Genomic DNA, 144179 nt, shown 5'->3' on the forward strand with positions numbered 1-144179 from the left:
CTCTTACCTTTCTCTTTTTTTTTTGTCTTCCTTCTCTGTTCACTACTGAAACATTGGCTTTTCTCAGAGTCCTGTCATCAGCTCGCTGGTGTATTCCTTTTAAATGCTTTCCTTGATTGACCTCATTCATTCTGGTGGTCTCAACTTACACCAGTGACTCCCAAATATATATTTGTGCTCACGAAGATATGTAAGCATGTGTAAGCATGCATGCAAATGCACACAGGTGTGTGAATATATGTGTCAGTACACACACACATACACACACATCCATAGATATCCCCAGCCAACCCAGCGTCTTCCCCAAGATTCAGAATCACATATTTAACTGGCTGCTGGAGATCTCTACTTATTAGCCTATATAAATTTAAACCCAACCCTTTTAAAACTGAATTTATTTTTTCTCCCCAAATCAGTGCAATATCCATCAAGGCCTCTACATGAGAAACCCCAAACTCATCCTCGACTCTTTCCACTATATATTTCTAATCAAACATGAAGTCTTTCTAATTTTATGAAACTTCTTCCCCCACTGCCTTAGTCGAGGAACACATCCTGACTCAGTGGGATTGCTAAGAGTTTCCAGTCCCACATTGTCTCCAAATGGTCCATCATTTGAAAGCACCCTGTGCAAAAATACCGACAACTTGGCTGCCTCAATCCTTGGCGGCTCCCATGGCCTTCAAAGAATCAAGGCCTGTGCTCTGCAACTTGTCTAACCTTGTGTCCCAAGATATGTTGAACTCAAGTGCAGACGCAGGCAGTGGGGCCTGCGGCACCTATAATTTGGGGAAGGAAACTTCTTTAAGAAAGAGGAAACAAAACTAGATATGAAAGTAAATATTTATTTCAAATGAAAAAAGAAACCACAGCAAATGTTGAAACCTGAAAATACAGGTCCCTTTCCTGGAGATCTCTAGGCAATCAAGCAGAAACGTTCACACAGAAATGATTCCAGACTGCAATCTGGCCTCCCCTTTCCACCTAAAACCTCCACAGCTCCCAGCAACCCCCCGAGTCTGTCAGGGACTGTCAAGGTGGAAGAACCTAAAGGCCAAGCTTTACCAGTTTTCCGGTAAATTCTGCTGGGAGAATCCTCTCCTCAACACAATCTTAATTCCAAGGGCAGCTCTCCCCTAACGTTTGTGGGGTCCAGAGCAAGAATATAAACTGAAGCCCACTTGCTATCCACCCGAATATTCTCAGTATCTATCATGAGTTTTTTCCCTGTTTATTTGGGGGGGGTTGGTTTTATTGAAATATAGTCGGTTTACAATGTTGTGTTAATTTCTGGCATACAACATAGTGATTCAGTGATATATATACATTCCTTTTCATATTCTTTTTCATTATATACTATTACAAGGTATTGAAAGTATCATTCCTTGTGCTATACAGTAGGGCCGTGTTTATCTATTTTATATGAAATAGTATAGTTGATATTCAGTGTTGTATTAGTTTCTGGCATACAGCAAATTGATTCAGTTATGCATATACATATGTATTCTTTTTCATATTCTTTTTCAACTAGAGCCAGCCTTGTTGTTTATCTGTTTTGTATATTGTAGTTTGAATCTGCTAATCCCGAACTCCTTATTTATCTCTCTCCCATCCCCCTTTTAGCTACTCAAATATTTAAAAGTTATAAATCAAGCTGACAAACTGTTAAATAAAATAGATTCTGTCCTCCTGCCCTGAGAAATATACCTTCCGGATGGCTGGGTTCAAAGTTAGAGTTCTTGAACTTCTGGAAGTTCTGAGCCCTGGGAGAACTGCCCCAATCCCTGAGTCACATCGACTTCTCTTCTTAACCGACTCCCTCCCCAGAGTTCCTTCTGCACTGCAGTAGCTTCACGTGTGCGCGTGTCGACTTCCTGGCCCTGTCATAGTTCCACCTATTACCCCTACAAACTGCTACCCTGGGACCATCTTTTGGGGCTGGCTATGTGCACATCAGTGCTACAGTTCAGGAGAAGGACTCAGAAAAGGGGAGAGCACAGAGAATCCCAGATCCAGTGCATGGTCTCAAAGGGAGGCAAACTCTGGTGATTACATTTTCTTAACTCTCCAAACTGTCCACCTCATGGGAAGGGAAAAGCCAAAGGAGAAGCCAAAGTGAGGCTTTCTACAGCACACAGCCAGTGCAGGAGCTTCCTTGCCTGGGTCTAAGAGAGATACTGTTTGTATGAATGATACAGATGTCTTCCCATTGGACTGTGAGCTCTCTATGAGCAAAGACTGCTTTTTAATCCATGGTTACCAGCAAATCATAAATGCTTAAAAATAAATGAATGAGTAAATGAATAGATAAAGGAAGAAAGAAGAAAAGCATAAACCTGGGGCTGGAAAGCCTATAAAATTATCCCCACCAGGCTCCCTCCTTATCTCTAGATTCTGTTCACAGAGAAGCCTCTTCCATCAGAAGGGAAAGCTTCTTTAAGTGCAGTTCCCTGGGGTGTCAATTAAAAATGTAGTGGCTTAAGACATCGAGGTGATATCCGGCAATAAGCCTTTGTACAAGTTCACCAGTGATTCTGACGTACCTTGACCAGGGGTTTAAAAGTACAAATACTGGTTGAGGTAACACCAAAAACCACCTTCAAAATGCAGTGTGATTGTCTCTCAGTCAATAAATACTGTCGCCTGGTAGCAGATTCTTCCCTGATTCAGTAGGGAGAGAGCCAGCCTGCCCAATGTAGAGTTGGAAGGGACACTGGGAGGAGAGGATGAAAAAGTAGGAACAGGAGATAATAAAACTGTACTCCTTCTAGGGAAATGAATGCACAGCACCTAACATATTAACTGGTACCAAGTAACTGCTCAATATGTGGTAGATTGAAAGGAAAATAACTTCACAGTTGGCCCCGTTTCTCTTCAGCTGGACAAAGGCAAATAGAAACCAAGCAGTGAGGTATTTTTGTCATACACAGCTGCAATTTCTGCTATCACTCGTCAAAAAAATTCCAGTAGGGTTTTTAAAAATATGTTATTGTCACGAAAGCATTTTGTTCCCAGAGAATTCACTAATCAGAGTATCACTGAAAAGACCTAACTCCCAAACAATTTGTAAATAGAATGTGTTTTGTACGAAGTCTAGGATGTTTCCTGCATTGAGCTTACAGAGAAAGGCGTTGCCACACTGTGTGATGCAGTAGAAAGGAAAGGGATATTGGAATCCAAATCCTGGCTTTGAATAGTATATTGGAACCTTGAAAAAGTTGCTTAACTTATCTTTGCTTTAATTTTCTCAACTCTAAAATGTCGTTAATAATACAATTATCTATTTCACAAGGCTATTCTTTGAGGTTTAAATATAGTGGTTTATGTAAAGCACCTTAACAGTGCCTCACACTAAAGGTGTTTGATAAACATAAGCCCCTTCTCTTTATTTATCTGAAATACAATAGTCATATCCCCATAGCACATCACACAAGAAGAAGGTACACTGAAATTAATCCCTGCCAGCTTGACTTTCTAGCCAACAATTCAACTAGGTTTTTCTGGACTGGTATAAATGTTTCTCACACAAGGTCTACCTGTTTAACTGTGATGTATTTCTTATTAAGTCCTACTTTGATAGTCCATGAAACCTGGAGTTTCTCACATAAAATGGAGTACACTTACCAGTGGCTTGTATGTCAGACTGCTTCAATTAATGGACATAAATTATCACATTTAATTGTACTCACCAAAAGCAATAAAGGAATGGGTGTTTGACTTGAACTTAGTTTGGGTTCAGATTTGACTCGCTTTACTTCACTAACTTTCTTATTGTTCACTATGCTCCTATTAGACATAGAATGAATCTGTCTTTTGGATTTAGATTTTGCATGAAGGATATTAAGTCCAGGACTTTAAACAACCATCTAGTAAGTAAATTGTCCTATGTTCTTTTAAAAGAATTCTCAAACCCAAAATTAAAATGTCAGACATGGGAAACTTTATACAACTGTATTTTCAAAAATTGCTTGAAAATTTATGGCAGTTGTCCTCACAGAGAAAAATAATTTTATAATGCGGGTGTCATCACTGAAGATGGTGGCATCAATGGCCTTGACGAATTTAGCCTCCGAGCTCTTGATTGACTTTTTACATGCTTATTCATACCCGTATTAACCTTCCATATAATAGTTTGTCATTTTCTTCAGACTCTAGATCTAGAAATGCTTTCTTTTTTCCTGCGTGTGCATAAAATGCATCGAAACCTGGAACTTGGTGAAAAAGAAAGTAAGCTAGAAATCCAGAGGAATAGGCTAACTTGGATTTACCATGAAGCCCGAGGGAATAGCTTAGCCCTGACAATATTCTTTAAGATATGATTAAAGTTGCAATCATTGACATTTATATAACAATATTTTGCATTTCATAACATTTTAATAATTAATACATCTAAATGAAGCAATAAAAACCGAGTTGAGTAAAACAATGGGAATTGTTTTTCAGGAAGCACTAATGCTAACAGATACTAATAACAGTCTTTCTTAACTGGACACACGGGCTTTGATTCATGCCTCATACAGTTGGCCTTGTGCTCTGTTTCTTAAGAGTCCTGGATGGTTACATCTTTAGTTCAATTGGAAAAGTCCATTCTGTAGGTTTTCACCCCCAGAGTGGTCAGGTTGTGATGTTATTTCTTAGAAAAGTGTCAAATTGTTGGAAACCATTAAGTTGAATGATGCTTAAGTAACTTCAAATCATTTAGACAATCAGTTCTATGTAATTGTCAGACACTGTCACTTCTCTTTTTAAAGGCGTCCTTTGTGGACAAAAACAAGAGGAGAAATATTTTCTACTATAATCTCCTCAAAATTTAAAGAATCAGTGCAGCTGGAAATGTCTCATAACTCTTCTCCACTTTTTAAAAAAAAATTTTTTTGAGGGGATAATTAGGTTTATTTATTTTTAGAGGAGTTTCTGGGGATTGAACTCACAACCTCATGCGTGCTAAGCGTGTATCCTACCACTTAAGCTATACCATCCCCCCTTCTCCAGTTTTTATACCATAAATGTGTCAACAGCAAAGCCTGAGGGGGCTCCTTTGGCATCCATAACTCTGTCTGCTGTGCTTTTCCAATTAAAAGTTAATTTTTCCTTTATTTTTGTTGTTATTAAAGGTATCCAAAAAAAACCAGTACCTATAAGCAACACGGAGTGTAGTATTTCTGTGAAATGAATCAGGAAATCTTGACTCCCGAGTTCCAGGAAATGCTGGGTTAAATTACCCTGGTCCATTAGTAACCATGCTGTGTAGTAAAAACAGAAATTGCTCTCAAGTCCCTTTACCCCACTTACTGTTATGTGACCTTTACTGCAGGACTTCTTTGCCTCACACTTGCATTGCTTCATCCATAAAATGAGACTACAATGCAATGTAGTTAAAACTCTAACATCCAATGATTTATTCTTTCTGGAAAAGAAAATAATAAATTAATATCTGAGTTGTACTAGCTATACTGGTTTGTCTTCCTTTGCTTGAAACCCAAGTATACAACACATAGCTTCTGGTTTCAAATTTTAACAAGAGGTATATAGTTCTTTTACTGTCAGCCATTCAACTTAAACTTGTAAACTAATCTAGCATTTCTCTGAACAGGTGAGAAACCAAAATGATACTCAAGTGATGTAGCAATTAACTATTCCCATCTTGATGGTGGTACTAGGCTTGTGGGACAAAAACATAAAATAATTTTTGCAGCACATAAAAACAATTTAGAAAGGATAAAATCACATTCAAAGAATTCTTAAGTGTTTTATTTTACCGAATGTGTATTATTGATATACAGTTCTAAATTATATACAGTACAGGCTTTTTTAATGACTGCATCTTTCAAGTATTGGATTATAATTTACTTACAAAATTTAAGCTTAATTCTTTCATTTTTCTGCTAACACGTACTGTCAGAGGCAGGTAGTTTTGAGTAGCAAATACATTATGACAGAGGTTCAAGAAAAATGGTACCTTTGCCTGTACACAACTCTTTAAACCAAACCACAAGTTGCATGAATTGAACTGAGTAAGAATTGAGTGTTTTCTTCCCCATTTAATATAAATTGTCCTTAAATATAGGCATTCAAAGAATAACCAACTCAAAAACAAGCCGAATTTCCATGATGAAATGAGAGCATTGTGACATGAAGCTATAGTTATAGGACATTAACTTTTATGCTATCCTGTGCTTCAATATAATACTGTCTTAATTACATAGATGAAAACAAATAGACTTCATATGCTGTGTTTTGTTTAGAATAGTATTTCTTAAAGTTCTAAGATAAAATGTCAAGGCTATTGTTTCTATTTTGTTCCCATCCATTTATGGCTTTTTTCTTTTAAGATTGGGTAATGTGAACCTCACCATAGCCTTTCATTTAAAGTTTTGAAAAACTCTGGATTCTTTCTTTATCAGCAAATAAAGATAAGAGTAGCATTCTAAAAATGCCCGTTTTGCTTCTCGTCTTGAAAGGTGATCATGTGCTTTCCAAAGCAAATTTTCTTTTCTAAGTCCGAAGACTCAGTAATATCACTGTAATAATCTTCTCATCTTGAATAGCACGATTCTTCGAAAATATTAATTATTGAACCATTCATGATATCATTTTGAAATTATGTTATACCACTTGTAACACTTTAGCAAATTCAAAATGTTGTACAAAGAGAAATCAATATTATTAGAGGGCTATTGACCAAGAAAGGTTTTTCAGAAACTCCACTATTCTAAGCATAAGTGAGCACAACAGTCTTGAACACTAATTAGGTACTGAAAACAGCAAGCTTTACTTGGGTGGAGAAACATGTCATTAGTCATAGGTCCTATGAGTGGAAAATTTTAAGATACTTGAATCATGATATTTAAAAATAAATGCAGCTATCTATAATAAGTCCTTCATTTTAATCAGGTTTTTTGGTACACTTAATTGGTGCATTCTTGTAGCAAATAACTATGTAATGGAAAGAGATGATTAAAAATGAGTAACATGCTTATTTTCAAACCCAACCATTTCTATTGATGTAACGGGAATAACAAATCTTAAATCATAAGCATCGTTTTCGTAAATAATACGAGGTTTTTGACTTTTCATTTATGCTTCAGAACCCTAACCACATTGTCTCACTTATTTGTAATCCATCAACCCAGGTGACAAATAGTCTTCTATATTTACCCACTCAGAATACACAAGAAGCATACTGTATTAGCAGCTGAAACTACAAACGCTACTGTCAATCAAACAGTCTGGCAGGGTACCATATTTCTTGTCACCAAGAGGCTTAAAGCAAAGAATCTGTGCCTAATTCTTTTAAACCTTATAGGTCAAAAGGTTTTAAAATTATTTTTGACACCATTTCTTTACTTTGTCAACAGGCCTGAGTACTTTTTAGCTTGTAAATGATATCAAAAACGACTCATTCTAACGTCGCAAATTTATGGGTTTTAAGACATCACTTTTCACAGTAACATAATTCTGCGGGCAGATTTGATGATCGCTATGCCTCAGAAAGATGTTGCTATGATTTTGAAAATTGTGTCCTAAAAGCTTGGCCGCATGGTACCCCGGAACTGGGACAACTGGCCAGTGGGCCCTCAGATGTGTTTTTGGCTCTGGTAGAGGCTACGGCCCTGGGTGAGTAGTCCTTAGTTAACTCCGCAGTTAAGCAAATTGCAGCTTCTAGAGGTATTGTCAATTCCTTATGGCCTGTACTGAACCACAGGGAAACATTTTAGCAGTTCTTTTGAATTAACTCCTCTAAGCCCAGATCACAAGAGTTCATGCACCTTCTGATTGAAAAATTAGAATCACCCTCTCCTTGTACAGGAGCGTTTGAATACACGTCTTTCTCCCTTGAGCTTTTGCTCCTCCCTTACTTGTTTGGTATTCAACCCACTTCAGTGCACCTTCTGGTCTTTTCTGAAGCTATTCCCATCTTTGTCCACATCTCAAATACATCCTCCTTTCAACCCTGTGAACTGAACTGTACCCGTGAACTTTCTCCCATCTGCTACACTTCTCGTGTGTTTGATTCCTGACCCTCTGCTGAGGTTGATTTTTTTTTTTTTTTTTTTTTTGGCTCAACAGTCTCTTTTGCTCAGAGTGGCTAGAAAAAACTCTTATCATTCTGGTAGCCCACCACTCCAGGGAAGCAAATCTATTCCTTGCCTCCTTTGTCTAATCTTCTCACTTAATATCAATAAGCCATCTGCATGACTACGTACCTTACACTTGATACATCCTCTCTCTGCAAACTTAGTGGTTCCACTCCCTTCTTAAAAGTCTCTCTCCAAGAAGCTTTTCTTGACCTACTGAAAGGCAATGACAAGCTCCTCCTGGCCCCACCCTGTCTAAATGTGAAATATTTGTCATGGCCTCTCAGTTACCACCAGAGAGTGATATACAGAGCTAGTATGTGGGGTTTTCTTTCTTGCTTTTCTTGTTCTGTCTCTGTATGTCCTTACACTGTAGAGTGTACATTCTTCATGTCAGTCTGTGGCGATGTGGCTGAGCAACTGTGGAGTCCTAGAAATTACATATGAGATGTAGCAATGCATCACACGCTATAGCTGCACAATTAACATTTGTATGATGATGCTGATGAGTGCTGAGAACTGTAAGGTTTCTTCAAACTCTGCCTGACTTGAGGAGGATTAGTCCTCCTTCTTCCATTTATTAGAAAGCCTGGGGGTACCCTGTTGTCAATAACGAGGAAGTGATTCAGAAAAGTGATGTAATAATCACTCATATACTTAAACCTGAGAGAGAGAAATTTTAAAATATTTAAGTACACTATGATTAAAATAATTCATATAATTACAAATATATATATATATAATACAATAAAAATAAACCCCCAAAATTACACAAAGAAACATCTTCCCCAGAGAGGAAGAAAGATCTTATAGTTGTCTTCAGATTGTCCCAAATTTAACAACAGTTGGAAAAACAGTCACTATTATAGTAATGGTTGCTTTACTGTGTTTTATTTTTTTAATGCCATCCTTGATAAAAATTGAGTTTACTGAATCTATTGCATAGCCCCCAAATCTCATTTTTTTACATACAGGTAATAGTGGTATACACTAAGCCATAGCTTAGGTTTGTTGCTATTGTGAATGTGTTATAAAGCAAAGGATTTTGTGGTTTTTAAATTTCACCATGTTATATCCAAATGGTATTTTGCAGGCTACATGTTCATAAATTTGGGCTGTAATTGCTACTGAAAATGAATAATAAGAAATAAACATATCATCCTGAAATGTTTTTCAATTGCTCTCCAATGTTTGATTATTTTCCCCATATGAAAAGAATGTTACAATTACTAATATGTGTACTATGATGATGTAGGATGAGGTGGTAAATCTTACGTGTGTTTGTTCTTTTTATTCTATTTCTAGAGCCTAAAATCTTAAGCAATTTTTGTTTCCTGGGTATTTGTCTCCTCATTTCTTTTACTGGATATTTTTTAGGGAAAAAGAAAAAAAAAAAAGCACTCTATGCCTTAAAAATCTAAAGTAAGCTCCCTTCCTAAACCTACGGTAAAACTCATGCCTCTCACATTTACAAATAATTTTGCAATAGAACCTTCTATCACATTACTTGGAGCTAAACTAAGCAGGATTTTAACAGAAAAGGTCTGTAGACACATTACATGTAGAAACATAAGACCATTGTCTTATAATAATTAATCTGCTTTTAGGAAATTTCCTGAGTCAGGGAATGTACAGACTGTTCAGTGACATGCCTGTAGGTACTAAAGACTATTCCATCAAAATGTGAAGTTTGGAAGTAATCTGTAAGTGGTTCTGGTGTGGCTTCCTTGGCTTCAGGGCTGTCTCAAAGCTGTGGGGCTCCAGGCCCAATGACATTTTGATACAGTTTTACTGGGAAATTTTACAAAGCCATGACTCATACTTAACTGCACCCTAGAGAGAATAGTCTGATGATGAGGTCCTGGTGCACCGTTAGTCCTTTCACATGGATATATTTTCCCACCATGTCAAACCAATAGGACCTCATTGCTGGGTAGAGGTTGAGTTGCATTTGAGCCCTAGTGAGCTAGCTTTTCCCTCTTCCTCTCACCTTTCAGCTTTTAATTGATATGCTTTAGAAAAGAGACAAACAGTTCATAGAGATAGAATTGGCTTTAAAGACATCATTTATATTACAGATTCAGAATTTCCTTTTTTAAAAGGATTACAATATAGCATTCATATCTTTCACAATAGTGTAACTGAGATTATTACTTATTTGAAAAAAATTCCCATTATGTCTTGGGCATAAGGAGAACTCAATAAATATGGAGTTTGTTCATGGGAAATCAACATGTAACTGTGAAATAGTAGGTTAATAAATAAAACCCAATGATAATTTACCAGGATAAAAATTAGCCAGTAACATACATCAACTACCATTACAAGCCAGGTCTCGGGAAAAGGCATTAGCCATTTTTCTTACATAGCAACAGTATGATTCATTTTATTCTCTCTGTACATTTATTTGATGAACTCTCACTACAGAGTCTGAAAAGTTTGATATTCCACTTGTAAAACATCCAGAAAAGAAACTTCTTAAAGTAATGTGTTCCTTTGAGAATTGTTTTTTCCCTCCAAATTTACTTTATTTCATTGTCATCCAATTGTAGGCTAATCTGAGGTTAAGCAAAAAATTTTCTTCTGAGACACAGGAATGGCAACTGTGACTATGGGGAGGACACAGCTACAGCTGTTATAGTACATCCTTTGCTGAATAGGCCATGTCTTAGCCTATAGCTGATGGAGCATCATTGGACAGTGAGATTCCATTCCCTTGCCATAGATTACACTGCGCTGATTCTGTTTTGCTTTTGGTCAAATGCCAAAGCAATACATCTAGCAACAAAAAAGCAATGCTGCTAATTAAAACAACATATTCAATCCCAACATATGCAAAAGGAAATAAATATTTAAATAAACATGGATCTGATAAAGACTGACATGATTAAAATTATACAAAACAAAATGAATGCCTCAGAATAATGAATTCCCTCCCCAAAATCTCCCATCTGAACTGGGTTGAGAAAGTATTCAAATCACAGAATATTTAAAGATAAATAAGATAGTAAATACGCAATAACAACATAGACAAAATGTAAAAAGGAATTCATATTATGAAATAATTTCATCTCAAAATAGGGCTCATTGACATATTCTTTTAAATGTCTTTCCTAAAAAATTTAAAGTATATTGTTTAAATTTTAAATACATTAAATTATGTTTTAGTTAACTAATTGTCAGATCATACCGTTGTAAAGTCCTATATTAATTTATTTGACAAATATTTATTGAGCACCTACTAGGTGCAAGGCATTGTAGTAGGTGATGCAGTTAAAAGGATGAATAATACAGATGTTTTCCCTTCCCTTGACAGAGCCAGCAGTTCAGTGAAAGCTAATGGTGCAAAGAGAGAAACAGGAAAAAAAAAAGAAAGTAAATTAAAAAGACAATTACCAAATATGATTGAAGAAAATTAACTGTGCTTGAGATACATAATGTGGGAAGAAATCTACTTTAGATAAGGTGATCAAGGAAGTGTCTCTAAAGAGCTGACATCAAAGCTGAACCCTGAAGGATGAGGAGGATATGGTCAGGCAAAAGACAAGGGAGAGAGGTGCAATCAAAGAGACCAACGAATGCAGAGGTTTGGGGAAAGAAGAGCTTAGAGTGGTTTAGGAATGAAAAACATCAATGGGGATAAATCTGAAGAAAACATGAGATGGGGCTGGAGAAGGAAAAGGGATTGGATTTATAGACTCTGGATGAAGATGGGACTACAATGGTAAGTGGTTTTAAGATATATTTTGAATATAGAAGTAATAGGACAGAATTGTACCATTAAAACTTTACAAAACTTAGAGATTGAGATCCAGAAAATGCCTTGGACAAAGTCATGTGGATAAGTGCTGCTACAAAATCCCAAGAATCCCAAACCACAGACCTAAATGCCTTGTATTATACTGGTCATTATCATTTCTCACATCATGTTTCATAATTACAATATGTTTGTTGCAATATCATCCTGAGAATCTAATGAAGGCACATTTATGAGTATGTATATGTATATAAGTGAATGAATTGAGCACAAAGTTCTAACCTTAATAAATCATGACCTTTTTCTTATCTAAGAACTTAAAGATAGCTGAATTTTGGTAACAATATTTTGAACAGATAATATTTGACACTACAGTTGTAAACTTCATGTTCTCAACAAGGACTTGATGGCAACATTGCTAGTTGTCCACCAAAAATCCATTCTCTCCTTCATTTGGGCACATAACTTTCCAGTTAAATTATATTTTCCAGGCTCTCTTGTAGTTAAGAACAGCTGTGTACTAAATTTTCAACAATATAATTGAAGAGAAGTGATCTGTGCCCCTTCTGGAACTGGCCCTTGAGGTCTTGAGCTTATTTCCTCCATCTTCTTACTCCCCTTATAGCAGCCTAAACAGGGATGTGGTGGATCCAGCAGAGACCATGCAGATGATGTCAGTGCCCTTGGAGCTGTCAGAAAAAGAACTTACCATATGATCCAGCAATCCCACTCCTGGGCATATATCCAGAGAGAACCTTAATTCAAAAAGACACATACGCCCCAATGTTCATAGCAGCACTATTTACAATAGCCAAGACATGGAAACAACCAAAATGTCCATCAACGGGTGACTGGATAAAGAAGATGTGGTATATTTATTCAATGGAATACTACTCAGCCATAAAAAATAATAAAATTGTGCCATTTGCAGCAACATGGATGAAACTGGAGAATCTCATTCAAAGTGAAATAAGCCAGAAAAAGAAAGAAAAATACCATTTGATATCATTTATATGTGTAATCTTAAAAAAAAAAAAGATGAACTTATTTACAAAACAGAAACAGACTTACAGACATAGAAAACAAACTTACGGCTACAGGGGTTGGGGCAGGAGTCGGTGGGAAGGGATAAATTCAGAGTTTGAGATTTGCAGATACTACCTAATATATATAAAATAGATAAACAAGTTTATACTGTACAGCACAGGGGCCCATATTCAATATCTTGTAGCAACTTATGGTGAAAAAGAATATGAAAACAAACATATGTATGTTCCTATATGACTGACGTAGTGTACACCAGAAATTGACACATTGTAAACTGATTATACTCCAATAAATTTTTTTTTGTTTTAAAATGGACTTTGAGAGAACTTGAGTCCTTGAATGAACACAAGGAGCAGAGCTTCCCTGCCATGTTGGAACTCTAATGTGAGAAAGAAATAAAATTCCTAGTTTTTAAGCCACTGTATTATGGCATCTCTATATTTCAGCAGCCTAGCTTTCTTCTATACAATAAAGACTCATAATTCTTTCCATGTCAGTATAACTATACTTCTTGTGTTGGAAAAAATCCTGAACGTTAATAAGAAGGAATATAAAGAGTCCTAATCAAGTAGTTCACTAGCTTTCTATCTAAGTCTTATTTCCAAGATGAGTTGGTGGGAGTGGAGGTAATTCTGATACATGTATTCCCTGCTCCACACCCCCATGCACATTCACAAATATTGGGATCCATTGTTCTGTGTGACTTTCCTAAACAAAGGCAGTAGTTCACAAATGGTATACCATAAGCCCCAACGCCACTTTATGTGCTTCAATCACTCACAGATCTGAAGGCACAACTGAAGAATAGATTCATTAAGGGAATGCCTCCTAGATAGCTGGTACCTTGGGCATAAGTTGCTGTGATAAAGGCATAGACTAGCTTCAGTTCAGTGCCAGAACCATGACTCATGAGCACGTGGGTGGGATCAGCATAGCAAATAATTACGCAGCCACAGTCACCAATGAGGCAACCAAGTCACCAATGCTATAATGTGAATGGACTTCAGTCTTGACAAGGCTGACAAAAGTTCTCCTATTTAAAATTATGTCATGAGGATGACAACACAGAACCATGGATTATGGGTACCAATTCCTGGTTTAGTCAGCTGTAGCCAGGATAACAGGTTCACATGACAAGTTATACAGCAGATGACAACTCTGGCTATTATTTCTCAGAAGGGTGATTTGGAGGTAACAGGCAATTAGTAAATCATACATTATCCAATCATAGTAGTGGTAGTAGTATAGTAGTCATGATTGGAATAATGATAATAACAGCAAGCATTTTTTGAGCACTTACCAGTTCCAGGCACTGTGTCAAACACTTTATATACACTAGTTTAATCTATAAAATTTTATTATCATCCCCATATCGCAGCTGAAGAAACTGAAGCTTAGAGACAGTAAGTGGGAGAACTTGTACTCAAACAGGCTGTGTAGCTTGAAAGTCTCACGTTTAGCCGTTATATTATACTGTGACCTTTGTCCAGCCAGAGCCCAGTCATATATTTGTGTCCTCAGAGCACATGGCATATAATGACCTATATGCAGTAACAAATACACAACTGCCAGCTAATTAAAATCATGCAGTCAGGGTTTCCACAGTTCATTTTCACTATTGTGGCAATCGAAAAAAACCTGCAAGGTGTAAGTGTCAGCGTGGTAAAACTTTAGCACAGCATTCCAGAGATCTTTATAGATGAACATCTCATCTGCTAACTGTGTCAGTGCTCACCTTAGATCGTAAAATATGAACGTAAAGAGGATGACAGCCTTGCAGATGCCATTAAAGCAAACATATCCTCTCTTCTGTATGTTTCAACTTCAGCTCATGGAAAAAGGGCACCTACCCTCTCTCCCCACAGATAATCACTGAAGAGGGCATTTCCAGTTTCTCTCTGTGATCCATTCCACAGTGACCCATTCATTCCTATATTTGGAAAGATGAGTTGTGTGTGAATCCAATTGACAAGAGCCTCCTATTCACTGGGTTCGTCTACTAATGGGCAGGCGCCACTGTGCCTCAAAAGCAATGCATGGCTCCTGCTTGAACTTGCTGTACCCGCACAGGAGCGCATCTGCCCAGATCTCCTGCTTCCCGAGCTCAGGCCTGGGGCCACCTTGCCCTTCATGTCTCTACGAGGTGGAAGATGTTGTTTTATGGGCCTTTGCCTCATTGATCTGCTTAGACCCAGCACAGGATTTCAGCCTTCCACCTTCTACATGCAACTGGTTCAACATGGTTTTAGTCTGTCTTACAGACCACGATAAGTCTACAAGCAAACCTGAACATGTGGGTCCCAAAGTCAAGGCAGAAAACCCCAAACCCAGCATTTCAAGAAAATTCTGGATTTCAAAGCAATGATATGGCAGGGAGAAGTAATGTTACGGTTTGATTTCTGTTGTTTCCAGAAAACACATAAATTGAAAACGAAAATTCAAAAAGAATACTAGCTTCCAGATTCCATGATATTTATTAAAGATATTTTAGGAGAAATGTGGATATTCCATTTCAAACTTTCAAATGTGCTTTGCATACAGAAAGTGTTTGATAAATATTTGCTGAATATTAAAGAAATGAACATCTTGTGGCTTAGTCTTATACCTAATGCTGCATTAAACATTGCTGTGTACATGTACATGTTGGGGTTGTTTTGCTTTTGTTTTTTTTTTTTTTTGCTAAATTTTACTGTTGCTTACTTGTACCATTACTTATATTCCCAATATATATGTGACAATGAATTCTCCTTCAAGCTTGCCATGACAAAGAGTTTTTTTAAAGCAATACAGGAGAAATTTAATTATATAAAACTTTTAAACTCCTATATGACAAAAGTTGCAATAACAAAGCCAAAAGATAACCAAGGAGCTAAAAGAAGATATCTTTAGTATTTACAGCAAAGAGTTTATATTTCACATTTCAAACAATCCAAATGTAATACAGGTGTAGCATAGGAATACTTAATTCACAGAATGTATGTACATACACCAATAAACATATGAAAGTATAATCGATTTCACTAATAGTTTATAAGAATACTAGTTAAGACCATAATAACTTTTTCACCTTGCAGAATGGAAAAAATTTAACAAGTTGATTCAACCCATTAATAAAGAGTGTAGGGAAATCTGACGTACATACTTGCATAAACCGGTGTTCTTCTTTCATAAGGTAGTTTCTAGTGTCTATGAAAGATTTACATAGGCAGTACTCCACAACCCAGCAATTCTCTTCTAAAAATCCATACCAAAGAAATAACATAGAATATATACTTAAACAAGGTCAGAGGTGCATTGCTTTTAATAGCGGAAACAGTATGGGAGAGTGGGCTGCAACTCAGAGTTCTGTTATAAAAAAGGGTTCAGTAAATGCCAGAACAACACTATAATGGAATAATATTATTTGAGGGTCACAAATGTGAATACTTCAAATCACTAACCAGATATGATAATGAAGAGTCGAGTGCAATTAATAAGAAGCAAAATGTCTGCCACCAAAAAAGATTCAACTTCAAATTTTGCAAACACTTTATGTGGCCCGAACCAAACAAAATTCACTTGCAAATCATTTTCCCCAACAGGCCTCTAGAGTGTGACATCTATAATAGAATTAAAGGTACTGACGTAGAAAGATAGCCATAGATACAGTTAAAGGGAAAAAAAGAACATTGACAAGGCGTTTCAAAATTGAAAGCAGTTGATTTTTTTATCACATGATGGTACTTAGCATACTTGAGGCCCATGTTTAGAATTTGTTATTTGTAAGAACTCTAGAATCTCCAGGTCCAAGCCATTTACACCACTTGATACACTCAGCTCCACCGAATGGGGGCCTGCATTTGTCATCTATGCTCTTAGGTTCGAAACTAGAACCAACATCTCACATGGGACAACATGGTGCACATGAAATAGTCTCCTTAAAGGGAACTAAACCATTAAGCAGCAAAGACCAAGTGTTTCAAGATCAGTTCTTAAATTAATCATTCTAAAAACTGAATATTGAAATATAAAATGCTCTGGCCAGTAACTTTGTCTCGAACTCTTTAGAAAAACACTCCTTTTTCAGATAAATTTCAAGGAGCTTTAAAAGCCTGTGCACAGGAGTCCCAGGCACGCTGAGATCCACCTGAGGGGCAGTCACTGCAGACCCTTGTGTACGGAAATCGTCTGGGCGCTCACAGGACTCAGCAAATGAAGGTTGATTTACTGACATCAACAAACAAATTAATAGTACAGAGTAATACCAGTGGAGAATCTCTTGTTTCATTTTTGCTTTTGAGAGACTTCTCAAGCATTCTCAAATGTGAAAAGGAATAGATTTATTTTTTCTCTGTAGCTTTGCCTTCGGTTTCTGTTCCATGATTTCCCCAACTAAAAGCAATCTTGCATCCTCCTCTGCAATTCCATTTCTGCATTTCCATTTCATCTCCCCCATAGTATAGTTTGTGTACAATTAAACATACATCCAGTCATGCTAGTCCTCTGCTCAAAACCCTGATGTGAACCCCCCTTCCGCCCCCATTCATATCATGCAAAGAAAAGGCCAAAGTCCCCAGTTCACTCTCTGACTCGCATTTTAAATCCTCTCTTTCCTCTCCCCACTTCACCTTATTCCAGTCCCCAGGCCCCTGCTGTTCCTCAAAGCCCCATGCCCTTGTTCCAGCCCTCAGTGACTCTGCAGAATTTATAGTTACAACAAAATGCCTTTGAAGAAGCAGCACCCCCAAGTGAACAGAACTTGGGCATTTAGTGTCACCTCTGTTCTAACAGAGGAAGCCAAAGCTGTCTGATGCTTTCCCTATGGAAGTTGGGGAAGAGTCCAATAATTCTCAACCAACTGTGTTAATTCAGTAATACCATCCTAACAAGTATAGCAAGCATTGCTTTAACTAGCAAACTTAGTCATAGGTAACAGAATAAATCAATTTTTATATCTCTTTTTTTATTTTATTTTTAATTGCAGTAAACTACATATAAGATAAAATGTACCATCTTAGCCATATTTAAGTGTACAGTTCAGTGACATTAGAGTACATTCACATTGTTGTGCAACCATCACCATCAGCCACCTCTAGAACTTTTTTCCTAAATTGAAACTCTGAACCCACAAAACAATAACTCCTCATCCTTTCCCTCCTCCAGCCCCGGTAACCACCATTCTACTTTCTGTCTCTGTGAATCTGACTACCTTTGGTGCCTCCTAGAAGTGAAATTATACTGCATTTATCCTCTTGTGACTGCTTATTCCATTAGCAGAATGTCCTCAAGGTTCACGCATGTTGTAGCGAGTATCAGAATTCCCTCCCTTTTTCAGGCTGAATAATATTCCATTATGTGTATATACCACATTTTTTTTTAATCTTTCAAGCAATGGACACATGGATTGCTTACATTTTGGGGCTACTGGGAATAATGCTGCTGTGAACGTGGATGTACAAATCTCTCTTCAAGACCCTGTTTCAGTTCCTTGGGGGAGATACCCAGAAACGGATTTTCCAGATTGTACAGTAGTTCTTTTTTTAATTTTCTGAGGAACTGCCATGCTGTTTTCCACAGAGCCTGCATCATTTTATGTTCCCACCAATAGTGCACAAGGGTTCCAGTTTCTCCACATTCTCATCAGAAACTGATATTTCCATTTTTGTGATAGTAGCCATCCTAATGGGTATGAGGTAGTGGTAATAAGTCAATGTTTATAGTATAAAAAAAAATTTGCAAATTGACAATCTTTGCCGTTACCTAAGTACCCAAACTGACCATATCTCAGCAAATATCAGAACAGAATTTGATTTTACAAAGATTATTATTTTAGGCCTTAGCCTAATGTTCTAAAATACTTTTTTTTTTTTTTTTTTTTTTTACTGTCTGGAGGAAAATGCTAAGAACAAGTAAAAGACAAATGGAAAAGATAATGAAAAAATAAACTTAGGAATCTTTAGGTGGTTTGAGACTGATAAACAGCCTTGTCAAAATTCTAAAGCTCCATTACCTAGGTTGACTTTTTGAAGGGTCAAGGTGAAATTTTCATAATTTTATATCAGGTTTTTTGAGTTTTTTCTTTCGTATTTTTATTTTGCAACAACCTGAGTACTGTTACTCAATTGCAAAAATTTGAATATTGCTGCTATTTTAAGGATTATTTTTAATATTTTAGTAGGTGGTTATTTTCCTTTAAACGTGTATTGTCAAAAGTGTTGCATCCATGAGAGTGATCTTATTACATTCTAGGACCAGCTTTTTTCTCCCCAAGAGTAATAATCAATAATTGTATAATGCTAGTCAACAGAAAAACAGGATTCACTTAAGAGAATTTGTTTTTCAGTTAGCTTTGCAGGGACACATTTATTCCATTGAGAATAGGGTACCTGCACTGACATCCACTTGCAGAAGTAATAACTTGCCAAATCCTACTTATCAACATGTCTCCTTTTCTCAATTAATTCAAGATTTCCAGTTTGTTTACTTTCATCTCCAAAATAGCAACAACTTCCTTTAATATTTCAGACAGTCTGGCATTTAAGTAACTGATTGATGAATGTTCAATTGCACTCAGAAGGCGACAGCAGTTCTCATCATCCGTAATTCATTAGCATATAATGGAAATGCCATGCCAATCAAATTAAAGTTGCATGTGATAAGAGCTCTTTGTTATTGATTGAAATTCCCCCCGACCCCTGCAACTGTTGTAACTGCATTTGATCGAAATAGGTTCTCTGCCTGCACCCGAATTACTTTTATTCCCTTTCCCTTTCCAACGTGTCACATTCATACTCTGTACTTAAACAGCAACGGGCATCATTTCTCTGCCAGTCTGGCTTTTAGCTGCACGTTTTTGGTTTCCCCTCTTCGTCTCTTTGCGTTATTCATTCCTGGGCTACAGCAAAATATTGGAATGTGTAGCACATGGCAACAGAAAGAAAGGCTGTTCCTTCACAGAACTGATGTTGGGTGTCTTTAAGTGCTTTCCACTTTCAGAAACTGGCATAGCAAAAGGAAAGCTATTTGCATATGTACTAACCACTGTGTACCGTACCCTATGGCATGATGCCACTACACTGAGGATAATCACCAAAAATCCATGTCCATGTTTTCAGAAAGGCATAAAAATATGATTTATATACATTTTTTGTTGTGCTTTTTTAAACAAGGGTTAAGTAACAAAATAAAACATGTCACATTTTGTTTATCCTTTTAGGCCTCACAGCCGAATATGTCTTTAGTCTGCAAACATTTAAAATTTTTAACTTCAACATTTCACCACAGAAGACATCTGAAGGTTATCCTCTTCCCTTTACTCTAATAAATTCTATAACTCAGAGCTTGATCAAAGCACTCTCCTCTTAACTCTAACAATGTAAAGAAAGAAAATTTTAAATTGAAGTCATTTAGAATTCCTCAGTAGTTAAAATGTTTTTCATAGAAACAATCAAACCTTCTTTAAAGTTGCAATTAATTCTTAGTTAGGGGAAAAATTCCATATGGAATAAAATTCTCTTTGGAAATCATGTGTTTGCATTCCTGCTGTATGATTATTCTTACCACACCAGAAACTTCTTAATTAATTGCACTCTTCATGGCTACACTAAAACAGATGTAAATAAGTGCTTTTTATAATGATTAACTTTCACAACAGGCTTGGTCACAGGAACTGTGGAGTTGAACTGTTGAGAGGCAGCAGAGGGTGTGGGCAGCTGAGGGCTCGGTCCCCGGGTGGCTCCCTCCTCATTTGCATAGGCAGTTTGTTGGAAATCCAACAAATGGACAGAAAGACATGTCCCAACGCAAAAGCTCAGGGGTTGCCTATGTTTAAAAACAAATTGGACTGACTTGTTGAGTTTTGAATGGTGATTGTATCAGTTGTATCAGTAGTACTGTGAACTGGGGAGAACCCACCCCTGCGCTAGCTTGGTTTTATTTTTTATTTTGTTTTTAAGTTGGCAAGAAAGCAAGACTACTGAGAACTGATACCAGTGAAAAACGTTAACAGTGAGAGAAATTAGAGTAGTAAGAACTAATAAAAGCAAAATACAGAACAAGGTCTGGTAAGGAGCCCAAGAGGAGTCGACCTGGCCGGATGCCAGTCCTTATTGATTGGAGGCATGGAATTCATTAAGGAGGGAGCACATCGTGTCTTCTAGGAACTCCAGCGTGCAGCACGGTGGGAAGGAAGGGAGCGAGCCCATCTGTGTATACTCTAAGAGCAGAGTATTAATTTCAAGTAGTCTTGTTAACATGCTTTTTGAGGCTGCTTAGGGAAAAAAAAATAGTGAAAATGTTACAACTACACAAATGTGCATCTTTCATGCCCAACATTCTCTAATAGGCATGTGTATGACTCCTTGCATTGGGTTTCTCATCCTGAATCTTTTTTCCCCCAGCTGCATTGAGGTCTAACTGATGGACAAAATTCTAAGATATTTAAAGTGTACAATATGATGATCTAACAGCCGTATGCAAAAGGACTCCCCCTGCATCAAGTTCATTAACACATCCATCACTTCACGCAGTCATCTTTTTTTTTTTTTTTTTTTTGGTGAGAACATTCAAGTTCTCCTCCCTTAGCAAATTTTAATTATACAATACAGTGTTATATATACAATACAGTGTTATATATACAATACAATATCAACTATAGTCACCAGCTACACCTCAGATCCTCAAACTTCCAGTTATGAAGTTACTTATAAATGAGCAGGTTAGCCTATAATCTGAGTGAGTCTGAGAGGGAGATCTCCCATTAAGCTGGGGAGAGGGTCACAAAGCAAAAAGGAAATCTACAAGGGACCAGATACAAATCAAATCTGAAGCATGTGATTTTTCTATAAATCCAGGTAAGGTTTATTCCAGAGATAAGATTCTCTCATGGGAAAAGGAAGACCACCAGGTGCAACCAACACGTATCAGTGAGAGCTCTTGGATGAAGTTTAATCTGTGAGAAGTTGGGCCCGGTGTCATTAAAAGATATATCCGTGCTTCCTCTCACAGGCTCTAATCAACATGCGCTTCTTCAGAAGAGAACGCCCCATGGTGATCTCACATGAGCTGTTGTCTGTGGTTTCTCAGGCCTGTTCAGCTTTGCAATCAAACAATAATACCAATAATAACAGCTACCAATTATGAAATGTCAACCACTATGTGCTTTACAGAATTATCCCTAATTCCCCAAACCATTCTCTAATCTGGGTATTATCTCCATTTTTACAAGTGAAACCTGGGGCTCAGAGAGGTTAAGTAACACATTCAAAATCACAAAGCTATAAGTTAGCATGGAGCCAAAAATCCACATCCAGGGCTGCCTAACCCCAAAGGCCAAGCACTATTTACTGCCTCCTGCTTCAGTGAGACACCTTCATCTCATTCTCCAGACAACAAGAGCAAACGCAGGACGTCTCTGGGGTACCAGACCCTCTGAGCACCCCTTCCCACATCTCTGTTTTGCAAAGATCTCTTGTTTTTCCTTAAGTAAAGGCAAAGGGCAGCCTTTCTCTTTACAACCTTCCATAAAATAAGATTAATCTAACCTCACAGGATTTATAACTCTGATTTAAGGGATGGGACCAAAGTCCAAATACAGATGTGGAAATGATTATTCTTACACCTATTGTGTGTGAGGAGATCTCTACGCAATCACACAAAGTGAAGGTTCCATCTGCTTCTGTGACTTAAGCCATCCCATCTTTCATGTAGATCTTCCTGGTTTACCACCGTAATTCCCAGTGAGAAGGCATATAGCTGCGTGCACGTGCACACACACATACTCACACACACTTCCTAAGTTTATCTGTCTATTGGTCCTTTTTCCTTCCAAATGCATGACACTGGAGGATTTAGAATATTAGTGGTCCTCAATAACTATTTATTATCATTAATTAGCTGAATGCCTCAAGAAAGCCTAATGAAAAGGAAAAAAGGAGTTTGGTTTAAGAAAACATATGATTAGGCCTCCCTGCTGACATCCTCTGTTTGATTACAGAACTTGCCTTTTCGACTCGCTGAGCAACTGCATTCTCCTTGCGACGTTTCCTTTATCCAAACTGATCTCTGTGTTCAAGAGAAAGGCTGTTAGAAGAAATCAGTATCAATTAGAATTAAACCGGAATTCCCCACATTGTATCAAATTCAAACCATGTGACTTCATCTTTAAATTGTCTTCCTTGGGAGTTTTTCTCCTTCCTTCATTGTTTAGGCAGTTATTTCTCCCCAGACCTTTTAGTTCCTCGTCTCCAGCTTAGTTAGGATGGGGAGGGCTGTTAAGAGCTGTTCTGGTGTCCTGGGATTTGTATTTAGAAGATTCCCTTTCACTAGTTGATAGCCTCAGAGCTGCAACGGCTGTTACACACCACTCATCACCAGCAGTGTCAGAAGTTGTATCAGCATCTTCAAAAAGAAAGTCAGTACATTTTCAGTTAAAAATAACCATATTCTAAGCTTACCTATGTTCCCTGCACCACTTTTTAAAGATGAAGTGAAACTATCTTTTGAACTCGTGTTTGACATGCTCCGTAATTCCTATCAGGTGTAAAACACCTTTGTTTTATTTCAAGAAGCCAGCGGCTCCCTAGGAATGGTCCAGAGCAGAAAGGTCTTAAGATTTGGCTTGGCTAGCATCCCGAACTGTTTTTCTAACCCCTGATAGATCTTTCACCAGGAGAATATGCATCAAGCCACATTTACCTTAGTAGAGTGGCTGTTTGGTTTGCTTAAAACAATAGCGTTTCAGTTTATGGAATAAAGTGCAGCAGAAGAAAAACACCAACACTTAGAACAATTATGGTAAATATAAGGAGAGTTTTCTGGTACAGATATTACATGATGCCAGGGTCTCTTCTAGATATAATAGTGTCAAGGGGGGTTAGGGAGAATAGAGAAACTTCTGATTTGTTCTTGAGGCTATAAAAATTATGTATGGGGCCTCTGAGAATTGACTTGATTTCCAAAGATCTAAAGGGCAGAGGAAGAAGTGATGATAGCCTTTTTATAGAAGCAAACTTTCAGTACTGAGTGACGATATGGGGGGTAGAACAAAGTATGGTTTTAATTCTGCCCTGGACCAAACTCTGAATAAAGTGGCATGGCTCACTGCCAGCACATATTCTTCTGCTCAGAAGGTCCACTGAGTCTGTACCAGAGAGGGCTCTGACCCGAGATTTCTAAACAAGTGGGTCAAGATGAAATGTATCAAATATCTCATATAAATTAAAAAACTGATTGTGATCCTTCTGGAAGAAAACACCTGGAATATCTTTTCCTAATTTTTCTTCAAACCTTATTTTACACACTTTATTTCAAAGAAATGTGTGCAATAACTCTACAGTCTTGCCCAATGAACCTAGAAGTGCTCTCACCTTTATATTTGTACATCTCATTAATGTAAAGTAAATGTCAGCTCCTTTAGAAATTTTAGATGGGTGTATAAGAAATGGAGTATTATTTGGAAGCGGTTTATAAATTCTATTTATAGTTACCCAGTTGAACTAACAGACCTCAGCAAATGAATCATGTTATCATCATCACCCGATGACTCTAAGAGTGAGTGTTTTGAGTGGATTTGTATCAAGTCGTTAATGAGAGCTAGAGCGGTGGCTTATTTCACTGGATTTTCACTTCTTGAGACATGGAATCATGTGCTGAATACATCAAGTGCAAATGGCTTCATCTCAGCCTCCGATGATCAACACTAGAAAGTAGCTGCGTATCTAATCCAATCAGCATGGCCACCTACAAGCCCAGAGTAGAAGGAAGGCTACTGACCAGATTTGAAGGGCATCCATGTGGAAAGGATTCAGAACCTTTTCACCCATGTGAGAAGAACGCATCAGGAGACAAAACACGTAGTCATATCTCAGGCTCAGAGTTGCCTGGCCGGTCACCAGCTCTCTCAAGGCTGTCTCTCCCAGAAGTAGTCTCTGGGATTGTCTGCTGTTCTTACAGGGCTTTGTGAAGGTTTACAAACTGCAGGGCAGGCACAACTCTGACACCGGCAGGCAGTTTCTGTCCTCATGGCATTTGTAAGTCAAGAGGCCTAAGAGGAAGCATCAGAACTCCCCCTAAACCAGCAAACAAAGGAGGAGGAATAAGACAACTTCCCAAACCACCCACCACAGTGAGAAGCAGCTATGCAGTGTCACTTGCTCAAGTTCTTCCTCGAAGGGAACCCAGGTTCAGAATAAAATGTGGTCATCATCAGAGAACAGTAAATAGTACGGGAAAGGGAAAAAGAAATCCTTGCACCTGATTGACTTTTCCTCCTCTTGAGTACTCACTACATTGCCACCTGCAATCAAAATGATAAATGAATCAAAATGATAAAATTTGCCAAGGGCTTAGTGCTTACCACATAAGAAGCTCTCGAAAAATGTTGGCTCTTAGGCGTTGTCTGTAAGACAATCAGAGGGAGCCTAGTGGTAGAGAGCGTTGTCCACAAAGGGAGGACATCCATGTTTTTCAACACATGTGAAATTAAATTCTAGCACAACTGGTCCAAACTGAGACCCTCCTAGAGATATGTGGAGTCCTGAAAATACCTTTACGGCATAACAAGGACTTGCTGGGACTGTATAAGAAAGGATTAAGAACATTTGTTTATTGTTTAAAAGACTGCCCTATGGGGGCCGAGAATGAGCAGCGAGGCTTCTGGGCTTGGCTGGTCTTCCCCAAATTTGGGGGTTGTTTAATGTAAGTCATTTCGGATTTTAAGCTGGCTATTCTGGACGATCCCCTTAACTAAAACAAGACGGCCCCCTACCTTCACCGAGTGATCTCCGAATCCCCGAAGTCTGGCAGCCTCCACTAAGCCAGCTGCTGTTTGCAGGATTCTGATGATCTGGGACTTCCCAGGTGTCAGAAGCAAACAATAGATCACAGCTGGCATTAATTGGCAGCACCCTGGTTGGCAGTCTCAGCAGAGAGAGGCCAAACACTGAACAGGCCACAGAGAGAGGACTCCCCTCACTCAGCTAATATTAATTGAAATGTCTTCGTGGAATGCTGTTTTGCACATTGCAATGAAAACAGTTTGTTTTTAGGATTTAAACATCCCTCCGCTGTGTTTGCAATCTGAACACTACAGCATGTGTTAAAACAGGAGATCCAGGGAGGCAAACTGACTATAAACAGAGTAGTTGAGGGGGTGGGGGGTGGGGGGAAGCCGTGTCTTTCTTCTGCAATTTTCTAGCTCAGCGAAGTGCACAATGATAGCGCAGCACAGGCCAGGGGAAAGAAAGAGGTGCTTAAACTTCAGAGGATTTTTCACTGGGTGTGTTGTTGGTAAGAGCCCTAGAAAAGGAAAAAATGATGTAAATCCACTGAGTTTTCCCTTTGATACTGCCCTCCTAAAATCCCAGACCATCATGCTGACCACTACCCTGGTTACGGAGGGCAATAGTCTCAATCCAGCTGGTTAAAAGATACCTAGGGATGTGGTTCTCGGCCGGGGGTATAGATTAGTATGCTAATGTCATTCTAAGGGTAGCATTGTTAAATAAGCCCAAGATATCTCTGGAATCAGACAGAACACACTCTGCCAGCCCCGTGTATCATTTAGGATTATGCACGGACTGTTAAGAATACAGAACAATTGCTTCACATTTCTCTGCGCTGGTGTCATCTCCCCTTCGTATCTGAGAACAACACCCATATCTTGTCCTCGGCTACTGACATTTGTCGTAAATTCCAATTGACCCTGTGCCAGAAGAGCTTCAGGATGGTTTTTTTTCTAATCTTTTCACAGTCTTCAGTGTGGAATGATTCATTTTGGAAGTATTTGGGGCCCATCACTGTGCTAGATATTATAGGAAATGTACGTGAAGCAGGAAAGTCAGTCCCTACATGGGGAATCAAAGGATATTTTCATGACATAAGGAGACAGTCTGGAAGACAATGAAAGCTTGCTGGTATGAACTGATTTCATCAGGGCTGAAGAGGTAAAAGGGAAAAATAAGACAATGATATCCGTGCAGTTTAATCATCAAAGACTTTATGTAGAATATAAATTTGGAACTGTGTTTTGCAGAAAATGTGGGATTTGGATGAGAAAAAGTATTTCAGATAAAAAAAAAAACAAGCAGAAGAGAAAGCATGATAAGAAAGAAGGCCATGAGGAGAGACCCAAAGTGTGCTGATGTGGGGACTCCGGCTTCTTTCCCACAGCAGAGAAGAGGTGAAGCCGGGGTTGCACTGGTTCATCCCCCAGATTTTACAGGTAGAAACATTGATTCAAAACCTAACATTGACAAGTAATTCTCCAAAAACTGACTTCAGCCAGTGTTGACAAGTCAGTACCGTAGCACTGAACAAAGGCAACAAAAGCTAGCCCAGGAGTAGTAGTCACTCAAGCCCTGGTCCTGCCAGAAGTGTCTGATGTGTAGGAACACGTCTCCAGTTCTTCTCTGGCACCGTTAAATCAGTATTTCTCAGCAGATGCAAACATCTCTTTAGCCCAGCTTCGCCACCTAGACACCTTCATTTCTTCTCTCCTGTTTTTCTCCCACTCCCCCCTCCCATTCATATGCAAAGGATGCAGTGGAGAGCACTTTCAGAATTTTTTTTTTCTATCTCAAAGCAATACTATTTCTAATTTGCCAGGTGAACACTAGCCTGATAATACCTGGGCCTCAGTTTGCCGAACAATAATACCTAAAAGCCAGTGTGCTGTGAGGGACAAATTCATGTAATTAAAAAACATTTTGCCTGATTTCAATGGATAGACTGTCATGCAGAAAATGACAAACACGACCGTAACACAAAATAAGCCGGTGCTTTCATTGCTATACACTTAACTTGATGTAGGAATGCAATTTGTATCTTAGGTAGGGAAAAAAAAAAAAACCCATCTAAATACAAGTTCCAAGAGAGAAGTGAAACTTCACCCACTCTTAATCCCAAGAAAAACTACATTACTTAGGACAACCCATTGTCCAGCCAATCACTCCCCTGCGATAATCCTTCCCACCTACTGAGTACCAGTCACAAGGGTGAGGAAATTTAAGATGAGTTTATTATTATAGTTCCCAACATTCAAAACTGGGAGCTATTTAAACATAGTGGATGTTTAAAAGTAAAGAGTGTTAACACAAACCATATTAATATATTTAAATACAATCTCTGCAGAATCAACTAACTCTTATAAACGATTGATTCTTTTTATCACAGTTACGGTATCTAGCGGTAGAAATAAACCCACACATCACTCTCTATTACTGTGCTTAAAACTTACCAATCCAGCTGTTTACAAATGGGATTCAAAAGGAAAGGATTCATTCAGTTCGTTTAGGAAATGCTTTGAGAGCTCCTGAAGAAAGGACAGACGTGCAAAGATTCTACGTTTTCACGGGTGACTCTCCTGGATTTAAACACTGCAGTGGAGAACTGAGGAACCGTCATCTTCTTTTTCACTCTGTCTACAACCCTGACGAGCTACCTCCGTGAACTCGGGCAAGTTCTTAAGTGTTCAGAGCTCATTACTTATGACCTAATAAACAAAAAGGTGTGAGAACCAGAGTAAAAATTGGAGCTTCATGTCAATCTGAGAGATTTTGCTCAGGAATGGATCAGATTAAGGCAAGCTCTTACCAAACAAAGATAATGCAGAAAGGAAATCATATAATTATAGAATTTTAAAGCCAGAAACAACCTCAGAGCTTATCGAGTCCCACCTGCTCATTGTGCAAATGACGGACATGAAATCTGGAAAGAATAAATAAGATGCCCAAGGCCGCCAGCCAAGTTGTACGGCCATGATGGGAACCCAGAAACTGAAGCAATACACACACACACACACACACACACACACACCCCACACACACCAGTTAAAATGCTTAGAAGAAAGATTTTTTCATATATAGATGATGTTTGCACAACAGGAAAGTTACTGGCAAAATAATACAATATAATAAAGCATTTTTCTCTCTTGATTTCCCTCAAAGAGATGTGTTGCTGTAAACGTGGTTTCAATCCCAAGGCAAACAAAATAAAGCTTGTTCCTAGTGGCATGTGAGTCTCTAGCCCTCATGCTGTCTGTGGAGAATCAAAAGAAAAGGATAAAGGAAGAAGCTCAAAAAAGAAAAAAAGAAAATCATCACCATGATAACGGTGACCCAGCCCAGAGGCAAAATCACATAAACAGAACTTTATTGTATAATGGATGAAATACATTCCCAATTTACTAATTTTGTCTTGTAACAATTAACATATAATTGTTAAGAAAGGGGACACCTGTACTTGTTACAATTATTCAGTGTGTTGCTGCTATAATTTATGTTCTTTCACGCTCCCTCGTAATTAATATTACTCATATTTTGTGCTCTTAGTGAAGAAGAGATCCTGGGTCTGCCTGAAGCTCTGTGTTTATTTGGAATTATTGACATTTCCTCTCAGTCCACCATGTTGACAAATCTCTCTGTCCTAAAATAATGTCCCATCTCGTTCTTTTTGCCTCTTTCTCCTCCTCTAGCTTTTCCTAACCAATCCCTGAGTGGAGTAATCTACTTTGGTAGTCTCTCCTTTTTCCTATTCACTCTTCCACATACTATAGTATCACTTTCAGGGCTTCGGTGGGGCTCTTTTGAATCTATTTCACAACAACTGACAGATCACCAAATGCACAGACTCTTCTCAGTTCTCGTTCTCCTGGGTAGTGTCTGGCGTCCGTCTTCATCTGGGTCCTTCCCGTGGGTCTCTCAATGCCACTTTCTTCCAGTCTTAGAAACATCTTCTCAATCTCTTGCTGGGTCCTCCTCTACCTTTGGTCCCTCCACTCAGTCAATAACAATCTCATCCACTCTCTGGGTTTCATCGGTACCAAAGGGTCTCAAAGTTCATTGATTTACTGCCAGGAGATAGTAAGCAATGTCTGGAGGCATTTTGAGTTGTCACAACTGCAGGAGCTGTTGGCTACTGGCACCTAGTGTGTCAAACACAGGAATGCTTTTAAACATCCTACAGTGCACAGGGCAGCCTTCTGAAACGAGAAATGAGCCAGGCCGAATGTCAATGGTGAGAGTGCAAGAAACCTTGATCTACACCTACCTGTTTATAGGCTAATGGTTCTTATATAATTATCCACAGTCCACATCCCTCAACCCTACATCCTTAAATGTCATGTCTATTTTTAGTACATCTTTCCATATGTGTCCAGTAATCATCATTATTTGCCTCCAGTCCTTCTCATTTTATAGTCTCTCTCCCAGGTAAGGACCTCACGCACTCCAAACTCAAGTTAGAAATCTTGGGATCATTTTCCAGTCCCTTCCCACCACCCTATGCAACTTAAATGTCACCACGATCTGTTTTATTTTAATCCAAAAACCTAACCCCCTGGGTGATCTGGTTGATGACAGCCTCTCCCCATTGCACTCAATTCTTTATACCACAGCAGTCAGCATCCTACCACCAAAATTCATCATGTCCTTCTTTCACTTGAAACTTGTTCATGTCTTTCACTGCCTACAGGAGGAATTCTTAACCTGAATTCCAGGCCTGCAGGGAAGACATGGGATGGGACTAGAGGGGATTTCCACACACCACACAATAGTATATCTAAATTAAACGTGCAGCAGATTTTTCTGAAAAGCACATTAGTAGCTTTTATTTGATTCCTATGGCAATGAATCTCAAACTTCAGCAAACTTTAAAATCTCCTGGAGAGCTTGTTAAAACAGATTGCTGGGCCCCCTCGCGGTTTTAAATTTAGTAGTCTGGCTTTGGGGCGGAGAATTTGTATGTCTAAGTTCCCAGCTGATACCAGTGCTGCTAATTCTGGGATCACACTTTGAGAAACACCTTTTTACACTGAAAGCATCTAAGGATTTTATAAGAATATGGAGGCCTGAGTCTCATTTCTAGAGGTTCTAGGGGGTGTGGCCTGGGCTTCTGGATTATTTTTTAATCTCCCTAGGTAATTCTAATGTGCAGTAAAGTTTGAAAAACCATTGCTCTAAGGGATCCAAGACCCCCAATAGGTAAAAAGCCTAGAGGACAGAGCGAAAATCGTTTAGCACGGAACCTCCTTGCGGGGCCTCTACCTGCCTTTCAGGCCCCTCTCCCACCCCACCCCTCAGCGCTGCAGGCCTCTCTCACTCTCTCCATCACTTCACTCTTGACCACTGAGTCAAGTTCACACCATTGAGAATCCCGTACGTGCATGTTCAACTTCCCTGCCACTATCCATTTGCTCATATGCTTCCCTCTGCCAGGAATGTTCTTCCCCAAAGAGTCTTTCCAGAAAATTCTACTCGTCCTTCAAAATTAGCTCAAGTATCACTTGCTGGGAATTTCTCAGATCCAAACCCAAATCCGAACACCACCAAGTCAGAATTATCACTCCCTCTCTCGTGTTCCCATAGCCTCTATTTTATTCACATAGTTTTAAAATGCATTGTTTGCACTGCTGTATCTCATTTGACTGTGAGATCCCAGAGGCTGGAAATATCTGGTGCCTTGTGCAGCATCTGACAGAGCCGGAGGATCAGTCCAGTGCACTTTCATGCACTCCTTCATTCAGGTAGGCAAGGGGAAGTCTCCTTTGCCTAAACTCTTCCTCTTTGTTTTCCTAGACTTTTTCTATGTTAAGGGGTTTTTTCTCTGCACTTTACATAGCAAACACATTTTAAGACAGTGAAAGTTCTCTGAATGGACAGGAGTCTGTTGAAGGGTTGTAAAAGTCAGACAGGGAGTTGTGCGTGCAAGGCAGACCCCAAACGCTTTACTGACTTAACAGTCATAACTGAGTATTTCACTTAACATATTTAAATACTTCAAATTCTCACTGGTAAACCTGCAAATAACTACTTAAAAGAGTGTGTGTGGTGGGAGGAACTATAAAAATGTCAAGTTAGGAAAACACTGATCTGTTCCTCTGTGTCTAATTGCTGCCCTGTGCGACTTGATGAGAATTCTCATAGTGAATTACACAGGATGTGAATCGGCCCCAGATGTGTTCCCAAGTCTCTTTAGCCTGGTTTCCAGTAAACTCTTGTAATGATTTCTCTTCCCTGCCCTTCATAGTAGCCACAGATAAATAAATTACATTGTATACTTTAATTCCCACCAAAAAACATATTGTACAGTATAAATCAAGTCTCTAGTATTTTGTGGTTTTAAAGAGGAGGAATTGGGGGGAAATTTTTATCATAATTTCAAATTTCTACTAAAAGCTAGCAAGTCTGCTAGCTGATATAATTTTTGTATCAGAATTTAGATGTGAATCAGCCAAGAGCATTTTTTTAAAGAGTTACAAAGGACTAAGTGACTTTGATGAAATGTGATAATTTCTACATCACTTTCTTTGTCATAATCACAGCTGGAAGCATAAAATTTTCTTAGGATTTTAAATAGTTGGGCTACTGTTACTTTTCATTGTAAATCTGTTATGAAGAGTTTGTCACTTTCTTGACTCCATACATTGAACAATATGAGTTTTTGAAGACAAACTAAAAATACAACAGGAGTTCAAAAAATATGTAATACAGTCATCCATTTATTTGTCACCATTTGCTTTCTATTTTTACAGACAGAATATATACATTTGTTACTCAGAAATTCCACCAAAATACCAACAAAGCAGACTATACATTTTGCCTTTTCCTTGCCTGAGTCCCTTAACTGAATTATAAGAATTAAGCAATTCTCATTTGACAGGGTCATTTTTTTTAAGCTTAAATTTTTTTTGTCTAGGCATGAATATCTAAGAATTCATTTTTCATTTTCTTTTTATATTTCTTTGCCTCCTTAAGTAATATTATTTTTATCTATTTACTCCACTTGTTAAGGATAAATGAGGCACAAAGAATCAGATTTCAAGTTTCATGGAAACTTTTCTAAGTGTGGGTGTCTGTATATGTGCTCCCTGTCATATGAGAAATCTTAGCGAATTCTTAAGCACTGTCAATTTGAGTCAGTAATATCATTTTTTTAATATAAATGCCACCATCTGATTACAGGTAACTAGTAGCATAAGTTTGATACTGGTTTCTCCAAACCAAAATGTCATACGATGTTGGTTTTTTTGACAACATGAATGAATCTGCAGTGAAAATGAGTCTTCTCTTTTTGACAGTTTTCCTTAATTGTAAAAGTTCCTTGGATACTTTTAAGACCTGTGGTTAAAGTATCATCAATCAGGCTTTAAAATAATCACCAATTTTTACTACATTCTTTTTTCTCCATGTCTCCTCCTTACCACCTAAAGTCACAAGAGGAATAAATTCTGTTATTTAATTTAACAAATTAAATTACCTCACTGGGAACTCTCTGTGACACTGTCCTTAGGCCCCCTGTCTACCAAGACACCACTTTTAGGTAAAAAGTTTTCAAAAGAGGTTCTTCTCTGGTATTTACACTAAATAGATTTTCTTGGGCAAGGTCCCAAAGGGACTCAGCTTACCTTGAATTCCTAGCAAGAGTAATTTAGTTAATTTTGTAGCCAAGATTCCATGTACCAGCAAAACACAATCGGTGAGTGGGTGGTCAGTGTGATATGTTCTTTCAAGTTAAAAATAAATTTTCATCAGGGAGAGTGTTTTGATTATGTTGCTTATCTATGACAGCTCTGTAGATAAAAGATTCCTCCTCTGGGGCACCACTGAATACTAAATAAACCCACTCAGGAACAATTTAGTAGCTATAACTGTAATTAGCGGTCCACATTTAACTTCAAGAATTACACAGACCTACTGCCAAAATTGTAGGTGGAACATCATGCTAGCATTTTCCTAGCTTTGGGAAAGCTAAAACAAATCTTACTTTTAATGACTGAGATATGTTCAAACAGCCAAAATTTGTCAATTTCATAGTGCAGAATAATTCTAAGTGAAAATCCTTGATGCGCTATAAAATAATTTAAAATATTTTATATTCAATTTTATGGTCCTAGTTGGTTCTTGCAAGTTAACTTGATAACCAGTGAAATATTGCCTCATCTGAAATTTATTACTCCCAGAATCTAGAATCTTCAAAATACGAAAGGAAAAATAAAGTTGAATAATTAAGAATAAAGCAACCCTTTTTCAATTGCTTTTTCTTAATTAAAAAACTTAAGACTATAAGAGACCATGCTATTTTGAATGTTGAGAGAGTTCCAGAGTTTTACAAAATTATGGGGAGGAGGTGTTTATTTAGACCCAGATGTTAACATTTTTTATAAACAATTTCTTGGCAAAGGGGGAATATACCATCCAAATGAATATCTAGGGGCTTTTTTAGCAGGACTGAGACATTTTCTGTGGACAAGGAGTTAGTTATAAATTTATAATTCTTGGGGAGGCGAGGTCGGAGGGGGACAGCTAATAATGAAGCACACTTATCAGTGTACATGACATCTACTGCTTGGCTAATGTCCATCAAAGTCAGCAAACGTCCTGTGCTGGCATTTTTTATATTGATGATTATGAAACCCATAAAATTCTTCTACTGAACCTTGAAAAGCAATACATTTTCCTTTGTTTAATCTTTTATTTCTAAGTCTTCATAGCTAGTTTTCTCCATGGGAGTAAATACAACAGTGACATATAGGAATAGTATTTTAATATATTAACTAATGTGCCTTCTACCAGTAATGCTTTCTTAATCTTTGTCCCTTCCCTATTCAAAGACTCTGAGATATCCTTTGCCTTAGGGTAGGGCTGATACTTTGGAGAAGAGAACAAAAGAGTCAAATCCTTGGCTTTGGAGTTTTAAAGACTGAAGATCCAGGCTGAGGACAAAAAGATCTGGAATGATAGGTATTTTCAGTCAGAACCAGTTTTTCTTACCCACCTACCCTCAGACTAGATGAAGTTTGCCACAGGAGGGAGACAGGAGGAATGTGCAAGAGGAAACAATGGTGTTTGAGCTGCTTGGGTGTCTGAACAAGAGGAAAGTTGATAACGCTGGAGCCTCCAGATAGGGTTAGTGGATCTGAGAAAGGAGGGTTTCTGTGGGTGGGAGTCAAGGAGCCAGAGAGCCTCACAGAGTATTCCCAGCCCCCCGCTTGGCACAGAGGACACCAGAATAAAGATGGTTGCAGGGGAGTTCTGGGCCAGAGGGGTCAGATAGCTGTAGAAATTTCCCCATGGTCCCACCCCAAGAGGCTCTGAAGAACAGAAATCTGTCCTGCTCAAGAAGAGGGGTTCAGTAGTAACTGAAAGAGTGAGAACTGAGAGCATCTGGGATAATGAGGACCATTCAGGTTTGAAAAGAAATCTAAGTAGATCAACAACCAGAAACCTAAAATATGGGTGTCTTGGTGGATGCCAGAAGGAAGAGATGGCAACCACCATGTCTTGGCACCCTGTAAGCCCTCCCCCGGCCCCACCCCCATAAGTAGGTTCAACCCTGGGGATGCAGGTGGAGATCCTCAATGTGCTGAACTCTCTAGGGAAACAATCTGGCAATGGAAATGGTTTCAGATAAGACATTGGGACCCAGAGCATTAACCCTATATTAAAGACTGGGCAAGAACAGTCAAACCACGGTTTGGATTTGTTATTTCTGATTCCAAAATCTGAGCCAATACACTTTACTAAAATAATAATGAGTCACTTACATATTATTCAATAAATAATGTGGTGACAACTGCCTCATCATTTTGAAAAGAAAATGAGTCCTTATGTCAAAATAAATTCCAGATGGATCAAAGATTTTGAATTATAAAATGAAACCATAAAAGTATCAAGAGAAAACATGGGGAAATACTTCTTTAATTTTGTAATGTGAAAGGCTTTCCTAAACATGACACAAAACTGAGAAACTGTTAAGGAAAATGCCAAAAAATATAAACAAAGCTAAAAAATCAATGGCAAAAAGAAAGAAAAAACTTTGCATCATATTTTGATAGTCAAAGAGCTAATTTTCCAATTTACATGTTTATTCAATTAGCAAGAAAAAGACCAAGGGGTGGGGAAATGAAAATGAAAATAATGAAAAAATAATCAGTTAATGTAAACAGGCAATTCACAGATATAGAAACAAAATGGCCAATAATCTGCAAAAAGATTCTCAACCTGACTCGTAAAGAAAAGTGAATCACAGATAACTTTTCATCTATCAGACTGACAAAATGTTTGAAGTTTAATAATATCCAGTGTTAATGCAACTATGGAGAGACAGGTTATGAGGAATTCTGGCACTTTTGAGAGAGTTTTAATTGGTGTAAATTTTTTTTAGTGCAATCTAGTAATAATGACCAAAATCAACAATGATTAAGCATCCTTTGACTGAACAATTCCACTATTAGGAACTGACTCTACTGAAAAAAATGATGTTCCCACTGGTTAAGAGGTTCCTTTCAGGATTATGTATAGTAAGAATAAGCAGGAAAATAATCCAAAGGCTTATTAATGAGAGTGTGTAAAATGTATTGTGACACTCTCGTAAGATAGGACATTGTACAGCTATTAAAAAAAGATGTTTATGTCTACGGATGCAAACAGAAGGTCTGTAAGCCATTTGATTAGATGAAAAAGTAAGGTATATATCAGCATTTATAATACAATGCCATTTGCAAAGACTTTAAATATATATATGTATACATACATACATACACACACACACACATGCACATATGTAATATCTGTGCTGATAGATGAAATTATATTTTCTACAAAAACTATATATGAACCCTAAATGGTTACCTTTGCAGAGATTGCTGGGAACAGAAGTGGTGGCCTAAAAAAGAGGGGGTGAGTTTTAGTTCTCATAACTTTCTGCACATCTTGTGCATACATTATTTTTATTTTCATTCTAAAGAAATAATCTTTTCTTTTAACAAAAAATCAAAGACATTGGAGTTGTTTTGTTTTTCTCGGTTTAAAATTAAAAACTCGCACTTCAGTAAGTAGGATGCTCCCCTAGAGACCCAGGCAGCTGCAGCTGCCAGCAAGGAGAGAATTTTGTCAGGCTTAGCGTATTTCTAAATTACTGGTTTTGTTATTACAAATCCCTGATTTTATTTTCATATCCCAGATGACTTCCTCAAACCCTAACTCTAACTAACTCAAAACCTAAATAAAAGTCAGTGGTCTGGAGGTGTTCTCCACTTATGGTTAGTCCGTAATTCAGTCAGTCAGTGAAAAAGCATCAGCATGTATTTCTAAGCCCCAATTCCTAGGGTGTTGGCAAAAGGGATATGGAGAACCAAGACAATGAAAGACATGCCACTGTCTTTTGGTGGCAAAGCCATTTTACCTGTACTCTTCCTTCACAGTCACACGCTAAGTCCCACCAGCCCTCCAGTCGCAACCCTGATGCCACTTTCCCAGAGAGGCATTCCCTCACCACCCCACTAATGGTGCCTCCCCGTCACGTCCTTCTTCTTATTCTCTTCCTTGGTTGCCTACTGATTTCCTTCTTGGCTCTTATGATGAGTTGCAGTTATTTTTATTTATCTGTGAAATTGTTTTTGATTTGCCTTCCTCATTGGAACACATGCTCCGTGAGAACAGGATCCGAGCTGACTTGACTAAAGCCCACCTAGTATAATTCCAGCACCTAAGTAATACTCAATACATGCTTGTCATATAAATAAAAAAATATGACAGGTGTGCATGTGTGTAAGCGAGAGAGAGAAAGGCTATAATAGTAACCATAGCTAGGCTTATTGAGTGCATAAACTGTGTGCAACATTCTAAGTATCTATATATCATATTCATACCATACTCAAAACAACTGTATGAGATAAATCCTATTATTATTAACACTATATGAAAATATTAAGTAACATGACTAAAGACACACCCAGCTAATGAGGAACATATATATACATATTAATATATATCAGTTTCATATGTATTATGTATATTACATATATATTTCACATTTGTATGTAAAGTACATAGTAGAGATTAGCTTCTTTAATTTTAGCTCAGAAAGAAATGAGAACTCTACCCCAGCCAACCATAAAAAGAGTCACCAAATTAAAACACTCCATTCTATTTATCCTTTAAGAAGGAAGCTAGAAACACATTTCTAGTGAATAATGAATAATGAATAATTTCTTCTGCTTCTAACCTTTAGAAAAACACATCAGTTCTTTCCAGAAACTCTGCAAGTAGCTTCTCAGGGCCCACTCCGTGCACACTTTTGTGTGACTATGGAGGACTCCAGTGACGCCCAAAGCAGCCAGTGATCCATTCTATTGTATGCAGACTATAACTGTCACTTCACTATTTATATCTGGCATATGGTTTTGTACTGTCATCATTATCATCAGCAGAAGCAGCAAAAATAATTCTGAAGCATAGTGTGCAGTGTTTTGAAAGACAGCATGAAAACTGATTCCCTTTACTTTATGGATTTTACAATAAAAGAAAGATAGTATGGAGAATATAAACATGTAGGACATTTTCTACGAAAGCTCAGTGAGAATGCATTAAAGCAAAAGGATTCACACAAAAGAAAGATTAATTTATCTTGACAAAAATATCCTACCATTCATTACTGAATTCTTGTTCCTAAAGTAAGTCTTTCTTTTGTTTTCAATACACATGGGTCAAAGATCTGTAAAACGATATGCAGCCTAAAACAGGCACACTAATTATAACAGTGCATGGTGTCTCTTTCTCTTACCCAGTGGCTTCATTCATACCAGCCAGGAAAATCATGCTAGCAACTCCCGCTTTTAAAAATAATAGTTACCAGTGGGACTCCAAAATCAGTCCTCCGTTAAAGTGTGTTTGTAGATTTGAAACAATCAAAGAAACAAACCTGAAACAAGGGCACGTGAGCAACCATTAAATTTTTTAATGTTAGTAAGTAGAACATCATTACCAATCAATTAAAATCACTTTAGTCAAACGGCTTTCAACTGGGAACAATGTTCCCCGCAAGGAACAGACAACTGATAATATCCGGAGACATTTTTGATTATCAGGACTTGGGTGTGGGGGAGCAGGGAATACTACTGGTCAAATAGAGAACTGAATATTCATGTTTAGAACTCAGAGTAGAAGTCAGATATAAACTTGGCATTCATTGGTTTATAATTAAATTTATGGACTGAGAGAGATTATCTCAGCAGTGACTACCTATAAAAAAGAGAACAAGTTACATAAACTGCTATAGATTGTGTTTTCCAAAGATGGTCATAACAATGTTTCCCATCCCTCTTGTTCATGTACAATGTTAACTCTTTAAGAAGTTGAGTCTATGTCCCCTTCCCTTGAATCTGGATGGGCTTTTGAGTCACAACTAAACAAATGAGGTAGACGTGATACCACATGGCTTCCAAGACTAGGTCAGAAAAGGAGACCCAGCTACCTCCTTGTTATTTGGAAAACTTGGTCTTGGAGCCATGGGCAATGATGCAAGAAATACTCTGTAGCTGTCACACTGGGAGGAAGCCAAGTCACACAGAGATGCCGGGTGTAGGCTCTCCAAATGCCAATCCCAGTTTTCACTGGTGGGAATTTGAGCACTGCAGTTAAGGGGAGAAGGTGAAGCTGGGTCCAGCGGGATGGCCCTGAGCACCCACGTCCATCTCTCAGCATCCTACTCAGTGACCAGCCTCAGCATCTGGGAGGAAACCAAGGGAAATATTTTTTTGTCTAATTATTTAGTTAGGAATTAGGAAAAAAAATTCTTAAAAATAACCAGTCATCATCCATAATCCTAGTATTGCTTCCCTTTGCTTAGTGATGGTGGGAAATCAGTGATTAGACCAAGATTGTGTCTGGCACTGACCTGTGTTCCTGTCTGCTCACAATGTTCTTCATTTAAAAAAATTGTTTTTACTATGACACATCTATGTGGAAGTTAGATTCATTATCAATGTTATTTTTTTTTAATCATCTACCTGTCTCCTTCATTGCCTGTCTTTAAATTATAAAGTCTCAGGTGCAAAAGCGTGTTCATCTGTTTACTTACATACATTTCTGTACTACCAAGAGCTATTACAGACTATCAGAACACGCATTTGGATGCTCAGGAAATCTTTAAATCGCTACGACTGCCTCAGATTATTTGATGTTTATAATTATTGTAAGCACATTCATCTACAATGCTACCAGAATGGGATGAGAAATAAATTTCATGGACCAAGAAGGTGCTTATTCATCTCATTTCTGTTCTGCCGTATATGACACTAAACTATGAAAGTCTTATCCAAAAAAGCCAAAGGAGTTTCATGAATAACTTCGTTTGCTGCTAACCCCTTGGGAGGCAACATTACAGAGTTTCTTATTATTATAAATGTTACCCTGTTCACTTAGTTCTTTTATTTGAAATAATCAGTTATGACTTGTTTCGCTAAAATAGAAGAAAAACAATTTTCATTGTTTTTACAGAGCTTTTAAATTTATTTATATAATTTATAAGATTACTGACTATCCAATAATATGACTGCAATGACATGTTTATAAATGAGCATTTGGAAAAAACTAACAGTACTCAAAGGGAGAAATTATGTCAGAAGTAATTATGAATCCCAAGCTTTTGTTTCGCCTTCCCCTATAAAGCAAATGTAATTGTGGCCATTACAACATTTTCACTTCCAGATGCATGAACAGAGACACTGGCAGTTTCAAAAAAAAATTGTATTAGATGAAGAAAATGCAATAAATTTTCAAGGAAAAAGCCAAAATTCAAGCAAAATTTAGGACTCATAAATAAAGAAAAACAAATTCAGGTTGATATCAAGCATGTTTCTTCAGCATATGAAGAGTTCTGAGTTTTAGGAAAGTCTGATTTTGCATTTTCAAAGTAGGTAGTACACTTAATGGGCAAAATTGTTAAAGTCCCACCAGCTGCCCGATTCCCACACCTTCATTTTCCACCCCCCAAAATATTTCCTATCACTGTTCAGCTTGTTTCAGCAATATGCGATATAAAGTAAACAGTAGAAAAGGTCATAAAGTAAAAACGTAATTCTACCGCCCCTTATTTGCTTTCTTCCAATTCTAGAAGTAATTTTTCCAAGGGGATGTTAGGAAATAAATGAGATCTGAAAAATAACATTAATTCATGCTTCTGAATTCCTTCAAAGGAAATGTGTTCTATGGATGTGGCTACACATTAACTTGATCAAATAATAATAACACAAGTTAAAACTTTTTCAGAGCACAATTTAATAATACAAAAATATTTAATTTATTTTTAATTGCAATACAGTTGACTTATAAAATTATATTAGTTTCAGGTGTACAACATAGTGATTCAATATTTTTCTAAATTATATACCATACAAAGTTATTATAAATGTGGACTGTATTCCCTGTGCTGTACATTACATACCTGTGATTTACTTATTTTATAACTGGTAGTTTGTACAAAAACATTTAATTTCACATACATCTTCTTACAGAAGCATAATTTGATTGTACGGTTCTATTTCTTAATAGGTAACATCAAAATTTTTCTTTGGTCCTCTGAGATAATTTCAAATACACAAAAGAAATTTGGAGAATTTGGTTGAAAGTAGTTTTTATCTTGAATTATCAAAATAATTGTTTTCATTTCTGCATGATCTAATTCATATCAATGAAAATTTTTTAAATTTCTTGGCAACATATCACACAATATACTAACATTTATTTTATAAACCATGGTTTCAACTACAAAGTAGAAATCATAATTTTCAGAATTAAAAAATGTTTATCTTTGTGAAATATATTGTTTAATTCATTATTATTGTAAAATATCTTAGATTCATGTAGTTAAGTGTTTCAGAGTGTCAAAACAACTTACACATATTTTATTTAATTTGATAGTAGAAAACCTCTTCACATTTAGTAAAACATGTGTTATTGTCACTTTACAGGTGAAGAAATTGAGACACAGGTAGTGGATGTTGCCCAAGAACATGGAATAATGAGCTTTGGATGTAACTGACAACAGGACCCAAGTGTCCTGACAACCTGTCAGGATCCTTGCATTGACTGTTGGAAGTTGTCACTCTTCTGGGGCAGAGGTTAATTCCTCACTTTAATCAGTTTAGTGACTTATCAGTCACGGTTTAATAATTTTAATATTTTTAAACTACCAAAAATTGAATCTAAATTCTCCTGAGAGCTTGAGAAGAAATTCATCACAAGAGAACCACACTGCTACAGAATGAACCCAAAGTGACCAGAAAGAGAAAATGTGCCTACCCATTTTATCTGTACAGGATCATCAAGTTCCATTTTACAGAAACTTGTGCAAAAAAAAAAAAATGTATTTAACACCTAGATTGATCACAGTGAAAACTTTTTCACATTTTTCTAAGGAGCTCTTGGAACGCAGAGGGATACTGGCAGATAGTATCTGTCGTGGCTTCAACAAGGCTTTTGATTCTGCCTTACGTGATAGAGTCATCAGCCACCTAGAAACACGGTCTGGGTCACACAAATGATCCAGAGCTGCACAGTTAATGAGCGGTTATCATTGGCTCAGTGTCAACTGGGTGGGAAATGAATAGAAAATCCCAAATGTAAATTTGTTTACCATTTGCCATCAGTGACCTAGAGAAGTAGAGAGCTTATTTAAGTTTGCAGCTGGATAAGATAGAAGTTCTTTCTAGCAATAAAAAAAAAAAAATCTCAAAAAAGAAGAGAAGGAATACAACAGAATTAGAATTCCACATATCTTTGATTAATTGGGAACAAAAGTAGTGGGAAAAATCAAGATCAATAGAACTAAGAGCAGTAGAGTATTTGGGGAAAATGTGAATATAAGGAGAGAGAATGAAAAATTATGGCAATCGCTTGACCTTTTGATGTCTGCTTCCGTAATTCCAGTTCACAGTGGATGTGCGCAGGCGCACGCACACACAAGGTACACCAAAAAGAAATGGAATTCAGATGGCAAAAATTGTGGTGGGTGTCTAGTATTTTATATAGAAACCTTCCTCTAGTCAGGCTCAGAAACTTCTAGTAAAAGAATACTTTCCTTAAGTAGTGTTGTTCTTTTCATCGTGTGGGGGGAGTGGGGGGTGCACTTAAGGCTGGCTATATGCTTTATGAAGTTGTACAGCCCCCGGAGGAAAACAAAAGTATGAGAAGTGAAGAAGGACATTGTTGTTGTTGTTTTTTTTCTTTTTAAAAAGACATACTTAAAACATTAAGTGATCAGGCCAATATTATGCAGGGAGTAAGGTGCACAACAATGTGTTAAAAATAAAATTAGAAACTTGTTTAATGAGATGTTAATGCTTCTCACCTGGACAATTCTGCCTTCTCTATTCAGCCTGGCTCTAAGACAAATCTTTGAAAATAATGCAGAATGTTTGAAAATGATCAACCTCAAGCCCTGAAAGAGAATAAATGGTAGAGAAAATGGATCACATCATGCTGAAAAATTTTCTCTCTGAACTTGCAAATGTTAAAAAATGAAGAGCAAGCATTTCATTGTCTATTGGCCTAACTTCTTTTTCCTAAAAATTTCCACAAAGATTTTAGATGAAATATTCCTGTAAAATTATATGTAGTATAAATTGAGACTGTGGCAATATCCTGCAGTTCCGATGGAAAGGGCAAACAGTAACATCTTTTATTCTTAAAAAATCAATTTTTCTTATGGGTGGGATTTTGCTATTTGAAGGGGAGGCGCAAAAGGGCAGTAATTATTTATCTCTATCACTCCCTGTCATGAACTAAGTGTGTAACTTTTCTTTAAAACAGCATTTTCTTTGCTCCTTCATCCAACACCAAGATAGACACTGTAAAACGTGCGGGAGTTCAAGTGAACAATGCAGAATTGATTGAGTCATTGTACTGAATCACTAGAAAGGAAGAGTTTATATTTTTACACAGTTTCCATTGATTAGTCTACTTAAAAATTTACCCACTTAGTTTGGAGGTACCACATGCAATCTGTGATGAAAGATTTGTCTCTGACCTCTCAAATATGCTCATTTAAACATAGATCTTATGTAGTGCTCTGTGCATGTGTGTGTCTGTCTCTCTGCGCATGTGTATGGAGATTCATACAGATCTTCCTCCACTTACCATAGGGCCGTGTCCTGATAAATCTATCACAAGTTGAAAGTACAGTAAGTGGAAAATGCGGTTAATACACTAATCTACCGAACATCATAGCTGAGCCTAGCCTACCTTAAATGTGCTCGGAACACTTACTTTAGCCTATAATTGGGCAAAAGCATCTAACACAGGCCTATTTTATAATAAAATGTTGAATATTCCATATAATGTATTCAATTCTGCACTGAAAATGAAAAACAGAATGATTGTCTGGGTACAGAATGGTTGTAAGTGTATCAGTTGTTGGCCGTGGTGATCCCGTGGCCGACTGGGAGCGGCGGCTGCTGCTCAGCATCAAGAGGGAGAATCGTGTACATGTCACCAGCCCTGGAAAAGATCCAAATTCAAAATCTGAAGTACAGTTTCCATTGAATGTGTGTTGCTTTCCCATGGTAAAGTCGAAAAATCTTAAGTCAAACTATTATAAGTCTGAGATTAGTTGGTGTATGTGAAAGGCAGGGATATTCCTCCACTTCAGCAAAGAATTTTGCTTTCTTTCAGATAATTAGTCGATCTCTGGCTCCAAATCTTTGGTTGGGAGTCCAGAATTTAAACTTAAAGAGTCTTGGCTTTAAGTAGGAACTTAACTTACGTTTTGGTATTTTTGTCGTAGTTCCACAGAAGAAATTAAGTGGTTTAAGACAACTGCAATTAATGAAAATTTATTAATTTTCACTGATGATTTCATGACAAATTTTAAGAAGGCAACAATGAAAATGTGCAAATATTGGGATTTTCCTGAAACTTCTTTAATGTTTTTTAGTGAAGGATTTACAAAAGATAAATGTTCTGAAGTATTTTTTAAAAGCGTAAAATGCCATATCACATCACAATAATTTTCTAAGTATCTTATCAAAATAAACACAAATTGTCACACCTGCTAAAAATATGATCTATTTCTTTTCTTTCTAAAAGCAATCATCCCTGAAATCAGCTTTGAATATTAAATATATTGCATCTCTTACTGGATTTAGTTGACACCTCTGCCACCATTGATTTTCCCAGGTGCTTGTTAAATCAATTTCTAGCTCTACAAATAGCAACAATTTGTGGTAAAGTTATGTCAGATTACAGCAAATAAAATTATACTTTTAAAACAATTTATCTCACTCTAGTTTCAAAGTGAGCTCCTTTACCCATTGCATTAGGCTGCCATAACAAAGTACCCAAAAATAGTACAGCAGAAATTTATTGTCTCACTGTCCTGAAGGCTCGAAGTCTGAGATCAAGGCGTCAGCAGGGTTAAGTCCTTCTGAGGACTGTGAAGGAAGGATGTGTCCCAGGCCCCTTTCTTGATGGCCATCTTCCTTCTATGTCTCTTCTCCCTATAGGTGTGTCTGATTCCAGATTTCCCCTGTTTATACTGATACCATTCATATTGGATTGGGGGCTACCCTGATGACATCATTTTAACTGGATTACCCATCCAAATAAGACCGTATGTCCAAACAAGATCTCACTGAGGTACTGGGATTCAGGACTTCAACATATGGATTTGGCAGAGGGGGAACAGAACTCAGTGCATGACATTATTATAAAGCTTTTCTTAGTGCAGAAGTTTCTTTATGTGAAAAAAGTATCACCTGAGTAAAGAAAAAACATCAGAACATGTCTCTGTGAGTGTGAGCAACTTGGGGAAGATGAAAGCACTGGGTCTGGGCATAGACAAGCCCACCATCCAAACAGTCACTCAAGTTTGTCCTAGAGGACAGACTTTTTTAATTTAAAAAAAAAAATTTAAATAAAATAATAGAATAAAAACCTATATCAGTTAGAACTTTTTTGGTTGCTAGTGACAGAAAGCCTGACCCAAGTTTGGTTTAAACAAAAAGGAAATGTATTGACTCCTGAAACTGAAGTCTACAGGTAGGAGTTGTTTGGGGTATGTTTGGGCTCGGGAAATGTCATCAGGATAACATTTTTCTACATTATTCAGCTCTGCCTTTATCTTGTTGGCTTCATCCTTTCAGATTTAAGTCCTGCAGGAAGAAATTTTACACAATCATCTGCAAAATTCTCTTTGTATCTTACCATCTCGGATTGGATCATGTGCTCGTGCTAAGCATGGTGGCTCGGGAAAGGCAAAGCTCTGAGTTAAGCCTGGACTCTCAAACCACACACCTAGAATCAGTGGTAGAGTAAATTCTAAGTGGGTAGACTAAAAATGGGAGAAAAGTTGATCCTTAAACAAACATCAACATATGTTACCAGAGGTGGGGTAATTGGATATGTGATGCCAAAATCAACAAATATTCACTACAGAGGCCCAAGTGACAAACCCAGAAGTCAACAGGTCAACTTGGAAGTAGTATTTCCTTACCTATATAAGACCTCCCTCGACTGGACAAATATTAACAATGAGTTTGAAGGCCCCATCTCAGAATTCTCATATAATGCTGAATTTATCCATAAAATGTATATCAGCTGTATATCAGTTTTGCACACAAAGACCCATGTCCATCAAACTTTTGCAGAACCTGTCAAATTACTGAAGACAATGGCTTTGACTTATTGATAATAATCAATGTGACTCAAGAATGCAGAGGACTATATAGATAACAGCCAAAACAGAATGAGCTTAAGTAAAACTAAGGGGCCTCTTTTTCTTTTCGTCTCTGGAGTAGTAGCATATCCAACTTCTACACCCACTGAAGAAAAATCAATATTTTATCTCTCAATAGACTGTGAAAAAGGAAACTTTAAAATTTTTATTTGAAGGCTTAAATTATTGAATCTAACTATCTCCTCTCAGTTCATTAAGACCATGTCACAGGTAAGTGGAAATATTTCTGGGTCCACATTTTTTTAGACCAACTAAATGGGTGTAATGAATTATTGGTTGCAGGTCTTTCATTTTAACTTTTAATGTTCATATACTTACTGAGTCATATTTAAGGCCTATGGAACATAATCAAGAGAATATACATGTGAAGTAATTTTTTAATTAGAGATGAACTACTTTTGTTCTAGTAGATTTTGTGAAATTAGTCCTTAGTGTTACACAGTTTTTCACTTTAAGATCAAGGTAGATCCTCTGAAATTGTCACCATACTTGAATTTGTTTGTCTTTTTTTTTTTTTTTTTTTTTCTGCTCAGAGATGGAAGCAAGCTGTGAGCTTAAAAAGAATGGCCAAGTTGATCATTTTTAAGAAAGAAGTTTAGTCTTCATTACATATGAACATGTATCATTGAAAATTACATTTGTTTTCTTCTCTCCTTTCTGTATGGGGATAGGGTCTCCCCTTGCACACCTCTTTCCCTCCCTTTCCTCTCTTTATCTATCAAAGGAGTTTGAAGGAAAGGAGAAAGGATCAGGCCAGGCTGAGGACCACTTTGGACCCTACTTAACGCGAAATGAGTTTCATTGTCAAGTTCCTTACAGTGCACACCGAAGAGCCAGCTGTAAGTGGTTAGGGAGTGGCAGCAAGTTTAAATGTGTTACTGATCATTTCGGTACCTCATCAACAACTCAGCACTTTTATTCTTGGTAACCATGACTCATCCTCTTCATCCATTCATCATTTCAATTAACGTTTTTTGTTATGGTTATTTTCATGAGAAAATTGATCCCAAAAAGTTGTTGGATTGTGGACATCAGTCAGAGACCCAGCTTCCACCTACTGCTCTCCATCACCATATCCTGCAGGTTTTTACCCTGATCTTTGACTTCAGTGGGAGGACTGGAGCATGAGTATTGTGCTGCTGAAAATCTAAGTCCAACTCTGACAAAGCTTTGTTTATAGTGTATCTTAATTTTGAGTACTATATCCTGAAATCTTTTTAACACCACACAAATGTCAGAAATAGGTATTCATTAACCATATATACATATAGATTTTAACCCTATCATCTTTTACCCATGAGGTCAGCTACTCCATCGTATTCCTAAAAGCCAAGCCTGCAAGTGCTTAGACCATAGGTTGTATTCATCAACACTTGTTCAACAAACAGATACAAGAAAGAATGGATGTTGCCAAATATATGTCAAATATAATAAGGAAATATGTCACTATCTATAACATTGAATCCTTTCTAGATAGGATGAATTATGTTACAGAAGGCCATTGCTCAATTGAACACTTTGATGAATGTCTAAATGGGAGTTTGGAACTATAAGCCAGAAAATGTGTAATCATTTTCCAAAATATTGGGGGATCCTTGAAGTGAAGAAGAGGTAACCTGGAGGGAGGTGCTTGGTAAAGAGGGAGAGAGAGAACCCTGCATAATATTAACACCCTGAGGGACTTGGTGAACAAGAATCACTAAACTGGAGTTTCATCATGGTTTGCCTTCCCACAAAATATTCAGTAAATTTTACATTTTCCCCTAATCTGTGGATACTCTTTGGGGGTACTTGAGAAGTCTTCAGTTTTCTTGCCTTGCTAGACACTCTGCTAGGTGAAGACAGCTCACAGGAAAAGAGGATTATGAAAGTATAAATCTTCAGGTGGAAATTCTTCAGAAATCATGGAAAGATTGAGGGCTTACATAAGTCATTGGTGAACTGAGGGCACAGTTCAATTCTGTCTAGATCAGACAATGCAGGGAGACCTAGATGTCCTCCAGGTTCCATGCTGCTCACTAAGAGTGGAAGAATGGAACGCCTCAGAGAGCTAGGACCAAGATGCTCTTTGAATATCTTTTCCACTGTACAGCTTTCAGCTGCCCACAAACTATCACCTGCTTACCATCAAATGGGTCTAAGACACTTTTCTTCTGACTAAGCTCCTAATAACTTATCAGTATTTATGATTATTAAGGGACCTAATATTTATTAAGGTCATGCAATGTGACAGTCATAGTGCTAAGACTTAACAAGTGTTATCTCATTTATGGGTATTTATCTATAATGTTCCTCATGACATAAGAAATATTATGCCTGGGACAGTGTAATTGATGTATAAATACTCTTTCAATGAATGAATTAATAGTAATAGCTGGTATTTACTCAACCCTTAGTGTATGCCAGACACTGTTCTAAGCTCTTTCTGTTAACTAACTCAGTGAATCCTTAATACTATTAGATAGTATAGATAATTCTATTATTCCTACTTTTATGGCTCAGAGAAGTTAAAGATTTGCCTAGAACCATGCAGTCTGGCTCCAAATTCTACACTCTTAACCACACAGTCTTCCAAATGAATGATCTCAGGAAAATTTAAGAAAGTTAAGTAACTTATCCAAGTTCACCTATCAAGTAAGAGCAGACACAGAACTCAAACTCAGGCTTGGCTGTCTTCAAAATCCACGTTCCTAGATGTTACATGCAAAAGAGACCAAAAGCATTAATTGACTCATAACAAAGTAGGTTCCCAAAGATCAGAGTCCATATCTTCTTCAAATACCTCATACATCTTGGAGTGTCCAGATAAAACTTGACAGCCTAGAAGAGGTGCCAACAGGGAAGCCAAAAGAAGGAGGAATCAGAAGTACCAGTAAAAGAAGTCAAAGACAACCATTAAAGGGAGCACTATTTTTTATTGAACAGTCATTATGGCACCATATTAGGGCTCGTTTCATGGGCATACAATCAGTGCAGTCACATGGGGGCTCCGTGCTCAGAAAAGCCTTGCACTTGAATTAATACTTGGCAGCCTCTGTCTTGAAGTGACAATCTAAGGAAAATAAGGCTTAGGGAAGTTAAAATACTTGGTTAAGGTCATCCACCAATTGAGATCATTTGAATTTGCCTTTTGTAAGTGAAATCTTATGGGGAAATGGAGCATGCACAGGGACTTGGAGTGTCACTCAAGAGTGGCCCACCTCCTATTACCTCTCCTCCTGCCCACCAACCCAGGATGGGTTCTTGGTCACCTAGGCTCTGTCCAGATTCGTATCCCCTGATCTACCTGTGACTACTAACATCCTAACCTTGAGGGAGAGAAGGCTCAAAATCTGTTGTCACTTGCCCTTTCGTCTCAGGAGGGCCTGGGTGCAGGTGCAGAGAGGGTTGGTGTTGGGCACACACCCCATGATATCCTACAGCAGGTCAGGGCAGTGGCTCAGCCTACCCAGACTGGCAGCAGCACACAATATTTAGTGGGCAACTTGGCATGGGGCATTTTACCCAGTCCCAAGCCAGCTACCAAGCACATCCCAGAACAGAGGTTGTGATCCACAGGGGGTCATCTGCCCACCATATATTGGGACATGGGCCTGTGGGAAGGAGAAGATGACTCCCCTGACCCCGTTAGAAGCCCAGCATTTTTGTTTTGCCCCGGGTAACACAAATTACATAAACATCCCTCGACCAGATCAACATAGACTTCTAACTACACAGTTGGAAACTGACTTGTCAACTCCATTATCACCTAGCTTAGCACTAAAAAGATAGAAGAGTAGAAAAATCAATTCATAATTAAATCTATAAATTAAAAGAAAGCACCTAGAATTCCATTATTTTACAACAGCCATATTTCCATGGTAATACTTATTCTTGCTAGTTGATGTTTGCGTGGAAATTTATTTTTACCCATATTCAAAGTTCTTCAGAATGATCACTTGACTAGCAGTCATGAAAAAATTGTTCTAGTCCCAACAGTGCCACTAACTTGCTATGTGAGACTGAAGAAGTCTGTTACTCCTCTGGCTTTCAGATTCTTTGGCTATAAAATGAAATAGATGGGTTACAATCTCTGAGTTACTCCCAACTCTAAGGTCTATGATTTTGATTCCTGCATTTTCACTCTTCAGAAAAGTCATCTACTCATACAATTTCAACAACCACCCACAGGTATGTCTCAGAAATTATAGTAATAATTATAATTGTTGACACTTACTAAGATTAGTGCTTTATATGCATTATTTCTTTAAACCCTCAAGATTTTTTAAGAAAAAAATTGGCTACAGGTGAACTTATTTCTGGATAAACAGATACTCAAGTTTTTAATTTTTTCCTTAAGTTAGTTTTGATAAATGAGACTTGTTTAGGATGTAATCAATTTTGCTAAATTTTCGAACCTTTGCCATCACATTGTTTGCAATATTTTCTTATGTGTTTACATCCACAGCACATGTAGTGCTGTCTTCTTTCCGTTTCTGTGGTTGATTGTTTATACCCCTTCTTTTCTTTTATTAATAGGTCCAGCTGGCAGTTTGCCAGTTTTCTTTTACTGACTACTTTATGATTGTTCTCTATTTCTTCATTTTTCTTAACAAAGCTAAGAGAGTAGTTGGAAATGAAGAGCTAATGTCAGGGAGGTAACAGTGGGAGGCAGGAGGGAAATCCTACAGCCGAAGTGAAATAGGAAGATATCGCATGATTTTGAGCAGAGGTGAGATATGATTTGACATATGGTTTAAAGGATTTTTTTGTTAAAAACACTAGAAGTAAGACAGTGTAAAAACAAGAAGATCAGTCAGGAGTCTGTATCAATCCAATCAAGGGATGATGATCTCTTGCATCAGGATAACAGCAGTAGAAGTGATGAAAAGAAAATAGATTTCGGACATATTTTACAGGTAGGGCCAACATAATTTAAAGAAGTATTGGCTGTGGAATATGAAAGTCAGAGAAGAGTCAAGGATGACACCCAGATTTAAGGCCTGAGCAACTGAAACATGGAGTTGTCATCACCCAAGGTAGTTCATTTTGCTGTTCGTGTCTTTCTTTGACAGTGTGAGGGGTTTCAGAAGTTTTGTTTTGAACACATTGATTTTGAAATGTCTGCTAGACTTCTAAGTGGAAGTGCTGAATAGCCAACTGAAGAGAGATTGAGCTGAATATGTAAATGTGGGACTCATTAACATACAGACAATATTTAAAACCTTAAAGTCAGATGACAGCACAGGTTCCTGAGGGAGTGAATGTACAGAGAGAAGAGAAATAAGGATAGAGTTTCAGGGCTGTAACTCTGAAATGCAAGAAAGAAGAGGAGGAACCGGTGAAGACAGAGAAGGAGGGACCAGCGAAGTAGAAGGGCAATCAAGTGATGTGATGTCCTGGAAGCCAAAGCCAGATACAGATTAAAGAGAAGGGAATAATCAACTGTGTAAATGTTCCTGATGGTCAAGGAAGACGAAGACTAAGAACTGACCTTTTGATTTAGCAAAATGAAGGTCTTGGTTAGTGAGGTGGAGTGGAATGAAAGCCTGATTAATTAGAGTGGGTTACGAGAGAGAGGGAGAAATGGAATTGAAGACAGGGAGTATAGACAACTCCTTCAAAGAGCTTTGTTGCTAAGGGGGCAGAGAAAAGGTGGTCGATGGGAGAACTGGGTCGGTAAATGTTTGTTGTTGTTGTTGTTTAAGCTGGGAGAAATAACAGCATATTTGTATGCTGGGGAGCATAATTCAGTAGAGTGTAAATCTGATGTTGTAAGAAGCGGAGAGGAGATCTTGCTGGAGCGAGATCTCACTGTGTAAGTGAGAAGGGACAGCATCTGCTGCCCAAGTGGAGGAGGGATGGGCTTTCAGTCGGAACATGGATGGTTCATCAAGGTGGGAAGGCAGAGTACAGGACTATAATGCTGGTGAGCAGACATGATGTTGGAAATCTGCGGAAGCTCTCTTCTGATTGCTCTGAACGTCTCATTGAAAAAAAAAAAAAGATCATCTGCTCAGACTGAAGATGGGGGAAGAGGGAATTTTGAAAAGAAAGAAAGGCATGAAATAGTCACCTAGGCAAGTGGGTGAGTGAATGGACTACAGAAGTTACATTTGCTTGGCAGCATTAAATTCAAAGTGATACCATCCAATGCGCTTGTGTGTTTTATGTTTTGCATCAGCCATGTTGAATGAAATAAGTACAAGCGGAGAGAAGCAGAGACTTGAATTTATCTATAGTTTCATCCAGCCAACTGACTACAGTGAAGCCCAAGAAAAACAAAACTGTCAAGGGAATATACGAGTGATTTATATCAATTGCCTGTGGAATTCAAGTGATCAAGGAGGAGAATGATGGTATCGTGGGAATGAAGGACATTGAAATGCTGGTAGGATCAATGGAGTGGAGGTCACAGCAGGATAGAAGAATTGTACATTTTGATCTGAAAATTCCTGAATGACTTGCCAAGTTGTTTATGCTGTAAGAATTTCTTTAAAATTTATCCAGCATTTTTAGTTGAGCAGTTGCTCCAAATGATCCTAGCCAATCTATTACCAGAAGTAGAACCTCCTATTAGCTTTTAAACTTGTATTTATTTATGTATGTGTTTATGTATTTCCTTCCCTTGAACATCCATCCAAACACAATAGCCTGCTGACTTCACTCTACTGTTCCTCTCCCTGCCACCACCCAACACAGGTATTTAGCAACTCATATCTAGATTATTGCCACAGCCTCTTAATTAGTTTCTTTTTAAATCAATTTTATAGCTATTAGAACAAGGGTTTTTTTCCCCTCAGATGTTATTTTGCTTTTTGCTTAGCAAGTAGATAACCAAACAGCAAAGAATTAAATTATTTTCTATCTTCAATCTTCAAAATTCAGGGTGGTACATAATTATTTTTAAGTATGAAAGTGTCCCCCATAGGCATTCTAATGTCTTTAATGTTTTGCAGTGTGTGTTTTCTTGCAAAAATGTGCATCATTTGGTGTTTTTTTTAAACTATTTTTACTCAGAACTTTGATTTTAAGATTCATCTAGGTTACTGAGTATAGATCGAGTCCATTGTTTCACAGTCACTTAGTAATTCATGGTGAGCAACTATCACATTTTATGTAAGTTTCCAAAAGATAGACACCCCACTTGCCTCCTAATCCCCACCACTATAAATAATACTACACCATATGATCATTTCTTTAGCATACATACTATACCCAGAAATAGAATTACTGGGTCATAAATGTAGATATAATCCTATCTGGAGAGATGGCTTTCAGAATGGCCCATTCCAGTTTACCTCCCACCAGAAGGTATGAGGGTTTCATATCCCTGACCATATGTGGTATCATCCAGGTTTCCAACTTAATCAATACCAAATGATATTGCTTTGTTGTTTTAATTTGGATTTTTTCTGATTATAAATTAATTGAAAATCTCAAAATATTTATTGGACATCAGGATTTTCAATTTTATACATTGTTCATATTCTTTATCTATTTTTCTGGGGTTTTTTTTTGGCTAATTCACTAGAATTTCTTATACAAGAATATTTATCTTTTTAAATATATTAATATCTAGAACATATGGATTATCATATTCTATTAGCTCTTAACTTTGTCCACAGTATCATTAATTAATCAAAAATTATTAACTTTGATATAACCAAATTCATCAGTATTTGCCTTAAACTTAGTTCTTTTGTGGTTTTGAGAAATTATTCTCCATCTCTAGATCACAGGTATTTTCCTATACATTTTTCTGTTAACTATATAGTTTTACCTTTCACATCTTGGGTCTACTTTAAATACTTTATTAGTTAGCAATCCAGTTTATTTTTCTGCATATAGTAAACAAGTTTTCCCCACAACTCTTTCCAAATTCTTTTCGTCTCAATCTGAGATGACACTTTTATTATAAATTAAATATATATGCACATTCCTACATGAGTCTGTGCTTTCTAATCCATCCAATTGGTCAATTTTTGATGCTGTTTTTCTCTTCAGGCCAATTTTCAATATTTGATTGAGTAAGCAAGATTCATGCTCACACACACTCTTTATTTTTCTTAAGTCTGACTTGACTATTTGTGAACAATGATTCTTCCTGGTACATGGAAAATATAACTGCTACTTTGATTGGAATGAAATTTACAGATTAATTTAAATGTATAGATTAATTCAGGAAATGTGTGGTATTTTCACAACATCAAGTCGTCCCAACCAGAAGCATGAAATGTCTGCTTACAAAGATTATCACTTATGCCCTTTATTACAGTCTTAAAGTTTTCCACATAAATAACTGTGTTCTTGATTAAGTTAATTTAGATCCCTTTTAGTTCTTGTTGCTACTTTGAATTATATTTTCTAGTTGATTACATGTTGTCTCTCCAACAGCATCTCACTCGGTTTTCTTAAGAAACAGACACTAACAGGTGTCTCAACTCCAGGACAGCTGATTTGAATACAGTAGAATGTTGCTCTGGCAGAATAGCTCAGCCTGGAAAATATGACAGATTAACAGATCAACAAACTGCATTTGAATAAATACACTTTGGAGTTGTCCCATATGCCTCTTGTTCCCTACATTTTGGTTTGGGACCTCCAACTGTCCAGTTAAAGAGAAAAAAAAAACTCAAGTTTTCCTCAGTGTGAATAATAAGGCAACCACTATTTTTTTTACATAACAAAACCCAACACGTGGTGTAGGAAACTGGGAGATTTGGCTTCTAATTTTAAGAAAGATATGATCATGTCTGTAGTCTAAGGGGAAGTAGAGCCAGGGGAAAGAGAGAGCATAAAGACACCAAAGTAGCATGTTTGGAGAGAAGAGAACAGAGGATTGAAGGTAAAAAGGAGATGAAGTAAATTCTTGAGACCAGGGAGAAGAAATCTCTCATGGCTTCAGTTCACAGACATTTGCTGAGTGTTGGCAACAAAGCAGGCCCTTACCCAACCCTGAAGAAATGGGGATCAAGAAGACAGTCACCATCTGTGTCCTCATGGAGACTGGAAGATCGTGAGAGAGCCAGACATTGAGCAAGGGAATATAAGAACATGAATAGACATACAGCCTTAGAAAGAAGGAGGGACATGTCCTCCTCTAGGATGGGAAAGAGAAAGGGGGAAATGCAAGATGGTATGAGATTCTGAAGAGGAGGAAGGACTTCCGGGAAGTTGTAGATCACAGCTTTTTATCATCTCAAAAACTAAAAAGTAAAGATATCTGCTAAGAATGAAGGAAACAAGTTTATAATGGATGCCACAGGAAGAGGATAAATTTTAAATTATGACTCCATGGGCAGAATATGGGGGAGGATGAGCACCAAAGGACCAGCTGAAACAGGAGAGCATAACAGTGTGATCCCAGGACCTCTTTCAAATTCTGTGGGATGCTCCTTAAATGCATCTCCGGCACAGGCTCTATGGAGACCAACTAAACCAGAGTCCCTGGTGGTGGGACAAGGAGCTACATTTTTATCAAGTTATGCAGGAAATTCCTATGCACACCAGAAGTCAAGAAGCACTGATGCAACCAGGCTGATCCCTATTGTGTTTTGAGTTTCTCTGTCAAAGTGCAGCAGCAAATTCCATACTTTAAAAATTTTTATAAAGAATTTATATTTGATACTTTTGATTGAATTTTTAAGATTATCCTTTCCTTTCTCCATCCCAATATTTTTTTTCAAGATTGTCTCTATTATTTGTTTGCAAATAATTTTGCTCTATTAAATTGTTGCAAATTACAAGAAATAAGAAGCTAATTCTTTCACTAGTGGCTATAAATGGTTTCGTATTTACAAGGTATTTTTTTTCTTTCCAAAGGGAAAAATACCTATTTTAGAAGGAAAGTATTCCATGAATAAAGACTGACAGATACTACCAAATAGTATATTTTTTTAAGTGTTAGCTACAATTACAGTTTTCAAGTTTTAGTTCTTTCTACATCCACATTTTCTTAACATCTACCTTCAGGTGAAATCTAGGAAATGGAAGTTTATTAAATTGGGGCTCTACTAAAAAGCAACTGACATTTGAAAGTTAAGTAGGTGTGGAAACCATCAAGAAAGAAATGGTTGACAAGAAGTCCCTAAATAAGATCCTTGAATTTCACAGACAGTTCTAAATGCCAAAAAAAAAATAGATAATGTAGTAAAGATCTATAGGGAATAATCTCTTAGGAAACTATTGTTTCCAGTGATTAATATCCACCTTTTCCTAAAATTACATTTTTTACAAAAAAGTAAATAGTCTGATATATAGGCATATGACAGATATACATATATAAATATATATATATATATATATACACACATATATTCCTATGAAACATGAGTTTCAAAACATTTATCAATCTGCTCATGTTGAAAGAGAGGGGAATTTAAAAGTTTGATAAAATTATTAAATAAAATTTATTTACAGAAAACATTAGTTCTTTAAGCTTCTCACCAAATTTTTTTATTGTTGCATTTTAAGTTTTAAACTCAATAATAATTTTTCTGGAATATACTACATATAAGTTTTATCATTATCATCCAATCTGGAATTCTTAAAAATAACACCCACTAAAAGAAATCTTTAACATGTGCCATTAGGACATTGTGCAAAAGAAGTATTTCTACAGAGCAGAATAACAGAGAAAACCACATTCTAATATTTTAATTTAAAGCTATATCATTCACTGTGAATAACTGGCATAAGTATATTTACATATTGTTCAATTTGTCAAAGACTATGTTTTAAATGATAGATTTTTTTAATATCCTAAGAGTATATGGACTCTGGTCTCCCTAGGCACAGTTTATGTTAGTTTTTTAAACTACTTATAGTGAATCCAAAGCTGAGACATTTAAGCATACATAATAAAAATTTTAATCTTCAAGTTTCTCAAGACATAGACCACAGCCACAAAGAATGTTCCTCTCAAGCTGCCTTTCTATAGATCATCACTTCATAAATAAGAGAAAACATATCTCGTAGATTTAATCTGTTTATGAAATCATTTCAGTAAAATGAGTGATTGTCATTCAGTGAGTCTTCTTCTCAGTTCAGTTTAACAGACATAAACAGTAAAGACCGTAGGAGTTGTTAAACTAACGACAACAGTTTATTCTTAAGGTTTTTTACACTGCGTCAGGCATTGTCCTGATTCATCCTCTGTTCTGTCCCCAGCAGCAGGAGTGATTCTACCACCGGCCCAGTGCGATCCCGCCTCTGCTCTGTTGAGACCCTACAGCCACTTCCCAGCGCCCTCAGCCTAACAGCCAGCGTCCTCAGCCCAGCCTACAAGGCCGTGCACGATTTGCACACAGATGTCCTCCCTCGCCTCATTTCCTCCTGTTCTCTCTTAGGCACAGCGGCCTCCTGACCATTGTCCCAACATGCCAGTCACAGTCTGCCTTTGGGTCTTTTCAACTGCTGTCCCCTTTGCCTAGAAGCACTCATACCCAGATGTCTGCATGGTTGTCCCCCCACTTCCTTCAGATCTTTATTCCTAAATCACCTTCTCAGGAACACCCTCCCTGTCTGCCTTATCTAGATTTGTGTAACTCCCCTCAACACTTCCAGTCCTCCTGCCAGCTTCATTCTTCCTTAGCAATTTTTGCTAGCATAATTTATATTTTTCTTATTTATTTCCCATCTCCCCCCCTAGAATATAAGTTCCATGAAGGCAGAGATTTTGTATGTTTTGTTCACTGCCATGGCCTCAGTGCCTAGAAAAGTATATGGCATGTATAGTAGATGCTCAATAAGTGTTTACTGGATTAATGAAAGAAGGAATTAAATTTTATCACTTATTCCTGAAGGAAATAGAGGACAACAGGCTTGTGTCATCATGAAGAAATTTCAAGTATGAAGCATTAACATTAATAACAGCACAGATTTGACAGAAGGCTCCTGCTTTAGCTATTAGTCTTTAACAAAGTGCAAACCGGGGGAAATGCAGTCTCCTTTCTGTCCCTCGGTTCCTGACCCATTTTAGGTGCTTAATAAATAGTTGCCGATTCTTTGGCCCAGTCTTCTATATCTTCCAGCTTTGTGACAGAGTTGCATTTCTGTTCTTTATTAATCTGTAATATTTTAGCATCCAGTCACTTACAAAAGTTGATTTGTATTCTCTGGTTTGAACAAATCTAGAGTGGAATATTTCTTGACATAAAAAGTATGAAGTTGGAAATCACAAGAACTGTAATTGTGAGCATAAATCAGCACAAAGAGCAGCCTCATTCCTGTGGCATCTAAGTGGTGGCAGTGGCCCAGGATCACAGCTCGCCATAGGATGATGAATGTAGAATGCTGGCTGTGGCAATTTGCCCTCCATGGGGGGTTGTGGGAGCATTTCTCACCATCAAACCCCACCTGCCACCACTTTGTTCTGCCCTGCCTTTCCGTGTTCTGTGCCATGCTGGCTCCGCTCACCTTCTCAGCCACCTGTTTAGGCTCAGCTGTATTCTGTGACCAGTGATGGCCACAACTAGAGAATTCCCATCACTAGCCTGCCAACAATGATGGAAAGTTTGGGGCTACCAAGGAGTGGACTCTTAATAAGTACATATTAAATACTCTTTAAAGAGTGTCCAGGCTGATGTGCTGCCAATGTTGTCACCACGCTAGTTGAGCGTGGCACAGTGGAAAGTTCATGGGCTTTGGGATTGGACAGACCCGGGTTCAAATTCCAACTCTGATTTTTTTAAAATAGTTCATAGTTACAAAGAACTGACTACATATCAGGCACTGAACTAAGCACTTTACATATATAAAGCATTTGATACTCATGTATAATTATTTCTATTTCTATAGATGAGGAAATTGTGGCTTACTAATGTGCTTCAAGCCACATAGCTAATAAATGGCAAAGCAGGGACTGGAGTCCTAATTTTTCAAATCCATTATACTTAACTACTGTTTTACACTATGTGGATTTTAGAAAGAAAATTAACTTTATTAGCTCTTGAGAATTTAAATGAAAAAAAACATAAATAACCAAGAACATAGTGACCACTCAAATGTGGAAATTCTCTGTTTTAAATGTGACAATATTTGAAGAATTATGGTTAATTATTCTATGTGTTAATGGATTATTTTACATGTTTAAGGGAGAATTATTACTTTTAGAGATATATTCAGAAGTATTTACAGGTGAAATAATATTGTGTCTGAATTTGCTTCAAAAGAATCCCCTGGGATAGGGGATATAGATATAGATTTAAAATAATAAAACACGATTGTCATAATTACTAAAGTTGTGATGAGTACACTGGGGGTTGTAGTACTGTTCATTCTACTTTTACTATAGTTAGAAATAATTTTAAAAAAGTGTTTTTAACATACCTCTTAAAATAATGTAAAGTGTTGTGTGTGTGTCTGTGTATATGTGTATACACAGAGAAAGAGACTTGTTTTTCTAGAAAGAGCCCCCATAAATGGGAAATAAACCGTTCTGTTTCTTATGAATGAAATTGATCTTTAGACATATGATTTCTTAAATAATAAGGTGTTCCAATCTAAGACAATGATTTATCTATAGCCACATTTAAAAAGTAAGACATGCAGTACCATTAGTTATGTTGAAATTGCCCTCAAAACCACAACTATCTCTTCTGGAGTGCATCTCTGACTTTAAATGGTGACTAAATGAAGAAAGTAGGTGTTTTCTGTGCCACACACTAAGCATTGAAATCTGATCAACTGTAATAAGCAGAAGATTTTAGTTTTCTGGCCAATAATTTATTTTAAAAGCATAAAATACTGGGGGATTTTTTCTCCAAAACATCTTTGTGGATACTGAGTTGGAAAAACTATCAGGAAAGTATGAGATGAGTAATGACAATAGAAGATTAAGTTTCATTCATGTACTTCCTATTTTCTTATAAAAACCTAAAAGCACATAATAAGGGTTTTATATTGTTGGATTTTTTTATTCAAAGAATTAAGTAATATTAGGCACCAAAAATTTTCAAGGAGGTTCACTTGGTGAATTCATTAGGGATGTGACCGATGTCTTCAATTCTAATATGAAAATGTAGGCAGCAGTTTGGTGATGGCATGATAAAACACCCATTTTGAGGAGGAAAAAAAAAGATTGTAAAGTTATATATGGTGAAACAGACACCAGTTAGAAATTTAAGATCTGTCAGCCCACCAAACTTTTTATCTATTGGGAAACTATCTGCTGGTCTTTGTATATTCACCAGAAAGGAACATTTCTTCAAGAGGGCACTGTTAGTGGTCAAGTTATCAACATTCTAAATTTTTCATTTGTTCAAAACTCAGATTATTGTTTTACCATAAATAACTCACTTAACCAAGACCAAAAAGGAGAAAACTGAGTTGTGCATTCAGTGAAGTAAATATTCAAAACTCTTTTGAGTACATATCCATAGAGTCAGGCATAAAGGCAAGAATGAAGGTATCCAGTCTGTTCCTTCAATGTTTTTGGTGAGTCACAGTCAGAGACTGCAATTGTCATTTTCTTCAGCCGGTATTTTTTTTTTTTTTTTGAATAGATGACACACATTCTTAAAAAGAAATTTAGATCTCAGGAAAAAATTCATTGTGAATTTTGTAAGTAAAAGTAACATGTAAGGGAAAGAATGTATAATCTTGAGTAAGCTGCATTACTTATTCTTTACTCTCCCACCACAGTAATTGTCAATCAAATCAGAAAAAGAAAACTATAGTTCCCCAGAATGAGTGCCGAGCTTACAGACTGAAGCTCTGATTTTCAATCCCAGTTTTGTCTCTTCCCTGTGTAAGTCCACTAGCCACTCGGTTTCCTCATTTACAAAATGATGATAATGATACTTCAGAGTTGGGAAGATTAAGCTTAAATCAAACACAGAGTTAAAGATCTAAATGAAACAAAAGAAAATCTAAAATTATTCCTCATATATATGTCTATATACATATACATAATTAAAACAAATTAATGTGTGAGCTAAAGATATGTATGCCTTATCTAGGGCACAGCATGTTGTATTTAGCAACAAGCTCATGTGCTGTTCCTAATGGGGCCACAGAGGAAGTGCTCTGTTGGAAAAGATGATCTTCCAAAGGACTTTTATCACATCGGTGAAAGGTTACTTCATTAGTTTGGGCAAAAATTGTTTTAATATTTGTACCACTTAGTCCTGCCGATTTGCCTCTTTGCAGTTCTACCAAATCAAACTTTGATTTTCATTTGAGGGTATTCATACACTGATCATCTTTTCTTTACTCAGTAAATCAAACAGCAGTCAAATCTCCATACTTTAAGAGTCATGTAGAGTCATTCTTTAAAATGACACTCAAAGAAACTTTATTTTCTAACACTGGTTTTCATTTTAGTAATTTTTTTTTGCTGTTGTTGAAGTTTAGTTGATTTACAATGTTGTGTTAGTTTCTGGTGTAGCATAGTGATTCAGTTATATATATATTATTTTTCATATTCTTTTTCATTATAGGTTATTACAAGATATTGAATATAGGACCTTGCTGTTTGTCTATTTTATATATATAGTAGTTTGTATCTGCTAATCCCAAACTCCTAATTTATCCCTCCCCTAAGTAATAATTTTCTTCAAGTCAAAATTAAAGTCAAGTCTATATTTTCTTCTCCATCACATTCTTTATTTTTTGTCAGTAACTTAGTCTCAGAAAAAATAATTGAGATTAGAAAGGAAAAGAAAGAGAGAAAGGTGGGGGGAAAATGATTAAGTGCAAGACTGAAATGTAAGAAAAGAATTAAAATGATAATTTAGAAATAGGATGACTAAAGGCAAGAATAAGTGATTTTTAACATGACTAATCTTTATTATTAAGCAAAGATCTTGTGTTAAGTTGGAATTTGAAAAAAAATTCTGTCAGTTGCACCAGTATAATGCAAAAGCTTAATAAAAATAAAATATGAATATTTTGCACAAAAATTCCTATAAAATAGAAATTTGGGACTTTAACTTGTTCGCATTTTAATAACTTTTTATTTTTAAATTCTACAACATATCTAGTGTTTCAGTAGGCCAGTTTTCCTACAACGCAATTTAATATGCATGAATTTGCACACAGATGCTTTAAATGTGCAATGACACATATCCACAAATCCACAATGTATTTAAATCGCTTTTCTATCTGCCTGTTAAGATGACAGAATAAGACAATGAATCTTGATAGTCTAGATAAAAATTGAAGAACAGTGAATTATTGACATCTTCATTCAATGCACCCCTCCCACCCAGAGAAGATGCTTTCAGAAATGTGTTTGGCAAACTTGATATTGTTCTTGTAGATCACAATGCTTCAGGAGCATGACTTCTCTGAGGAAACAGTAGATCTTGTAACAGAAATATCTTTAAATCTTTTAGATAGCCAGTCCACAGGGAAAGGTTTAAGAAAGGATCAAAGCTTGTCCTTTCAGCTTGAATTATTCCATTACAGCTGAATGTGACATAATTACAAAAGATGTTGGATGTGGAATCTCATCAGGATTATCTGACACTCATCTTTGTTGAAAAAGTCTCCCCAGCTGTTGCTCTGATCGCCCAAATGTGACAGGAGTAGAGCACAAAAGTACTTGTAAGTGACCACTGCTTGGGGTGAGCTTAGCTTCCTTAGGCCATTTTGTGACTTTCCACAAATATCAATAGTATGGAAAAACAGAAAGCATTGTTCCAAACATAGTTCCATTTTCATCTGTAAAGCGGCTTAGAAAACAGAAAAAAGCAGCAGCAGCAGCAGCAGCAGTGAGGGGCTTATCTTTTGGCATATTTTTGTTTGATGCAGCCAAACTCATTTAGCTATAAACATTTCAATCAGAAACGATCATTTTGCGCCCCTGTGCAAGACTGCGTACGCTCTTATTTGTTTATACAATCTCATCTTAATTTAGCGCTCCCCTATCTTGAGGCCTGTTAATGGCTTTGCTGGTGGAAATTCTTGTTACTGGGGATGACTCAGAAAGAGCGTTTATGACCCTGAAAATGAAATAAGCTGAATAAATATTTAATTTCCTACTATGTTTAACAAGTTCTGGCCATCAGTAAATGACACTTAAAATTTTAAAAGGTGTGTTTTTTGCCAGCATTTGCCAAAGTTTTTAAAATATCATTATAGAAGTTCAATTGTAAAATATAACATCAAACATAAAATGTTGAATAATTACTCATTCCAAAGGATTTGAGAGAAGAAAAAAAAATACTTTTCTTTCCTTCCTTGTCATGGATTACATTTTCTTCATACATTATTAATGAAGTTAAACTACTAGTAACATGCCAAATGTGCTGCATAGGAGATTTGTGCCTAATCCAGCACAAAACAGGCCCAGTCACATAATGATAGAAAAAAGAACAAATGTCAACAGTTTCACACTGGGACTAGATTAAGCAGACCGTACTTACTGATTTCTTACACAGGGATTATCTCACGTCTAGTGCTATGAGAAGGAAGGCCACACTTCTCCTATATTAACACAGAATTGCACCTGAGAAAAAAAAAATGGCGAGAAGACGCTTCCTCCCCACCCCCACCCAATGCCATGGCCGTGCCACCTCGACTTATTAAATACCACAGACTTAAGCCATTGTTTGGATAATGGGCTACATAAAAAATGTCTAAAAGTGATCTACAAGTATTAATACCTTAGAGATCAAATATAATATTCCTTCCCATTGAACTCTGATTAGCTCATGCTTAAAATAACTGTTGTTTATTGTTTACCCTTCTACTTGCTAGGTTCAAAAAGCTCCATGGCTTAGATCATGGCTGGATTCCTTACAGGCAATATTAATGTTGAAAGAGTTTAAGGATTCTTTTTCCCCTTTAATCTCTAGAGGCTGAGGCTCGCAGCCCTGACGTAAGCAAGCTCCCATTGACTTCAGTGAGAGTTTAGCAGTTGCATAAATATCACAGGAGCTGGCTCTCATTCTCCGTTATTCAACTTGCTCAAAGGGGACATATTCACTGAAAGTGTAGTTTTCAGATCTTTGATTTTCTACGTGGCCAGGATTACGTCTGTTACTCCTGTTGTGAGTAGGCACTACTAAAGTAGGCTATGCACAAATTTAAATTTATTTTACTTATTCATTTATTTTTCTTCAGAATACAGACATTGCTGTATCCTCAACAAACTATGACTGCCACTGAATCCAGAGACGGATCCCATTGCTTCAATGTCAACAAAACCTTCTAGTGCTTCTGTACTAAATAACTTTCCAAACGTACCTTTTTAAAAAACTTGATCCTTAGAAAATGTTTCGAGGAACTTTATTTTAAGAGGAATTTTGTCTTAAGAGAAATTTTATCTTATGATGTACTTCTGTTTGGCTCATAAACTATTTGTTCATTTACCTTAACTCTTATTCCAACTACGTAGTATAGTGACTTAGAAGCCAATCACTCATTTAATGAGGGAAACACCTAATCATTTAGGGATTTTTGCTTGTATGGTACCAAACAATTAATTGTTCATCATCTGGTTTGTATGCAATTCTGAAATAACTGTATAGAAAATTCTGACAATAAAAAAAGAATGAGTGAAGGAGACTTGAGAAATAGAAAAAGGGATGGGTAAGGCCATACTGGCTTGACCTTCCAAAATAGCAGATAAAATCTACCATCATACTCTAACTGTGGACATCCAGAAAGAAAAAGGATGGATTCTTTACTTTAAGGAAATTTCAGAGAGAAATATTTTTCCAAGTTAGTCTTTTCTCCAAATTCTTTCTCCACTAATTTAATTGAAAATTTTTCTTTAATATGAATCTTCTTTGGCAGTTCATAACTTTACCTAGGCCTCTGGATAAGCATTCATTTCAAAAGAAAAAGTTGCACAAATCTTACTTAAAAAGCAAATAATCTCTGGTATACCTCCAATCCACATTATATAGGGCTGGACACAGGCATATCTATTCAGAATCATAATCATATTCCCATGACAAGAAAATTTTAAAGTATAATCATAATTCATCTCATTTATAGATCTAACAGCACAATCAAGAGGATAACATTGATTCTACCAATGAGGATCTGTGTGACTTTCTGTATCACACGACAAGTAGAAAAACAGAACATTAAAACCAGGCTTTCTGACTACAGAGTGAATTCTTCAGTCCTTCACATTAAGGCAAACATTCTGTTAATGTTGCTAAATGTTACCCCAAGAAAATAAAGTAAAAAAATTTCAACCACTGGAAAGAACATTGGAATATATTTGCATCCTCTTTCATTAATATTTGTTTTAGTGCTTCCAAAAGCATACCACAAAGACCACTGCTGGTACTTGAGACAACTTTAGATGGTATCCAACCAATATTTTTACTCTAATAGTTTAATATTTATTTTTCAGGGCAACCTCTATTTTTGGAAAATAGTTTAGTTTTTAGCTTATGAATGTAATTTAAAGATTCCATTCTAAGGATGCTAATTTATTTTAAAAACGACACTATCTAAAAATATTCATTGTTATCATAAATGGCACAAGACATGGCAAAACATGAAGACAAAATGGGAATGACTGAGGTTTGGAAAACACTGATTTCTGAATGCTTCCTTGTGGCCTGGGAGAATACAAAGAAGAACAAGGCACACATGCTAACTTCAGAATGTTCAGTCTTATGATAATTTTCACTTATATTATGAAAAATCAATAGTGCTATTAGAAAAGAATATCTAAAATCAATAACCTAAGCTTTGATTTTAGGAAGCTAGAAAAAGAAGAGCAAAATAAATCCAAACTAAGTAGCAGAAAATAAATAGTAAAAATTAGAACAGAGATGAGTAAAATTGTAAACAGGAAAACAATAAAGAAAATTAATGAAGTCAAAAGCTAGTCCTTTAAAAAGATCCTTAAAAATTGATAAACGTCTAGTCAGACTAACTAAGGAAAGAGAGGACACAAATTACTAATATCAGGAGTGAAAGAGAGACCATCACTGGTGATCCCATGAACACCGAAAGTATAATAAAGGGATATTATGAAAAACTCTATGCCCACAAATTTGACAACTTAGATGAAATGGATCAGTTCGTTAAAAATCACAATGTTCCAAAACTCACACACAGAAAAATAAGTAATCTTAATAGAATAAAGAATTTGAATCAATAATAATAACTTTCCAAAACAGAAAGCACCAGGCCTGGATGGTTTTACTAGTGCAGTCTACCAGATATTTAAGGAGGAAATGATACCAATTCTCTATAATCTCTTCCAGAAAATTGAGGCAGAGAGGATACTTCCAAACACATTCTGAGGTGAGTATTACCCTAGAACTAAAACCAGACAAAGACATTACAAGAAAGGAAAACTATAGACCGATATTTCTCATGAGCATAAATGCAAAAATTCTCAACAAAATATTAGCAAATTGAATTCAACAATGTATAAAAAGAATTATGTGCCATGACCAAGTGGGATTTATTCTAGGTATGCAATGCAATGCTGATTTAACATTCAAAAATCAATTAATGTCATTCATCACACCAACAGACCAATAAAAATCATGATTATACAATAAAGACAGTAAACACATTTGATAAAATGCCAAACTCACTCATTATAAAAATGCTCAACAAAATAAGAATAAAGGAAATTTCCTCAACTTGATAAGCAAGAACAAAAAACCTACAGCTGACATTTTACTCAAGAGTGAGAAACTAGATGTTTTCCCCCTAAGTTCAGAAATAAGACAAAGATTCCCCTATCACCACTTCTATTCAACATTGTACTAGAAGTTCTAGCTAATACAATAAGACAAGAAAAGGAAATAAAAGATATACAGATTGAGAAGAAAGAAATCATTAGTGCTCACCAATATTTTTGGTTCTCTTCTCTTTTCTGCACATCCAAGAGTTTTACATTTCTCTATTAACTTAAAGGCAGCTTGCTTTGGCCAAGAAAATATGAGGAAAGTGATATCTCAATAACAGACAGAAGTGATTAAGAGATGGTTGTGATTCCCCATGTGTTCTGCTGTGGCAACTGTGAAAGCATTTGTTGAGATGGAGGTGTCACCAGCAGCCTGGAAAGTTGAGCTGCCACGTGGAGCACAGCTAAGCCACTAAAATTTTGACACTTTTTTTTGTTACCACAGCTTTACATAACTTCATCTGGTGGATACATGCATGAATACATAAACTAACACAACAGAGCAGCTTTAACTACTCTGATAATATATGCAGTAATAGGAGAGAGAGAAAGGGGAAATGTCTTCTGGTTGGAAGATGAGAAAACTTTGTTGGAAGGGGGCATTTGTGAAGAATGGATCAGGAATTTGAAGGTCAGAGTATGGTAAGGGGAAGTCAGATGGAAGAAATCTTGTGAATAAGTTTCTGGAGGGTAGGATAAAGGGCTTCAGGTGGGAACTGTGTACAGGAACACGGGAAGGGGAGCTTGTAGTGGAAGCTAACACTGGAAAGACAAGTTATGGCTAGATTGTCAAAGGCCATAAATGCAAGCCCAGGATCTTGGTCAATTAGGACAGTGTCAAAGAGGATGGAAATGAAATGATGAGCATGAGAAAACATTTTTGTGGTACAGTTGACAAAACCTAGTAATTGATTAGATGTGGGAGGAAAGAGAGAGGCAGAATTTGAGGAAAACGAGTGAGTGGGTAAATGCCAGTTGATCCAGAGAGGTTTTGTGAATTGAAGTGAATAGAGATGAAGGCCTTGAATTTGAATATTGCAAAGGCTTGCTATTAAGCTGTACTATGATTATAATATCAGAGTGAACTGATTCAGATGTCTTTCCTGTAGATCAAGGAAAATAACCATTTTGATTAGTAGGACACAGTATAAATTGTGCTGAGCTCCAAAATGATATAACAAGATAATATCTCATTAAGATAGTATAATCATAATCAAAAGAATATGTAATTTCAGACAAATGTGCTTTTATAAAATTGAGCAAATAACCTATTTGTTATTGCTCTCATATAAAAATATTGATGACCTGAAGTCACTTAATTCAACATAGATAGTATATGGTTCTTGATCTTTTTAATTATTTAGATATTGGTATAAAAAGAAGTAACTATTTGAGGAAAACATGCAACATTTCTTGGGGTGGAGAATGATGAATAAACTACAAAATTTTCAAACTCTAATTCAAATTGTTTTAGAATAATATTATACCCATAGGAAGGTAACATCATATAGCTTATGAATATATGCATTAATAACAGATAAACAGTCAAAAAGATAGTCAATTTTGAGGAACACACATTCGAAAATGAAAAGTCATAACAGATTGCCCACAAAACAAATGCAAGGTTAAAATGATGCAACTAACGAAGGTTTAATTTCCACACTATATAAACAGCTTATACAACTTAATAACAAAAAACCAAACAACCCTATCCAAAAATGGGCAGAAGACCTAAACATTCAATTCTCCAGTGAAGACATACAAATGGCCAATAGGCACATGAAAAAATGTTCAGTATCACTAATTATCAGAAAAATGCAAATCAAAACTACAATGAGGTATCACTCATCACCAGTCAGAACGGCCATCATTCAAAAGTCCACAAATGATAAATGCTGGAGAGGGTGTGGAAAAAAGGGAAGCCTTCTACAGTGCTGATGGGAATGTAGTTTGGTGCAGCCATTATGGAAAACAGTATGGAAATTCCTTAAAAAACTAAAAATAGACTTGCCACATGATCCAGCAATCCCACTCCTGGGCATGTATCTGGAGGGAACTCTAATTCGAAAAGATACATCCACTCCAATGTTCATAGCAGCATTATTCACAATAGCCAAGACATAGAAGCAACCTAAATGTCCATTGACAGATGACTGAATAAAGAAATTGTTGTATATTATATAATGGAATACTACTCAGCCATAAAAAGAATAAAATAGTGTCATTTGCAGCAACATGGATAGACATAGAGATCATCATTCTAAGTGAAATAAGCCAGAAAGAGAAAGAAAAATACCATATTATATCACTCATATGTGGGATCTTAAAAAAAAAAGGGGGGGGGAGAGAACACTAATGAACTCATCTATAAAACAGAAACAGACTTGCAAACATAGTAAACAATTATGGTTACTGGGGGAAAGGGTGTGGGAAGGAATAAATTTGGAAATTTGAGATTTGCAAACGTAGGTACTATATATAAAAATAGATTTTACAAAAACAAGTTTCTTCTGTATAGCATAGGGAACTATATTCAATATCTTATAATAACCTTTAATGAAAAAGAATATGAAAACTAGTATGTGTATGTATAAGCATGACTGGGACCTTGTGCTGTGCACCAGAAATTGACACATTGTAACTGTCTGTACTTCGATTTAAAAAAAGAGAAGAATCCAAGGTTAAGGACTAAACCAGGGCAACTGAAACAAATTTTCAGAAACTCAAATATCTAATTTCTATGCTCTCCAAAAATAATAATAATAATAATAATAATAATAATAATAATAATAATAATAATAATAATAATAATAGCCAAAGAAAGGCAAATAAATGAAGGCTCTAGCTTCCACTTATCTTTCAATATATGGACTTGGTCCCCAGGACACCTTCACCAGCTTTGCACCTCCTCAAATCAATGTTGTAAGGAAAATGGTATTTCCTCTTATCCTGTGTCCTGCCTCCCCAGTGACTAAATCAAAAACTGTTTCTACGGAGTCTTCCTCTCAGCCTGAAGTCAAATCCTCTCTAAAGCATTAACAGCTAGCTAGTCTCGGGGATGTTTGCTTTAGAATGGGGGCTTCAAAGTTCAAAGTTCAAAAGATAACTGCTGCGATTCCTGTTAGGTTCCTGCACTAGACTGCGTGCTGTGAAACACCATATTCTGTCTGTTTCTGCATACCATTTTATTTTCAGCACCTATCACAGTGCTTAGCCTGTGGTAGCTGCTCAATTAATAATAATTGAATTGAAAAATAAATTACTCTCTAGTAGTTGAACTTTAGGGACACATTCAAGAATATTTGGGGGCTGAAGGGCCTCTTGTTTCTCTTCAAATCATACCTTATTCATATTCCAGTCTAGATTGGGAACATCAACACCTGGTACCAGTAGCGTATCATTAATACAAACTCATAGCTACCAAACGAGGAAGTTCAAGGTCAAGATAAAGATTTCAACAATAAAATTATTTGTGGAAAATAAGGTGAAGAAAAAATGTCTTTAAGGGAAAAAAGGGGAGAAACAAGAGAGAGAGGAGAAAATACTTAAGTTCCCTGTCTCGAGTTGAAAGAGGAAAACAGGTTTCAGATGTGACCAATTACCTGTCCTTTGATGATTCTGCATTAATACTATTTCTCGTGTCTATGAAAGTGGCCGGATACACCTTACAGACTTACATATGCATGTCCTGTTCCTGAATAAAGACTGCCGTCACTGCCCCTGTAGGGCAAAAAGTCAGTTGCTTTGGAAATCGTAACCCTAACATTCTCGTTGAACATAGTCTTTTTGCTTAAGTGGCAAGAAATAATAGCCATAGTACCCAGCTACTGCACTCAGAAAAGGTCAGCCTGTCATTTGTCTCTGATAGCTGTACTGGACCCCTGAATGTCCATTCTCATGTGACCGGCACCAGTACAATTAGCATGGCTTCAAGGATGCTTGTAGAGTGATTGTGCTCTAATAGCTTACTGTATCCTTCTCTCTGACCATGTCTGCTGAGAATACCATGGTGAATCTGTTCTCTTTCCTAAGCATTTTCCTACCACTGACTACAAGGTGAGAAACAGAATCAAATACACAGAGCTAAAAATCCAACTTTATGATGTGCTCTCTGATATTTTTACAATTCTCTTTTTAAACTTCAGTCTACAAAGCTGCTGTGTTAACTATGAATTCACCTTCCCTTTGAAATGAGTGTTTCCTTTGAGTGGTTCTGTGAGTGTTGGATCTGACAACCTTTGCTGACTGTATCATTGCACTAATGAGGTCAAAGTTGGTCTTCAGCTCAATTCCCACATAGTCCAATTACTTTGATCTGTTCTGTTATCAAGGGTTCAACCTAACTGTATTGTTCCAGTAGCAACTAAATGTAGTTCATGAAAAGAAGAACCAAGGAATAATAAATAGAAAATCAGCCATCCATCATTTTATTGAAAAGCAACTTTCATATTTTATATGGAGATTAATGTGCAGAATAAAATGAATACGTGCCATCATATGTGAAATTCGGCTCACCTGTATGCCTGTGTTCTAGTCAATAGCTCATCATTTGTAAAGGCTGAAGGTGGACTCAGAGTCTCCAGAAGGAGCCTCCATGTGCAAAGGGTTAATGCTAATTGGGGCTGACCAGTCCTTTTCACAAATGGACATCAATAAAAGCAAAGCTCAACACATCAATATTAACAAAATATTAATATATAGGGATAATATACCTTTTGGTAAACTACATTCCTTTATATTCATTGGTAGACTTCACATCTTTTCTATTACACATTGCAAAATTTTAATTACAGCCTGGCTACATGCTTCCCGTAGTATCTTTGATGTCTTCAACTGGTTCATGCTCAGGAAATATAAATTTCTTTTAACCCTAGCCTTAAAAAAATGATTAAGTGAGGTAAATATGTTGTAAAACTATGTTCACTAAGTAAGGGTGACTTTAAGGATTGGTATGTAATAGTTTTTCCTAAAAATAGTACCTAAGTTCTGATAAATCATAATTAATTCTACATGCTACACAGATGACCATTTTTCATTTTGATAATGATGTGCTTGTTCTGTTGTAAATAGAAAGATGAAACATAAAACATCAAACCTTGATTTCCCAGATGCTATTAAGATAAAAATATATACACATATTAAATACAAATAATACAGAAATACTGCAAAAATCTTGAAATTGGCATGTGAATGACGAAAGTTTGGGAAATGGGTATATGTCCTCAAAACAAAGGGCCTGAAATAAAAGTGATGATATTGGAAAAACATGTTTTTAAAAATTGCATTCCTATTAAAAAAAAAGAAAAGATGATTCGAGGAATATCAATTAATACAATTAATTTTTACTTAATATTTTGTATGCAATGCAGCTTCTAGCACAACTTTTTACCTGTGTGCTACCAAATCAATTCACCCAGAATGGGATACAAAACCCAAAGGGGTCAATGGTGTAAGTGGAAAGAATTTTGACCGTGTGCTCTTTCCAACAAACAACTAGATAAGCGTCCTTATAAGGACTCTTAAATGCCAAGGGTCCACCCACCAGCTATAGTATAACACACAGGTATCGGTTAAAAAAACAAAACAAAACAAAAACAAAAAACCTTCCATCCGGTAGGCTCTGCCTCATAAAACCCCAAGTAACTGCCTGAGAGGAACACCCCAAGTTCTCTGCCACAAAAAGAGCCTGTCACAAGTGGCCCAAAGCCAAAATATGGTTTAACTATCTGTCTTTTTTCACACCTATTAGCTTAATATTTTGGGCAGAAGAGAGAGGTGAAAATGCCTCAAGACAGATAAATGTCTTGGCCTGTCAGAGAAATTCAAGAGGACTGTGTGACGGAAAGTGCTGAGTGAGGGTGGGGTGCCCAGGATGGGGTTCCACAGGCAGGCAGGGACAGGGTTTTGCGGGGCCCTGAAGTCTCCTGTAATGTGTTTAGATTTTAATCTAAGTGCAATAGGAAGTCACAGAGGAGTTTTCAGCAGGAGAATGAGATGCTCCTATTCTCATATATAAAGCCATTTCTAGATACTTGGTGGAGAATTAAAGAGGGAAGGGGGAGACCAGCGGGGCAGAGGAAAGATTGGTCTGAGGCTGTTAAATTAGTTGGATAGTAAGTGATAGTGGCCTGGGCTAGGGTGGCCACCAGGGAAATGGAGAGACGTGGATGGCAAGTAGCAGAGGATGGGAATGAAGGCTGATTTCTAGACTTCTGGTGGGTTTTATGGAGATGATAAAGAGTTCAAAGAAACACACATGTGGCTGCACGGGAATCAGAACTTCCGTTTGGGCTGTGTTGCGTTTAGGACAGGATGAGATGCACAAATGGAGATGTCAGGTAGGCAGGAAGTTGGATGTAAAAGTCTGGAGCTCAGTTGAGAGGTCTGAGCTGAAGACCTCAGTCTGGGACTCCTCACCATAGACAGTAGTTCAAACTATGAGACTGAACGAGATCACCTCAGGAGAGAGTATACAGAAAAGGAAAGAGGGTCTGGGGCAAAGCAACATAAATAGAAAAGATAGAGGAGGAAGAGCCGGCAAAGACAGAAGGCAGGACCAGGGAGGCCTGGTGGAAACCAGGAGAGCATGGTATCATTCAAGCCACAAGGGTTTCAACAGAAGGACACGCTGACAAGTGCCAAATGCTACTGGCAGGAGGAGTAAGATGAGGGGGAAACGTTGCTGGCAGAGTCACTGGACCCTGGACTAGGGCAGTTTCAGCAGAATGGCAAGGGGCGGAGCCAGACTGGAGAACGTCAAAGAATAAAAAAATGAGGAAGTGAACACACAGTGGATACGTAGTTCGTTCTAAAAGTCTGTTTATGCGATGGAGCTGAGAGGGGAAGACGTGCAGTCAAGAGAGATTTCTGTGGCTTGCTTTTGTGTTTTAGGATAAATTGGCTGGATGGATTAGGGGACGTTAGGGCTGCCCTCCTTCCCCCGGCTTCCCGGCGCGTTCCTTTCCGCTTCCTGGGTCTGCTCCACACTCGCAAGCACCCCGTTCACCGACAAGCAGACACTGCTTCCAAGGGAAAAGCACAAGGCCCCCCCTCTTCAAAGTGTCTTTTCAGATAGATGATTTGGTTAATCGGGAGGAATTTCAATTCAGTTTATTTGACAAATTATGTTCATATATATGTTGAAAACTAGTTTACTTATCGTCAGAAACTTGTCTCAGCAAAATAAAGTGTCTTCCCACCATATTTCATGTTAGAAATAGACCAAGGAGTTAAGAAATGATGAATAAAGTCTTTGTTTCAGTCAAAGGCCCTGTTTTAGTCTGTTGGGACAATTGTAACAGAATACTACAACCTGGGCCACTCAACGTTCTAGAGGCGAGGAAGTCTGCCATCCAGGTGTCAGCAAGACTGATTGCTCCTGAAAATTGTGAGAAAATCTCCCCACGCTCCCTCCTAGCTTCTGGTACTTTGCTGGCAATTTTGGTGTTCCTTGCCTTGTAGATGCTTCTTCATAAGATCTCTGCCCTCATGCTCACAAAGCACCCTCCCTGTGTGTGTGTCTGTGTTCAGATTTCCCCCTTTCATAAGGATGCTAGCCAGTTTGTATTATGGCCCATCAGCATGACCGCACTGTAACTTGTTTACCTTTAAAAAGACGTTATTTCCAAACAAGGTCTCAATCCCCGGTACGGGGGCTTAGAACTTCAATTAATCTTTTTAGGAGGACACAATACAAACCATAAATGTATTAATCAAAAATAATCCCTTTTTCCCTTGATGAAAGAGAAAAAAAAAATTGCTTTTTGTGAAAGAGAGAGCTTTAGATTCATGGTGTTTGCCCTGATTTTGATCCTGCAGTCCTTATGCAGGCAGACTTGTGTGTGTTCAAGACCTCCAGGATGTCCACAATGGGGAGCAAAACCTCATGGGTATCTTAGTTTATTTTTGTGGCTTGAAATTCAGAAGAACTAATCATAATCTTCATTTCACAAATGATGATTTCTAGTAATGGCTTTCTTAAAGTATACACAGTTTTTAAATATACAGGTATTTTCTTTTCATAATATAAGTAGTTCTATGGAGTTTGGAGTTGAATTGCTCAGAGAGCTAGATATTTTTCAGAGATGAACCTTTTTCTCGTGCTAAAATCCTGGTAAGTTACTCTTTATTAGGTTAGAGAAGCCATTTTTAATTCAATCAAATACTTTGATAATTCCTTTACACACAAAAAAAGGTGAAGTCCCAAACAAGAGCCACGATGCTCTGAAGCAAGAAACAGAAGGAAAACTGGGACTGAAGAGAGGGAGAAGGGAGAAGCCAAGCAGCTGGATGTGAACCTAGGCTCTGTGCCAAGAACTGCTCATGTGAGGAGCTCCCAGAAGCAAGAATCACAGAGGGACTTCTGAGGTCTAATATTTATTGTTGATTGTTCTCTAGGCTGCATGTTACCTCCCTTCATAACCTCAGACCTTCAGTAAAGGTTCACATGTACAAGCTTGGGTCAGTGGAACTTTGGGGGAGCATGGAAAGGGGGTGCCCAGCATGAGACAACAAGAGTGCAGAAAAGTGACTGCAGCAAGGAAGACAGGAGGCAGATCGGGGGTTAAGGGTCTGATAGAAATAAATGATTAGCCAGACATGACCAAACACTGCATAAACTTCACCAAAAATTTTGGAACATGTTGGGTGGAATGTGACTCCCTCCAGTCTTTGGATAGGATCCGTACCAATTGTACTTAAATCTGAAAGCAAGTACAGGACTCTGGCGACATCTTGGCAGCTGACACTGACTTATCTAAGTGTAACTGTGTCCGGTTTCTGGCACCTAATAGGACCTGAATACATCTTAGTTGTTGTTGTTGTTGTTGTTTTAATTTAACAATCCTACAGAAATACAAAATGGGAAAAACCTCACTTACAAGTGGTTTGCATGAAAAAGATTAAGGGATTTTAGTTGGTGAAAAGATCAATATTAGTCAACAATGTTCCCCAAGAAAATAATGAAATCTTGAGCTGCATTAATAGAAGGAGAGTTTCCAGAAGCAGGGAAATGTTATCTTCTTTGAATCTTCCCGGGTGTAATCATATTTATGTTCAGTTCTGAACACTTTAAAAAGACATTGACAAAACAAAATAAATACAGACGATGGCAAAGAAAAGGGTGATGAACCTGGGAGCCGTGTCAAATATGAAACAAATAAAAATACTTTCTTATATTAACCTTAAAAAAAGAAGTCTTAGATGATACATAACATCTGTTCAAATACTTGTAGAGTTATCGTATAGAAGAGTGTGGTAGGCAGAATAATGGCCCCCCAAAGAAGTCTACTTCCTAATCCCTGACACCTGTAGATATGTTACCTTACATGGCCAAAGGGACTTCGCAGATGTGACCAAAGATCTTGAAACAGGGAGATGATCCTGGATTATCCAGGTGAGTCCAATGTAATCCCTAGAGTTCTTAAAAGATAGAAAAGAGAGACATGAAGTCAGAGTTGGAGGGGGCAAACTGACTATACAAGCAGAGGTCAGAGTGATGGGGGCCACAAGCTAAGGGAGGTGGGCCGCCTCTAGGAGCTGGAAAAAACAAGGAAATGGATGCTGTCCTGGAGGCTCCAGAGGAAACACAGCTCTGCCAGCCCATTCGAGACTTCTGACCTTCGGAAATATAAAATAGTGAACCTGTGGTGTTTCACCACTAAATTTGTGGACTTTTTTTTTTACAGCAGCAATAGGAAACTAGTACAAAGAGTTAAACAGTCTAAATAGTGCTGAATAACAGAAAGAGCATAAGTAGGTGTGCGTTAGGGGATAAAATTTTGGTTCAGTGCAAAATCCCAGTCTACCAGCATGAGAGGTGGAACAGACTGACCAGGGTGGAGCCCTGCACATGGAACTCAATTATCAACACTAAATGTCCATGAGGCAGGGCAAACCTGGGGCCAAAAGGACATGCCTGCTTCAGCCAGATATAAGAGTGAGAAAGTAAGAGAGACAAAACAGTGAATGAACAATATTAACACACTTTGGGAAGACAGAAAGTAAACAGAGGAGTGGCCATCAGTATATCGGCTGATTCACGTGACTGTGAGTTATTGGGAAGCTGTTTACAGATTGGATGAATAAATCTTTGTATTTAGGAAAAAAACTCTCAGTAGATATAAAGACAACTAAAGAAACTAAACCAAAGACATTTTTATTTAAGGAAGTATTAATTCCAGAGGAAAATATTGCTCACGACAGGATACATAATCATAGTACATGACTACTTCACTTAGGTGAACATTATCGACAAAGTAATAATAGTGACAACACCAAATAGTGATTTAACCAAAACTGTGATAAATTTTGGAAAAGGAAGTGTAAGGTAGTTGAAAAAAGTTAAGTCCTCAACAACTAGAAGTGTACGTCACTAAGTGATATCTAACCAGATAAACCAAGAAATCATTACTTTTGAGAAATACTGACAGAATACTAGAAGAAATAACTGGAAGAGTTGAAAATGGTTGCCTCTGGGAAGGAAAACTGGGGTTATTTTTCATGTATTTCTTTCTCTCCAGAGTTGCAAAGTAGAAAAGGGGGACATATTTCCATTCTGGGGTAATTTGTAGGACAAAACTACCAATCTGAACCCACTCCTTCCTGCAGTTTACTAAGAAATGGGTTGTTTTCTTAAACCTAAGAAACAACCAGAATATACAGAAAGCTGGCAGCTAAAGCAGGAGAAATAGAAAAGAACACAAGAGCATCATCAGAACAGTATGCATACAAACCCATCCATGCAGCCACGCAGAGAAGAGAGAGGGAATTGACTCTCTTGGCTGTCACTGCTGTCAGACAAAAGGGCAAGTATTTTATATGATTATTCCATATAATTATCACAACAGCTCCCAAGAGATTGCAGTTATTATGTCCATTTGATGGCCAAGGAAGCTAAGGTTAGAGACTTGCCCAGGGTCACACAGCGGGGAAGGTACAGAGTTCAGACACAAATGCTGTTGTGTATGATGTCGGAGCCTGTGCCCCCCCCCCCCCACTACCTCACTTACTGTACCTGCAGTAGAGCATGGTAAGTGCCCTACTGGGAGAACTGAAGGGCCACATTCAAATAAAATAGAGAGCAGTATTACCAAGTAATACGAGTATGACCCCGCCCAGGAGCATCAGAGCTGGGGCATGGTTGTAAAGAAACAGATCCAAGTCCTTGGGGTGAAGCTGGCACAGGCCTAGGCAGTCAGAAGCTTCAGAGCTTACCAGGACCAGACAGGGTGTCCCTACTGCTACTGCCTGAGAAATCGGTGCAAAAAACGAGCTGGAGTAAAGACTACAGTCCTAGCTGGACCCACAAATGTCAGGGACAGTAAATCAGAACTCAAAGCCAGAATCGGAGCTCCCAGTCCTAAGACCTCTGACGTTCCCAGAGAGAGAAACATGAGTTTCCCAAGAGTTACCTACCTCAGAAAGCTGGGAATTGGCTTGCTGGAATCTTCTCTTAAACAAGAGGCATGAGAGACCTAGGGAAGTAAAGGACCTCAGAGCACACGTACAGCAAATGTTAGCTCTCCATCCAAGGAAGCCTGTCCATTTCGTCGCTACAGATTTCCCTCCGAGATGGAAGCATCCATCTGCCTTTCTCTCAGCCACTAAGAAAACAGCCCATGTCTGTAGTCTCCCACCGAAACTGTCAGAGGTCGGAGCAGTCCCACCAGGAGAATGTAAGGAGGGTCCTATATGACATTTTTAAAAAGGTGAGGGAAAGGGAGCACGGAACTGAGATGATCACAAAGGGGAAGAGAGGGAAGGGTAAAGACAGAAGAAAGATGGCACAGCTGAATACAGAGGAATAGAAGCAGCAGGAAGAAATTCATCAAAAGGCCGGCTGTGGAGGAGAATTTTCCATTCATGTGTCTTTTGATTCTCAGCTTCTTTATTCTGACATAAAATTTCCTTTGTTTCCTTTTTATTTTGTATTGAGGTTACATAAGAATTCCTTATTTTGCACTAAAGTGACATTAAAAATCCCCTGTGATAAGTCTACTAAAGATTTATACCAATACAACTTTATTACTTCATGATAAATCACTTTTGTCACATGATTAAGGTTGGGTGTTGCTCTTTCTCAAATGTTCTGTGTTTCATATGTTGTAGAGTCCTAAGGAAATAATGCTTTTTACTAAACTGATTTTTGAAAGATAATAGACTCATAGAGGTTGAGGTATCTGGGATTAACATCTAGCCTTGATCATTGACCATTTTCTTTGTAACTCACCTTTGGAAGAAAATGCATTGTTGCCCAAACCAAGAGATTTGAGTACCTCTTCTAATTTTAAAACTGTTCCTATAGGCATAGTGCTATAAAATAGAAAGGATCTTCAAGAAAGAAAAGAGAACTAGATTTTCACAGTTTCCACGTTACATCTATATCAGTCTTTGTAATGCATTTGAGATAAAGGAATCTTTTTGTTATCAAACCACGCCTTTTCTGGAACATAGCTGATATAGAGAGATGGAAAACTCCCTTGTAAATTCAGGGCAGGGATAGACATTTAAAACAAAAGCATATCTCTATATTGCTTTCCATTTTGGTTAAATCATCCATTTCTTATCGTAAGTCCCTAATTTAGACGTCTAAGAATGATTGCTATTCTATTTTAGTTTTCTAAAAGTAGGAGGTTCAAATTTTAGTCTAGACTCTGAACTTCTCAAGGTCAGGAACCACGCTCCACTAGTCTTTATATTTCCCAGTTTTGGCAAGGCACCTGGAACCAAGCAGCCTTTCAATATGTGCTGCTGAAATAACTGAACTAACATATATCAGAAAAGAGCAGTAAAATACCAGAAACTGAAAGGTAATCATTTTGTCAATCTGGCTTTTTTTAAAAAACACAATGAAGAAAATTTTCAGTATTGACAAGCACACCCATCAAAGTCAATTTACTGCAGCTAAAGAAGATAAGGAAATGTAACTTCTTCAGCCTTTCAAACCTTGTTCCTGTGAAGGAATTTTTTAATTAAAGAAAATGTTTTTTTTTTTTAAGTCAATTACAGAAAGCCAACATAACAAACACATTTTATCTCTTGAGCAAATAAATTTAGTATTAATAATAATATTGTAAAGTAAAATTTAAAAGGAAATTTCAAATTAAAAAAAATAAGAACAGATTAAATACTCAATCTAGTGACTAAAATAAGTTACCCCAATTAATAAACAATTGAATGGAAACAGCAGATGATTAAAAGGTAACAAAAGGAAGCTTATCTTGTTAGAATCGCTTAGTTAACAATACCTCATTGCCTCCTTCCTGTCATACCAGGCTATACTGTCCTAAAAGAGAATTGTATCAGATATTAGATATTATATTCCTGACCCATTAAAAACTGTGAGCCAAAATATCTTTAGTTTCAAAAGACAACTCTGCAAATGTAATTTAAATGACTTTACCATTTTAACTAGACATTGGTTATAAATTTGGAAACTGCCGCCTAGTTTATCCACGTAAGATTTACTATTTTGACATTTCAAATTACTGAAGTATAATAATCTTTGTTAAACTGGAGATTACATGGGCAGTAGAAAGACCACCCATGGCAGCATTGGGAATTGATGCCTTTCTGATCTGCTTTGCATGTGTTTGATGAAGGATGCAATTCAGCTGTAGTCCTGATTTCATTCTTGGGTAACTTCCCCTTGGGCAGCACAGTGACCTCTTTCCACTAGATATTCATGTGCTATATTGATTGACACCCAGAACAAGTTATTAGATCTTTTTTAAATGCATGGCTTTTCTGTGGAAAAAAATAACTTTTAGAGAATATGAGTAATGTGTTTTATAAAGATAATATCTGTGCTTCACAGAGAACAAAATAAACTTCCTACTGAAGACATCCATACAGAAACTCAGGGTTGCAAGCTAGGCTTCTGTATTAGGACTAACTTCTTTTTGATAATTACATGTAATAAGCATTCTTTGTAATAGTCACCAAACTCAGCATAAGATAATGATATAGTCTCCCTTTTTTTTTCTATTTGTCTGTATATTTTAGAACATGTTATAAACGCTTCTGTAATTGTTCTTGTGCCAAAGAATCTACATTTTCTCCCAATATCTTCTTCTCTTCTTCATGGAAAAACCAAATTTCACAGCCTTCCTTGTTGCTAGATATATTTAGGTAGATACATTTTCATTCAGTGAGTAAGTGTCATACAACATTTTGGGGGACTTTCTTTAAATGGTAGGTAATCCACACTCTTTTTTATTGCCCCTTCCTCCTTCCTGCTAGCTAGAATGTAGACATGATGGGTGGAGCTGGAGCAGCTATCTTGAGCCACCAGGGCTTGGTAATGGTGCTACCTATGAAAGAGCAATCACGTAGAAGGTACTGGATCCCTGAGGACATTGTGAGACAGACTTACCATATCAACATAAAACTATTTATCTATAAAACCTTTTTTCTATTCAAGAAATCAATTTTGCTTTCACTTAAGACACTATATTTTGGGCCTCTGTTACTCTCAGTAAAATCTAATCATAAATCATAATGTCTAATGCAATAGAGAATTAAGGAATGACACGACTTAACCATTAGAGGACTTTAAATGCCCTTTCTTTGAGAAGAAGTATATGCCTGCAAACTCTACATTTAGAGAATGACAATGTAAGAGGAGCAAATATGACAGCTACTATTTTGGGGGAGAGGGAAACTGATGCATAGGAAAACTGAGATTCAGAAAGGTTAGGGAACATATCCAAGGTCACATGACCCGTAAGAGATAGAGACAGGATAAAGACATCACCAGGTCTGATGGTCAATGGTACCACATCTGCCATAATCCTCAGAGAACAGATTGCCAAGCAGTGTTCCTCAGACACACCCTCACTCTGCCGATGGATACTGTGGTAGGCAGGGTGGCACTGTTCTCTCCTCCAATACCAAAATGATGTTGCCTATGTGTGCGTTCCTACTAGTGCCATATAGCCTCCATCCCAGAAAGACATTCATAAAATATCACTGTTTGCTTTCCAAAACTAGCAGTTGGAAATAATTTCTCTCTGCTACAGAACCAAAATTAAACTACAGTCCTTAAAACATTTTGCATTTTGCAATTCACAAAGGGCATTCGTATATAAATAACTGTATTCAATCACAGGTACTTTATAATGCATGCAAAACAGCTATTATCCCCATCATAAAGATGCAAAAAATTAAACATCCGAGAAATTAAGTGACTTAAGCAATGCCACATAGTTAATAAAAAATAGGGCCAAAATTCAAAATGCACCTTTCCATGTTTATTATTCTTTCAACTACACCAAGGAGTCCCATGACTTTTGAAACCATTCTTTATCTCACCAATAAGTCCAAAGCAATGGTCATGCATACTGATACCATACCCGGGACTAGATTCTCCGAAACAAAAACTAATCTCTACAGTTAGTCGAGAGGCTTTGGAAGTTTCATTATCCCTTTCAGGTTAATAAGATGGTAATCAATGCACCCCAATTCAAATAGCTTTAAATCAGTTCTGGGGATTAGTATTAATTTTGCACTCTGTCACCCTAGTTATATAATACAGGTGTGCAACCATGAAAACATCTTGCCATCAATGAAAATCCAAATCTGGAAAATAAAACATGAAACTTTAGAGCTGGAGAAATTCTTGGGCATAATCCAGTACAGCTCCCTCACCAACGGAAAGAGTTATCCTGCAATGTTAGCTTTGCTTAAAGTCATACTGCTAGTGACAATCAGGACAGGAACTAGAACCCAGATTTCTTGGGGCTAAGTCTTTGTTGTTTGTACCACAACTTGCTGCTTCCTAACACCTGTGGAGAGTAAGTGATGGAGCAGATATTATTCTTATACTAAGAGGATTCTTCTGATGTATTTTCTTTCTTTCTTTCTCTCTCTCTCTCCCTACTTTTTTTTTTTTTTAGATATTGTCCTTCAATAAAGAGTTTTATTATTGCATTTATGATGTGCTTCAACTTATAAAAATTAATGTTATTTACAGCATTTCCTTTTATAAGCTGGTAAGACCCATTTTATATGGGATTGATGCTAGAGAATGGGGCCCCTGTGTAGCCAGTCATGGGTTAACTACACAATTAATCACCATTTTCATGACACAAAGATAATGAAAAAAAAGAAATGCTTAGATTTGCCAAGTCACTATCAAGTTCACTTCAGCTATCCACACCAAAGAGTTCTGAGGTTAAATGACAGACACTGTTTCACCTAGTATTTGTAATTGTCTACACAGTCCTCTTGGTATCCACAGGAAATTGATTTCAGGACCCCCAAGGATATCAGAATCTGCAGATGCTCAAGTCCCTTATATAAAACGTCATAGTTTTTGCTTATAACCTACGTACATCCTTCTGTATATTTTAAATCACCTTTTGATTACTTATAATACCTAATACAATGTCAATGCTATGTAAATAGTTGCCATCATATGTGGCAAATTCAAGTTTTGCTTTTGGGAACTTTCTGGGATTCTTTTTCTTTTTAGAATTGGTTGTTTAAACCTAAGGATTCAAGATTTTCAGACATGGAGGGCCAACTGGATACATACAATTCACACGCTTTACTGGTTATATGTTTTCTCCACTAATGCTGGGTGAGTACCTTCTTGCTGTGTTACTGTGGGAACCCCAAAAAGCACTTCAGTGGCTACATGAGATATTTAAATGAAAACAAGGCTTAACCCTTATACCCCAAATTTCTCAGCCCTACTCTGATCCCACCCTTCCCACTGGTAAAATATATATAGTTTTAAACTGAGCTATATATACTTATTTCAAATTTCCTTTTACACTGCTATCATCTTATTCTTAAGCTCCCTTTCTCAATATCTCACACTGACAATTAATTTGAAACATATTCAAATTGATGATGTGTAAAAACACAAGACACAGGCTGCTCTTTCTCCAGAGAAGATAAAACTTAAGAGTTAGTTGACAAATACGAGAAATCAAGAAATATTAAGCAAAAAAACACTGTCACTTTTCCTATCAGCATTTAAATAGTACTGCAGTATATGGATTTGTTGGTTTAGGTGTTTTGTTTTGTTCTGTTTTGTTGAGGGGGGAGGCAAGAGGATTGGCTTATTTTACTTGTAACTGGTATTTTAAATAATTAATTAATTGAAAAATAAATATGATCCTTTCTTTTAACCAAGTGACTTGGCCATATCCTGTTTTGTGAAATAGATGCTTCCTCCTTTGTTTTACAGACACTGTAGTATCATGTTGAAGCTTAGTATGTCAGGAAGACAAAAGTCACTTCACGAATATCTACAACTTATGTCTGACTTGGTTAGAATTCTATACCAAGAGTTTTTTCAAATGATCTAGCTATGGTCCTGACCTTGCTTGAACAAGGCATAGACTCCATATAGAGCAACAGGGAATAGCCACTCACTCACGTTCCTAGATTCACAATCACTTTAGCTGAAAAGTGGAGTTACCTACCTTGGCTTATTTACTGAAAATTTTTAATCTAAATTCTCTAAAAGGTCATTTGTAGTAAAAATCTTAAATTACATTACATTGGAATTCACAGTGACTAGTCATCTATGTTTTATTTTTTAATTGGGGGAGGGCAAATAATCAGGGGTTTATTTATTTATTTATTTTTTTACTTCAATGGAGGCACTGGGGACTGAACCCAGGACCTCATGTATGCTAAGCAGGTACTGTACCACTGAGCTATATCCTCCCCCCAAGTCATTTATGTTGATAATTGAAAAACAACACATAGCAGATATGGCCTTGTTCACATGGAGCATAAATTTCGGTGGGGAATTATCATCACAGGCAGATAAACAAATGAATAAAGAAAACGACTGCAGATTGATGAAGTTAATACAAAAATTAATGGCTTTAAACGAGAGAATAACATGATTCTATTTGCTTTCTTAGAAATCACTCTGGCTTCTTGAAGAATGAAATGGAAAATGAAAATGAAGCAAGAAATTAGAAAGATCTGTTTCAGGGTGATCTCAAAAGACAGGAAGATGAGCTGACGAATTTGTGATATATTATAGAAGTTGAGGAGACAGAACCTTCTGATGGATTGAATGTGAATAATACAGGGACACCTTATCAAGAATGGTACCCAAGATTTTAGCTGTGACTCTATTCAGTGCTAGTATCATTCACTGAGAAAAGGATCAAGAAAGAAACACAGATTATGGGGAAATGTAGCAAATTCTATTCTGGATAGAATAATCTGAAATTTCCTGTGGAACATCATAATAAAAGTGATAACTAAGTGTTTAAATATAAGAGTCTCAATTTCAGCAGCAAATCCTGGGTTAGAGATGGAATATAGAAAGTCATCAATGTATCATGACAATGAAGCCATAGGAGTAGATCCAACTGATTAGGGAGAAACATGCAAATGAAGAGAGAAATGATGCTAAGTCAAAACATCACTAAAGACTCACCAAGAAAAGAAAACACGCAAGACACTGAGAAGAAGTAGCTAGAGGATTCAGAAAGAAAACCAGATTTCTGGATTAAGGGTCTAGAGTATGTGTGCATTATTACTGATATGTGGAAGACAGAAGATTATTTATTGGGTGGTAAGGGATTGTAAATCCATAATTGTGTTAGCCATGTCAAGCTTACAATGCCTGTGATTCCTCCAAACAGAGATATTCAAGAAAATAGTCTGAATATTTGAGTCTGTACCTCAGAGAGAAGTCTGGAGAGAAGATGCAAATGTGAAAACTTCTAGCATATATGATATTTGAAGTCATTAAGTTAGGGGAGATCACTGTTGGGAGAAAGTATGGGGAAAAAATGAAGGTTGGATCAAGCCCTGTGGAGCTCCAACGTTTAGAGGTTGAATCAATAGAAAGAGTAAGAAGCCAGAAGAGTGTGACACCATGGATGCTAAGACAGAAAAATGTTTCCAGAAGAAGAAACTGATCAATGGTGCTGAATGCTGCCAGGAAGTTGAGTGAGATGAGAACAGAAATGTGCACACTGAATTTGGCCTGATCAGTTTCATTGACATGGTAGAGATGCACACCAGATTCGAGTGGCTCAAAAGCTGAATAGAAGGTGAGAAAGGGTAAGAGCACAGGTGGATTACTTTTTGAGTAACGTGGCCAGAGAGAGTGACAGAGAAATGAAGCCACAGATTGAGAGCTGAGGGAGGTAAGGGGTTAGTGGGGTTTTTTTTCTTTAAGAAGAAAAATATTATAGCATCTTTTATATTGATGAGAATAATGCAATAGAAAGAAAGATATTCACAATGTAAAAGATAAAGGAAGGACTGAAGTGTTTTAAAAGACCAGAAGGAATGAGATCCCAAGCAAAATTGGAGGGATTGTCCCTTGATGAAAGAATTAACTCTCTTTCTTTCCATATTTCTCTAAGAAAGAAAGAGATTCAGGTTATTTATAGATTTAGCAGTGAGAGTTCTCTGATGACTGTAATTTTTCTCAGTGATACATGAGATGGAGTCTTCTGCTGAGAACTGGGTAGGGAAGGGGGGAGAGGTAATGAGACCTCTGAGGAACAAGCAGACAGACAAAATAGTCATCGTGTAGAGTAGAAAAGTAAACTGAATAGTGTAACTAGGATTACAATTTTTGATATGTATTAATGTGCCTTTCTCTTGAATTTCCATGGACGTGACCATCTCTCTACTCAGCGGTATCCATCTACAAGGGAGAGTAAGTGCCAAGGGGCACAGGAGGGTGGAGATGAGGACAATTATAACAGGAATAGAAAGAAAGCAACAAATGTTCAGTTGAATCCCTAATAATACCATAAGTTTGAAAAAACAGACTTTATCAAGAGAGAAAAAATTTTTTTAATTCCTTAAACTCTCAATAATGCATCAAAAGCCATTCTGGCTGATTTGATCATCAAGTTTATTATCAGTAGAGAAACTCAAGATAGGGCACAGGAAAAGTCCCTGCCACATGAGGAGAAGAAGAGAAGCCCAGCTGATCCAGCCCTAGAAGAATGTGGAAATGAGAAAGGGAAAAGGTAGAGCAAGGACTTTGTCTTTCCTCCCACTCCTCATGGGAACCCAATAGCGGCGGCTATAGGAACATTCTGATGGGTAGAGAGGCACTGGAGAACATTAGAGACAGCAGGCTGCTTCTCCAGGCAGAGCTTGGAGACACAAACCTCAGGCACAAGTCCCTCATTTGTCTCAGCACCATGTCCAATTCACCTGGAATAAATTGCACACATATTACTACTGGTTTCTTAAAGCTCATGTGGAATATATGCAGATATAAAGATACTGAGAGGGCTGGTTGACCAGAAGACCCAGCACCATTAAAAAAGAGACTACAAAGCATGAGATCTGGGCAACCACATCATTAGCTAAGACTATAGATTTCACAAACAGATGCACACAGAATATCTCCAAAATGCCACAAGAGATCAGACACATCTCAATGGGTTCCAGTGCAAAGGGCCAAGGATCAATACAGATAAGACACCTCTCCAACCCAGCAAAGACAACAGGGATCTAGAATTTCAGTGAGTCTGAGGTCTTCTTGCCCTCTATCATAAAATCAGGTACGCTGCTTCATCTATCTAGAACCCATCATGAAAAGGAGCTAGAAAGAACGAAGAGATTTGAAAGACAAAGCACCTAAATGTTGTCCAAAGCAATGAAATCTGAAATTGAGATTCCATTCATTAAACTTTATATCCAAGGTTCCCCTACCCAATATCTCATCTCCCCAATTTTTGCTTCTGCTACTGAGACCTGGGAGGGGGAGATGACATCTGTTACAGAAAATAAATATTCACTTTTTTTTCTCAAATCAGAGCAATGGTGTTTAATATTTGGACCCAACAGTAAGAGGAAAAAAATCAAAGAATTTCTGGACTGTGTTCGAGCCCATTTGAAGTTGATGATCAAGAGTTTAAAACTGAATAAGTCAGCTTTACTGTGAATTTTTTTCCCCCAGTTTCAAGGGAATGGTTGGGTTCAATCAGGGTTGAGTCTTAGCCAGTCAAATGTGAAGAAGGAAAAGAGGAGCAAGGGAGTTTAGGGCATTAGCAAGGGAGTGATAATAATGATGGACCATGACATTATGCTGGACAAGAAAGGAAATGAAGACGGGGGAACTGATGGATAGGGCATGTAGGGTCGATGGGCTGGAGGTCTCCATGACATTGAAGAATTGTTACAACGGGTGTACTAGAGCAATTGAGCTGGGAAAATAAGTGGTGGGAGTCAAAGAAGGGGATATTTAAAGATTTTAAAGGCAGTGGTGACATCATTCACAGTATCTTATAGGTGTACAACTTACCAAGTACATTGACATGCACAATTGATGTATTCAACTATCTTTGCCTACAGAGAAAGAGAAATTTAGTGAAGTGATTACAAATTCAAAAAATTAAGAGGGAAAATCTACATTTAAGTACACTTGGGAAATTTAGAAACAACCACGTAAATCCAAACACTAAAATACAAATCCATCATTTCTTTTCACTGATACACACTTCCTAAAAACCTAAACCACAATTTTTATTCAATTACTTAGCCGGCAATTTAGCTGATGAATTAGTGAAAGTTATTCCACTAGCTTGTTTACATTTTAAAAAAATAGAATTGCTTTTGTTTTCTGTATTTTCAATTTAGACATCTTCATTGCAACTAAACCAAATTTAAAAATTTTGATCCAAATATCTAGATTTAAGGATATCAAATTGTATCCTTGCAATTTGCTTCCACTGAAGCACAATGATCAAACATTCTAATCTTCCCCATCTTGCCAACTGACCAGCAAAAATCAGTCGATCCCAGAAACAGACAGTAAGCCACCTCTGCAGACACTTTTTCTCCCTTTCAGTATCTGTTTCAGTTTCTGACAGTTTTTTCCATAACCCCACAAAATGCAAACATTTCATTTTTGTAAAAAAGAAATCATTCTACACTATTTCTATACTTGAAATCTAAGACTTTCAGAAATTGATCAATAGAATAATTCTACATACCCACTTTCAAAAGTAGAAATACTATTTGATGGCCAATTAAATCACCCATTAAAATGAGCAAAAATTAATGTAAAATTGTATTAATTCAAATTTTAAAATGTTTTAGTTTGAAATATGTAGTGAAATGATGAAAACACTGTTTTTTTAACTATCATTAAATCAAAGGGTCACCCCGTGGAGGACAAAGGCCTGCTCTCTGGCCTTCTCAACTCTGCTAAGCCAGCCCGGTACTCAGAAATGATTTGAATTTGAATGCGCAGGACAGGCCACTCTGAAGTTCCCACAGTGCTCCCTACTCTTTGTTTTCAACCCAGTAACTCTGTTCCCTGCCGATAAATGATTTTTAATTGGTGGCCTGTGGTTTCAGTCAATCTCCGTGTTTCATACAGAGTCAGTTTAAATTGTATTGTTCTTATTTTCATTTTCCAAATTTTAAGCAATCTTAGCTTTTTACATTTAAGCTGCCTGTTTTCATATTAGAAGTGTCTACAATGCTTCAATCTCTGCTAGACAACTGTTTGACCTGAATTCCGTAAGTAAGAACGTTATTGCCCAAAATTTGAGAAGACAAGATAATTTGTGTCTTCCAGTTTCAACCACAAAGAAGTTAACCCATTTTTGCTAACATTTGAAAAAAATATACATGTATATGATTTTCTTAGATTCCAGTTCCTTGAGGCATCACTCAAACTTCACATGAGGTTCAGAGTGTAGTAATTAGCAGTAGGCTGCTTACATTTGCCAATATATTTGTACAAACATATGTTGGCACTCAGTTCCATATCAGCTACACATCAAAGGAGGGCGCTGAGGAGGAATTATTCCACCTCAGGGCTGGATTAGTGTCTCTGCCTGAAATAGGCCTCATTTAAGGCTATGGTTTGGGGGAAATTAAAGAACTTGCATGGCCTGAGTACTGGAGTGAATCCATTAACAAAAAGCCGTGCTGAATATTTCTGCCATTCTTTTTCCGTTCCTGCTACGATGATCCTGGGGCAAGTTGTAAGCTCTTTTATCTTCAGTTTGCCAGTCTGCAAAAGGCAGACCATATAATTCTCTCCCAAACACCTCACCAGAGGATGGGCACATCAAGCATCCTCGTGTGCTGAAAGTCAGTGCTCCTTTCTGCTAACGTCCTTTTTCAGGCACTCGCAAGCCTTCCCATCGCCTCTCTCCACACCCTCCACACCTCCCTGCAAAGATTAAAGCCTGAGTCCCCAGCGCAGCCAAAACAAGAACCAAAGACAGAAAAATCTCCCTAATCTCACCACCTAAGAAAGGCTGGCTGTCTTTTCATTGCTGTGAATTTTAAAAGCACTACTGCCAAAATGAGTTCATATATTTTACGAGAAAACCAAATAATTGTAATAATCCTAGAGCTGACAATGCACAGAGTTCTGTTCGTGTTTCCCTGCATTCAGTCCTCCACAACAGCCCTTTAGGGTACAGACGGTTATCCTCATTTTGCATACAAGGCAACAGGACTCAACATTAAGTAATTTACCCAGGGTCACACCACTAAGGCACAAAGCCAAAGTTTTAACTCAACTCTAACTCCAAAGTCAGGTAACTTAAGTGTTTTGCCAGAGCTGAGGATGGAGATAAAATCAGCACAAACTGATCAAGAAGAGACTGTCGATCAGTAACGTACCGAAGCCATTACTCCAAAGGGAAGAAAGCCAACTGTTACATTTTGAGAAATCTTGTGACAGTTATTAAAATTTTAAGCTATATAAATATGTAATTAAATAAATTACATTAAAAGCAAAGGTAAGAAATACTCAAAACTGTTTACGTGGCAAATGAATCCACACAATTTCAAAAAGACCTTCGAAGGGACAGGTAAGTCACACTCCCAAGAGATTTATGCTCAAAGTAAAACACTGGGAATGCAAATTTTAAAAGGCTACTATTTCAGTTATCTATTGCTGCCCAACAAAGCACCTCAAAACTTAGTGGATTAAACAATAACCATATGAATATACCTCATAATCTTTTGAGTTAGGAAATCCAGCAGGGGAAGCCTGGACGATCTGTCTGCTCAACATGTTGTCAATGGAGGCGTCAGGTGGGCTGTTCCGGATGGTCCAGGATGGCTTCACTCACACATCTGGTGCCTTGGCAGAAAAGCCTAGAAGGCCGGGCTCAGCTGGGACCGTTGACTGGAGCACTTGCACATGCCTCTCCATCACAGCTGTCTCAAGGTAGTTAAATTTGTTATATGAAATTCAAGACTACCAGAAAAATTGCTCCAAGAGAAAGGAAGTAGACGGTCTTAAGGCCTGGACCCTGAAGCTGCTACAGCATCTCCTCTGCTGTAGTAAAGCCACAAAGCCCGCCCAGATTCGACGGGAGGGGACCCACACCTGACCGCGTGGCAGAGGAGCATCAAATCACTTTTAATCTTTTACCACCCAAATAGTCATTAAGTTTCTTTTATATATGTCATGTTTTAAGAATTATTATTATTTAGAGATATTGCTGAAATATTAATAGATGAAATAATACAAGGTTGGGATGTAAGGAGAAGTGGAGCAGAGTAGAAATAAAATAATATTGGCCATAAGGTGATCATGTCCAAGCTGGACGAGGGCTAAATGGAGCTTCATTGCCCTTTGCCCATTAGCATTTATATATGTTTGAACATCTCTGTAATTAAAAAAAAAATCTGTTTCAATGTCAACCAAGCAAAAAGCATCTGTTGCATACACCAAACACAGGGAAGACTTAGAGAGAATGCAAAAAATGCAGTTCTTTAAAAACTGGTCTGATCTGGGCTCCTTAGAGAAATGGCTGATTCTAGGACTGGAACAGGAAGTATACGAAAGGAGCCTGGAGTATCTTATAGTGCCAGAAAGTAAGGAAGTGCTCAAATAAAAACAGGAAAACAGAGATGGAGCATGTCAAAGGGACATAGGGACCACCTGAATGAGTTCCCAATGGCCAAAGGCAGAACATTTTAAGAAACAAAGTAGTATTGGGTTATAACCCAGAGTTGAAAATAAATATCTGTAAGTGTATACTGACGTAAGTAAGTAAGTAAATAAAGGGGGAGAATAAATAAATCTTCCAGCAGAAGAATTCCAAATAATTTATGTAGATGCTCCACCCTCAAGGAGGTGGAGCCTAGCTCCCCACTCCTGCGTCATCCCAGGACATGGAGAAAGCTATATAACTCGGGCCTAAACACCTGCAGTTTCTTAGTTTGTAATAATAATCTCCTTTAGATAAGCTGTGTTTAGTGACTTCCTCCCAAACAGGATAGTATGGAAAAGAGAAAAAAATCAGTCACTTTACAGTGGACCAGCCTGACCAAATCTACCTCAAGCAAGTGATCAAGGTTAATAGCAACACTGAGAAGTCATGTGGACGGTATGTACCCTTGATATTATGCCATGAAAGTGATACCCTTCCTCTGGAGTCATCATCCCCAAAACGCGTAGTCTCAGCCTAGTCGTAAGAAAAACATCAGACAAATCCCTGTTGAGGAACATTCTACAAAATGTCTGACCAGTATTCCAGTATTCCTCAAAATTGTCGAGGTCATCAGAAACAAGAAAAGCCTTAAAAACTGTCACAGCCAAGAGGAGTCTAAGAAAACATGATGACTAAATGTAATGTAGTATCCTGGATGGGATGGTGGAGAAAAAGACAATTAGGTAAAAACTTAGAAAATTGGAATATAGTAGAGAATTTAGCTAATGCTTCTGTGTTAATATTGGTTCATGAATTAAAACAAATACACTGTAAGATGTTAATAACAGGTAAAACAGGGTGTAGGACGTGTAAGAATTTTCTGTACTGTCTTTGCAATTTCCCTGTAAATCTAAAACTATCCTAAAATAAAGTTGTTGGGTTTTTTTTTTTAACTATAAACTGCTCCTACAGCCTTGACAGAAATCTGACAAGATCTAGAGCTTTGAAGTAGTTCCTCTAGTCCATTTGGAAGAGACTTGGAAGCAGCAACAGAAACCTGCACTTTAACCCACTCTAGCCTACTGCCAAATCTGGTTATTAGATGAAAGAAGATAACATCAAGAGAGACACATCACTTAATGAAAGACCTAGCTTCTTTCCCTACCTAATATATTCCTTTTGTGGGTGCATTTCTGCCCTACAGCACAAAAAAATAAATAAATAAATAAAGAACCAAGATCTAATGCTGCCTGAAAGACAGCAGAGGTGTTGGGGATGGTGTCTATTACAAACTAAAGAATAATTGAGGGGTATAAAGAAATTTATCCATCTTCCAAAAATGTCAAAAAGGCAGGGAGTTTCATAGACCCCAAGAAAATCTGGACTGACATCTTTTTTGGCATCCTGAAAAGAAATACTTTTTGTCAAGTATAAAGTTCCATTTTATATCTTTTTTTTTTTTTAATGGAGATACTGGGGATTGAACAGAGGACCACATGTTTGCTAAGCACATGGACTACCAGTGAGCTATTCCCATCCTGCAAGATTCTCTTTGAAGAGGTCTTAACAATGTCACATTTCCACTTAGCTAGGTCCACCTTGGAGTCAGCTCAGGTCTAGGAGGCAAGGTCAGGTAGTATACCTTCTTGTCCCTACAGTAGTCCTCACACTTGGAACATTTAAGTGTGCCACTAGCACAACAAGGTCAGTTCTTCTCACTCTTGCAATTGTGAAGAGAAAAGGCACTGGAAAGGCAGGGCATTCTTCCTCCTTACTGCACCTTTGATGAACAGCTGTAGACATTTCTGCAGACCATCCGATTGTGGCATCTAGCCAGAATAAACCTGCCCCTGGTGCTGAAATTATTTTTGGCCACCATTGAGAGGCATTCCAACTGCCAGTGGAGTCATCCCTCCGGTGGTCCAGGAGCAATCAACACCCAAGTCTAGTCCCAGGCTCACAGCTCAAAGATCACACCTCTCAAGGGCGCCGTAACCACTTGTGTGCCCTAATTGTGCATGGTAGTTTTGGTGTCCCCTTGAGAGCACAGCTCCAAATAACATCCCTCTGCTGCAGAGTGAAGCTGGAGCTTGCCTCCTGGTCCACTGGGCCTGGGGCTTGCACACCCGCTAGACTTGGAGGTTACAGAGTTTTCAGGTTCTCTCTGCATCATACCATGACTTAGATTGAGCTGTAGAACTCATCCCAAAACCCTTGTAATTCCTCTTAGTTAGTGATGATAAATTTCCCTAACACGTTGATCACCATGTCACCCACACCTGGGTGACAGTTGTACTTCCTCAGGAGCCCCATCACCCAGATATGGGTGGCGTTTTCCTTCATCCAATTATGCAGAATTTATTCCAAATTTATTCTGTGCAGAATAATGACATCCCAAGAAGAAATAAAACTGTAGAGAGCTTGAAAATTGAGAAGAAGAATATAAATTTTTTTAATAATTCCAATTACATTGGAAAAAACAAACAGATTACTTAAAAGCACATATATTGTTAGTGCATAACACTGGGGTGTAGTGTGAATTCGAGCCCTGCAGGAAACACACCTGATCCACAGTGGGCAATCAAGGTGTTAATAGAATTCACCGCTCCCTCCCAAAAAAATCCCTATACATCAAATGTGTGAAAATTAAGTTCATTTAAACTCCTTATAAAATCAACCATCTATTATCAGCATCAGTGGAGAAATGTTGCAACAGGTACATTAAACATCCTCTACACAAGATTATATAAATTTTGTGAAATAAGCATAATTGTCTTTTACTTATATAGTATTAAAATAAGTTTTTATTATCTAAGTACACACCCAATGAATTGCTCAGAAACATAGCAACATCTTGGGTTGACTGAAAGATGAGATTTCAAATTAAGTACAGTGTTCACCTTTCACTGTGTGCAGAGAAGACAGACTCCGCTTTGGGGCGGGGAGGGTCAGTCTAGAGTAGTTCTGACTTATCAAAAGTGGCCAGCCAGGCATTCCTGGGAGGGATGACCCACCATCCTTGAAAAATAAATAACTCACAGAAAAGCACTCCCATAAATTTCAAACATAGCTTTAGCACCTAAATTCAATTTGCTGTAGTTTAATATAGTTGCCTCACCCAGCCACCTGCAGGCTTTAACAACTTCAGAGACAAGTCCAGTGACCAAAGAAAGTCTCATTACAAAGTGGCATTTAACTGGGGGGCCTCCAGGCAACTCAAGAACGTATTGTCTCAGAAAACACTGACCAAGGCAGACATGAAATAAAATCTGAAGAAAACAGTCTCTCAAAGGCAGGATGCAACAGGAACAAGTTTAAAATAACTGGCAGACATAGGTACACAAGATTGACTACAGATAATCTTCTCCATTTACCACTTCGATGGAATCCTAATTATGCTTTATTTACTAAGGAGGGGACAAACTGAGTATAAAATATAGAGATGTACTAATTGACATTTTATAAGTATTTGTTTTGGAACAACACAGCAAGTGGGCATCTAGCTACCAATTAATTGAATCAGTGCAAACTTTTACATGAGTGATAATTAATTTTTAACTGATCTTCCAGAAATGTTTGCAGAATTTAAGGGAAAAAATCCCATTAGAAAGCTTTCAGTCTTACCAAGAACGTGGTTGCTCAGACATTTATATTTCCTGCCTAGAGCAGCAATTTCAATTATTTGGGGGAGGTGGTTTTGTTGGTGGAGAATCACAGCAATTTTCTTATTTTTCTCTGCTTTTGAGCATCTCATTTAGATAGTTCACACTCCAAAGGCAAGCAAGAAAAGACAGAGAAGTCAGAATTCATATTAATATTTTTTGACTCAAAATATTCATGCCACTACCCCCAAACTCTCTAAAAACAGTCCCGAGTTACTTAAAAAGTAAGAAAAATATCTTTTTAGTCTATCCCTGTTACATTTCCATTGTAAGGGACCTAATGTTTACAACAGTGCTTAAAATACTTTAAAGAATTTATTTAATTGTTGATTTCTATGCTTATGAATGCTGTGCACGGTTGCATTTTAAATGTAGCTACCGATACTGTTTTTCAGGGCAAAATTCAACTACTCTGTTCATTTCATAAACTCGTATACGTTTCATAACTATCTTTTTCTCTTATTGTTGGAAGCTAGACAAAATAATAGTTTTATTTTCAAAAAGTGATAACCTTAAACAGAACTTGTCTTATCCTTAGTGCTAAAAACTAGTGCATATATGCTGTAACATACCGAAAGTATTCTTGAAATCTTTCTCTTCATACAAATTTAAGATAAGAAAGTCCTTAATGCCAGTGACTCGGACGTGACATCGCTGGGGACATAGTAACAAGGGAGGGCGGGAAAGAGTGGGGAGAGACACACAAAAAAACTGTTGGAATGGGAAAGGAGAGCGGAACTGGGAACAGACTTCTGCTTCACACTTCTGTATAGGTCCGGGCCTGTCCTTAAACAAATGTTCAGCCAGTAATGCCGAGAAATGCGAGTTCCTATTTTGCCATCTCCACTTCACATTCTTAAATCATTTAATTCTTCCCTATTTTGACAACAAACTAGTCCTCATTTTCCCATCACATAATCCTATACCACTTGAGTCTCAGATCCGCCTATGAAATGCTGAACAGAAATATAAACCATACTGCATTTGGAAGATTTCTCCCAGACCCTAACCACCTTCAACCCATGACATTTACTGGCCTTGTAGAAAGCAGTGGTATCACATGGTCATAACTAACAGTAAATCATCTGAGAATCGTGCCAAAGAGCTGAATCATGGGACTTGTACATTGTTGTTTTTACACGTAAATCAAAAATCACCAACCATTTTCAATTAAAAAAAATTGCATCTGGGGTTGTCAAGACATGTGCTACGTTTCAGCTGAGGGCAATTTGGGATGGTTAGATTATCGAGCGATCAAATAGCAACTTGGTAAATGGAAACACTGACGGATTTTTAGCTCATGAAATTCTCCCAGGGATCAAGGCAGCTGAACCGAAGAAATGCTCACAGGAAGGCTCTCCAGTAGGTAGACCAGGGTGTGCACCGTCCCAAGGCCAGCAGTGGCCCTGAAGCTAAAGCCAACCGGCTGCAGGCTGGAGGGGAGCACAGACAGCAACTTTTAACTTACCTTAAAGAGTAACCTGTAGCAATATTATTCAGCCACGGTAAAGGAAGGAATCCTGCCATTTGCTGCTATAGGATGGAGCTTGAGGTCATTATGCTAAGTGGAATAGGCCAGACAGAGCAGGGCAAATACTGTATGATCCCCCTTATATATAGAATCTAAAAAAGCCAAACCTATAGGAACAGAGAGTAGAGGGTGGTTACCAGGGGCTGAAGGTGGCAGAAATGGGGAGATGTTGTTAAAGGGACAGACTTGCAACTGGAAGATGAATAAATCCTGGGATCTAATGCACAGCATAGAGATTATAGTCAATGATACTGTATTAGAAACTGCAAAGTTACTAAGAGACTAGACTGTAAATGTTCTAACCACAAGAAAGTAGTGGTAATTGTGTGATGTGATAGAGAGATTAGCTAATGCTGCAGTGGTAATCATATTGCAATATATAAATATGTCAACTCAGCATGTTGTACACCTTAAACATATACAATGTTATAGGTTAATTTTATCTCAATAAACAAATTAAATTAAAAAAAGAAGTCTGGGCTCCCAGGGTCCTGGTAATTGATGAGAAGGGTCTGGGGAAAAGAAATGTCACTGGTCTGGGCTCAGATGACCTGGGCTCCGGGCACAATTGGCCACTAGTGCTCAGTGAATCCTTGGGCGAAGCGTCAGATGGATTTCCTTACTCTCCCACCAAACCATGACTCATTTCTCTGTTGAAAGCTCCACGTTCCCAGCTTAATGAGGCTTTTTTTTTTCCTCAGGTACCACACTCATGTTCTGAGGTTGTAACAAACCGGCGTGTGTAAAAATGTCTTACCAGCCTGCACACACTCATTTTTAAAACTCTAGTTCAGATGACTCCATGTCTAATCTTTCAATTACTTCAGAAGTTTTTGTGAATAAAGGCTTTAAAATTCACATTGCAAATTTCACTTAACGTTTCCCAACAAATCTAACCTCTTGAGAAGCTGTCACGAAAGGTCACTTATCGACCACCAACCTTTCAAAAATTGTGGAGTGATTAGAATTGCATTTTGAATATAATCCAAACATGATCGTGGAGAAACACCTTCATTTCTTCTTAGCCCTCAGCACTAATTTCCCCATGTAATTTGTTCTTGTAGAACCCTGAGAGACTATATTTAAATCGTTGTACTGACAATTTTTAAAAGTTGCTTAATTAAGTGAGTGGGATTTTTTTTTCCTTGGGAAAAATCCTCAGCCCATATTGAGATTTTGTCTTAAACCTTGGTATTTTAAGGATTCTTTCAAGGTGTTTGAAGTATTCTTAATAGTTACTCAATTGCTATAAAACCCAATTTCTATTCTTCTAATCTCTATAATCAAATCTTTACTTTCATGACTTGCTATTAAGCCTCTATTTTAGGATTATAAAACCAGATATTCATCTTCTGTGTCTTGTTGCCATCAATTTGAAGGTGGCAAGAATTTCGCACATACTTATAGTGAATGTGCTTCTTGGGCATACACTCAAGAATAGAATGTGCGCTGAGGTGCCTGTAATGTTATTAGGAAAGCACTTAATGCAGAGACGAACACGTGGCAGGTAACCTGGTGAATACAATGGACGAATTGGCACCATTAAGCTTGCAGAGCAACAAAGCATGTGATACAGACCCCCTAAGGGTCATGGGCAAACTGATTAAACCCAGTACCAGTAGGATCCATCTTTGAATCCTGGGACTAAAGTAGGAGCCACACATAAAGAAAAGCCTGAAGAAATAAAATACAGGTTCAGAGGATAAATAGAATAATAACAGTTGTACAACAAGGTGATTGTACTTAAAAATGGCTGGAATGGTAAATTTTATGTGTTTGACCATGATAAAATAATAATCATAATAACAGCAAATATATGTGTGTTTCCTGCACCGAGTGCTTCCTGTGAATTATCCACTTAATCTTCAAAGCAACTCTTTGAGGAGACACTGGTATTATCTTCTGTTGAAGGAAACCCAAAGACCACAAAGATAAAGTAACTTTTCCGAGAGCTAATAAAATAACTTCTCCCAGTAGGTTCTCATAGAACAGATAAATGCTAAAGGCCTGTTGAACCCAAGTATTCTGATTTTAGATTCTGTGATTTTTAACTATAGACAGTAGGACTTCTACAGATGTTAATGAAAATAGTTACAATTATAGCGGAAAGGGGCCCATACTGAAAAGCAAAACAATCTAAAAATTTTAGTCCAAAGCAAAAGACGCTGGCTGAGTGACTGCAATAACATGGAGAACAGGGGAGAATAGTCAGTTATGTTTACTTACTTACTCATCTAGACAATGAATAATTGGATGTCTACTAGGTTTCAGTTCCAGGCACTGGGAATATTATGTGAATGAGACAGACAAGGACCTTGCTTTCCTAGAAGTTGCATTCTAGTAGGCCAGAGAGATGGTCAAAAGAAAGTAAACAAATTAATAAAGTAATTTTGACTCTCGGCAAGTGCTTTGAGGTAGCACAACACTGGTGGCAAGAAAGCGCCTGTGTTAGAGAAGGAGATGTGTTAGCCTGGCCTTGGCACAGCTGACCTCTCAGGCCAGATGATTCTCTGCTGTGAGAGCTGGGGGTGGGCAGAGGACTGGCATGTGCATTATAGGGTGTTCAGCAGCATCCTAGCCTCTTCCCCTTAGAGGCCAGTAGCACAACCCCTCCTCCTCCCAAGTTATGGCAAACAAAATTGTCTCCAGACACTGCCCAATGTCTCTTGGGGGACAAAGTCACGCCAGTTAAGAACCATAGGCTTAAGGGATCATAGACATCTTCTCTGAAAAGGTGATATCTGACCTGAGGCCAAATGACATGACAGGGACAGCCAGGAAAGATCTGGGACTCAGCATCTGGGATCCAAGCAAAGAGGCGAATAAAGGCAAACACGCTAATGTGGGAAAAGAGATGGGAAAGAAAGCCAGGGTGGCTGAAGCATCATGAAGCGTGTCAAGAGTGGTAGGAGGGGCGTCACACAGGTAGGCAGAGGTGGTCCTGGAAACCTCGTGGGCACCTGAGTCCTTGTAAGTGTTTTAGTTTATCAGGAAAAAATAAGAGCAAAGAGGATTTTTTTTTAATCTCTATGATAGGTGATTAAAGAAAGTACTTTTCTATTTTCTTTGAAATTCTTAAAAGGGCTTAGCATTTGTCACAGCTAACACCTACCTGGGATGAAACAGTGAACCTCTTCAGGCCTGTATAGCCAATCATTGCTTCATTTGATATGCAAATATTTGTTGAGGGCCTACTAAGTCCCAGACGCTGTTTTAGGCACGTGGATACAGCACCGAACAACAACAACAAAGAGATCTGCCCCCCTGGATCTTATGTTCTAATTGGAGGAGACAGATGAACAACAGATATCAAGTAAAGTGGTTATACAGTGGCGTGGAAGATGATAAGTACTATGCACCAAAAAAATAAAGTGGATAAAAGATAGAAACCACACTGAGGACATATAAAAATGTAAATTCATCATGTTCTTAGCAAACAATTAATACATTTCCAGAGATTTCCATTTATTCTTTCATTTTCATTGGACACTTTGCAAAATCAAATACTTTTTGCCTTATGAATGAACTTGTGAACTGACTGAAAGACACCTGAAAATGTGAACAAAGCCCAACCGTGCACCTGTGGTGAAGCTCAGGGTACCCTATAAGGGGTATCAAATTGTTTGACAATCTACAATAGATAGGTGATTCTCTTTGAGTCATTTTTGTTTGGGGGTTCAAACATACCAATATATCACCGCTAGTATGAATTCAAATCAGGATTGATGAGGAGAAGCATCCAAAAACCTAACCTAATCACTCACTCAAGTAATCTATAAAGGTGTGTGATGCCATCCCAGGCTGAGTGTAATTACCCTCTTGCTTTATTACTAGAAAATTTAACCAACTTAAAGCTAAACATCAGTGGCAATTTTGAGTGTGGATCATAGTAAACACATACTCCCTACAACTGATTTTTATCAAAGGACATTTCAAATAGTAAGATGGGAAGAAGTTAAAATTCCCTCTGTTAAGATAAGACTAAGATGATGTAATAGTTTCTGACAGTCACTGTAAGAAATCACCACAGATTTGGTGGCTGAAGACAGCAGAAATTTCTTCTCTTACAGTTTTGGAAGCCAGAAGTCTAAAATCAGTTTCACTGGGCTGGGATCAAGATGCCAGCAGGGCCACACTGCCCCTCGAAGCTCTAGGGGAGAATTTGTTCCTCACCTCTTCCAGCTTCTGTGGTTGCCAGCACATCCCTCCACCCTCCACCTCAGTCTTCCTCTCACCTTCTCCTCTGTGTGCCTACTCTCCCTCTGCCTCTCTCATAAGGACATTTGTGATGGCACTTAGGGCCCACTCCCATAATCCAGGATAATCTTCTCATTTCAAGACCCTTAACTAATCAAATTTGCAAAAACAATTTTTCCAAAAAGGTAACATTTACAGGTTCCACGGATTAGGACATGAATATCGTTTGGGGGGCCTTTCTCAATTTACCATAACGTTGTCTTCCATCGAGGGAAGAGGGAAACCAAATTAAAGTACTTGGGAAAACTTCCTGTTCTCACATAAGCATTGCGGTTCATCACCAAATATCACTTAAGCAGCAAATGCTGCTCCCAATATCAAGTATTTCCTATCCCCCAAAATGAGTTGGAAGTGTCACGTGAAGGTAAATGACAACATACCAAACACTCCCTGACATTAATAGGTTTACTTCTCACTGACTTGTAAAAAAGTTACTATAGATTTCCGATATGGTCTTTTAATTTAAAGAAAAACATTATTACAATGAAATGAATCATTTTATTACTACAAGGATATCCTTTATATTAATTATAGAATTGGGTATCAATTCCAACCTCTCAGTACAAACTAATATTAAAAGACCAGTTTTAGGAATCTGTTTTTTATATTAGTATTTCATGTTTACTCAGAAAACTTATGCCTAGTTCACACTCCAATACTAAAACTCATGTGACATAAAGTTCTGTTCCTCTTAGAATTGAAAAAGTCACAAGAGATTACTCCTTTTCTAAAAACAAGAGAAAAAAAAAAAAACAGATAACCCACAAAATCATAACCCTTCTTGAGCCCAGGAGAGAGCTGAGCACAAGATAATCAGATGAACTAAATTTGAAGGCATGACACGCCCGTCTGAAGAGAAATGGGATACACGAACTGTTTCATCTCAGCCAGAGTACAGGAGGAAGAAGGCAACTGCCAGTGTAAAAGTGGATAAGAAAAAACTTAAATTTTACACATTTTTAAAGGTCAGCTGTGTGCTAAAAGGACAATTTAGACAGCTCGGGAGATCCAGACCCAAGGGGAGCACATATTCATTCTCCAGCTCTTTTCCATGAGCCTCCACTGATTGCTCACAAGAAAGACTGGAGCATGACAGAGGAGCTGAGACAGCACTCCTCAGTAAAACATGAGCATGAAGCCCTGCCTGCATCTCGGATCCTTCTCCTGTGTGAAGTAAAAGCCTAAGGCTCTGGGAGAGGAGCAGAAACGCCACCCTCCCAGACAAATATCCACTGCTTCTCCGGGAGGGCAGAAGCAAAAGCTATCTACTGTTGGGAGAGGAGAGAAAAACCTACATCTCCACTCCCAGCAAAGGTTGGTAATGCTCATACCAGACGGAAATTTGAAGCTTCAAAGAAATGAAAAGAATTAAAACAGGAAGAATTAGGATAAATATGAAAAACATTTTTCTTATTTTCAATTATTTTAAAAGATAATTGACTAAAGCAAAAGCAGTAGCAATGCATTCTGAATTTAGAACATGAGGAGAAATAACATTTATGACAAGAGCAGTATAGAAGGGAAGAAATAAAAGTATATCATGATAAGGGTCTTACACTACATGTGAATTAGCATAATACTATGTAAAGGTACACTCTGATTAGTAAGAGGTATGTGTAGTAAACTCTAAGGCAACCAAAAAAAAGAAGTATATGTAATAAGCTGATATTAGTTGTGTCAAAATAGAGTCATAAAATATTCAAAGCAAAAGGAAAGGGGAAAAGAAACAAAGAACAGATAGGAACAATAAAATACAAAGAGCAAGATAATAGATTTAAGTTCCAGATTATTAATGACTGCATTAAAGGTAAACAGTCTAAAAACAAGAATAAACAAATGGGACCTAATTAAACTTACAAGTTTCTGCACAGCAAAGGAAACCATAAGCAAAACAAACAACAACCTGCAGAATGGGAGAAAATTTTTGCAGAAGATGAAACCGACAAAGGCTTGATCTCCAGAATATATAAGCAGCTCATACGACTTAATAAGAAAAAAACAAACAACCCAATCCAAAAATGGGCAGAAGACCTAAATGAGCAATTCTCCAAGGAAGAAATACAAATGATCAATAGGCACATGAAAAAATGCTCAATACCACTAATTATCAGAGAACTGCAAATCAAAACCACAATGAGGTATCACCTCTCACCAGTCAGAATGGCCATCATTCAAAAGTCCACAAATGACACATGCTGGAGAGGCTGTGGAGAAAAGGGAACCCTCCTACACTGCTGGTGGGAATGCAGTTTGGTGCAGCCCCTGTGGAAAACAGTATGGAGAGTCCTCAAAAGAGTAGGAATAGACTTACCATATGACCCAGGAATCCTGCTCCTGGACATGTATCCAGAAGGAACCCTACTTCAGAAAGACACCTGCACCCCAATGTTCATAGCAGCACTATTTACAGTAGCCAAGACATGGAAACAGCCTAAATGTCCATCGACAGATGACTGGATAAAGAAGAGGTGGTATTTTTATACAGTGGAATACTATTCAGCCATAAAAAACCGACAACATAATGCCATTTGCAGCAACATGGATGTTCCTGGAGAATGTTATTCTAAGTGAAGTAAGCCAGAAAGAGAAAGAAAAATACTGTATGAGATCACTCATATGTGGAATCTAAAAAAGAAAAGAAAAGAAAAGAAAAGAAAAGAAAAGAAAAGAAAAGAAAAGAAAAGAAAAGAAAAGAAAAAAAAAGAAAAGAACATAAATACAAAACAGAAACAGACTCATAGACATAGAATACAAACTTGTGGTTGCCAAGGGGGCAGAGGGTGGGAAGGAACAGACTGGGATTTCAAAATGTAGAATAGGTAAACAAGATTATACTGTATAGCACAGGGAAATATATACAAGATCTTGTGGTAGCTCACAGCAAAAAAAAGTGACAATGAATATATGTATGTTCATGTATAACTGAAAAATTGTGCTCTACACTGGAAATTGGCACAACATTGTAAAATGACTATAACTCAATAAAAAAATGTAAAAATTTTAAAAATTAAAAAATAAATGTAAATAGTCTATATATTACAAATAAAAGGCAGAGATTCTCACATTCGGATTTTAAAAAGCAACCAAACAATTTGCAGTAAAAGAACAACACTTATTAAAAATAAAAGGATGGTTTTAAAAAAAACTAAAAATAAAGTTACCATATGATCCAGCAATCCCACTCCTGGGCATACATCCAGAGAAAACTCTAATTGAAAAAGATACATGCATGCCAATGTTCACAGCAGTACTATTTACAGCAGCCAAGACATGGAAGCAACCTAAATATTCAGTGACAGATGCCTGGATAAAAAAAGAGATGCAATGGAATACTACTCAGCCATAAAAAGGAATGAAATAATGCCATTTGCAGCCACATGGCTGGACCTAGAGATTATCATACTAAGTGAAGTAAGTCAGAGAAAAGACAAATATATGATATCACTTATACGTGGAATCTAAAAGCTGATGCAATTGAACTTATTTACAAAACAGAATCAGATTCACTGATGTAGAAAACAAACTTATGGTTACCAGGTAAGAAAGGGGAGTAGGGGAGGGTTAAATTAGAAGTTTTGGATTAGCAGATACAAACTACTATATATAAAATAGGTGAACAACAAGGTCTTACTGTATAGCACAGGGGACTATATTCAATATCTTATAATAACCTATAATGAAAAAGAATATATATGTGTAACTGAATCACTATCCTATACACCAGAACCAAACAGAATGTTGCAAATCAACTATACTTCAATTTAAAAAAAAAAAAAAGTAGAAGGATGAGAGAAGCTTTGCAAACACTAATCAAAAGAATGCTGGAGAAGTTATACTAATAAAGTAGATTTTGGTACAAGGAATATTACCAAGATAATATTCAATCATGTCAATAATAATGAAAGATTAAAATGTATCAAGAAGAAATAACAACACTGACTATGTAGGCACTTAACTGTAGAGCTTTAAATGCACAGGCAAAAACTAACAGGACTAAAACAAAAAATAGAAAAATCCACAAGTGTGGTTAGAGATTTCAAAAAAATCCTCTCTCAGTAAGGTTATAGAATTACTAGACAAAAAGTCAATAAGGATATAAAAAATTTGAACAAAACCATCAACTAACTCCACCCAGTGACAGTACAATACATATTTTTAAACCACAATAGATTGTACTCTGGGCCATGAAACAGATACCAACAACTTTAAAAGAATTGAAGTCATACGAAGTATGGCCTTTGACCAAATGAAATATGACATGCAGATTCCAAGGCCCATAGGGCGCTCTAAGAAAGGCTGGTTTTCATCCATTCTGTCAGAAGTTGAAAAAGGTTCCATGAAGTAGCATCTGATGTGGATTTTTTTCTAAATTAGAGGGAGGTTGCTTCACACGGAGGAAAGAATATGAACCAAAGAATGAGAGCAGGAAAGACAGTCAGTCATAAGAAGTATCCCACTTCAGTGGGGAAATACAAGGTAAAGCCAGAGTGTAAATTGGGGTGACTTTTTGGCCTAACTTGCGATATCAGGCTGAGTGTTTGACACCTAATTCAATAAGAAACTGGCAATTCCCAAGATATGTACTACTATGAGATTCACCTGCCAGCAAAGCAAGAGAGAAGACTAGAGCTGAAGAGGCCATGATAACAGTCTAGGCAAGAAACAATAAACTTCTCAGCCAAGATGCTGGCAGTGAAAGAAAAAAATCAGTGACATTTTTGTGTGACTATGCAGATGTTAAAGCTGATTTAATTGGCAAAAGTTGGGTGGTTGTGGCACAGGTGAGAATAGAAGGAGATTCTCAAGAAATATGGTCGGGTTTTGATTTGGAGCGACTTGGAGGATAGTGGTGCCATTAAAATTATTTTTAAAAGTTATATATATATTATATTTTTTTAAGTTTTAGAGTTGGTGGAAAGAGATAAGGCGAAATGATGAGTTGGGTTTCAAAGATGAATTTTAAAATATTCCCCATCCATCCAAATAAAGACTGGAGAGAGAAGAAAGGTTCTACAATTGGGGATGAAGATGGGCATAGAAATATAAATGTCAGAGTCATCTGCATGGAGGTGAGTGGAGAAAGTGGAGAGAAAGAAGAGAAAAATATAGGGACCAGGACTTGGGTTTATCTACACTTAAGGAGAAGGATAATGAATTAACAAAGAAGACAGGCAAGGATTGTCCAGCACCAGGGATTTTCCATTAGACAAAAAGTTTTTTTATTATTACACTGTATGCTCAAATAGGAGCACTTCAGCTATTGCTCTACACAAACAAAAATAAAAGCTCATTTCTTTTGCTGCTATAGAACAGAATATTAAGACATTATTATGATCCGTCAGTTCAGTTTCATGACATACCAAATACCTGGTCGGAATACATTCTATTTGAAAATTTTAAATCACTCTGTCACCTATGTCTTTACATATAAGTTTAGCAGAATGATATTTTCTTTTAAAAATCACTTAAGATCACTCAATTATGAGAGTAGAAGAGGCCTCTTTAGTAATAGTGTTGTTGAATACTGGAATGAAAATCCTTGAGCTCCTTGTCTTATGAAATAAGTCTTTTTGTGTGCATAAAATATAGTTCAACATTAAGCATTTTCTACAAAATGGGGGACAAATCCCAGCGTAATCTTCATACAAAGTTATTTTAGGTGCCTAATGCCTGTAAAATTATAGTTGTGCCTTGTCCTAAAGTTGAGAGTCTTTCAACATTTTCATCATAAACCTCGTTTTTCAGGGGCTTATAACACAACTATAGAAATTTGCTTCGGGATGAAACTCGGAATACCCAATTTCAAACTGATCTACTTATAGCCAGGTGAAATAAAGACAAAAAAGTTCGCAGTATCTCTTTCCACATTTGGCTATCTGCTGTTTGAAGTTTAAAGAAACACTCTCAGGCATTTCCCCCAGTTTCTCGTTTTTCAAAAAATCTTCATCTTTGGAATCTTTTAAATACAGCAAAAAGGATAAAAAGAAAATTCAATGAGTAATTAGTATCTCAGGAGAAGGATAAAGAGGTACTGAATCTTTCATAGCCAACTCACCCTCCAAAATCCAGGTGAGGTCAGCAGATACTGAAACTCATTACAACATAATGACATTTATCTTCAGTGAAGAGCTTTTATTGAATGAGAATAGAATACCTAATAGAGGCCTATAGCATAGAAAGACATGGGGAAATGTCACCATCAGCTGTTCACTGTACAGTGTGGTACTAGTCTAGATTTTTGTAATGAAAAAAAATGCAAAACGCAACTCTGAAACAATGGCAGTAGCTTATATCTCAAATATTTATTTGTTTCTCTACAGATATAAGAAACTACCTTTCTCGAATGAGAAGATTTATCAGGTTAGTGGCTATAAAGAGATTTAAATACAATTATAAACTATTGTTATAATATTAAGTGCAATAGGGTATTTTAACAACCTGAGAGTTAATATACTTCCCTAGAACCTGAATAACTATTTGACAAGATGAGGGGCAACAAATGTGGTCATTATCTGCTTTGGTTATGCCTGTATTCCTATTCAACACAGCCATGTATATTCAGAGCAATGCTTCTTCGCTTACACGTTGCCCAGTGTCACCCATCTTCTGCACACACCACCTTCACTGAGCATACATCCCATCACAGCATCGCCTAAGATACATATAAAATGATCTTCCATCTGTCAAAGAGTAGGGACTCAAAACTGCCCTCCATTGCCTTTTCACTTCTTCCCTACTCCCCATTGTCAAGTCCCATGCCCTGGAACACGTCTTCAAACTGTGTGTACACTTTTGACTGTCTTTTGTAATATGTCTGGGCCAGATCTGATAGTACTAAGGTCAAGATACAAGAAAGAAAATCAGGCTTGAAAGCTAAGGTGTATAAACTGACAGGTAATAAGTTTTGTTGAAAGGTAACAAGACGAAAACCATTCCAGATTTTAATCTCCATTCTGCTACTAGCCAGCTGTTCTTAACCTGTCTGAGCCTGAGTTTTCTTAGGCACAAAATGAAAACATTGGATCAAGAGAGTCCTAAGATCCTTTCTGGCTCTAATGTCGTGAAATTCTTGTGGAAGTAAGTATTTAGTCACGCTAGGTAAATTTTCCTATCATTTAGCCCAATTAAATTCACACAGATAACATTTTCTCTCCCAAAAGCATTTTACTGTTCCGACTAAACAAGATAGTGTACGGTAAAAAATCAGACTTGCTACTGAAGTATGATGTTTTACTAATTTGTGCATGCCAAACATTACAGGACTCCCTTCCCAACAATAGGCAGCCGACCATTTGACTATTGCCTGGCTGTGTGGCCGAACCCATAGGAGAAAATAAGGGGAGAGATCCTTGCTGAAATCCCTCATTCTTGTAGATTTGAAACTAACTCATTGGAAAATCCAGTGGCTTTTGCGGGTTAGCTGTGCATGTGAAATGCAAGCTTGTTAAGAACTTAAACCAATATTCATAATTTGATGTCAGCCAGATTCCTTTTCCTTCCCATCCCCCAGCGAAGTATGATCAAAGAAGGGTTATAAAGATGAGAAAAGGGAGAAAAAGAACCTATGCACATTTGAATTCATCTACAGCTCATCGTGAAAATGCACAAGATTCAATAAAGGGCCAGAATCTGAGGGTGCTATCTAAGAGAATTCGGCCACTCGATTTGCTCATCCCAGAGGCTATCCAACTAGAGTATGCCAACAACTACAAGACACACAATTAAAACAGACCCAGACCACGCCCACCTTCAGAACCAGGGCAGGCAGTATCACTATCAGAATCCCAGTCTTTCCTCTGTAAGTAAGAGCTGCCATCAGTTGCTCTGGGAACCATGGCCCTGCTCCTACTCCGCCAAACAACTGTTAGATTGGGGCTGTTCTTCACACCGTGGAGGAAGGGTCTGTCCAAAGTGCTGCAGGGTTCCAAGCAGAAGGACAACAGTGAGGATAAAATACCACAGCAACGTGTAAGGATCAGGCTTTTTCAGAAAGTGGGGACATCAGATCCCACAGGAACCTCTGACTCTCCCCTCAGTGGAGGCACATTTTGGAGACGCTGCAGTGTAGGCAAAGATCCCAGGCAACAGTGTGCCTCTAGAGGGCCTGATAATTCCTTCTTTACTAAGCAGCTTTGAGGTCAGGAAGTATAATTTCAATTTTGCATCACAGTATAGAGATCTGAACACACTCTAAGTATTGAAAATCGAGGAAATGTAATGCAAGGAATTGGTTACACAGGTGATGGAATTGCTGAGAAACCAAACAGGAGAAAGTGAAGAAACCCAGAAATTAGCAAAAGCAGTAAGGCACTCCTTGTGCTGGAGCAGCATTATCCGAGGCCAGAGAATTGTGTCACCCCAAAGAAGGTGGAATCACTGCAGCCTGTCCAGCAGGGGCTGGGGTCGCAAAGGTTGTGCAGCTGCCCAATGCAAAAAATAGCTTGGTTGCTCCCTTCCTCCTGCCCTTCAGTCTCCCACCGCTGCCTCCTCTTGCCAAAACTCAGAAGGAAGGCAACTGTGTGGGAGCCTGAGATGCAGCCTGCTAAGATCAACTTCCCTGAGGCATAGAGGAAAGGCTGGGGAAGGATGAGGAATAGATCTGGACCTGCAGCACAAGAGTCAAGGACCAGAATGAAGATTTTCATCCACTCTTCAACATGCATACAAAATGAGCACCTGCTATGGGCCAGGCAGTCCACACTGGGGCAGACATAAGTAACACAACAAACCCCGAAGAAGCTAAGATGTTTTGGAAGGGATAGATATGTACGCACATACTTAACCACCCTGCGTGTGAAAAGTGATAAGATACATGAGAACTCAGAGAAGGGAGTGGCAGCCTGGGAACGGCGCTTTTCATATAGTGACTACGCTCATTTAATTCCCTCAGGAAAAATGTTAAAATGGCGTATCTCGGGTTGGAAACACAGAATTTGTATTCTTATCGCTGAAATCTCTTCTCTTTAAAACCCATGAAAAGGTCCTAAAGAAATTATTGTGGCTCTTTCTATTTCTTGTTCCCCATGATCAAATGACTTCTGTCATCGTTGAGGGATTTTGACTGTCTCTGGAAAATGATGGCTAGAATAACCCAACCAAAATGAATATTGCGGTAAGGAGGCCATTAAGCTGGAAAGTCACCCAGCCAAAAGCGCCTTGGTAGACTACGAGTCAAGTAAGGGGTGAGGGGAAGGAAAACACATTCAGCCTTTGCAAATGTAAGGAGATTTTCCAGTGAAGCGACAATAATTTAATTACAAAAATGCTTCTGATACTGCTACCCATGAAATCTTTTTTGGCAAAAAGACTGACAGAGTAAGTAGAGCAGGCTCGGTGATTACCGATAGGTTTGAATTAGAGCCAGATTAAAGGTACTATACTGGCTTACCGTGTAGGGTGCTTGAAGCAGTGGCCAAATGTTCAAGCCTGAACCCTCTCGCTAGCATCTAATCTAAGGCCACCATGTTCTGTCAAGGCATATTAACAAGTTTTAAGTTAGTGGGCTGAACATCAACATTCTTCTCTCCTGATTTATTTCCCATTAGGACAAAATACTAACCTGAGTCTGATTGATTTCTATGGCAAAAATCGAATGTTAACCGCAATCATGCTAGACGACAGAGTGATCATTTTTAAAGAGTAAGTCATACTCACCATCAAGACCCACCGCACCATGGCAGGTCTTCATTGCCCCACGGTGCTTTGTGTTCTGTAGCCAAAGTCTTAACAGCCCGTAAAGGCTGATAAACACCTTGTGTTTAATAGCATACTGAGAATGCAATCACCATTAAGTGATTTTTAAGCCTGGGTGTGGCTCCATTTATATCAGTTCGTTCTTTTTTTTTTTTAATGACACTTTGTGTTTTATTGGGAACCATCCAGATTTTTATTTAAAACAGAAATGCTAGGGAGAAAAAAAAACTAAAAAAAGAAAAAAAAAGACACAGTTTCTGTTCTGGACCATTAATTTTTCAGTCAGATCTAACTATCATTTAATTGGTTCCTGATGCTAAAACTTGGATTCCACTTTAAACGCTTGAAACTAGAGCATATAGAATAATTTGGTATGCTGAGCTATTCATCCCAAGTGTCCAGGGAAAATAAACCAATCTCAAAATAAAACTGGGCTACCTTCTGTGATGACACAAAATTAATAATATAGTCTAAGAAATAAACCTGGTGTCTGTTTGCCCAAAAAAAAAAAATCATTAGGCTTTCCATGATGAAGTAATATTTAATTCATATTAATGTTTAATGTAAAAGGAGGTCTGTTAACTGGAAAACACAAAAATTCTATGAACATAAACTTTAGAAATCCACCAAATTTAATAAGACTCAAACTCGTAATTCAGATAAACTTGCTTTTTTTGAGTATTTAAATAAGTTTTTGGTCCTTCTTTCTTCTTTTTATAGATCAATTAAAATAAGTTCTGGTAATATTTACTCCTATACTTAATTTCTAGAAAGAAATTTAAACTTCCCAAAGATTTCAAGGCAGTCTACACTGCTACTTTACAACTCGAAATCTAAAAAGGGAAAAACTTTATAGACATGACTTTTTTATGTAAGAATAGAGGGGAAAATTATTAGATAACTTAATTTAACCAGCAAGGTGGCTTGGGAGATCTGCATTGTAAATAGGTTTCTGTTCACACCAAACAGTCAATTTGTAATCTGGCTCAACTAAGCAGCTCAGAAAAACAACCTCTGAACAGGAATTCCACACATGCAGATAAGCACTAGTGAAAATCTTTGTGGAATAACTGCTAGTTCAGCATGAACCCAGGGCAATTTGGTAACCCGTCCTCTGGAGAGATGCCAAATTGGTTAGATAATTGCTCTAGGCTGAATGAAGCCCTGGAAGTGCTAAAATCCAAAATTCTTCGGAGCTGTTTAAGGATCGGTTGTAGGTCCTCAGCTACTGACCGTGCCACAATGCCGGCTATGTTTTGGTAGCTTCAGTAACCGCAAAGTATTTTGTACATCAAGAGCTCCCTTTACCCCTGAAATGAAGTTTAAAGACAACATCGTGGAGCCGTTTTCTCGCGGTTGAAACTCCAAGAGAAAAAGGAGGCATGTGATGCACGATGTATTTAATTTAGGAAAGGTAGGGCATAAAGTTTCCTCATCTCCTGAAAATATTTTAGAAATATATTAATAAAATTCATCTTATTGTTATTTTAACACCAACCCCCAACCAATACTTTCATCCAGATGTAAAGTACGAACTATAGATGTATTTTTATCACTTTTTCTACTAATCAGCTCCTGATGAGTTGTTTTCCATTGTTTCTTTTCCATCAGTTTCAAGTAGCAGTATCAGAAGCATTTAGCAGTATTAGAATTTTTAGTAATTAATTTTTTGTAATTAAATTACTGTCGCCTTACTGGAATATCTCCTTACATTTGCCAATACTGAGTTTGTTCTCCTTCCCTTCACCAGCTCCTTGCCTTGGAGTCTATGAAGGTACTCTTGGCTGTGTGGTTTTCCAGCCTAATGGCCTTCCCACCAACATACCAGAATTCTTGTGTTGATTTAACTATCTCCCCTGGTTTTTCTTTCTAGCAACAGCTTCCACTGGCAAGATGACTCGTTAGCTTCACAGACTAGTCTGACTCAATGCCAAGAATTCATCACCTTTGCTCCCCCAAAACCTCTTCTACTTCCTGTGTTACCTAGCTCAGAGAACAGCAGCAGGTCGCAAGACAGAAAACTGGCCAAACTGCGAGACTCCACTTGCTCCCCCATCCCCCACGTCTCTTCCTGCATCCCGTCCAGTGGACCCCCAGTGTGCCTCGGGTTCATCTCATCATTTTCACCCTTCGCCCATTGCCTTCGCTGAGGACTTTGTAAGTTTTGCCTGGACGATTGCAGTCCTCCTCTACTGTCTCCCTCCATCTCCCACTTCCTTCCTCTTTGCTTTAACACTCTGGCCAGGCAGGTCCCTCCACTTCAAAAAGTCATCAGTGGCTCCAAACGCCTACTGTCTAAATTCTGAACTCCTTGGCAGGCCTTACTGGGCCTTCTGGGCCCCATCTCTGGCCAATCTCCATGTTTATTCCAATCTGCATTTCCCTAAACTTCTCATTTTCTTTTTATCTTTGAGCTTGCTGCTTCCTCTCCATGGAATATCTTTCCCATTCCACCCTGTACAGCCTTCCTGGAGAATTCCTCACAGGCTCAGTTCTTCTGCCTTCCAGAGGGAACCCTTCCACCTCCAGCCCCGGTGGCAGGGCTTTCCCTGCCCTTCATTCCTGAGCACGACTGCACCCTCTCTAAGGACACTCACCCACTGCCAGGAAGTCGGCAGTTTAGGGAGAGTTGCGTGTTTCCTGAAGGCTGGGATTTTTTTTTTCTTCTCAATTTTTGAAATCCTTGCATCTAATGCAAGTCCTGAGAATCTGAACAGGGGAGGACAGTTGGAGGAAGGAAAGGAGGAAGAGAGAAAAGGAAGGAAGAAAGGAAGAAAACAAAGAAAAGGAAGGAGTCAGAAAAGAGGAGAAAATGACTTAGATACCCTTATTAGAATAAATGCTTTTAGCCAGTAAAGATAACCAACTACTGAAAAAGCAGCAGAGTGAAAACAGACAAAGAAAGGAACGTATCTTTAGCCTGTACTTGGAAGCTTGTGTATAAAGCCTGAAAAAGATCCAAAACATAGTATTCTCCTTTCTAACGTAACTCAGTCATGTGTTGAGACTGGTTTCTGAAACCAATAGTATCTAAAAGTAAAGAAAATAATGAATGCCAGAACAGTGTGCGGGGGTGGACTTTTCTCCAAAATACACCCTAGAGATTGAAAAGGGAGAGGGAGAGGATAAAGGTTGACTAGACGTGAGTGGAGCCAAAAAATCACCTTTTCCTCCCTTCAAAAGGCAGCAGAGAAAGGAAAGGGGGGTTGTACATTAATGGAAAAAAATCAGCCACTCTGATTAAATGTTACATATTTTTTCCTCACTCAAATTTCAGAAGGTTGGGGCAGGGGCTGAAGTGTGTGTTTTTACTAATGATTAATCTCCCTCTTTCTGTGTTTTTCAACCTGGTGACATTGTTGAACTTGGGGGAGGGGAGAGAAGAACTAAAGTAGCAAAAAGTAAGTTTTCTCTGATTCTGCTAGAACATTACCCTTGATGAAAGTTTCTCTTGATTGTTCACTTTTATGTACCCACTGAGATCCTGGCTTGAAAGGATTTTTCTTTTATGACTTGGCACCTAAACATTCTCTGTCGACTTAACGGTGAAGAATCATCAAATAAAGGAAGTTACAGAACAACATTATTATCCCCAAAGCAATTCATAATAGATAAGGCCTCCTAAGTTTTGTCTGGTTAAAAAAAATTAATGCTTCTGAGATGATCACTTGTTAAAATATTTGAGGAAGATAGGAATGTCTTTTTCTACAGGAGTCTGCTTTTCCTATATGGTGGCAAAAAAAAAAAAAAAAAAAAAAAGCCTACAGACACAGCAGGAATAAATAATTCTCTGTGATTTATTTACAGAGCCTGAAGTGTATGGTTCTGAACAAGATATTTCCCAGAGCTGCAGCAGTCAGCCTGACACAGCACCAGACCCGTTCCAAGCTCCCAAACTACTTTTCCCCAGACGTTTACCTCTGTTCTCCATGCTAGACGTCCCGCTTCAAGGTCATCAACTTATTTCATTGACCTTTTTTCTCTAACCTGTCTGCCTATCCTATCAAGCTAAACCTCTAAGGTCTCAATTTCAATAATATGGGTGAGACTGACTTAGTGTATTTAATCAGCAGTCAGTCCAAACATGAATCTGTGTCTTATCCCTGACGTACTGCCTGTCCCAAATAAGCAATTTACCTTCATCCATTCATTCATTCAGCATACATGCAATGAGAAACAACTGTATGCCTGGTACAGTACTGAGTACTGAGGTACAAAGCTTAACACCTGCTACTCTTCAGTGAACCCACAGTAAGTGATGAGTGCTAGGAAAGAGGAAAACAGAAAATAAGGATGCAGAGAGGAAGAAGCAACCAACACCAGCTCCTTTCTTCAGAGGAGACAGAAATTTGCCTTCAAAGGAGCGTAATTCTACTCAACCCCAGAACTGTGTCTATAATTTTTATGTGCCATTGGATGAACGTTTATACTTCTGAAGACCTGGGTCTGTAAGATCATCTTCTATAGACAAAGCCAAGTAGTAACTTGAAGAAATTATTTAGATACCTGCTTGTGGGGGTCGGGAGGAAGGGGACTACGCAGGGAAGAGGGTAAACATATATCAGTTATTGAGAGATTTGCTTAAAGTGTCTGTAGAAATGTAATCCAAGTCACATCTGTGGTTGAGAATTAACAAAACACCTTCACCAGAGGCCCGCAAGAGCAAATTCATGGGGATCCAGCCTAACTCACAGTGATAAAGGATTTAATGATTTCCAGGGCACTTTTACCCTCATTATCCCCATGCACCAAAGGGTTCATCACGGAGTAAATACATTGAGGCACTCAGGAAAAATATGAAAACCCCTGTCTGACCAGGAAAATTGAGAATCAGAGAACCATGCTAGGACATAGCCCACCCAGGATAAGTTCTCCAGTTTTCTGAATCCTTAATCCTCTTTCCACCAAGACACTGCCTCTTACACTCCACTGTGTGAAGAAACAGAGCAGGGAGAGTAAAATCTCAATACAAAAGCAGGTTTTTGGGTCAGATTGATCAGATGGATGTGACTGCATTGCGTAGTCCTGGAAGTGATTGTGAAATCCACTCAAGACCAAAGACTTCTGCCTTCTAAATCTACTCATTCTCTCCAAAAACCTGGGGTGGTTTTTCCTTGGTTAGCAAGAGAAAAACATGGGTGTAGACTAGGATTCAGCTCTACCCACCTCCGACCAGGAAGAGATGCCTCCCCAGTGGAAGACTCCCGTGGGGTGGGGAGGAAGTGAGTAAGCTCGGCTGCACTGAAAGTTGTTGAATCTGGTGCTGAGCCACGAGGCTTGGGGACTGCACCAACAGAAGGACTACGCCCCCTGTATTCATGATAAATTGGTTTGGCTTTTGTAGTAGACAGACCAAACCAAACAGCATCTTTTAAACAAGATGGAAGTGCATTTCTCTCTCAAGTGCCAGTCCAGCAGGCATGGCAGTCTCATGGCACTAGGAACCCAGGCTCCTTCTAACTTGTTGCTCAGTCACAGCTGCTCCAGCTGCAGTCCCTCCCACCACACTGCAGCCAGCAGAGAGAGGAAGAGGAGAAGGAACGGGCACGTCCTTTCCTTTTAAGGCCACAATCTGGAAGTTGCACACGGCACTCTTGCTAATTAACATCTTACTGGCTAGAATATCATCACATGTGCACACCTAGTTACAGGTGCCCAGCTAAAAAGTTTACTGCAAAAACCAGGGAAAGCAGATGTCAGAAGACAGCCAGCTGTTTCTGCCATAGACCCAACCCTGAAGAGTCATCCCAAACAGAGCGTCCCCTTCTTCCTCCACCTGCAACGATTTTCCAGAACTTCAGTGTAATAATGAGGCTCTTGTTCCACCTGAACTGCAAGCCCGTTTCTGAGGCACTAAGTCACCAGCCACGCCTAAAAATAGGAGGCACAAGCCCAAAAATTGCTTCCAAAGACTCTCTACTCCAAAGTCACTAGCCTTATGAATAGATTACTGCTGTTTTTTAAGCACTTGCTCTTAAGACAAGTGTAAGAACTCGTTTGTAATTAAAAGAAACATTACCTTTAATAGGAAAATATCAATCCATGAGAAATAAATGGTCTCTGCCCCTTTAGAGAAATCGTGTACTTTGGGGCATGCTAAGACTATTGCATCACTTTCAAACTTGAGATATGAAAAAATGATCAAAGTCTTACTGTCTGTTTTAATGATAGTTTGAAAGGGACAGTTAAGAGCGAATTTCTCAATTCTCTCTTCATTTACCTATCTTAGTAGTCACTGCATTAGTAAAGGAAGAGGACACGAGATCTGAGGTTAAAATGACTCATACCCAGTTCTAATAAAAACTGTGTTGAATGTATGCATGGAATTTATTTGGATTAATATTACTCACAGTAAAGATACCAGGAAAAACATCCCACGTGATGGGAGATTTGAGGTTCTCACCACTGTCCAGAGCATGTAGACAGACCATCCAGTAGCTATGTTACATTCTAAGGGCACGTCAAACATCTTGTATGTGTCAACATTAAATAGGGATCTGGAAGCGAGTTCGAAAATCCCTAAACTAAGTTTATTTGCGGGCTTAACCATATAAATTGCAAAAGAAGAGAGAAACTCCTCTACAATGTAACACACTACAAACAGCCATCCAGAAATGTATTTCATCAGCTGAGCAGGATCCCCTTGGCAGGCCATCTCCCAAGGGTAAGCTGCAGCATCTGTAACATCTCCAACTCCGGGAGGAAGATGACATTCTCTGAATCTTAGACGGACTGTATTTTCCCCTTAGAACAAAAAGCCTCATCCTAGAGCACAGGCTTCATCAGTTTTATTACCACCGCCAAACCCTCCCATCTCTGTTCCCCCAGATGTGTGTCCTATCTCTCTCTCTCTCTCTCTCACACACACACACACACACACACACACGTCACCATGAAGAACATCATTTCTAGTAAGAAGAATAATTACATTGCTCATTGATACTTTTCAGCGTCAAGTAATTAAGGTTCTCTGATCAGCAGGGTGGTTAGAATCTTTAACTTTCACCTTTTTCCCAGAAAATGAAAAAAGCATCTGTGGCAGAGAATGGAAGCCATTTACCCTCAGTATCCTTCTTGGGAACAGAACTCTGATTTTCACTTCGGCATCTTGCCCCCCAGAATGAAGATTATGTTCCCCGCTTCCTTCCAGCTGGGTGTAACCATGGGACCAAGTTCCGCCCAATGAGAGGTTAAGTGGAAGGTTTCCAGCAAGCCTGTTGAAAGGACCTGACTGAGATGGGAGAGCCCTTTGCCACTCTGCCTTCCCTCCTCCTGATTTGCAACATGGATATGATGGCTGGAACCGTCACACACAGACAGCCCAAGCAGCCATCCTGGACCATGAAGCGACTCTGAGAACGTAAGCCATGCCTAGGATGAAATTTAGTTAACAAAGGTTAAGGTGCTGTAACAAAGAACACCCAGACTTGGTGAATTAGAAAACAGATGACCTCTCTCCTGTATAACAGGTCGAAGGGAAGCCTCTGGCATTGGGCAGTTTTGCTCCAGTCAGTCAAGGACTCAGGCTCATGGTGGCTCTGTCATCTTTGTTGTGTGGCTTCCAAGGTCACTCTAGCTAACACCATCCAGACCAAGCCAAAATGGGGAAGGGTGGGAGGCCTGCATCAGAGCCCTCCTCTTAGACAGGGAGGACAAGGCTGCCTAGACCGTGTCTCCTCACAGTCCATAGGCAAGAGCTCCGCCCATGGCCACATCCAGCTCCAGGAGAGACTAGGAAAGTCAGTGTCTAACTGGACAGCTGCAGCTCAGCACAGTGCCGTTACCATGGAAGAAGAGGAGAAGCAGAGGTTAATAACCAGATGCTAGTGTCTGGACAGAGGATAGAGCATCCTGATAGGAGTCTGGGCCCTGATGGCACTTTGGGGCTGCACTCTATACTGACTACATCTACATTTCTCTTATTTGACAGAAAAATCAATTTCTGTGCTGTTAAGCTACTTTTATTTTGGACTGTTTTCTTTCTTTGAGGTCAAACATAACCCTAAATGGTACAAATGATCAGATTTTATCTTTGAACATAAGAACACTTTGGTTTATGAGTACAAAATACATATTGTTCAATTAAACAATTATAGTATTCCAACTATAAAGGATTACTCTAAAAAACACTGGAGATCATGGCTGCAATTTTGAATTACCTTTAAAATGGAACTTTTTCTTATCTCCTTCCATATTGCCCTTCCTTTAACTGTGCAGTTCACCCTGTGATTTCTCTGTGGCTGAATTATCAATAATATTGGTGTAAAAACTGAGATTTATTTTTAAAAGTAAAACAAATTCTAGACTTAGCAATTCTCTCACAGATGACACCTCTTTAATCCAGATAATTTAATATATCACCTACTCAATTCTCCATTTCAGAATTATGATTTTTAAAACAGAATCAATTTATCAAATTGATCAAATTTTCTGTGAGTTGAAACAAATTGAAAACAATGTATAGATTTCCCATGTAGAACATGTATTAATTAATTTCAAGTGCTATAGTTCATTTGACAATGTATAACTTTTTTCTTGACACTAGTAAAAATCAGTATTCAAATCTAGGAGGATTCCCTACTACTTTTGAAATAGTTTTTGTTTTTTTTTTTGAGTTTGGGGGTTTTTGTTTGTTCCTGTTTTTTTGCAATCTATAGTCTCTCGCATATCTTGAGTGAGGTATCTACATTTGTTCTAACCACATTTTATAAAGAAGAACTTGTACACATAAAATTTTCATTTGTGGGATCATGAGTTCTTACTAAATAAAAATTCATTAAATCAGATACTCCCTGATGCCTCAGGCAGCATATTAACCCTTTTAAGTGCTTAGAGCTGCATTTAGCACTCACCTCTCACCACAGCAACATAAAATCAAAATGACTTAGAAGTCTGCTTGCGTAAGTAGGGGAACCAGAAAACATAGGTTCTGGTCTGACTGATCAAACTCAGCTCTCTGATCTTGAACAAGTCCCTTACGTGCTATGATCTCATTTTTCTGACTTACTAAAGCAAACATTCGACTCAAACACTCTCTAATTTTGTTCTACTCTACCCATTGTTTTCCCAGTCCTAAAGTTCCCCTGACTCTGTGCCTACAAGGCCAAACTTGTAGCAGGGACAGCAAATGGCCTAGCCTCGTAATCAGAGTCCTTAGGAGCATGGGAGGAGGCCACGTATTAGTCAGAAATGGTTACACAATTGTGTAAGTCAGGAGGCTGTGTTGTTCACCTTCCTGATAGTTACCTTTACGGGGAGTTTATCATTCGTCAGGCAGTATGCCGAGTGAATTACATGCAGTACCTCAGTTAATCCTCCTGACAACTCCATGAGGGCAGCGAATGACCCCCATTGCACAGATGAGGAATCAGAGACTTAGAGTGATTAAATCATTTGCCTGAGCCACACAGAGAGCAGACTGGAACCCAGGGCTGCTGCCTGGCTCCCCCGTACTCTGAGGCCATGACAGCAGATGATGGGGTCTTCCTGGCAAATGGCTCTATTAACCCCACTTGTGGGTCTGCCACTTGAGTCACCCATCTTTAACTACGTCATGAAGTCTGCATGGTAAACATTCTTTGCGTCCCTCTCAAATCCATTCTCTTACTTCTCCTAATAATAGATGCAAACATTGATTTAGCACTGGCCACAGAGCTCTGCTCTTTAAATAGATGGTCTCATTTCATCTTCACAACAATTTCGGAGATAGATACAATTATTTCCTCCCTTCTGCAGGGAAGGACACTGAGGTACAGAGAAGTTAAATACATTGCCTAAGCTACCCAGCTAGTAAGTGGAAAATAAATATTTGAATCTAGTTCCAATTCCAAAGTAAATAAAAATGTGTAAATTCTGATAGCATTCTAAATTCACACGCATTGAACCTTTACAGTGTGCTGAGTCCTGCGCTAAAGCCTCACACAAGCCATCACATTTAATCCCATAAGGCAGGTATTACTGTTAATGATGTCACTTTTTAGATCACAAAACCCAGCAGTCTTGGTAAATCCTGAAGGAAAATCAAGCAGAGGCTGAAGAGTAGGATGGTCAGGAAATCAGGCTTCCATATCAAACAGGCTGCTGGTTAGAACTACCAGGATGTGTGCTTTCAACAAATTACTGAATCACCCTCTGCTTTAGTTTCCCTACGTGTGAAATGGGTGTGTTATGAGGGTTAAAGGTGTTAATATAAAGGTAAAGTGTTTGAAACAGTCCCTAGCACAGAGTAAGAACTATATGACTGTTAAGGCAAAATAAATAAAAGTCCAGACTTTGCCTTTTAATACCAAAGTTGTTTTCTCTCTCTGTGCCACAGTTTTGTCATTTGCAAAATATAAATAATAACAGTACCTCCCTTGTCCCAGAATAGGTATATGAGTAAAAGTGTAGGTACATGTTAGAACAGCAAGTGACATATAAGTGCTCAATAAATGTTAGTTTTCATTGCTGCTGTTATTAGGATTATACCATTATCATTTTGATCCTTTCCCCAGTCATAAAAAATCTTCCCCTGCCTCAGGAGCAGTCAAGCCAGTCTTGCCTGAATGCTTTTTCCTCAAAGGAGCAGAAATGATGTCTTAGATGATTGGCAAATGGGATCATTTCATTTGAAGGACAGGTGTAGATCAGAGGATGTTTTCTTTTTCCTCAGAACTCACCCCCAGGAGGGCTGGAATGATTCTCAGTATCTGGGCATAAATGGTACTCACTACACCATGCAAAAAAGCCCATAATTATACCCCATCTTGAAATGTTTTCTAAGAATGAGCCTGAAATGCATGACCGCAAAGCTATCAGGGCAGAGGCTTCACGTTTACTGTTTTGATGACTCCTGCTGCAGCAAGATGTAGTCCAAAGTATTGACTGATTGCTTGGTTGACTGAATGATAGAACAACTGGCCCTCCTAGCCGCTTCGCTGAGAGCAAAGACGGTCCTGCTCCTGAGAGGTGGGATTGCTTCCAGAGCCTGGCTGTCTGGCTTTGAAGCCTGCCTCTTCCCCTTCTGACTAGATGAACTTAAGCACTTTACCTCACTTCTTTGTGTCTTAAAAATCTCTAAAAGAAGAATCATAATCTCTATTCTGAGGATTAATTGAATTGATCATGTAAATGCTTAGAAAAGTATCTGGATATAATAAATGCTTAAGAAATGTTAGCATTATTGACTGGCTGTCTCAGTTAACTTCAAGTGGTGTGGGTCGTCCAGTCCCTTCACAGTCATATTATGTGTCCCTGCATGAACAGAAGAGAGCTCCTCTCCTTTTGTTGGTATAGGCTGTCCATCCAGCAGTGAGAATGCTCTCACCACAGCTGTGCCCTGCCCATCACTCCAGCAGCAAACGTGTGCCAAGCATACATACCTCCATGAATCATTTTGGCTGTTAAAAACCATTCACCAACATGACCTTCTCTTTTCTTTTTGAGCCATGCTAATAAGACTCTGTCACTTGCCACCCACACCTACATACACATGCAAAAAAAATGTTTTTAATCTTGTCTATTCTATTACATTGTACAGACTTGTCCTTGGGCACTAAGGAAAGAACTGTTCCTTCCTTCCCTTATTCTGTTCATCAGCATTCACTGAGTGTCCCACTACCTCAACACAGAGCTAGGCACTGCAATTAAAGTAGTGAAAACTCGATTTTAGACTGGAGTTTATAATCCGAAGAGATGGGGTTGCTGAGGACGTGGAGTCAAAAGAGAAGTAAACAGGCAAACATAAAACCTTGTGATAGGCATAGAGTTTCAAGCTGGGCATCAGGGGTTGGATTTTCAAAAATTAGGCACCAAACCAAAAATCAGAGGTTCAAGGAAGGCTTCCTGAGAGAAAGTAGCATCCAAGCTGAGACCTTAAGCAAAGTTGTTTTTTGTGTTTTTTTTTTTAAATTGAAATATAGTTAGTTACAATGTGTCAGTTTCTGATGTACAGCGTAGTGTTTCAGGTGCAAAGGTATGTTAATTCTCAGAATTATTTCATTACGTGGGTGGAGAAACTGAGGCAGGAAAACATGACCTAAAGTTGTAAAAATGTTTGAGCATCTTAGGAGTAAGACATAGTCCTGTAGACTTGGCGTTCTTTTCTTCCACCATCACACCATGCTCCCTCCCTCCAAGAGATCTAAACATTTTAAGTTTATGAGTCTGACAACTTCAATGGCATTCCTTACCCAGGCTATAAAATTCTAGCCCTGCCACCACAGAGCTGTTTTTTTCTGAATTTCACAAACTTAGAGATAACACTGACTCTAGCTTTCTGGCCAGAAACAGTAATGGAGCCCAGGACCTCGGTTTATATTTGAAGGCTAACTTTACAACTGCAAGAAAAGCTGTTGCCTGTGAAATCCAGGCTTAGGGGGAGGTGGGGGGAGATGAGAGTAGAAGAAAGGATCTTTTTCTGAGATTTCCTGCTTGGGGAAAACTAGAACTTTCTAATCATTTTGTAAATCTTGGATTTCCTTTCAAAGTTGGTTTTGGAGGGTTTTGTTTGTATCAACACAAGAAAATATCATGTCATAGCATCACCTATATAATAATAAAAGTGCTCTGTCTTTTCAAAAAAAACTCTTTGTGTAAAAAATTTTAAGTAGCTATGATGTAATAATTTCTCATTTGATACTGACTGTTCAGCAAAAATAGAAGTTGGATCAACGTGTCAGCTTTGCACAAAGGCATCAACACATACTCTACCTTATAAAATAGTTTGTAAAGTAAGATTATAATTAAGATTTTCCCTATTTTTACATGTATGCATATGTGCAACCTCTTGACTCTGATAATTTTGTACAAGCATTCATTAACCAAGGAACTTTATATGCCATGGTAAAACTTGTTCAATCCAAATATACAATGATGTCCCTTGCCAAGCATACGAAGGCTACTGCTCTTACAGCCGAATGTAGCTCACTTCCCTTCTTACACTCATGTGATTTGACAAATGAGACATCCCTACTCCCACCCAAATTCATTTAATCAGCCTGATTAGACTTTTATCAGTCCAAGTTTACAACGAAACAAAGAAATTATTATTAGAAGGGAGAAAGATGTTATTTTGGCATAATTATCACCAGTAACCTGAGGTGTGCCAGTGTTAAGTCAATAAAGGTTATTTATAAAGCATGAGGTACCACAGTACTGTTAGGAATAAATACAACCCAAGACTTCAATTCCTAACTTCAACTAACAACTCCTTCTCAACAGAAAAAAAGAATTACCTCTGAAGTTCTGGAAAAGGAATAATGTCAACAAGGCTATATTTCACGTTCTTTATGGAAAGAATATATGAGAAATGAAACGTGATAATAATCAGATGTTTACTCCAACAAGAAAGAATGCATCCATATCAGCTTTTGCTTCCATCATCTGATTATAAACATTCAGTGTCTGTAGGGCTGAATAGAGGCCAAGGAAGGATGAAGGCCACAGTGCAGGGGAAGTGCAGAGAGCTTGAGGCTAGCAAGCATGTTCCCTCAGGGCGATTCTTCTTATTTAGTGCTTCACAGTTTACGAAGTTTGTTTTAATTTGACCGAAACTCAGAAAGTGTCTCCTGTGTGCTTGCTTTGTCACAGGAGCTCTGGTGTCAGTGCCAGCATGGAAATCGGCATCCCATCCCTGCCATTTTATCCAAACCTTGAAACAGACTCACAGGAGGCAGATGTTCTCCCTATTTTTATGGTTACAAAAAGCAAAGTTGATCAGGGCAAAGAGATTCTCCTATAATCACGGATCCATTAGACTGAGAAATTAATAAGAATCTGAACTCTGATCATTTGACTCTGGGACCAGCGCCCTGCAAAAGAGATCACCCCACCTCCAGCGGGTGCCCTCGAGCTCCCTTGTGGCCATTCTTAGAGCTTTTTCTGTTTAAACCACCTATTATTATCTGGAGGATAGCTCCTGCAGTCAGCCAAATGACCCTGAACAAAAGGTTGGAAAAAAGGAAGAAGGCTCAGAAACTGGAGATGAGGGTGGAAGGGGATGATGTAAAGAAAGGAAGGTAAAACTCCAGCCCCTCCTTTCTCTCCTCCCCATCCCTGAATTAGGAGGAAACTGCCATTATTTTCAAGTAGCTGCTAATTATGATATTAATGTATCACTCATTTTTGAAATAAGTTTTGATTTCCACCAAATTTTACAGTTGCTCGAAAAAAAAGTTTAGCTGATTCTGTGCGGAGTGCAAAAGTTACCCCTAGGTTCAAAATCCTTGAATATTTAGTATTCAGGCAAAAGCCATCCAAAAACAAATCCCATGCTAGTGATTAATCTTTAGGCAGTGGTTCCCAGTTATCATCTCCTGGAGAGTTTTAAACATTACCAATTCCCTAGGACCCACTGCAGACTAATCAGATCAGAAAGTCTGGGGGTGGAGCCCCAGCTTGAGTTTTGCTTCAAAGCTCTCCTGATGATTCTGCTGTGCATCTGAGGTCGATAACCTCTGCCTCTCAGTGGTTCTCAAAGTCTGGTCCTGGAGACCAGCAGCAGCAGCGTCATCTGGGAACTAGTAAGACATGTGGAGCCTCAGACACCACCCCAGAGCTACAAAAACTCTGGCGATGAGGCCCAGCAAGCTGTGTTTTAAGAAGCTCCCAGGTGATTCCAGCACATGTTCAAGCCGGAGAACCATTGCCTTAGAATGTTTTATTAGTCCAAGAGCTCTGATTTATCTAGTTAAACATCCAAGACAGCTAATAAGCCTTTTCATTTCCTCACATTAGCAATGATAAGCTACTTGAAAAATATACGTTGCATTAAAAAAAAAAAAGGTCGCAGTAAATAAACTCAAACTAAAAGATGCAGAAAAAAAACTCTATCATTTAATTCATCTTTTATGAATTTTTTTTTTCCTATTTTTCATTGATTTTTTGTTTCCTTCTGTTTCTAGTGATCAAATGATGAAGTTTTCAGAGCGCTGGCCTAATGTAAATGAGTTCCCTTCGTCTTTAATTGTATGAGACACATGCGAGCCCAGAAATCTGAGTTACAGATTTACATGTATTAATCTTTGTGAGAGCAGCATTCTCCAAGTAGCATGCAAGCCACACGTGACAGTGCTGGGTGCCACAGGCAGGCATAAGTTGTTTACATTAGCAAATACATTTCAACAAAAACACATGTTGGCAGTTAGCACTCTCTCAGCTCCTCACACAAGCCATTCTATGGGGAGTTAGAAGAATTTGAATTTGAAGAGTTTTTTTTTAATATGTGGTTCCTAACAACCATCTGAAGATCTCCAAGTATTTTGGATATGTTGGATTTTCAGTTCACCATATAGTACAAGGAGTTAACGTGACCAATCCAAAAACCATAAAGTAAGAAATTTAAAGCTCCTCAGGCCACCCTTTGAGTGCATATCTTGATAGGAACACATTTCAAGGAAAGGCTTGGGGAAAACATTATTCAGAAACCAACAGAAACAACCTGTGTTGTGGAAATGGCGACAGAAACAGTCCAGATGAGTGCAGTTCTGAAGAGCCGAGGGGGGGGTCATTAAAGTGACACAGGCTGAGGACAAGCAAGCAAGCCATCTCCATAAGGAAGGACAAATACTCGGCTGGTAGAGCCAACCTCTTGGTACAAAATGGAAATACTTCTGTATTGATTGGTAAACTGATGATACTCTGAGCCCCCATAGTGCCATCTCCCTGTTCGGGCCACCCCTGACACTCCCCCCAGGCACCCTCGCCCTCCCCAAAACCCATCCTGCGGCTACAGAGGCAGCACCACACAGAGCAGGGAGCTCCCGGGCTCTGCTGATGCGTGCAGTGATCAGGGAGCTCTTCCAATGGCCAGGCCCAGCCGCATAGTCTGCTGAGTGTTTGGAATGTCACCTCTGCATCCATCTAGGCTAGGCTCAAAAATAACTCACAAGGAATGAAATAAATTCCAGGTGATTTTAGCCCATTACTAAAGTATTTAACGTCTTAGTTTCACATCAATATATTTTTGTTCTGGAATGAAATGTCCTTTAACAGGTATACCTTTTTTAAAGCGGGGGTACACACCTGCAGAGACCTCGTTTCTAACAGCAGCATTGGCGTTGGCAGCATCCAGGGGTCATCGTGGTCGCAGTCGCGGTCGTGGTTGTATTGCCACCACTCCCGGGCCTGGCTTCTCGCCTTGCACCTCTCTCCTAACTAGAGAGAGAACTATGGGCCGCCGGACTGCTGGTTCTCTTTCCCTCAGAGCGAGCATTTAAAGGAGCATACAGTGGCTCGGGGGGAAAAAGTGCATAAAAATCACAAACTCTAGAGTTGGAAGGTGAAAACGTTCACAATCTCTTTTTTTCACCTTTCTTTCAAAGTGTTTGTTTCTGCTCTAGTGAAAGAAAGTTGCTGCCAATGCAAGTATCCCGATGGGCTATCAATGAACCGCGTTGCAGACGCATCAGCCGGGAGTGTCCTCTTGAGTGATCATCTCCTTCAAGCCTTTTTGGCTCATCAAGAGAGAGGGCGGGCCGAGGACTCTCGGAGCCCTGCGCAGTCCGGCGCAGCGTCCAAACTCCTGTGTGAAGCCACCTGACTGTCTGAAGTAGGTTCAGCCAGTCACAGTCTCTACCAACTTTTTCAAGTCCCCACCTTTCAGACCTGCTTATTTGGTTTTGCTGTTGTCAGATTCACACTCCTCAGTTCTCTCCAGCTCCGTGTTTTTGTTCTCTGCCAGCTCCCTTAGCTGAGGGCGTTACTTGTTCCTTTGCTTCCTCCTGTTCCACCCTTGACCCCCAGCATCCCTTGGCGTGAGACCCTGCAACCTCGGGACAGTCGCTCCCACACACCAACCCCAGCACCTGCAAGACCAGCCTGAGTAGCCCCCCTCCTCCTATCCCAAAAACTGCTTGCTGGCAGGGGTGAGAGGGGGCCGGGTTTTGTCCACATCAGTAGGAGTTTTTCACAGAGGGAGTCGCTGACCTCAGCATCATTCACTTCCTATCCCCTTGTACTGACATTTAACCAGCTAACTACCTTGAAGCACCAGTTCTTTATAAGTTACCTTCTCAGGGCTCTGGAATCCCTGCTTCCCCAGGGCTAAAAATTATTAATAACAATAGTGGTGGGTAAGAATGAACATTAAAAAAAAGACATTTTAAGATCTATGCAGAAAGAAAGAGGATTCAAATAAATGTATCCATAGTTTGAAGCAAAAAAAGAGTTCACTTTTATATACCTCTTTTTTATGTAGCTACTAGTAAAGAAGTCCTATTCAAAATAAGCCCCAAAGGCATGCGTCCAATGGAAAGTTCCTTTTCACTTTTTTAGATTATTCATTTTTTAGAAATTCTAGAAAATGATATTAATTTAGTGTCCAAGACTTTGCTTGAGCTTTGAGTCCTCTCATCCAAATTCTGATGGGGTTTACAATGTAAAGAGGATTAACTTTAACATTTAATTTAAGCACTCTAAGGATTATATTATCCATAAATGTCAGTAAATAAACATTATCTTTATCCTTTGGTATACAGGATGTAACACTCTTGAACTTCACCTGTTTCAGTAACGGTTGGCAAGTTTAGTGTGGGATGGGCCTTTTTAAGAAACTAATATAACCAAAAATGCGGGTCAAAGATCCATCTGGCACTTAAATGGTTCGTTTTCTCCATTTACTCTAGACTTACGTAAGTTCTGGGTTTTAGTTAATCAACCCCACAACAATATAGCTAATTTTTCCCAGAAGTGGAAATCTTTGCCTTCAACCATTTGTATTCAGATTTTTGTATTTCAAGTAACTTCTTTATATAAATCCCTGCTGGTGAGAAAGAAACACTAAATTAGATCTACCTTGGCAACAGGAATATCCAGTCTAAAAAGCTTTGCTTATCAACTTATTCTTTACCACAAATATTTTCCTTTTGCTTCTTCCTAGTTTTATGATCACATTCCTTGTTGTTATGACTCTGCTAAAGATCTGGTTATAAATTCATCAGAACTAGTGCTCTCGAGAACTTACCTGTACAGTTCATCATCTCTGACCACTATCTTGAATCTCACCACTACTGAATTATAGTACAAAGATAAGAAAGAATTAGATTTCCAGCATCACCCAAAGTCTTATTTTCTTTGTTTGTCAATTATTTCATTTTGCACTCATAGAACAATAGAAACATCAGGATTTTACTTTACCTATAAAATGCTTACAGAACGTCCAGTGACTTCATGTAGAAATAGAACAACAAAATAAGATAAGGTGTTAGAGATGTTGCCAGACATCTTAAAGAACTGGAATATCTAAAAGTAGAGCTGAGGAAAGAACAGCCAGTGCTCACTTTTCCAATGTCCCAAATCAAAATTTTCACTTCTGAAAACAGCAAAACAGAAAGATCTGCTTTTCCATAAATTATCTTTAAAACTGAAAGCTTTCGATCCATTCCCCCAAAATATATTAATAATAAAAACTACCATTAATTACAGCATAGTATCAGCCACCTTTCAGGAGTGTATCTGTTCCTCCTCCCCCCATGCTGTCCCCTCACTGTTTCCCTAGGACTCCCCCACCTTGTTATGTCTCTTTATTTAAAAGGGGCAGCACATAAGCTTTCATTTCACCTCAGTCTGTGTACATCGTGGGAAATCTTGGTATATTAGTTGACTATTCTTGCATAACACAGCTACAGGATTTCAGTGGCATATGATGAGTATTATTTAATTCTGACTCACAAATTTGCCAGTCAGCGGGGGGAGCTTCACTTCAGGCGGTGGCTGCGGAGGTGGGTCAGACTGGGCTTAGCTCCTTGCCTCGGGCTGGGCTCTAGTTCAATCCTCCTGGATCCTTGTTTTATGGAGCTCAGACTGAAGGAGCAGCAGCTGCCCAGGGGAAGTTCTTGTCACATCAGTGGCACCGATGCAAGATGGCAACACAGTAATACAAGCACTGTCCAGCCCCTGCTGGTGTCACATCAGCTTGCGTCTCACAGACCAAAGCCATGACTGAGCCCAAGAGAAACTGCAAGGTTACAGGGCAAAGGGCATGGGTATAGGGAAAAGTGAAGAAATTAGGCCAATGTTTCCACCTACCCAACCTGGCTAAGACAAGTACTCTTGTAACAAATTTGAAAGGTTATCTCTAGTTCACAGATAAAGAAATAACCATCCCAAGAGATAAAGAAACTTCCCCAAAGTCACAGGTATGACTGACCCGGGATGCTGAGACAAGTCACATCTATCAGGCTCAAAAGCCCTTCTATTCAGAAATGCAAGTGAGTGGCCACCGTGTGCCAGGAAGTGCGTAAAGTCCTGGGGATACCCAAGCAAATAAAAAGTGTTATCCTGACCTCAAAGAGCTTGCAGGCTGGTGGCAAGACGTATAGACATATAAGCATAATACAATTAGGTAAGCGCTGTCCTGGGGGTGCAGACTCACTTCAGTGGGAGCATGGGAGACAGGGCCCCGGAGACAGAACTCTTGGGACAGTCAGAAGGTCCTCATTTTCCAGGTTTCTCCACCACAGCACACTGCTCATTCATCTGCACGGTGTGTCTCCCTACCTGACGGTGGTGTTTGCACCCCCAGGATGTCTGCAGAGCTGGAGCTACGGCACTCCCACACAGCAGAACCTTGCTGTGCAGGAATGCCTCAGGCCCTATGCCTGTGAAGATGGAAGTGTGGGTGTTCCTCCTCCAAGTGAGATCCGCTTCTTGAGTAAGTCACCAAAGATAAGGTAGACCACTCCGACACAATTTCACCTTTTCCCAGAATCGGGGCTTACATCACTGCTTGTAAGAACAGTCACAAAAGCTACTCTCTTTTCATCCAGTTTCTAATGCTGTTCACTCAATCTAATTTCGATTTATGGCAAGGCATTTTGTACTTCACTACACAAAACATGCTGCGGATATTTATGCCAAGATAACTTAACAAATATAATGCTTTATATTTTTACCTTCATCCAATTATTGTCATCTTTGTTCAGAATACTTAGTCAGAATGAAATTATTAATAGGAATAAAATGAAAGAAGATATCAGAACAAAAGAAGATTGTGTTGTATGACTCGTTACCACCCAGAATCAGCAGTTTTCCATCCTGGCCACACATCAGAATCAGAATTTATAAAAATACTGATGCTCTGGCCACATCTCAGACCAGATAAATCAGAACTTCTGGAGTGGAGTCTGGGCATCATCAGTTAATAAAAGCTTCTTAGGTGAATTTAACAACCAGTCAGAATTGAGAAACACTGTTCTTCTTATGCCATCAAGCTAAATTTTTTTTATTCATTTATTTCCTTGGTTAGTCTAATGTTGCTATCTGAGCTGTTGAGGTATATCCAGTATCCTTACTAGAAACCTTATTTCAGTTCATTCATTCAGCAAATATTTGCTGAGTGCCTGCTATGTCCCAGGTGCTGGGCTAGCTATAGAGGGAGGCAGCGAAAACAAAACCAGAGCCACAGTCCCTTCCTTAGGGAGGTTACAAAACAAGCAAACATTGAACAACTAAACAAAGACTATTTAAAAAGCAAATCAAAATATTAAAAATTATAACAAGTGCCACAAAGTAAAAGCCTACCTGAGCACATCAGACATAAACTGAGACTTGAGGGATAAATAGGAGTTCAACAGACAAGACCTGGGGAAAGGGTATTCCAGGCAGAGGGTGTTCCAGGCAGAGGCAACAGCATGTGTGAATGTGCTGAGACAGAAAGAATCAGGCTTGTTCTGGGAACTGGAAAAAGGCGCCTGTGGCTGGAGCAACGGGGGGTTCACAAAATAAATACTATCATCCTAATATCATAAGGGAAAGAATATTTTTATCTTACACCAAGAGGGATCTATAATTAAAATAAAGGACAAACATTTATATGAAAGAAGGTTAGCAATATTCTAAGGTATATGAAATAAAAGTCATATTTTATGGCAAAACAAGAAAAATTTAAGCATAAATTCTTCTCTGCCCTTTGGCCTCCTCTCTCTGCACTATGCATTATGTATCTGCCTTATGTAGCCAAAACCTCCATCAGTAGGAATACCTGCTCAACCATAAAGAGCAGCATTAAAAAAGAGAGAGACAGGAGAGAGGGGCCAGGCTGAGAGGTGGGGGCCACATCTTTAGGGCCTTAAGGCTGTGTTTTTATATATATATAAACATATGCATACATACACACACACATATATATATGTATTCTACTCTAATATGCACTGTATACAGTAGGACACCATTCAGGTAGTGGGAGGAGGAGAGGGTGACTGAGGAGATCCAGTTCATCCCAGTTAACAGGGGGATGATGGCTCCTGTTTCACCCCTCTCCCAGGAGACATTTTGAAAATAGAAAGCTCACAAACTAGTGAGTCTCTAGTTGGTGGAATAACAAAGTGTTTATGAAAATAAAGCACAAATTTGTGAATCATACACACACACACACACAAACACACACACACACACACACACACACACACACACAAAGCACTGTCACCTAACTAAGGCTCATTCATAGCAGTGGTAACTCAGGTCGGAATACTTACTGGTATGTCAATATTCAGCTCTACTGTCTCTTTTAATAATTGATCTTAAATACAGTGTTTGCCACCCTGAAAAATTGATAAATGGTGTTTGTAATCATTCCCCTTTTATTGCCAAACCTAATTGCCAGTTTTTGTTACTATAGAATCTGAGTTCCTTCTGAAGAGAAGGAAACGCTTCATCCATTTGCCCAGGAAAGGCAGTATCATTTTAAGCAAAAGCTGTTCATTTGATTTTCATTGATGAACATCAGCCAGTTGATAAATCTTCAAAGAGACACTTATATTTACATATAAGTACAATGGATTTCTGATGCGCTAATGGGATTGGTCCCACAAAGAATCCTAGCAAGATAAATATACTCTGGGAGAAAATGACTTTTTGCTAAACGACAGATTAATGGCTTTAATGACTTCTTTCAAGCCTGGCATAAACACAGTGCCCAAGAAGAAATCATCAGGTCTGTGTTTAAATTATCATTTTATGACTTAGATAAATCTCTTATATGTTCATTTTTTAGAAAAGGGTTTCATGAAACTTATATAATGTTATAAACCAATGTTCCTTCAGTTAAAAAAAGTAAAATTTAATTAAAAATTTTTTTAATTGTTATACTTTGTACTAATTTCTCAGGATTATCATATCAAATCCCACAAACTTGGCAGCTTAAAGCAATAGGAATGTATTCTCTCACCACATCAGCAAACTTCTGGGGAAAATCCTTCCTTGAGGCTTCCAGTGTCCAGTGGCTCCTGGCTTTCCTTGTCTTGTGGCAGCAAAACTCCAGTCTCTGCCTCTCTCTTTACCCAGCCCTCTTCCCTGTGTCTCTGTGTCTCAAGTCTCTCTCTCTCCTTTCTCTTCTAAAGACATTATGGGATTTAGGGCCTAACCTAATCCAAAATCATCTCATCTCAAGACCCCTAACTTAATTATATCTACAAAGAATCCTATCTTCAAATACAGTTACATTCACAAGAACTGGGGGTAGGCCTTGGATGTATCTTTTGAGGGGACACAGTTCAATTTCACATTTCTACAACTTGCATTCCATTGGCCAGAATTTTATGATATGGCCAACCTAGCTGCAAGAGAAGCTGGGAATTATTGTTTTTCATTTTGGGCAGCCATTTGCCCAGCTAAAATCAAGAATTCTATCACTAAAGAAGGTGGAAAATAATATTGAAGGACACCTAAACATCTCTGCCCCAATAGCAAAATAATCTCCCAGAATTATTTTCAAGAACTGAATATGCTGAATTGTCATGTTCTGTGAAGAATCAATGCCTGCATAGAATCTGAGTTTAATCTCTGAAATAACCACACCTTCATTATTTTTTCTTTCTTTAGTACTACCTATGTGTTTATTTGGTCTCCATAGACAACTGTGATGTCTGTACCAAATGCACCAGTTAAAAAGTTATTACATTTGTTGATCATTACAAAGTCTTATCAACACCCTTGATTGCTAACCTATTGTCAAGGTAATATCCCACTATATTTTATCATTGGGGTTACTATAAAAATGATATGAATGAAAGGTGCCACAAAAGCAAAGGAGAATGATCAGAGTAAGGGGGGATTTCATCCAGAAGAAGGAAACAAGTAGACTTGGAAAAAAACAAAGAAGCAGCAGCAGCTCCCATTTCAGCAGGAAATGAGCAGTCCATTTCACCCCCAAATGTGGCAAAAGAACAACAGTTCAACAATAACAGAAACTTAAGGCCAGTACAGGTAGTGATCAGCTGAGTCAATGGAAGATAGAAATGCTTCAGGAGTTGCTATAATGATAATTTGCCGAGTCAATTACAGACATGGACCAGGAGATATCCTAATGTGATATAAAGGAGGTAGTGGAGGAAACTCAGCTCTAGGAAATAGAGCTTATAAGAATGAGACCAGGAAATAAGCCCCAGAAGCCAGCTACAGTAGTGGATTGCCCCAACTCCCTACTAGAGACCAGAAAGCTAAGGGGGGAAAAAAATCCAGAAATGGAAAAAGATCTCAGCAGAAGGGCAGTAGACTGTCAGATGGCTTTACCAAGGATAGATTCAGAAAACCCTTGTCAGATACTGCCAACCACAACCACAGAATACGGCATCCTCTGGAACATTGCCCTAAGGAGTAAGCAAGCAGAAGATGTTTGCCAAACAGTAAGTGGGGGAAACATGTCTTAATACATTGATAGGTGAAGTTCCAGCACAACCTGCTGGTGACATTCATTTACCAACAGTGAGAACAAGTCCCAGCGAGGTAAGAACTGACCACTACTTTCTGAAATATATGTATCTCTGTGATTTAAGTACCATGTTAATTTCTTTATTAACCCACATCTGAGGGCTCTGGTTTAAATCCTAAAAGCAAGATTGCTTCTGTGACAAAACCCAAAGCTAACTTATTTTAGGCCTTCAATTTTTCTGTGTCTAGTCATAGCATCTTCTACCCTTTACAATGGAACCATTCTTTATAACACTCTTGAGTATAATTAGACAGATAATCCTCTTATTCTGAACCACTATTAAAATGAGCAAATCCGAGTCTCCCATTAATAAACCAATGAATGGAAGTCTTCTGAATTCAGGCGCTGGTGGAAGAACTCATGTGTTTCCAAAATGGTAAAGAATGAAATATTTTCTTTGCAATGTCATAATTTGAAAGGCAGAGTCACAGTCTCTAAGATACTGAAAAAGAAAAAGTAACTTAAGTTTTATTCCAAACATTACCAAAAGTGGTAGAAACAGTTATGTGATGAAAGACAGAGAACTGTCATCTGTTACTGGATCAGACATCTATCATTTGACCAGCTATAAGTCAGATGTTTTTTTACTGTAGAGTGTCCTTTTTTTCCCCCACATCTGTTATAATCCCCTACAAACACCACAGAGTTCATATAAAACTCATTTTAGGAAACAGATGTGAGGGCACTTTACAGTATAAAGTAATATATAGATGCAAGATGTTCACACTCCTGCAAGCATCAACACTTTCTTCTGAAGGAGTATTTTGCTCACTTTGACTCACCACAGGACCAGCGTAATTGCCTGAGTGCTGAGAGGATTTTGTTTTATGTTCATTGTTATATAGTTCGTGTTCCCATTTCATCTTTTAGGTCTTTATCTTGATTCTTTGATTTGTTTGCTGAATTTTCATTTTGCTTGCTCAGGAATAAAAATCTTCTGTTTATGATCCCTCTGCTGCACATCTTTTCTCATTCCACAGCATGGAATTGTTGGTGAATCCTTAAAGGCTTCTTTGAGGGGAGCACATGGGTTGGAAGAAGTGACTTCCGGTGTTCTTTCATTGCTGATTGACTTAGGAAGTTTTGGAAGATAAGAGAACAAGTTAGTTCAATGGGTGGACTGGAGGTACAAGAGGGCAGGGAACCTCAACCTCACATTCTGCCTTCAAACACTGGGAAGCATTTGGAGCACCTACTGAAACACAGATTTTTTTCTTCAAACAAGGTTTTGAGGGGTGGGTATAGCTCAGTGGTAGAGTTCGTGCTTAGCATGCATGAGGTCCTAGGTTCAATCTCCAGTACCTCCATTTAAAAAAAAAATTCCATCCACTGTAGCTTAAGTTTCCCTGATGATAATAACCTTATTGGTATTTTCAAGAGACTTCAACCAATAGGAAGTACTGAACCAATAAGAAGTAAGACCAAAGAGTCAGCTAATGAGCAAAAATACCCACTTTATTACTGATACAGACTAGGTTAGAGGACTTTGCTTACTGTGAGAACCAGAGTTGACTTGTTCACTTCTGACCCCTAGCCTAGTCCTCAGAACAGCTCATCTGAGGGCAAGTTTGAGACCACACGGCAGACACATTTACCCAGGTCACTGTCTCCATTTCTCCGAGTGGAGAATGAAAGAGAAAGACACCAAATCCCTTCATGCTCAGGACTTTTAGTAGAGTAGCTCCCCACAATCAAGGAAATTGGAATAATGGCTGTCACTAGGCAAACGTATCTCCCAGGGGAGTAAGGAATTGGGCCAAAAGTTGGGGGTACATAAGGGTGATCCCTCCTCAGAGACATCAGAAGTCAGAGGAGGTGCTTCTCTTTAAAAAACAAGAATAGCTAATGTTTATTGAGTTCTCACTATGTGTCAGGCACTGCTCTAAAAGCCTTTCTCCCTCTGCCTTTCTGTTATAAACCCAGATTTACTCATTTAAACCTCACAACAAACCTATAAGGAAAGTTCCTTTATTATCTCCACTTTACAGAGAAAGAAACTGAAGCACAGAGGGGTTAAGTAATTGAAGGAGAAAAAAGAAAATCATGTCCATATAGAAGGCTCACCAGGAGGTAAGGCGACATTATATCACTAACAGGATTCATGAGAAAATCCAACCTGGGTGGAAGAGTTTTTCTTCTTCCATATTTAGGGTTCCTTCTGCTGATACATCTGGGGCTGTACTACTGCCTACACACCGTGCTGCTCACGAACTGGACTGGACTTGATGCAGTACGACAGGACGGGCAGGAGGAATGCTCCTCTCTCTCCAAAGTGTCTCTCCCTTAGGCTGATGTGGAACCTGCGTGAAATCCCCACTGACTTCTCTCCTCAGCTTAATGGGTCCAAGATCAGTTGTAAAAGACAAATGTTATTAAAACAGGGTAACAGTGAGTTATAATCAGTCTTATCTCCTTGCAACAAATTAATTGGGGGTTGGGATTTAGCCCTAGGAAGAGAGCCCTGAGGAAAGGAGACAGAGGTTGGAGACAGCTTAGCAGAAGGCGGAGACGAGTGGCTTGGTGAGAAGGGCTCACAGGTATCCAGGAAGCGGGGTGAGGGCACCATGATCTGAAAGGGTGTGAGCACAAAACAGGGAATGGTCTGTCCCTCTCTCACTCCTTCACTTTATTTGACTTGATATTCTCATCTTTCTCTGGGGGATTTTTTAATAAAATCCCCATCATTTGCCAGAAGGTCATTATTGCCTGTCTATATCACAACAAAAACCCTCATATGTCCCTGAAGCTCTTCGACTGTCCACTCCCATCAGCAGACACCCACTCTCCCTTAGTGTGTGTGAAGTCAGCAGTGAGAGAAAAGACATTGGTTCTACGATTTTTTTTTTTTATATAACATCAGTTCTATCATATCAGCTCTTCCCCCATGTATTAGTTTCCTGCAGCTGCTATAACAAATGATCAAAGGCTGAGTGGCTTTAAACAGACATTTATTCTCTCAGAGTTTTGGAGGTCAGAAATCAGATATCAAGGGGTTGTCAGGGCTGTTCGGTCTCCAGAGACTTTAGGGGAGGATCGTTCCCTGCCTCTTCCAGCTTCTGGTGGTTCTCTGCGCTCCTTGGTTTCTCCAAATCTCTGCCTCCACCTTCACATCACCTTCTCCCCTGTCTTCTCTTCAGTCAGTCTCATCTTCCTCTGCCTTTCTGTTATAAAGACACTTGCCATTGGATCTTGGGTCTACCAAGATAATCCAGGATGATCTCATCATCTCACTATCTTTAAATTAATTATGTCTTCAAAGACTTTTTTCCAGGTAAACTGACATCCACCAGTTCCAGGGAATAGGATGTGGATATATTTATTTAGGGGACCACCATTCAACCTACTGTACTCCATCAGAAGGACAAATGAGAAAAAATGGGGAAATATAATTAAGTTGTACAGTATTAGAACCCCAGGCTCCCTCGCCTCATCGAGAAAAATGTTAAATTGATAGGTTATATAGTGATGCCCAGAAAAGAGGACCAGGTACTTGTCCCAACAATACCAATAAGCATGCATGTGACCTCGGATGATTCTCTTATCATTTCAGAGCCTCAGTTTTCTTATCTACAAATGAGGGGTTGCTAAGATGTTCTTTGCATATTCTTCCAACCTCAATATCTTATGATTCTACAGAAAATTCCACGCATATCTTAAATCCCAGCATGCACACGGTGAGAAACAGAGAAAATTAATGTTATCCCAGCTAGTCTTTCAATCATCAAACGCTGTTCAATGCCTTCTTTTTGGCAGGAAAAAGAAGGGTATATGGATAAATAAATACATTGAAAAATAAGCCACTGAATTAATTAAAAGGATCCCCAGAAGCTCTCTGTGATACTAAAATTAACAACCCCCTACAAAATTAAACTGTTTTATACAAAGTCCACCCTATTGGAAAAGAAGAAGGAGGAAAAGAAGAGAGAAACCTGGCATAACTAACCTGAAGCAGAGCTGGCTCACTGCCTCCAGGCCCACCTGAGTTTGTACCATGCTAAGGAGACACGGTGCTAGAAAAGGAAATGTATGCGTTCCGGATTCATTTCAACCTAAGATCGATCCCAACCCCGTGTGATCTTGAACAAGTCACTTAACCTTCCAGAATCCATTTGCTCAAGGGGAAAATGGGAAAACCGTAAGAATGCTTACCCCCTGGAAAATGGTGAAGACCCAGCTTGAGAAGGTATGGAAGGCATTTAGTGGCAGCTCTCTGGCATGTGCTGTTTCCTTCTGTTTGACCTGCCCCAGAGAAAGTAAACAGAGTTGACCTTAAACAAAGTTGTAAAGTGTTTAAAGTTCACTTTTCACCTGCTTTCCTGTACTTTTCTTTTCCCTCTTGTTGGTAACCCTTCCAGGCAAGGAACTTGTCATTTATAATTGTTTACTGGTTAAACAGAAATTATTCATACCAAAATGGTGCCTGAAGCAGATTTTCAATTATTTTGTCTCTAACTGTAGAAGGTATGTCAAGAATATTTGGATATGAGCAAAAAGATGACAGGAGATCAGGGTGGGAGTAGAGAAACTGATTCTGAAGTTCCTTGAAATGGAGCTGGGCCCCCTCTCTAGACTCAGAAGAGGAATCTCATTAGTCATATTTGAAATGCATGCAATGACTGAAGGCAATGTTACATAGACTCTTCTGTTTCTTACCAAAGCCAGGCTGAAAACTGGACTCTCACTCTAATCTGCTGCAAGAGGTGGTTTAAATAAAATAATGACAGTCCATATTCTTAAGAATGAAAAGCTATACCATCGTCACAGTCACCTTCCTTAAATTTACCTAATGTGACCACTTTCTATACCCCCCAAGATATCAAGATGCATAATGAATATTTTCTAAAATAATTTGTGGTTTGTTAATATCTGATGATTTTTTTTGTCATGTCCAAACCTTCCCCACAGCTGTTATCCAAGAAAATACCCCTATGGCTCCTAACTATATTTATGAAGCTCCCAAAAAGTGCACGTGCTAAAATTATACTCTTCATTAACAGAGGCAGTTGAAAGTGAATATGAACATTTGGACCCTCGAGTCAGACAGGCCTGGATTTGCATCCAAGCTTGTAACTATTTGCTCACTCTCTGTTTTTGTGAGAACTTGGGAAAGTTACTGTCCCTCTTTAAGTCTTACTTTTCTCATCGGCAAAATGAGGACGATAATAGTATCGATGTAATAAATTGCCTAGCATAGTACACTCATTACATATGAGCTATGGTCATCATCCAAAACCTAGACGTATGAAAAGAAAAGCTTATTACTCCAGTCTTGAGAATGAGAGAAGCATTACTCTGAATTAACGGAATGTTTAACTGTAAAATAATTTTAAAGAAAAAAACATAAAGAGTCCCACACTATTGCCTAGTAAAGAGCTTGTTTGTCTCACTAAGACATATTTGTGGACCCATATAATAGACCCATGATGGGCAATTTGACTTGAGTGAAACATTAAAAAAAAAAAAATGAACCATACTGCCCACAGGTGAGTCCGATATAGTTATTATTATCAAAATTGCCAGATATGTCATTTTTAGTCCTGATTATTTTCATCACAAAGAGTTTGTCATTTGATCCATTTATTCTTCCGTTCCACAAATAGCAATTGTTGGTATCAAGGAATTGTGCTTGGAACACAAAAATTAATACTTAGCCCATGGCCTCCGAAAGCTGACATATATACATATATTTATTTCTTCCCTGTTGCAAAAATTAAGCTGAAGGAGCACAATTAGCTCAAGAAGGCAGCACTTAGGAGCCTGACTCAGGTTATTATGTGTATACTTGAAAGAAAATAAAACTGCCTTCCTTCTAAATATTCTTTAATTTACACTTTCACTAACAGTCCTGCCATCTTACCTGTTTTTTGTTTGTTTGTTTGTTTGTTTTGCTTTTCATAGATAATGTGCTTAAAAATAAATATAATGTGCTTAGCAAGCTGTAGTCAAATCACTTAGGAGTTTTCTCTTCATTATGACAGAGGACAACAAACAGATTTTCAATTTCTTTTCACATAAATAAATTTACAGAGCAAGTAGCAAAAGATACTGAATATGATCCAAACAGTTAATGTTCATGGAGAGGAATAACATTTTTCATACATTCCAAACTTATACTTTCAATACAGTTTCAATACAATACTGTAATTAGCCAGCTCTTTTGACATAGAGTATTAGGATGAATGAAAAGGGATTATTTTTAGCTTCCCAGGGCCAAAACAATCTAGTGATTGAAACTGGGACATGATACAGCATCTAAAAATATTTCAATGTATCATTTTATACTACTAAGACCATGTCACTTACTTTTTTTTAATTGGCCTGAGACAAGGAGGTTTTCATTAACTCTCACCAACATTACTCCAAAGAAGAGTCAGCTTCAGATTAAAGGCATATACTTTTTTAATTATGTGTAACTGTGCCAAGGTGTTCTTGGGGAGGAAAAATAAAAAGCTCCCTTATAACCCTTACTGAGAATCTTACCATGGGGACTTTATTCTTACTTAAATTAAGAGTCAATCCTTTATTAAACATATTCTAAATAGCTATTACTCTTATAGGAAAATCACCTCTATGAATGAAAAGATTAGGGATAGGAGAGGCAGGGAGAGTCTGAACTGGATTGCTTGTCTTTTTACAATTCATCCACACTTCAGAATGCTTTTAAAAATAGAAAACATCCTATACTGAATGAAGTATGCAGTTAAACATTGTGCTACGCCTACATGAGCTCACAAGGAAATGACACAAGATGTTTGATAAATAAATTGTAAGTGATGTAAAAGAATTTATATCTGAGTTCTTTAAATGAGTCAAAGAGTTTTCCCCTTTTGATTATTTATCCTACTCTTTATTTGTTTTTGTTGTCAAAATTATAAGCAGTAGGACTTACAGGGAATGTTGACATATAATGTATGTATATATGTGCATAAATATTTATACACACGTTTATATAGAGAGGCCTATTTAAAATCATAATGCTTTACATGGACCTCCTATGGAAATACTTAAACACATATCTATTTCTCTATGTATAGAATACAGAATGTAGAGAGAATACATTCATAATTATGTGACTATTTTAAACTGTCTTTTTAGATTTAAAAGGGTTAAAAATTAAATAAAACACAGTCGTAAAGTTTCATTCATTTTACTTCTAATTAGGATAGAGAGATCTGATTCAGCCTTCTTAAGTGTTTTATGACAGCTTATTTGTCGTAAGTTTTTTTTTATATAGGTATGATTCTGGCAGGAATAAAAAACTAAAAAAATCCGTAGTGCAAAATAATAATGAAAATCACAGCCACTGACTTCCAAAACAGTGAGGTATTTTCAGCTTAACAGTAATGTTTATCAACTAAATCCTAATAGTAGTAAAAAAAAAAAGAGAGAGAGAGAGAAAAGTGTTTATTATATTACAGGCCCCTCGATTATCAGTTATTTTGAACATCTAGAATAACATCAGCTTCACAGTTTTCAGATATCTGCTTATAACCTGAGGTAGGAAATCAGACATAATGAATCAATTAAAGTCAATTAATTTTATCCAGATCAGTAATTCATCCTATTTTAGAGATAATTGATATATTTTTTCTTATTTCACAAAGAAATGTTGATTTTTGTGCTTTCCTCCCTACTCTTCAACTTCACATAGCATGTCTTTGCCAGGCCAGCATAGACCAATGAATGAGCTATAAACAGAATGCAGAAGCAGAGGAAGGGTATAGCTCAGTGGTAGAGTACATGCTTAGTGTGCATGAGGTCCTGGGTTCAATCCCCACCACCTCCATTAAAATAAATAAATAAATAAACCTCATTGCCCACCCACACCCAAAAAAAGTCCTTGTTCAAAAATAAATAAAATTTAATATTTACAAAATAAATACATTATTTTTAAAAAGTAGATTCCTAGAGGGGGCATCAACGACTCCTGTCCAGTCCGTGGTAACAGCGGGGAAGAAGCCCTGAGGGTTCCACTGCTTCTGTCCCAGCGCCGCGCCCTGAGCTTCTCTGCCCTGGGAGGCTCCTCATTCTACATGGGCTATGTGACCTCTAAACGGGGAACTCCGGGGATATATCCTCTTTTGAGGAACTCTCTCAAATGTCCTCACCTGTGTGATTCAGGTAGTAAAGCCCAGTGAGAGCAGCCTGGAAGCTGGTTCAAATCCTCGTCTTCACCTTCCTTCAAATCCTGGGAGCCTTCTGAGGTCAGAACTAGCTCAACGACTGAACTATAGCTTCTCAGTGAAATAATCTTTGGAAGGACCTGGAAATAATGCACTTTCCTACTTTTTTCAAACCCCCCAAAAGATATGTTTAAAGGAAAGAACTAAGACAGCACATTTAAACTCAATCATGGTATTCCTTACAATACAAATTATGTGTAACAAAATGGTCAAGGAAGTGAGAAGTTAAGTTCACCTGAATTTAGAAATAAACTTTCAATTTAAAAATGTAATACTACTTAAGTTTAATGTGGGAAACAAAAGACTCAAAAAGAGTCTCTTAAAGTCAATCTGCAAACCGTTCTACTCTCAAAAATTCTTGTCTTCCCCCAACCCTGCACCCTACCACATCTGTTTAACCATCTCTCTTTTCTTTCATTTTCATGTGATCATTTGCGTATAATTAAAGTATTTAGTCTTTCTTTTTAAACTCAGCTTATGCCCTTTAAAGATCTAGAAACACATCTCCATCATCCAAAACTCATAGTAACAAACTACCACAAAATGAATCTACCAAATTAATCGAACCATCTTGTTGACCCACAATCCTAGATTCTGCCTCAGCTTTTTTCTCATTTCAGTTGAGTTGAGTCATTCCTTTTCCTTTCTTGATTCCTTTTTCTCTCTATTCCACATATTCTTGTGGATTTGGAAAGGGTAGAGGATGAGGAGAGGGTATATGATTTGTGTCATAATTTTAAAATATATAGGAAAGCCATAAGTTTCCTTTCTAAAATTAGGAAAGCAACAAATAAAGGTTTTGAGATGAAAAGCATTATTTTTATTTTCACTGACTTTTGTGAACCCTCCTTGAGTTTTGTAAATCAGAAACCAGTAGAATGACATTAATGCTTCGGGAAAAGAAGTATGAGTTGTCAACTGTGGCAAAAGAAATAAAGAACTGAGAGGATGTAGCTCTAACCTGTACAATTCACAGTTGCTTTCCCGTGAGGAGGAAGATAATATGAAAAGCTCCCTGGAGTGCATCTCTGGGAGAAAGGAGGAACTACTTCAGGGGAGAATAAGGAGAGCAAATATCAAAAAGGAAAATGAGTAAGAATCCTGTTGCTTTGGGCTCATAAATTACATTCAAGGAAAAGAACTTCTCCCCAAATGTTGGAGTATGTGGATTTGGAAAAGAAAGAACATTTATATCCAGATAAAGATGATGCATGGAAAATCATTTTTGTCCCAGGATTGTGCCAACATTTTCTTTCAGGAAATTTAAATATTTTTAAGTGAATCAGTGACTTTACGCTTGGGAAACAAAACTAAATACACCTGAGAGAAAGCACACA

The sequence above is a fragment of the Camelus dromedarius genome, chromosome 1 (assembly GCF_036321535.1).
Source record: "Camelus dromedarius isolate mCamDro1 chromosome 1, mCamDro1.pat, whole genome shotgun sequence".
Taxonomy (NCBI): domain Eukaryota; kingdom Metazoa; phylum Chordata; class Mammalia; order Artiodactyla; family Camelidae; genus Camelus; species Camelus dromedarius.